Source organism: Atractosteus spatula, chromosome 1, assembly GCF_055471065.1.
Source record: "Atractosteus spatula isolate fAtrSpa1 chromosome 1, fAtrSpa1.hap1, whole genome shotgun sequence".
Lineage (NCBI taxonomy): Eukaryota > Metazoa > Chordata > Actinopteri > Semionotiformes > Lepisosteidae > Atractosteus > Atractosteus spatula.
Genome location: NC_142706.1, coordinates 13,354,856 through 13,499,034, shown reverse-complemented (window position 1 = coordinate 13,499,034; position 144,179 = coordinate 13,354,856). Strand labels below are relative to the sequence as shown.

Sequence of the window (144,179 nt, the reverse complement as noted above, 5' to 3'; positions counted from 1 at the left end):
AGCAGTCCAATTTAAGGTGGCACAATAAAATTAAGTCTTAATTAAGTCCCTTAACATTAGATCATTTAACATAATTCACAGTAAAAGGACAGTATTGTGCATTCAATGCTAACATTTTTATCTTGTAACTTGTGAAACAGAAAAAAGTGCTGTGTCCTAAGAAGCATATTGTATATTCTGTAAAGAAATCATTACCAATATAGCTGTCAAAACAATTTACATTTTTAAAGGTTTTAAACTGGGATATGAAGGACAAAAAGTAAGGAAAACTGTACCTTGACTTATGACTGAACTCATAACATCACTCATTATAACTTTTGTGTTTATGACGCTATAAAAATTCACCTCTAACTTATTTTTCTAAGTGGTTTCAATTAGTTTGCCTCCCTCTTAGTTCTGGCTTAGAAAAAAAATGTAACATCTGCTTTCAAATCTTGGGATGATTAAAGGAATAATCCAACTCAAATATGAGTTAAGGAGACATAAAACCAAAGCAGACTACAAAAACAATCTTTGGCCCATAACTTCTTTAATGTGGAGTGTAAAATTGAATTAAATGTAGCATTAATTTTTGCAATTTTGTGAGATATGAAATTTCACTTGAGTATTTTAAATTTTGAAGATAATTTAATACTGTAGGGCATCTAAATTAAAATTTCCTGTATTCATAATTTGTTTTTCACGGTCCACAATTGCAGATTCTAATTTGGCTCCTAAGTTAATTAAAATGTGTATAAGGGTGCTTATTCAAGCTACTTATTTTCAGGGAGCCATTCACTTTGGATTTCTCTTCATTAAATTGAGAAATAATATGTTTATAGCTGATCCATTAGCAGATTTTTTATTTACTTAATGCAGCAGACATACAGTATAAAGTGTCATTTTTAGAAGGCTCAGTTAAGGATTTTAACTACTGGATTTCTATTTTTACCCATATTTTACTCAGAAAAATTACATACTGTAGTTACACAGTAAGTGTATGCTGTAAAAAGTTTTAAAGTCAATTACATTACTAGATTTCCCATTATTTCCTGTTAATGGTGATTCAGGTTAGTATTAGACTCTGTCATTCACTTTGCTATCAGAAATGGGTATTCAATGGTATTCTTCAGCCATATCACTCTGCAACTCGCAACTGGCAGCCCACTGAAGCTAAGCAGGTGTGAGCCTGGTCAGTACCTGAGTAGAGGACCTCCGGGGAAAAACTAAGGTTGCTGCTGGAAGAGGTGTTAGTGGGGCCAGCAGGGGCGCTCACCCTGCGGTCCATGTGGGTCCTAATGCCCCATTATAGTGACGGGACACTATACTGTAAACAGGCGCCGTCCTTTGGATGAGACGTAAAACCGAGGTCCAGACTCTCTGCGGTCATTAAAAATCCCAGGGTGTTTCTCGAAAAGAGTAAGGGTGTAACCCCGGCGTCCTCGCCAGATTTCCCACTGGCCCATACCAATCATGGCCTCCTAATAATCCCCATCTATGAATTGGCTTCATTACTCTGCTGTCCTCCCCACTCATAGCTGATGCGTTGTGAGCATTCTGGCGCACTATGGGTGAAGAGTAAGATCAAGAGTTAAAGGCTAAGCACGTCAATCCCCAGGAATCCACCAGTGAAGAGCTAGGTGAAGTAAGGGACCTCCGTTCTGGAGGAGATCATAAAGGACAGTGGCGTGAGCAAGTTGGAGGTTCAAGGCATGAGAGTCCGTGTGCTGAAGACATGTGGTGGCATGTGCCCTGGGGCCCTGATGAGGGGGCCAAGTACAGCACCACTCTTGATGGTGAGTGCTTGTGAAGAAAAGTGTGAAAAAGTTCCCTAACAGGTTGTGAGGGGCATGTTTGGAGAGATGGACACACCTATTCATACCCACAGTGGCGACTATACCCTGCGGTGCCACAACACATGATATTACAAGAAGCAGTGCTGCCCGGTCCTGGTCCTGGAGGGCCAGTAGGTTTTCATTCCAGGCTTTTAATGTGCAATATCAGCCACGTGTTGGATCTATTGGGCCATACTAACAGTTTCATCCGGCTCTTCATGCTGTCACGTCCGTAAACCCCTCCTCTTAAGGACGCTCCAGCCCTTCCTTGTTTTCTACTCATCCACCGCACCTGCTCCCTGTTCCAACCCCCTTTTCAGTTCTCCTTAAAAGCCAGGCACTGACTCTATTCCGGGCTCTGGTTTCCGTACCAGGCGAGTCCGGGACCTGGAAGCGCCTGGTCCCGTTAAGGTTTTAGTTCCCATCCCCGTGCCGGTTCCGACCCGGTTCCCGTTTTTAATCGTCTGTCTAGGATGGACCGCCCGGCTTTGGACTTTCGCCTCCTTTTGGATTCTCCCTTGGACTTCTTCCTTCTTCCTGGACCTCCCCCGAACACCAGCGCACCAAGGACATGCCCCCTGTTTTCATCCCCGTATCCTGCATGCTTTTTTCCCCGTGTTTTCCCCACTCATTCCCGGATTGTGTCGCCTGCATAGGGTCCTGAAAGAACGCTTTCGTTACACATGCGCTGTTGCTTCAATTGTGTTTAAAACAAAAGCTTGTGTTGTAGGTGAAATCCTCATCTGAAACACTTCTGCTGCCCTACTTACTTGCACCCAGTACTTTCTTTCATGTATTTCTCCTGCAACTCCTCCTCTTGTACCCTTGCAGCAGACTCCCTAGCTCACTCCTCACAATACTGAAGGGGGGGATTTGCCAAGCTGAGGAAATGGCTGCCTATCCCAAGAATACATTCAGTACATATTTCATCTCTCCATCGCATTCATTAGGATCTGTCGAACTACTGAAAAGAGGCCTTTAAATCCATCAGCCCAGAACTGGACAACCCTGAATGACCTAAAGTACTGAGGGCAGTGGTTTCCACAACTGTTACTGGAGGAATCCTGTGTATTCTGGCTTTTGCTCCAATTTAAACATGTTTAAGAACTAGTTTGAATACTTAACCACTATTACAGTTTCAATTTTCTGTTTGGGGCATGTGTGTAAATTTGTTTTCAGGTTGCAAAAAACAGAATGATGTGGTCTTGTGATACACAATTGTTTTCAATGTTATATTATTTGTCTGATACAGCCAAATATTTTTTCACAGCTATCTTTGAGATATAGCTTGCTCAAGGCTACAACTGCAGTTAATAACCCAAGCTGTGAACCCATAAATGTCCAGCTATAAGGCTAGAGCTCTAACAACTACTCTGCTCTTTTAACCTAAACTCAACGAGACATCTGTGGGACCGAAACGAAGAGTAGAGTAGTATCCAGAACTGATTCATATATGAATCAACACTTCCCATATTGTTTTTATTGTTCAGGGACATCATACTAAATACTAATTTCACAATATTTTCATGCTGACAGTGTGGTCATGTTTGATATAAGAATCATGACTCTCTGGTCTGCATTTTCTGTTCATGTCTTCTGTGATTTTATTTAATATCAACTAGCAATATTTAATCAAATCCAGTAGACCCAAGTGTTGCATTTCTTCTGTTCATCAGTCCAATTTTTTCCCCTGACACTGTGCCACACATAAAACTAAAGCAAATGCACACAAGATCAATTTCTCTTGCTGCACGTCATCACATCACCACAAAGGTAACTCACATGTTTATTAATAAGAAACAAGCCGAGGACTGGCAAGGAAGGAACTTTTAAAGGCACTAGGAATTGATCATGCTGTGCTTTTGAATTCACTCTCTCCTCCCAGTCTACACCTGCTTTCCTAGTTCCATTTAATGAAGGGGAATGGAATCCTGAAATTGTCAGGTGTGCTGAGATTCAAAGGGTGGTTTAGAGCTGGGGTTCTTAACCTTTTTGGGAGTACAATCCTTTGTAGGGGTTAAAAATATTTTGCGACCCCCCCACACAGATTTAAAGATCGTCATGTTGTATAAATTGTAAGCCTACTCAATTAATAATAATATTTTTTTATTTATATAGCAGCTTTCATACAATTGTCTGCAACTCAAAGTGCTTGTTGCAAAAAAAAACTTTAAGCAACTTAAAATACGCCACAATAACAAATTAAAAGAACCATGCACAAACGATACAAATAGCACTGAAATTATTTAAGAAAAATCAAGTTAAAGCGATAGTAAAAAAAAAAGTTTTGAGCTGCCATTTAAAAATATCCACAGAGTTGGCCTTTCTAATATTTTTTGGAATCCTATTCCACAGTTTGGGTCCGTAGTAGCAAATGGCTGCCTCTCCAGTCATCCTATGCTTAATTTTTGAATAATCTTTAGAAATCGTGCGCTTGTTGCACTAGCCTTCATGGAATTTACAGTACGTACAGCTTCGTCCATTACTTGTTTGAGCTCAGGGGGCTTGTCTATGAATCATACAATGGTTGCACAAAGCGGACGGAGCAATGACCTGTACTTTCGTGACTAGCCCGCTGTGTTTGCCAGTCACAGCTCGTTCACCGTCTGAGCAGATTCCCACACACGTGTTCCAGTCAATTTCATGCCCACGTACAGTACATACTGTATGTGTCCAGCAAAACGAAAAGTTGATCGCCAGTGGCACGCTCAGGAAGAGGATGACATAACAAAAAATCCTCATTAATTTCTCCCTTTTTCAACAAATCTGGTGTAAACAAGCATTTGTGCATCTCCGGAGACATCAGTGGTCTCGCCAAGTTGTAAAGAACAATACACACTCAATTTTATCTTAGCGATCACCTGCTCTTCCACGTCTCTTGCCGTACGCCCAGTGCTGTTAGACACGGTATCATTTCACACTGGTATCACTGCTCGCTGCTCTGCAGCGCTTTTCCCCACACGATTGAAACCGTTTCCTTAGCGCACGGTAAGAAAAACGTCTCACCTAACGTGTGTGGCTTCCCAGTTTTGGCAATCCAGTTAGCTATGACGAAAGACGCCTGAAGTGCCTTGTGGTTCACAGTGGTGGCTTTTGGAGGGTAGATTGTTGGCCTCTTAGCTCCTGTAGCTTTTGTTCAAAAAAACTCAACAGGTTTAGACTACAAGGTCAAGTGTCTGGTCTGCAAGTGACATAGCAGTTTGGACAAAAACAATAAACAAATGACACCCAGTATTGCGTATTTGTCTTAATTAATATTTACATGTATTAATTTAATCACAAACTCTACAGCAGATTAATGTATTTTGACTTGAGGTTTTTAAACAAAAAAAATAAATCAGGGCATGATTCCAGCTTGGAGGCCAACGAAAACATCTGCATCCTGCACAAAGAAGGAAGCCCCTATTCTCATGCAAGCATGGTAAAAATCATCTACAGGCGTAAATGATTGGTCCAGGATGTGATCTAAAATGTTCAATGCTTGCAATTAAAAATACAATCTGAGGTAATCTGGCAAATAGGTTCAATTTCCTTGAAAAAGAAATAGTTGAACATGAAATAGGAATGCTTATGAGTTTATGTTTCTCATCTGTAAAACCCTTTTTGAAAATGTAGAAAGCCTGCTGGTATAATTCTGTGACTCTTATGGAGTAACCACTTGCAAAAGATGCTATGTACACCATAGTCAAGCAGATTTAATGCAAAGATGATTGATTTTTTAAGGGATGTGCTTTTCCACTGCTGCCAAAATTAATTTTCTTCTTCAAATTATAGTTAATTTTATCCAGTCCTTCAAAAGAGACTGTTCTGGGTACCAATTTCAGTGCCACTGTCTGATTGATAACTGTTAATAAAGATTTAATGCAAAGATTCCTAATTTTGGTCCTTGGGATTTGCAATCCAGGATTTCTAGGTTTCTCGAAATTATGCGCAACTCTGCACCAGAAAGAGGGGTTAAATTGATTCTATTGGGACCAATTCAGTACAGTTCTAAGGTTTTGATTAAACAGACCTTGAGAACATGTTGGATCATGAACTCCAAGGATTAAAGTTACATTTGATCCTTTGCCTTTAATCCTGGATTTGCCAACCATACTAATCTACCTAAGAAGAGGAAATAACTTACAATCATCACAGAATCTCCCCAGTGCTCTTGACTCCTGACTCCTGTTCTGCTTTTCTGCCCATTTGCTGCACTTCTCCTTTACAGTAAATGCCTCTGCCTTGCCTTTGCATAGACCTGAATATTGCCATCATCTTCAGTTTATTTACACGCAACACAATAGTACATCTTGGTATTTAAGTGAGGTTACACGGCCCAAATTGTATAATATTGTTTATCCTTTATAATGAACTGTGGTTAAAGGCTAGAAATTTAAACATTGTAGAAAAACTTTATTTTATCACTTGACCACCATAAAAAGAAACATTCCGTGTCTTCACTGTTTATATTGTCTAATTTAGAAGTGATGTACACTGGCTAAATCTGTTATGTATTTTACTTTACAGTAGTATGATCGGTATAAATAAGCTTTTGTGTCCTGTAAAATTCTATAATAAGCAAATTGTACCTTAATGGCTCCTTATAAAACAAGTTTGATTGGTCCAGAAAAATTCAGAATTGTTCTTATATTGTCATGTGATGCAAATATGATGGCAAAAATTAAATATGAAAATGACTTCCTAACAAAATAAACCAATAGCTGCACATGTTCCTGATACAAAAAGGTTTAAAAAACCTTCCCTAGTGCAAGTTAACAAAATAACAAAAAAACAAAAACCAATAACAAAATAAACCTATAGCTGCACATGTTCCTGATACAAAAAGGTTTAAAAAACCTTCCCTAGTGCAAGTTAAGATTGATCCTATTGTATTGACATTGTATTGGGAGTGTAAGTGTAATTGATAAAGCTGTCAATTATGCTTTCACCATATAAAATGGCTCACATGTGTTGGCTTTGGAGATGTGTATGTATATGCGCATGCTGATGCATTTTTTGTCTTTAAGAACAGCATTCTTTATTGCAGCACTGTAAGTTGCTATGAAGGAACTGTTTTGTTTCCTCTCCAAAATGGTTTATGAATAATAACCGTAAAGAACACATGGGGACTGCACTGAAACATCTAATATTCTACCTTCCTATGTGGACTGTTTGTTCATTGTAAAAAAAAATGTTTCAAAACACTTTTCTACAGGCACACTGCCAATGTGCCTAATAAACAACATTACAGCAATTCTTTTTAGCTTTCCAGTGCCTCTTGGTATACCTCAAAATATGCTGACACAGACTGACTCTTTCCCAGTCGGGCGTTAGCACACTATAAAATCCCAGCTGAATTACTCTTTGAAATTATTATAAATCCCGAAAACCCTAAATAAAACTTAAGGAAATTTCATGCCAGTGCAAGAAGTTCAACGGGCGAGCAGTATTCTGGCTCCAGTTTTATAACACTAAGATTCAAGCAATGATTTCTTCCTGTTGGTCCTGAAACTTAGAAAAGCTAATACAATTAAGAGCAAATGTTAAACCCACATTACTGACTGGGATTGTAAACACTGAAGGGAATATGAACCTTTTTTTCCCCAATGAGGTGGATGGTACATAAGGCCTGGTTTGATAAAGGATGTCCACAGACAAAGCGACAGTTTTTTTTTTATCCTCAGACATGGTTGTATGAAACAAGCCACTCAGCAGTTTATGCTGAGGAAGTCAATACCCTGATTTCTTTCAGGGTAAATGGGATCCTTAAATCAATTCACTACCTTCTCTTCTACGTAACCATTCTGCCTTTCTTATGTTTACCTGAAATTCTTCCTGCCTTCCTGCGTGTGCTTCATCACTCCGCTGGTACACCACTTTTACCTGTAAAATATGAAAAATAGGAATCTATCATAAAGACCTCAGGCCTCACTTGAGTAATGAAGGTGGCCTTAATGCCATCAGTATGATTGAAAGGTGGTCTGGCTGTGAAAGGAGCTGTTCAAAGAAGGAGTTCTGTTTCCACAGTTTAGAAACTGGAGAGCCCCTAGCACATTTCTAGCAGTATCTAGCATTTTTTTGGGTACCACTAAAAAAAAAACTATGTTGTTATGTTGTCCATAAGACATAAAAACGGTTACAAACAACAGTAGCCCCAAAACATGGCTGTTTCTTTACAAACGGAGATTGGGAATGAATGGATGAATGCCATTCATCCTTGAAAGGACCAGGGTCTCCATCACTAAATTAATTACTTGGTTAATTTATCTCACAGAAATATCCACACAGTCACAGGAAGAACATGCAGTACAAACTCTGTGCGAAAGAAGCTTCTGTCTGGAATCCAACCCCGGACGCAGGAGTTTTTTATCTGCCAGGCAACTTTCCTGCAGTCATGTAAGTTCACACATAAAAACCTAATGAAGACGTGATTTGAAGAATGAAGCATTTAATTGACATTTAAATGAGAAAAGTTCAAAGTACTCTGACATCACCTGTGGACTACGTACTGTAGTGCTGTCAAACTGACATCTCCTCCAAGGAAACAGTCTTAGCCTCCATCACTTAATTGGACAGAACAGATCTGGACAAAAGACAGAAAGGGTTGTTTCCCAAACATGCAATAAGCATAAACAGCACGTGACAAATACTGTACTGTACATTTACATTTACATGTAGCTTCCAAAATGGATGTTGTTCTGTCTGGCTAATCTCTGCTTGCTGTCATGTGCATTTTTGTAGCCGTTTTGCTTGCTACAGTCAGATGGCACATTAATAATGGCAGTGCATAACTCACATATACAAGTGAAGCAATTTGATCAGGTTGTGCTCCTTGTTTGTGTACGAGCTTTTACTGTATGTGGATGAACACCAGCACCCAGATTTTTGTTCTTTTTTTAAACTTGCTTTCTCATTGGCACTCATGGGTAACTAAAAGGCACTTTGTGTACAACCACAGCCATTTTAAGGTTTTCAAATTTTGCTCACTGTAGGGTCTTTGCATATTCTGTGAAAAACAGAACTGGAGAGATACTTTCTTGATACAAAGAGGATGATCAAGAAAGGAATGTACTGACATGGCTTTATTTCCAATCAGCGTTAATATAGCTGAATACCTTTTGGTATTGACATTACTATGTTTATGAACCCTTTTCTGCTTTTTGGGGTATGACCACTAGGAAAGAGGAAATTTCAAAATATTGGGGTTTTTCACTTTTGAAACATTTCTACTGTTCATGAAAGAAACTGTAGTGAATATGTACCCTAGCCAGGTCCCAGGGGGTACATGGTCCAAAATTACACGGCCTTTTGTGCTTCTTTGAGGAAATAAAGGCACTGTTTCTAGTGGTGGGAGTTCACAAAATTCATGTTGCAAATTTAATTTTGCCGGATTAATATATTTTATATACCAAACATCAAAGACACAAGATTTATTACTCTGTTTATGAGTGTATAATTTTAGAAAACTAAAGCATGCAAAATTTAGATATTAACTGAATGTGTTTTGTCTTCATTTAGTTTAATTGATTTATCTTCATTTAGATATACAAAATGTGATTTTGAATATTGGATTAGAACTACATTCCTAACTGGACACAGGTGATGAGCTGATTATATGCTATATTTAATTGTTCTCTACTCAGTTCTAAATTACTCAGATTCAAATATGATGTGCATATTATTTTGTATTAGTTATTTCATGTCTGTTATTTATAAAAGATGGTCCTGGCATTTGAGAAAGTCTGTATTCCCACAAAATCCAAAAGTTATCTCTTTTCTGGGGTCATGGAATGGAGTTTTAAAATTGCATACTTGTATAATATTTGTAGGAATATAACTGTATGAAATTACAGGCCACCAGCCACTAATTATTGTAAATAGCCACAGTGAGTGTCAGTCATTTAATTACTGGATTATTTGTGATGGGTATAGAAATGCACACAAGGTTTATTATTACACATTATTTATTTTTGTGGTTTTTGAAGACTGTCATTTTGATCTTTCACAAGTAATGAATGTCTCCGGGAATGTGTAGTTTAAAAAGGGCTTAATCTTTGAGCAAGTGCTGTAAGCCTGATAATATACTGATATATGGCATGTGTGTATGAATATTTAAAATGTGGCTTTCACCTACAGTATATTGCAGTATGCGTGCAATTTTTCATTATCCCTTTTCCATCTGCATCCCTACATTTAGACATAATAAATGCTTCTTTCATTATGATATACTGTAATGATAGGGCAAGTGTTACTGTATTTATTTCCCCATATGGCAAAAAGTAACAAACATACTTTGCCTGAGAAAATCAAATCCAGGTCTGCCCTTTTGTAAGATGTGAACAAACACCATTACACTAAGGAAGGGCTTGTTGTAGTTGCAGTTAATGATGTATTATTTTTCTTACATGTTAAGGACAGTGTCCATGCTCATTTGATAACATTATTTGACCCCTCTAAAGTAAAGCCTTCATTCATCTTGAAAAAAGGTATTGTATAAAAACCCTGATTTTGGTATAGTACACACAAAACGATAACCTAGCAATATTTCTAGCAGTGTTTATCACAATCACCTAAGAAAGAGCTGTTCTGATCCTTCCAGCTGACCCCCTAATATCTTGGTATTTCTCCTTATTTATTTCATTGCTTAAGCTGAAATAGCCCATCACAACTCATTTTAAAATACCAACCTACAGTAATTACTTTTCATTTTCTCAAACAAGTTGGATCTTCTTTTGTGTCTGTATATTGTAATGCATAAAAGCAACACTCAAGACTAACGGACTACTCAAAGATTTTAAACATACATAGCAAAGAAATCAGGGAAATCAACAAAAATTCAGGTCATAGAATATTTTCAGAATGTAACATGATGCACATACAATGCAAACATTAAAAGGTTAATCTCTTGTCCCCTGAAGATGATGCTTTTGTCTAAATCATCTATCAGTCTTTTACCGCTGAATAACACAGGGATTATTTACATGCAGATAAGCTAATGTATATTATAGTCATTATGTTGAAAAATCTCATACTGTAACCACTCCTGCCTACAAACAAGTATGCATTTGGAGGGATGTGACATTCCTGGGTTGATGATGACTTTCCAAGTCTTTGCCTGTACCTCACAGAGGACATTTCCCAGCTTTTATAGATTATTAAAACAATACTCAACAATATTTGGAGCTCTAAATTAATAAACAAATTAACAAATTTAGATGTGTGTGGAACGTATTTAGTATTATACTCTTTATTTGTGTTTTCAACTCCAAAGAAGCTGTTTGGGGTTTTTAGTTTCACTTTCATGAGATGGAACACAGACCTTAGACCCTACCTTATGGTAGAATAAATCCTGTGTTGTGGCAGGGTATTAGTATAACCTTACCCAGTTGAAAATAAAAGATTTCTAAAAAATATAAATGATTCCCAAGAATCCTAACATTTATACTATATGAAAAACTTTATATTCTGCTTTAATTGTCTTTTGTGAGTGTTGATATACTGTATTTTAAATGATGTTTCCTGTCATCATTTTATGAAAAAAATATTGAGCACACTGTAAATATCCATTTTCACATAAATGGAGTTTTACAAAGTGATGAATAATGTAAAAAAGGAAAAAAATGTTCCTTCATATTGTTACAGTACAGCTAGATGCGGGGGGGGTAAACTGAGACAAAGATCAAAGGAATGGTCTGGTTTACCTTGGTTAAGTACTGTAAGTTCATGGTAAATCATTAAAAGTTATCAACAATCAAGGAACACAGGATAAACAAAGATTCTAGTTACATATTTGAAACTTGTTTAGAGAACTTACCATTTTGTTGGTTTTATGAAACTCTGATTTCCTGTATAGACAATCCCTAGGTAAAAAACAGTCTCTCCTCGTTTGTGCATGCATTTTTAGAATAGGGAGATAGGTTTCATTTTGTAGCATCTGGGATTATATATAGAGAGCCAGGTGGCACGATTTTCATTTTTTTTCTTTTGTGCAAACGTGACCAGGTTCTTTCAAGTTGATAATGGACAACACTTTTTAATCAATCAGACTTAAGTCAGAATTTTGACCAGGCCATTCGAAGACCTTAATTTTCCTATTCTTATTTAAGACACTCCAGTGTAGCTTTGGCCTTGTGCTTTGGGTCATTATACTGCTTAAAAGTTTCATCCCACGCTTAGGCCTTTGGCAGATTGAAACAGGTTTTCCTGTAATATTTGCCTGCACTCTATTTTCCCCTCAGTCTTGACACTCTTATCGATCTCTGCTGATGAGACGCATTCCCATAACATACAATAATACTGCCACCACCGTGCCTGGCAGTAGGAATGGTGTAGACTGGGTGACCCACTGTGCAGGGTTTGTGCCATACGCAGGTCTTTGCATTTGACCAAGAAGCTCCAATTTGTCTTGCCTGACCACAAAGCCTTTTGCCACATGATTTAATACTTGGTTGCAAACTCCTTGTGGACATGAGTCAGTTGTGCCATTCTACATCACAGCCAGCTTTGTGGAATGACCACAATGTTGTTGATTCATGGACATTTTCTTCCTTCTCAGTCATTGAACGCTGTAGCTATTTTGAAGTTGCTTCTGGCCTCATGATGGCATCCCTTTCCAGTTTTCTCATTTCAATTATAGTAATTTTGGAGAGACAGTCTGATCTAGGCAGTGCTTGGGTGACATGATACACCTTCTACTTCTTAATGATCGACTTCACCATGCTCAAAGGAATACCTGACTGAGGTATCTAACAGAGACAGGTATTTGTATTCTGAAGTCCCGTAGCCATCATTTATTGTACAGTTCCAGAGGTTGTGACTAATCAACTTGCTTAGACATAGTAGTTTTGTTCACCTGAACTAATTTAGGATTCCCACAGCAAACGGGGGGTGAATGCTCAAGCAATCAACCGATGGCAAATTTGAAGATTTTCCTGACATAAACGACTGTCACAATAAAAGTATTCACTTCATGAAAACATGTATACATCATATTAATTCAACAAAATAGAATAGAATTAAATGGGGGTAATGCTTACATACAGCATTGCATTGTATGTATATATGACTGTATAGATATATATAGTATAGATGACTGTGGTAATGATTTATGGCGAACTTATTAAAAGAAGAATGTGCAGTAAAAAGAAGAATTGTGGTTGAGCAAAAAAATGTGAAATCTGAGTACTAAGGAAAAAAACTCTGCTGCTTATTTTGGACCCTTAGCTTTTATTTTATTTACAGTATTTTTTCACCTTATATATGTTATGTGTTTTTGCTGATAGTTATAAATGTGAGGCAGAGTCAGTATTACAGCTCATTTTACCCTGTGTCCTATTCACTTGTTGCTATTTGTAAATTTTTAATGTTTTGTGTAGAAAATTAATATTTTGTATAGCATTTAGGAATGGCATTCCCTTTTGGCTCAATGAAAAGAATTGATTTACTGTACAGGTAGGATCTTGATGATTTTACAACCTTTACAACCATACTGTGTACAGTTTCCATGCTGTGTAATGTGCTTATATAATTCCATACTGTAAACCAACTGGAAAACAAAATCTGCAGAACTCTCATCTCATGGCAGGATATATTTCCTGGGAGAGCAGTAAATATATCTGAATAATACAATAAAATAATATCTGAATAATAAAAATATTATATAAAAAAGTACTGTATATGTAAATCTCTTAATAATGAGTCTCATTCACCTACTCAGTTATATACCGCCTACAGTATATATTGTAGTGATCTCACTCTGCCTAATTGTAATTTAAAGTGCAGCTTGCACATTGCTTTTGTGAACTCTCTCCTGCTCTATGTGATTTTAAGGGTGAAGTAAATCATTCAACTATCCAATGTTAAAGGCAGTTGTCCCCTTCTTGTCTTCACTGCAAGGATCTTCTGAAAACTGTGTTAGATTTGGAGAGCAGAATGTGTTTTCCAGGAATAAAGGACAAACGCACGCATACAGCAACAAAAAGAAGAGGCCGAACAGCAGAGACTGAGTTGTTAACTCTGGCCTGTTATATTAATATCCGAATACCCCTCATCAAAGACTGGCTGCTTTGTGCTGTTGTTGCGTAAAAACACAGTTGAACACAAAGTCAACTTTTACAAGGCTATAAACACTTTCAAAGAAAGGGCCCAAACCAAATAAGACCAGAACAAAGCCCATTGCTTAGGCCTTCCCTTAAATATAACCATGTTTTATCTTGTGCTTTTGCATTAATGTTCCCACAGTGAACCTCTTCATGTCAGTGAAAACAGAGTACTTACTGTAGGTTGGTTATGATCTGTATGAAGGCAGGGGGCCAGGTCTTTTAATTCTGTTTTTAGTCAGCGTTGTGTCTCTTATCCAAAAGCTTTGAATGTCATTATAAGGTCTCTCACTACTGACATGTGGTAGATTTTTGTGAATGCATGAGGTAAAGAAAACAGAGCATTTGTTTCTTCAAAATCATTTTTTCAAAGGGTTTACAGGGCCTCGCAAAAGTATTGCATGGTTTTCACATTTTGGTGCTCTAAAGCTTTCAGTCATGACACTTTGCGACTTAGCATTTCACATTTGGTATATACTGTACCTTGTCCACACATTCTAAGCAAAAACCAAAAAGACAGAAGCAAATAAATCAATTATTAAAATGAAAAAAATTATGAATGCATGAGTCTCTGCTATGGCAAACATAAAATTGACTTACACTGTACAGTAGGTTCGCAAAATTAGCTCAATGTGCCACACAATTAATTGAATGACTTCTGTCTGTGTGCAGTGAAAATGTTTCAAGTTTTTCATCATAAAAACCTGTCTCTGTGATTTTCCTTTTTCAGATAGTGAATTTCAAGCAGAAACGCAAACATGAAGACAAAGCACGTCAAAGAGAAAGTCATCAAAAAGCACAGATGGGGAAAATGGTAAATGAATATACTGTATGAAATATCCCTTTGAGCACAGTATACTCAACCATCAAGAAATGGAAGGGGCATTGTACCATCGAGACACTGCCTAGAGGGATACCCCTCTAAACTGCGCAGCCAGACAAGAAGGGAATTGAGTAGCAATGACACTATGCCACCAATGACAACTTAAAAAATGTACAGAGTTCATTGACTGAATTGGAAAAAAAATGTACATTAATCGGTAATATCTCTGTCATTCCACAAAGCAACTGACGTTGTGGTCAGATGAGACCAAAATTGGAATTTTTTGGTCTAAATGTCAAGTGATACTTTTGGTGTAGACCCAACACAGCACATTTCCCAGTCATCACCAGCCCTACCTTAAAGCATGGCGTTGACAGCATCATTCAATGGAGATAATTCTCCTCAACAGAGACTTGAAAGCTTGTAAGGACTGAAGGAAAAGTGTGAAGGAAAAGAAGACAAAATACAAGCAAATACTAGAATACTGTGCTTCTATCTGCTAAAATCTTAAAACTTGGTCAAAAATCCAATTTCAGCAGGACAAAGCAAAGCCAAAGCTACACTGGAATGGCATAACAATGGCATAAGAAAGCAAATGTCCTTAAGTGTGATCCATACTGGCGTGATCCATACTGAGAGGATTTGAAAACTGCTGTCCACCAGTTGACCATTCCTAACCAATTTGAGGGAGCTTACGTCTTCAGTTTGAGCATTCAGGATTTTAAAAAAAAATAGGTATAAAAATGTGCGCACATCTTTCACAAAAGGGGACACCATAGGAAGGGCATGATTACTTTTGCAAGGGACTGTGTCTTTTAAATTTGTATTCTAAATGTTAGGTTTTCTTTCTGCAAATATAGGGTATAAACTTATAGTTTGCTCTTTTTCTTGTTCTTTTCAACATTTATTTTCCTTAACATGACTTCCTGGCCTGTTCTCAAGGCATTATAGTTCAGCTCTTAAATTACTCATACTGTACCTTTTGAAGGAACCTTTTTCTTTTTTCAAAGTTCTGTGAACAGATTGCTGGAACAAAATTCTGCCAACTCCCACAATTCCTAACTCCTGGCATACCAATTAACTAAGAACATATGTTTTTTTTTTTGGTTTATGTCTATGGTCACTGTTTGTTATATGAAAATACAACAAGTGTGTTAACGTTTGTATTTAGCTTCTAAAGAAATGACTTGAAAGAATGTTACAAATTCTTTTTATGTTTTTATGGGGAAAAAATGCATAAATCTCTAGTACCGTTCCTTTCTGCAAAAGAAAAATTTGCATCGTAACTCATACGGATTGCTGTATACAATGTTGTTAAATTATAACACAAGGATATGAGAGCATCTCATAGTAGAAAGTTGAACATAAGATCAACTTTATCTTGTTTTTATTAATATTATCCTGAATACAGATTTAAAAAAAATAGTTGAATGCTTGTTACATACCAAAGAAACATTAAAATATGCATGCTACTTTTATTGGAAAAAAATACAATTTAAAGGAAACTTTATTTATAGTTGAGCCACATAAAATTCTTTCCTATTGTTTCTCTCACCCATAAATACCTTCATGAATATGGAAAAAAAAGCTCTTAGAATTCTGCCCATTGCCTCAGGTGGATGTTAAACTGTTAGATGAGGTGAGATATTTTTAAATGTTTAGATCCTGTGCCAAATGGAGAGATAATTTCATAACTTGTTATTGGTAGTGCTCTATTTCCATCTCATTTGTGTTTCCAGCATCTTCCATGTCTTCCAATATGTAAATCATAAAACTAGCTTTGAACCTGCACAAAGCAACATGACTCATTAAAACTGCTGTGCTGAACATGAATAAGACAATATTTTACATTGTCCAACATTGATATAACATTAATCATTACATCAATCTAACACCAGATTTGGTTCAGCTACAGTCACAGTGCTTTCTTTGTTTTGGAACTGTGAATCAGGTCGCAGCTTCCAGTGTTTGGCTTCAACTTGTTACTAAATCTCGTTGAGGAGAAAAGGCTCATCCGTGTCACTATTGCTTTTTCTCTCTTAATTCTGCAATAAACTGTTTTAAACACTACGACCCAAAGAGTTTCTGTTTTAACTTTGTCAGTCAAAAGTCCATTACCTGCAAATTATACGTTATAATTTAAATGATAATTTACAAAGTTGCTGTAAATTAAAAGACAATTCTGAACCATTCCCACTTTGTTGCATTTAAAAACTACCACTTAACTCTTACAACTGTGTTTGTCATTTGTACAGGTTAATTTTATCATACAAATGGTTTTTCACCTGAATTCTAACAAAGTATGTTGATTTATTCTTTTTATCAGCTCCACAGATGTGGTTTTATTACTTTATTACATTTGTTACCATTGATAGACTTGGAATTAGTCTAAGTATTCAGGCCATGACTCCTAGAGTAATTCTTGACCCAAATCTTTCACTTGAAGGTCATGCTGGCCTTGTTAGGATAGTGTCTTTTTCTAACCTTCATAATATAGTCATATCTGTACACACCTCTCATGGTCTGATGCAGAAAAGCGTGCCTTTGTCTTTTTTGGAATTGATATACTGTGTTGTGTTCTGATGCATCAAACCTGTTCTTAAGTTGGAATGTGCTTATAACTCAAATAGTTGCTCAGTTTTTAACTAACATTAAAATGCATGAGCATATGTCACCTGTCCTAGCTACCTTGCACTGGTTCCTTGTGAATTTTAGAAAAAGACTTAAAATACTGCTGCTTACCTTTAGGGGCTAAAAGGTTTGGCTTTTGACTACATTTGTGAAATGTTAACTCCCTTATCCCTACATGCTACTTGTGCTCTGAAGTCTTGTAACTCCAAGAATACTAACCCAGGCCATATCAGATCTTGTAAGTCAGCTAGCAATTTCAAATACTGTCTTAAGCTGTGTGTACAAATCAAACAATAAAAATGTACTGTACTCTTTTAGTTCTGTTTAATTTACTGGATTCATTTGTGTATACCTGCCAAATTTGTTTGATACCTTTATTAACTGCAGTTTAATGTCCAATTTATATCTTTAAAAGACTTCTGCCAATGAAAGAAGACATTTTTCCATTTTAAAATGCACAATGACAGGCATGATATAAAATACAGATTGCTTTATAAAAGTATCAAAATTTGATGGGTATATAATAATGATTTATATGTATATAAAATTATTTGTTTATAATAAATGAGCGTAGTAACACTTCTTGGCAAACCGTAATTACAAGCCTATTTCATTATGTTGCATGAGGTCATCATACAAAGATATGACTCATGATTAAATACATTCCAACTATAGTGACAGGTGCAGGGTCCTCCAAAAGTACCGGGACAGCAAAATCAATTTAAATCTTACTTGAAAGTCTGTTGTATTTGTGAGATGAACCTTGCAACCTATTGAGCTCACCATACTCTTTGTGTAATTGATTGAGATGCTTCCTTCTCCTGATGAACTCCTTGCTTGCATGGCAATATGTCTTGCTCATTGTCATACTGCATGGTAAAGCAACAATCAGTGAGTATGGAAGCATTTTCTCCTAAGAAGACTGATAGACAACTTCTATAATTAATTTGCTGCTGCCTTCATAACTATAAAAATGATGTTGCAAACCAGTTCAAGAAGCAGTTATGCGTGAACAGGCCATGACATTACGTCTGGAATGCTTCACAGATATGGTGGTGTACTTTGAATCACCTGAAATTCCTTTCGTTGTCCACACGTTTCTGATCTGTCAAAATTCTAATCTAGTTTATCTGTTCTTGGTGCTGGTGAGAGGTTTAGATCTTGCACCATAACCTTTTTAATTCTGTTTTGTCAGTCTCCTGCAAACTGTGGATTTTGATTCACTCACTCCTGAACTCTGGAGGTTTATGATGATTTCAAGGACAGTTGTTGTTGATAAGGTTTTTTTGTTATCAACTGTGGATGTTTTAGTTGCTTGGTCCTGTCTTTACAGATTCGTAATTATATCTGTCTTGTTTTTCTTCTTCATAATATTCCAAACTTTTATTTTGACATGCCCAGATTCTGAGTTCTGATTTTTTCTTTAGTTCCACCTTCTGAATTGCCTTTTTTTATTTAACAGAGTGATCTTTCATTTTCATTTTGACCTTCATTTTTGGCTACTGACTCCAAAAACTAAAGTCAAAGTGAAACAGGTTGATAGGATTTTCACAGCTCTTTTACAAGACTGATCCAACAGCAAACACCTGACCTACAAGAAACAAAGGTCAGCTAAATGTCCCAAAATGTCTGCTCCTTAAAAAAGAGGGTCAACACCATCAATCTGTTTCTTTGAAAGTGGGTAGATTTGAACTGACTTTACCCTTTACCATCACAGATCCCTACAGACAATTTCCACCTGGAAAATGTCAGCCCTTAAATATTTTTTTAAATCTCTGCAGCAGGTAAGAATATAGCAGAAGCCTGGTTCGGGTCTTATATTGAAGCTAACTCACTTGGTTTTGAGTTTGAACAGTCAAATTTATTTTATCTCTTAAAATAAAATGTTCAGTGTTTTCTCAGACTTACTGTCTCAATACCTTTGGAAGGCAGTGTATGAGACCAAACTGAAATTTTGAAACTGAAAAGTTCCCTCGATACTGAAGAAAAAGAAGTACATACATAGTAAAACTATACATGACTCATCAAGTAATTGGCTATTGTTTTTTCACATCGTTGGAGTAAGAAAACAAAATAATTACTTGCAGATGACACAAAGGGGGTCATTAAGACAGTGTGCTTTCATCAAATAGAATCTATTAAACGATTCAGACTGTACACAAATAATAACAAGCACAAATACATCACACATCAACAATTGGATGCTGTTTCTTCAAATAATTTTCAAATCCTTTGAGCCCTTTTCACAAAACCCAGGGACTTGGAAAAACAAATTATGTATTTTAAATTAATGTTTTTTTACGAATATGAGACTTTGGGACAGGTAGCAGAGGACAATGAATTCCCATAACTGGGAAGTGGAATTCAGAGAAGCTTTTTGTTAGCACTAATGAGTAGTATTCTTAGTCAATATCCCAATAGGCTTTTATTCTTGTTTTTCAGACTTGGTTGCAAATTTATCATTGAGGTTGTATGTATGTAACGGTTTGTACTATAAATCATTGTGCTCTCCGGCTTCCTACATTCAACACCCCTTTTTTATCTGCCTCCCTTTCTGTCATTCTGTTTTTGTTTCTCTCAAAATAAATTGAACCATCATAAAACTTCTATTCAGGAACATTAGTCCTTGGTTTTTTAATTATTTGATCTTTAAGTTTAATCTTCCAAAGAAGAATAGTTCTTAAAGGGTAGCAGTTTCATTTACTGTACAAGGTAGTGAAAATTGAGACATCTCTTCTGGGGACAATGCCTTTTAATAACACAACTCACCCACCTACTATATACTGTAGATTGCTTTTCTTTTTGTCATACAATAGGACAGTTTTTCTGTTGATGCTGTAGTGTCACAAGGCATATTTCTTGTATTTTTGTGGAAGGCGAAGTGGGAGGAGTAAATCTGTTGACAAGAGAGATTTCCTGGGAGGTGGAAAAAGAATGGAAACAAAACCACCTTAGGAACGTGACTGGCTTATGAAATGGCTTATTATGGCTTGTTTTGGTTTCACCTTTTAGTATCCCTGTCTGTCATTTCCACTTGGAATGATGTCCCGTTAAACATTTTAAAATTACTTTTGCAAGTAAAAACATGATAGGCCTGGTTCAGGGCTTAAATTGAAACCAAGGTTTGTTTGTTTTTTCATTTAGACTCAAACCTTTATCCACCGATGGTTTGATTGTTTTTATTACATTTATTGTGTGGATAAAATTGTTAAAGCACAAAGTGAATCTGAATCCCCATTTTAAGTCCTTTCCGAACCTTCTTCCATTTTAAATTGTTGTTCTTCGGCTTGTAAGGTACTTGTTGTCTCATTACAAGGCATGCATAGCTAGATTTCATTGTGAAGATACCATGTGGTCTTGTGTTTTTATTGACCCCAGATACACCTGATATTCTACTGGTTTGGAACAGGTGGTTTGTGGTAGCGGTTAAACTGTTACAGCTTCTTTATTCAGAAACTCCCTTTGATGCTATAAAAGTGTGCTTAGGGTCAAGATTAAAGGGTGCTTTAATCCTTCTACTATCATATATCTTCTTGATGAATTAATTTATTTTCAATATGAATATTACTCTGTAGTGACACTGATGGAAAATGTAGCCAACATATCAAATCAAATCGACCAAGCAACAACATGTTAACACCTCAAAATGTGGATGGGATTTGGATACAGCACGTGGGGAAACTTAAACAGTAAAGTTTTATTCCATTCCCTATAACAATAGCAATCTTGCATACATTTGTTTAGAGTAATGAAGCCATGAAAATAACTTTTATCTCATTTATCTAGATGTTATATCTAGATGCAAAGTTACAGAAAGAAAAGTGTAAGATTACATGTAAAATTATGTGCGAGATCACAAAATACATTGTTCCGTTTCCTGTGGAAAAACCCAAAATTGATCAAACTTTGACAGGTTTGCCTGTTTTACAGCTGTCTTGCAGTTACTTGTTTCATACTTTTGATTCACTTTATTTCAGTTAATACTCCTGAAACATAAAGTGTCCACCTTAAATAAAATGATTTTGAGTCAATATCAAAACGGTAAAACTGTGTTTTATAATAAAGCTTCTTGGTAGCTTCGCAGACTAGATACAGATGCTGTGCAGTAGATTTTGCCATCAAAGATTTCTTGAAATGAACCAAAATAAAAATATTATATAATTTAACTTGCTACATGTTTTTCTATAGGTGCCTACATCTAGGTTGATGAGATTTTCTTTCTTTAAAAAAACAGTACTTGCTTTCTACAATACTAGCTGACAATGTGAGTGTGAGGCGAATGATTATATTTTTTGGTATGAATCCACAGATTCTAAAGCCAGTTAATTATTTTGTTACCAAGGAGCATAAATCACAAGAAAAAAACAAAACAAAAAGAAACCCATGATTTGATTTACAGCCATAAGCATGAATAGCCATGTGAATTTTCCACATCTTTTACCTTTATAAAAAGATTACATAAATAATAATGGGGATTTTATGGACATTTCTATTCTCAGCAGACCTGTAACTAAGCAAGAGTAAAATACTTGTGTCAGACTTCATTGACATGGACATATATTGTGTCTAAACCACATTCTGCCACTTGGCATGCTTACCATTACCTGCTACACAGAGTGTCTAAGAAGAACATGTGAATTGAGAGATTATAAAGCATTCTTTCTGTATTTTCAGCACTTAAAAATAATATAATGTGCTATTTCAATAATACTAGTTAAGGGATTTTAATAGTTGGATTAAGAAAGCAATGGAGTTGTGTTAACAATGGATTTCATTCCTGTATTATGCAAAAATACTCTTTGCTTGGCTGGGATTAATAGGTACAGTTACACACTTTTAAAAACATGTGGACTGTACTCAATGGCCAAAGGATAACAACTGCCTTCCACTTTTACAATTTGAATCAAGAGAATTTGTCACAGTGAACCACAGACAGTTTGCTTTGCTGTGTCTTGCTGGTGTCTCTGTGGTTTCCTTTGCTAATATCCTTGAGAACCCAAGACCATTATTATTAATGGTCTTCTCTGGTAGTATCTCTGATAATTCTACAATATCGAATGCAAATCCTAGCAGTTACAAAGCCTTTTTAATTATTTTATCATTTTAGACATTTGCTTTTGAAACGCTATCGAGAGGGAAAAAAAACGTTCAATCTAAATGATTTTTTTTACATTTCTGGAACGGAAGCAATCTTACAGTTCCTTCGTGTTTTTTCTATGAGGAAGAAAAAGCAAGTAGATACTTCATTAGTGTATGAAAAATGGCTTTCTACTGTATATTGGCCTGTGCATTCAGATATTCGCACACTGAAATACTCACATGGATGGGGCTCTGTAGTGACTTCACCAGTAAAGGCTCTTATATCAATGTAGGCTGGAACCCATATTTTCCTGTATGTTTTGCTTCATGTAATTTACTCACTGTAGCAGCACAAAAGTGATTGGGAACCTCCAAAGTAGATTCACAGCAGGCGGGTGTGTCATCAGCTTGGGTGTTCTTGTCTTGCTTCAATGACTCCACAGCCTTGTTAGGCACCTTCAACCTTGCATGGTTCTACATGTGCTGCATCAGACCTGCCATTGATGGTTAGATCTTTTAAAGAAGCTCCCCATTTAATATGCATCATACTTCCCCGATGCCTTTTAAAAAAATGTACCCCCCCCCCCCTTTAATGCTCTGTCTTTCTCTGTAGTACAGTACATATTGCATGTACCTGTCAATCAAGTTTCCTAGAGCAGTGGAAGAAAGTCCTGAGATGTGACTTTTAATCAGTGAATCATTGCGAACAGAAAGGGGTGAATATGAGATGCATGTCATGCTCATTGGCAATCTAAAGAGCAGATTGAAAGGTTAATTGAGGCCACCTGTCAAGTTCTTTCAGTGATCAGTCCCAGAAATCCAAGAGATTTTGATTACAAGAGAATGTCTAGTACATAAAGTTGCAGGAATTAAGCTTTCTGAAGCACATTTCTTTAAATCTGTTGGAAAAATATCAAATGCATTATTGTCCAAAATGACTTCATCACCAACAATTGATCAGCAGCTGTCAGTACTGTATGTTCAGATACCATATGTTTGACATTTATGTAACAGATTAAGAAATATGATCGGCTAGATCAAAGATCCACTGTACAAACACATTGCTGCTCTGGACACTGGATGTCTGTAAAGTCCAGGACTGATTTTAAAATTTTTAAATTATTTCACTCCATCTCATCATCTTAATTCATTGCGTTTTAGTTTTCCCCACTGTGTAATGCGTCCCCATGACCCAGACCACAGCAAGGCCCCATACAACAGATGTCAAGTCTTTCTGCACCTCACTGCAAAATGCCATATGAGACTGTACATACTGTAACTCACAAGCTGTGTTCTTAAAAGTCCTTCAAAAACACATTTCATGAAACTCCGAATGCTGTAACTAAGTATAATACAGTGTTCTCTACTGGTTTCCTTTTAATTATAAAATGCTTTGCAATATCTTGACCTAAAACTTGCCATATCAAATAAAATTACAATATTATTTGTACAAAATCGAGGCAGCTGGGAAACTGAGGCTCTGTCCAGATTGTTTAGTTCTGACTGTTAATCAGAGCTTCTAAGAAGGACCAATCAGTACTCTTAAAATTGTATTAGACAATTGTTTGTAACTTGTTGAATCTGGGTGTATTCATCATCGGGTATCAGGGATCAATTAGACATTTCTTGTGCCTTAGGGACCCTGTTTCTCAATCTGAATATTCACCCGAACATTATCCTGATATGTATGAAATAATGATGGTAGTATGTACAGACTGGGAACCCTATATTTGTGGGTAAGTAGTACAGTAAGTTTGCGATCAACTAAGTATGCCTCAGATATAAAAGAATTGTGTTTGTGTGCCAAAAGTCTGATATATTGTAATCACATTTACACCTGTTAACAATTTTGTTTGGGTGGCAGATAAGGTAATGCTCTTTTTAACAGAATTTTTCATGACCATCCCAGCAATGTCATTACTGGCTGTGCCTTCAGGAACTCGTGATGTTATCGTTTTAAAGTTCTTAGTTTTTGAAACTAGCTATTTATGAGCACATGGATTAAGAGAGAAGTGCACAAAATTTTAAAGGCTTTTTTAATTTTTGGAATCATCTTTTGGCTTTTTATCTTCTTTTGAGATTGCTTCAAACTCAGGCCAGCATACGTTTTTAATCAGCCCATGTTGAACTGCTTTTATTATGCCATGTTAAGTCTGTCTTTAACAATTAAGTAATTGCACCCCTCGTCTTCACAATCAGTTCTCTTTTTGTTGGGGACTGGGGACAAAAAGCCAAGATGGATAGAGGGATTTCTTCTTGTTGCTTTTTCTGCTTTATCATCTTGTGTAATTTTGCAATGGGCATTGAAAAAAACAGAAATGTTTTGGAATGCATTTATATGTAAAGTCATTAAAAATTGTCTTGAAAGTATTGGATCGTCAAAGGTCAGTTCTGCTTCTGATTTGATGATACAAAAAGTCTGATATTCCAAAACCACATTGGCTTGTTTCTTGATGGGGTATGCATGGATATTCTATGTCAAAGACTTCAGGACCACCAGAATCCAGAAACCCACAAACATCTCGGACAGAGCCATGTCCTTATTTATGACATAACAGAAAGAAAAAGAGGATTAAATGTTTTTAAGTTGGATGATTGGAAATGTTTAAATGTTTCTCATTAGGGTTACATGGTTTGCTTTAGGCGTCACTCTTATTGAGTACTGTACAGTGTATGTAAAAATCTGAAACCGTGCAATGTTTTTGCACAGTTCTGAGTTGTAGGACCCTCAAACGTCTTTTGTGATGTTTATGTCATCTTCCTGGTGGGATAATAACCATCTTAATTACTCTGAAGGCCTTCATGGTGGGCACCATCGAAACTGGAAGGTCTTGTGGAGTTGGGGCAGAGATCTTGGTCTTAATTTATGAAAGACCAGTGTATCTTATATTTTATTATGAGCAAACCTTCTTACTTCATACTTGTATAAATATAAGGAATGACATATTTAAAACTTCTTCTAGGTTTCAAAATGTTGAACATACTCTTTATCTTGAGTTATTTGAGTAGATGAATCTGATGGTATAAACTATGACAAAATATAAAACCACAAACTCTTTCACCCATTGACGAGTGAAATTCAACACCCTGCTCTAGAATCTGTCTTAAACTGCTTTTAAGAATGCTAAGACCAAGGTCATCGAGAACACGTACAAAATAAACAAAACTATACACTGTTTATTCACTCTCTTACAGCATCACGTGCTCGTGTTTTTTTATTAAAAGTGAATTATTTACAGTATCATTTTTAAAGGAAATTAAATTTAGGGAATAACTACAAAACCTTCATGTGAATTACGTATGGCATTGGTTACTGCAAAAGCAAATGCCAACTTATAAAAGCAGTGTACAGATAAATTAGTCAGAGTATCTCGTTTTCAGATTTCTGATTTAGTTCCAGGGTTTTGAAGAACCTGTGAAGCTGATATTCATTTTCACTGTTAATTCACTTAATAACGGTTTTTGCTGTTTAGTGTATTTTTTCTTTAACTTGTTGAGAAAACTAAGACTTGCCTGAGAAAACCAGAAACATGCCTTTAATGGAGCAAGCTCTTTGAAAAAAGAGTGAGTCTCAGAGGCTGGGACCTGGATAGTTTTGGATTGTAGGGCCTATAACTCGAGGCTCAGATGAGGAGCAGGTACTCCTGCTTAATGAACTAGACATTTTAATTCCTATTTTTTGTTCAAATTAAATTATTTCTTACTTCAGTTGAGGCTTCAGTCCTTTTGCTGAGTTAGCAAGAAGTGGCCCAGACCGGTGGAGGAAGCAAGCAGTGGTCCAGAGTGAACAGAGAGAGAAAAGGTGTGAAAGAGAGGATGTACAATAGGGAAACTATTTTTATTGTTTATTTTTAATTGTTGTTGGTACTGTTGTCATTTTGTCAAGCGCTTTGAGAAGCCACCTTTAAAGGCGCTATATAAAATAAAGTTTATTAGTATAATTGTTCATGCTGCACTCACTTGTTGCAGGCTGTCTCCTCTTTAGCTTGGTCCAGCAACCAATCTGCATCCTTAAGCCTCTCCCACCAAGTACACATGAAGCCTTGTGAAAACACAGTTTCTGAAATAATGCTGTCAGTGTCATCACTGTGATCTATGTCACTCAGCTAAGCTCGCGCTGTCTTGGCTAGTTTGATGACTTCTAAGCTTGTCTTTTAGGTTGTAGTATTGTAATGTTAAAGGCAGATTTTAGGTTTTATATTTTTAATTACATTCTCAAGGGGGGCTCCTGAAGTTTTGAGAACCCCTGATTCCTTCCCCTTGCCTGTGAAAGAGAAAGAAAGGGTAAATAAAAGGCATTCTGCTACATGTACCTCTATCTCTGTGTGCTGGGGGAAAACTAGAAATTAAAACAAACAAATTATGGAAATTCTATATTCCATTCTATATATCTATGGAATGGAATATTAGAGCTATTTTCAAGAGGACCTTGCCCTCAAGCAAATAAACAAGGTAGCATGTGTTGGCACAACATAACATTTTTTAACTGTTTAACTTGTCTCTTCGACTGTGATATCAGCATAATTGTGAACATGTGCGGTTGAAAAAGCCTGGAACATCATTCATATGAACCGATATCATCATTGTCAGTGATTACTTCTAAGGAATGGAGAGAAAAGCTTGAGAGGGATTAATGTAAATGTTCTATTCAGAAATGAATCAAATATGTACGGGAGAAATTAGTTTTCCATACTAACTGTGGGAGAATTGGCATTCAGGTAAAGCTATAACTATGACTATCGTAATAGTATTTTTCATAGTAAACAACGAAGGTTAAAAGAAGCATATTCTGGTAAGACGAATTGAGCCTGATCCCAAAACTTATTTGCCTTTGTCTTCCGCTTTTCTGGCAACATTATCACTTCTTTATCATTCCTAGCTTTCCTTCCTTTAACTTAAGGGATAGTATGAGCAATCATTCAGAAGTGCTGCCAATACTTTCCGTTCAGTCCACATTAGCAAAGAGATATGTCCCATTTATTCCATTCCCTAGTCTTGTTTATGTCTTTGATTCTGCTCGTTACTAATTATGGTTGAATCACTCGTTTTATTATGTTTATATTTTGTCATTAGTCAGTTTATTGTTGTCAAGGGAAGCCAAGTAAATGGAGCCTCCGTCTCACTGGGTAAATACATCTCCTGGCTAAAATAAATGCTAATAATATTGTCTTATTGATGTTTGTGTGAGTCAGAATTCTTAAACACCACAGTTATTTCATTTTCTCCTTCAGGCGTGAAAAACGTTTGTCTGCACCTGCTTGTTTGCCAGTGCAATAAAACGTTTCACTGCATGGAGCTCAGTTCAAGATTTAGTCAATTTTCCAGCAGCCTGAAATTAGATAAAAAGGATACTTTTACCTGAGGAAAAAATGTTAGCTTAATGAAGGAGGGATTCTGTTTTGATTTGCTGTACTTTAGAACAATTTGGCACTGTACTGTACATAGAAAAAATAGTACTTATTGCTCTGAATTAGAATTTAGATGGCAAATTAATTATATAAAAAAATATTTTGCCAATGGCTTTAAGGGAGAAAGCAATTAGCCTTGGTGATGACATAATCAACACAGTGAGTTGGGCTTAAATTCTTTCCCTATTTATGTATATGCCAGAATACACACTTTGAACTGCTCAACTGTCCAGGCCTTATGACTTTAAGAGCTAACATAATTACAAGTTAGTGTGGCTTTGTGCTAACATTCACACGACTGGGTGGTTTTGTCATAACATTTAGTACATGGTCTGGCCTATACAGAGAGTGACACACAATGGATGAGAGGTCATTAAAGACCCAAGATATACTATTAAGCATGTGATTATATTTAAGCAGGAATGCAGACTAGGTCTTTACAGATTCACAGTTTTGCTTTGATGGGAGTTCTTCCTGATTTACAAGCCAGAATTGAAGATTTGTGTGCACTTTTATAGGGAGAAAGTAAATTGAGGACAGCGCAGTTTTTGTTCTAAGAGGTTTTATAGCTTCTATCGTTCTTTGCCCACGAGAGTCACGGGGGGGAGTCAGCGTGATTTTGTTCTATGTGCCCAAAGCTGTAAAAATGTCTTAAGGTCCCAATACGTTTTTTTTTCTTTTCTTTTTGGGCTGAAAGTGTTTTACTTTTGAATTCCTTCTCAATGTCAGTGACTCCCTCTGGCTTTTCCATTTGTGCATCTTGCCAGGTCAGAACACAAGAAATAATTTTACTTTCAAAATAATTTATAAATCGCACTTAAATGTCTGCCTTATTTCATGAAAATGGTGATCATAGGAGGTCCCTGCGAAACCCCTCAAAGAGCGTGCTCTCTATGGGCTCCTGATTGTCTGGACCAATCAGCATGTTGCCCAGTCAGAGTCTGTTTTTGTCTGTGTCACTATGTCACTGGCCATCTGTGCACAGAATTCCCCAATCCATAGTGTGGGTAAACTGGGTAAGCACTTCCGGGGTTAATCTTGAGCTGGCAAGTCACTACTCACTGCAGTAAACCAGAAAGTGAGAGTATTTACAAATAGTGAATACAGGCTCTAGGCTTTGACAGTTCTTCATGTATCAGATATATTGCATGGTTGTGGCAAAAGAAAAAAGAAAGTATAGTGCTTCATAGCACAAAGGCACCTCTACAGTGAAAAGTGCAAATATTGTGACAGTGGAGAGAAATTTGCCATTTTTGAGGTGTACTATTTGAATTTCAGATCAAATTAAGAATATGAGGCAAAAGTACAGAATGTCATCTATTACTTCTGGATTTGTTTGTGTATATGTTGCATACAGTATACTGTATCGTAAATGACACCAATTGACACTTAATTCACTTAGAATCCAAGCAGTAGGTTGATTTGGTTGCCTTGATGGTGTATGTTAATCTGACTTTTTAAATTATTATGAAATCACTTAATTGCACGTTGGTATGTTGGTTCAAAATTTATGATTGCCAACAATAAACACAACCATTACATCACCCGGATTCCACATGTGTCTCCTGCGGTACTTTCAGTGCACCTGTAGCACTGAAGACGAGGATGGCTAAAAAGTGAGGGCAAAGAGCTCGAATGGAACAATAAGCCAGCAAGCAGAAGGTGATTAAATAAGGATAAAGGTTAAAGCAGTCTCGCCTTGTGTAGAGGCAAAGAAAAAAAGAGGAACAAAGGCCGATGGTAATGAAAAAAGGCTACAGTACTTTGCTGGTTCATGTATAGTACGTACTAAAACAGGACCGCTCCCAAGAAACTGAGAATACGTTTCAGAGATTTGCTTAAAAGCAACAAATGGAATTAGATGAAGGAAGCTAACGTTAAAAAGTGTGTATAAAATATGTAACTGAGTGATCATTGACTGAGGTCCTTTTTTAAATACTCCTATGTGTTTTTAAGGGAGGACTGGAAAAGGGAATGGGTTGGTGAGTCTTGTTTTAGGGAGCGGTATTCCCCTTCCTTTCCTGACACCTGGTCATTTGAAACCTGGTGGCCCGACCTCGATTCTGTGTGGATCAACATCCAGTTCTGAGAACTGCTGGAGGCGTGGAGGTCGGGTTTTCAAACAAGGGTCCATGGGGACCCCAGCAATAAAGGGAAACCCTCTCACCTCCTGTTCAGCTCTCTGAACAATAAGCACTCTCATACAGTGGCTGTAATCACTTACAGTCAGATTGTGGATGTGCAGCTCTGCTTTGAATATGTTATAATATACATTATGACGCTGGTGTTATTTTTAATAACTACAGACTTCAGTTTGATATTGTATTTAAATTGGAGGCCCTTCTTGGAATAGGTTCTTCCAGCCAGCAAAATCTTTAAAAAACACTGGGGTACAGAGTGGTAAAAATGCAGCAGGAGAGATGCTATTCAACTGTGACTGTCCTTTCTGTTTTCTGAACTGATGGAAATATCCCTAAATCCCTACCTGCTCTCAGTGGTGAATAAATTAGGCTACATCATAAGATTGAATCTTAGAGTTTCCATTAAAACTGCAGAAGCGTAAGATCTAGCATACATACTGTATATATTTAATCTTGCTAATGGACTTTTCATCTGTCCTACTTAAAATATTTTTTTTACTATTTTTTTTCAGCAGGGATGACGACTCCAATTAGCCATTTAACTGAAATAAGAGAAACAGTGCACTGCTTTTCCGTAGAGACATTTTGCCCTCTTTGTTAATGACACATCCTTGAGTCAAACCTATAAAACGTGGAAGACATGAGCTGCAATTTCCCCCAGCCAGAAATACAGGATGCCGTTTTTCAATTATTTCATGCTGGTGCGAACAAAAAGAACAAACTAGAGAAGTGTCAGGCTTTCCCAATCCAGCGTATGAGTTCAGCACATCCTTAAGAAGTTTAATTTTAAGTTAATTTTATATCTTCATTGCACAATAAACCTGTAAACAGTTTGGATACTACATACTGTATATTCCTATTATTTGTTATATTTGCAAGGAATGGGAATATACCGTTCATATCAAAAAAGCATTAAAACATAATTGCTATTGGTTCCAATTTAGAATTTAGCAGACACATACAGTATATTGTATCAAGACTGAAGAAGAGATTTCCCAATTCAGAACTCGCAGCTGGTGGAACAGTTCTGATCTTTGTTCGAGATACAAAATACCTTCCTCGTCATTTCTGGGGCAGCAATATGTTTTTGTGTGCTCCCAAAGTTCTGTTCACTCTCCTGTTCTCCCACATATACTGTAGGAGAAGCCCAACTCGGGTACAAGCATAACTGCTTCTCATGGTCAAATGGCAAGAACACAGCATACTGTTTAACTAATTAGTGCCAGGTCACACTGAGCCATTTATGTCTATTGATGACAATTATCCAATTTCTGTCACGATCGCTAACCCCTCCTCTTAAGGGCGCTCCAGCCCTTCCTTGTTTTCTCCCATTGTCTGCACCTCTTCCCTATTTCCGTTCCCCCTTAAAAGCCAGATGCGGACTTCACTCCTGGTTCCTCAATGAATTCCGCATCATGGTCCTGCTGCGTCTGGCTCCGTTATGGTTTTAACCTTCTGTTCCTGATTCCCTGCCCTGCCGGTCCCGACCCGGCTCATGCTTTTATTCCTTGGATGGATCTCCTGGCCTTGGACTCTACTCTTCTGTTTGGATTCCCCGTTTGGACTTTGTCTTTGTTTGTTCGCCCTGGACTCACTTCCCCAGGACACCTGCTCACCTTGGACACGCCCCCCTGTATCCAGACCCTTTCCTGCATGACTTTCTCCACAGTGTATCTTCACAATTGCGGATCGTGTCGTCTGCATAGGGCTCGGAAAGAACTGTTTCGTGACAATTTCAACATTATGAGGAAAGTTGAAAAAACAACATGAAAAGGCACTATTGCTAAAAGATTAGTTTACAAACATTATTATCTGGAGCTTTTGAGCAAAAATAGTATGTGCTGCATTGTGCTTTACCGAATATGCCAGAAAATAAATTAAATTCTGCAGCATTTCTGGTAATTGAATGCATTCATATGGAATGGAGCAAATCAAGCTTTACATTAGTCAGAGCAGTTTTAGATCTGGTTTTTCATTAGCAAATTAATTCCTGTTGTACCTGCACTGGCACAGTACAGTACCTGTACTGTTGTATCTGCAATTCTAAGGGGGAAAGTTTAACCTAAGCATCAAAGACCATCAGGAATTTAGAAAGAAGATGCAGATAATGTCAATTTAAAGCATTGTAGGCTGTGTTTTGTGGTTTCAGTCAGCACTCTTGTGTGGTCAAAATGAAAGTGGCCCAGTGGTGTGATTTGTGACTTTTGCAGACTACTCAAACTCCCACTACACATGCACAGTTGCGTTTTCTGCCTATTCTTAATTTTCTGCAGCAGATCTGGATCTGGAACCAATCGGTGTAATTTGTCTGGGTGCAGAGGGCACCCCCACACATGCAGCCCTTTGAGCTTAGCAAGTTTCCCCCTCGGTGCTACCAGGCGAAAATGTTCCCCTAAAAACATTGTAAAGCAATAAAACAATGGAAGCTAAAATATGGATGTTTTTGGTATGTTTTTATGAAAATGTTATTTTATATATGTGGAAATCTATTTTATATTTCATGGTTTTAGGCCATATTTTACCTACTGTATGTATCCAAAATGGATCATTCATTTTGCTGTTATGAGATGGATGCATCGTGTATACTCTGGAAAAGTGTAGTATGGTAGATAAGGTTATCACCATCTTGCTCTTGGTCTCAACAACAGAGCTGTAATGTTGTTTAACTTGAATGTAAGCCATAAACCAGGCTTCTACTGTATAAACTTCCAGAAATATTACAAAATGCTGAAGGGGACCTCATTCCAGGTGGAAATTGACTCTTTTTGTATTGGGAAAATAGAATTAAATGAACCATTACCCAAGATAATATTCTATGCATAAGAAATTCTAATAATAAACACATAATAAACATAACACTGTCTTATTAAAAAGTGATATATAATGATACGATTATAGACTGAAATGCAGTCTATAATTACAACTCTGGTTGTAAAAGTTGTATCTGATAGCCTAGTACAACAATCATAGTTTTACTTTTTTATTTCCAGCCTCTAATATGTAAAAATCTTATGTTTTAATATTTGTATTAACACAGGCACTATATATACATGCTGGGTTAAATAAAATAATGTATTTAAAGATTTATTTTCCTCCTTTTCTGCCCAGTTTGCCTCAATATGGGCCTTGGATGATGCAATAAAGAGGATACTTCACAAGGACATCTAATGCTTCCTATTATCCCCTCATTTGAAATTATTGTTGTTGGAGAGTCTTTTGTTACAAACGGCTTCCTTTGGTTAAAAGCTGAATTATTTCCTCTGTCAAATCTTCTAAAAGAGAGGAAAGCAAAGCATACTGGTTTAAGGGATAATTTTCAGCTTTCTGCAGCTGCTTAGCAAAAATTGTTTCCTGTCTCAGAAGTCATCAGCACATGAAAAAAGTCAAACAAAAAAAAAGGATTGACCCTTTCCTCCATATTTTCCTGACTGAACTTAAAGATTAAATTTGTTCGTCTTAACCTCAAAAATGTAATGGTAGATCCCTTGCAATTTTTCCATTGTTGATAACGATTCTGATAATAATAACAACCTTTAAGGCATTTTGTAAGATCTCACGTTTGTACCTTTTAAAGAAGAAAGCCAGATCAAGGGCTGTTCTTTTTTTAAAAAAAAATAAGCATTAAACCAATTAAAACATATTTAGGATGGCTCCTGTAGCCTGGAGGTCTGCAGTTTTAAATCAGAGCTGTGGCCTGAGCCAGATGTGGTCAGGAAACCCCAACAGGCAGCCCACTACTGACCAAACGTCGCCAGTGGCTGGGTGTGTTTACCAACTCTGAGCTGGCTGGTGTATCCAGCTTACCACACACTAGCAACTCCAGGCATCTATCAGGCGTCTGTGAGTTCACTCCATTATCTAGGAGAGCTGTGTCTAGTCCACTGACACAAAGGCCTTTCACCTTATAGTTCAGGCTCATGATGCTAATAGGCACAGTTGATGCAAAGTGCATGTTTCTGAAGCATGTGGTCAAGTGGTAAGGAATGATAGGTTTTTTGTGTATTTTACAGTATGTGAATCAGGTGTAATGCTTAGAGCTAAAATGTATCCCTGAATGACACAGGCCTACAAGGTTTTGAATATTGCTGTTATATTGGGTTGTGATTGCAAAAATATGCTCTTTGACATTAATTACACTTACTACTTTTCTCATCCCACACAGAGCTTCAGAAAAGCCATTAACAACAGAGTGTTGAATATGAAAATACTTAATTATACTTTGGGGGAAAAAAAGACAAATAGTGCCAAGACAGGCATTTTCTGTAATATGTGTTTCCCTATTGAAACCTATGGTTTTTAAGGCATGGACTCTAGGGCTTTCAGCCATTTTGAAGATATGATACAATTCCAAAAGGAAACGGTGCAGAAAATCATTCATGCATGGGACACTAGGTCAGTAATGTCTCAGATCATCATCTTTGTCAAGGTAAGAGTTATTGCCGGTCTTGTAGAAAACCATTTGTCGAAGGGGGAAAACAAGCTCTATGTGGTTATTGTGAGCCTGTCAGCAGCAGCGGTACGGCCCCTCCCTCTCCCTAGAGAAATGCTTCTGATCCTCTCCTCTTCCACACGATGCAACCATTCTTCATTTTAAAGCTTTGTCAGCACGTCTCATTGACAACTCAACAGGCATCATTCACTGAACATCCTCAGAGGGAGGAAAGCATATTTGTCTTCATATAAGCACAAAATTTGACAATAAGTGTTTTCATGGCAGGATCTAAATCCAGAACTCTTCTTTGTTGTATAACAGTGGTAATGTGACCAGTATGGCCACGTATCATGTACAGGCAGTTCAAGTGGACCTTTCAGGTAACTGTCAGCCATTTCACCTTTATTGAGGTCCAATGTGATAGATTGTTCTTTCCTTTTCACACACCAAATTCTATTCAGATATTGCTTGGTTTAAAATTAAGTTGCCCCCAAACCATTCACGTGCCACCATATTAGCTGAAGAACCAATGTGAAACTAATGTTAAAAATAAACTATTCAAAAATCCAAACTAATAAAAAAGTTCAGATATTTTCTTTAGTTTCCTATTGTTGCAGCTATGGATCAACTGTTATCATATTTGTTTTAGAAGAGATATTTTATTCATAGGAACACACCCTCTATTTTACGAAAATCTGCTTCAGGTCAAAAAATAAAAATACTGGAGATGAAATGTACTTTAATGAATGCAAAATCCTTTCCTTACTGCATACAGTATATGACATTTAGCACTAATAATATCTTTAAAGGAAATCAAAGTGCTTTCAAAGGATCTGTAAATTAGAGGGTAAAAATCAAAAACCAAGACACTGTGATAAAGCTTCCTCAACAATTAGAAAATAATTATGCTCATGTTTCTCATTTGGCAAAGCATTGATATCTAAAAATAATAGTCATAAGGGGGAATTATGTTAAAATGTAAGGACTGATCTCGTCGTAAACTTTCTATATTTCAACATACAGTACTTCATTAAGACTTGGCTGGAATTTTGTTTATATTTTTCCCTTGTGGAGTTTATATATAATATTCCTATATTCTTGCAAATACATTGTATGAGAGGTAAGAAATTGATTATTTTTGCCATAAAACTTCTTGCCACAAAGACTTCAGTTTTTCTGTTTTCATGGAACTATCAAGAAGGTACCCCTGAACCCCTTTCCTAAATTATTTAGCAAAAACACACTGATCAAGCATTGAAAAATGAAGCCCATTCCTGTGGTTTATCCAATGGGGCCCCAAGGGTTCATATTTCCTGATCCCGAGCAGTATTGTGCTACATCACGAACAAACCACAACCAAGTTCTGTTTTGTTGTCTTTGTATCACAGTGTGTAAATCTTTGAATCTTCTCCTGGTGACCTTATGAAGCCCTCCCTTCACCTTGGAATGCACTCGATAGACTCCCTAAGCTTTATAAACAGTGATTTTTTTTTTTCACAAATAAAGTGACAATGACTTTTTATGCTTCACGTGTAAATGAAAAATGTTGTCTGTAACTCTTGTTGTCAGCCTTGCCTTACTTACTGTAATATAAGAATCAAACAACATATTATCGGGCACTCCTGTATTCGCAGTTCAGGTAAGCAAGTTTTTTTTTTATTAATTAGAACCAATACAATTCATTGCTACCATGAGCGTGCAAAAAGACTTCAGATCAATATGTGCATGTAACATGTCCATTTAAAAATACTAATAAACTTTATTTTATATAGCACCTTTAAAGGTGGCTTCTCAAAGCGCTTTACAGAACAACAACGACAATAAAAAAATACACAAAATATGCACAATGAGAATACACAATGAGAGGAGACAGTAGATGGGGGTACTGAATACAGTAGGAGCAAAGGGGTTAATAACAGAACCGGTTAAGTAAAGGCCCTTCTAAAGAAGAAGGTTTTGAATCTAGATCTGTAGGAAGTTAGGGAAGGTAACTCTCTGATATCCTTAGGGATAGAGTTCCAGAGCTAAATCATCAGCACTAAATCACTACAGACAGATAGCTGACCTGACTAAAAATGTGGAATTTTTTAAAAACAAATGAAATGTGTGCGCTTTTTCCGAATTATATTAGCCAATTTAAACTAAAAAAAAACCCCAGCAGAACTCTCAGATTGTTCTTTGCGTTTTTTGTTCCTTTTTAAGATTAACTGCGGTCTTTGAGCTACCATATGCCTCCTATCCAATTTCCATTTATTTACAACAAAATGCTGCTCCCTTGACAGCGATCCTTTACTTCTCCCACCTTCCCTTGGCTGTGCACCTAGGCACAATGGAGACCACAGTGACTGAATGAATGACCTGGAAAGTTCACTGTTTCAAATGGCCACAGTGCGGAAGTTAAGTTGTTAGCCCTGCCATTATATGTAATTGGTGACTCCTGATTCATTCAGACACACACAGAAATGGAGAAGGGGGGAGAATCCTGCCCCATGGACTACACCAGGGAGCCAGCTGTGTGACATCATGTCTCTACCGCTGAGCAGACGGCATTGTTATCTGTGACGGCCTAAAACTATTTTTTTTTTCTTTTTGTCTTTGCTAACAACAAAGGGACGCCAAGATCTCATCAGCACAGGAGACATCCTTCCTCTGTCACTTAAAAAGGGCACCCTTATTTCAATGAGCAGGTCACAGACACAGGAAGCTTACACCAGATACCTTTACATTTGTGCTGTACAATTTAATTTCTTCCAACTTACTTATTTCCAGTGTTCTGTACTTTGCTCATACATGGTGCAATTGATTTATTTCTTCTTCCCTATTCCTTTTCCCCTGTTTTTGTTGTCACCCAGTTTCTTTAAAATGTTTAATGTACAGTATACGGTACCACTATTAAGAAAAACTGTGAAGGGATAAAGTGTTACTCTCTATTAATAGTAAAAAAAAGGTTATTTTTCCAGATCCTACTTTAAAAAGATTTATTTCACTGTTTCACTGATACAAAAATCATTTGGAGATTCTTGTGCGCAGGCCCAATAAAATAAATACAGCTTACAACATCTCAGCTACAGTTAAAATGCTTATAAAAGAGCTTTAATTGAGAAACTGCATGAACTGAAAAAGAGAAGTACATGAAAAAAGAAAATAAAGAGCTTTCTCAAAGTAGCCAGCACACATTTTATTCATCAAAAGGTTACCTCAGTAATGTCCAGGTACCATGAGAACAGTTGAATTATTTCTGAATAAACAGCACACAGTCAGACAAAGAAAATTAGTCTTTTGTTCTAGCAGGGTTGCTAATTGTTCTACTCTGTTTGCTGTCTGAGCTAAACCGGCACCAAATCTACTGTACTTGAAACCAAGTTTCCATAGCTTAAACATCAATGGAAAAACGCAATACCTACTGTCTGTTTCAGTAGTGCCTTTGAAGCTATTAAAAAAGAATACATCTACTATTTGTTTAATTTAACTAGATCATCTAAGGCCATGTATTTATATAACTATTTTTAAGTATGGAACTTTATGAGTATTGCTTTTCTTAGCTATAGTCTTTAAATACAATCCCTGGATCTTGGTGGTTGCTAGGTTATAGTAACCATGAAGTATGAGGCTTATGTGGTTTTAGTCACATGAAATGACATACACACAACAAGCAGGCACTGTCTGCTCAGACAAAATTAGAAACCCAATCAAAAACAAAGTAACTGAAAAATACACAAAACAGCTGAGGATCCCAATAGTCATATCTACTGTAAATGCAACTGTTTAGTGATTTAGATAAAATATCAAAATATATATTCCAAAAATACAAGATACTATAATAATGATAATGCTAGGAATACGAGTATAGGAGAACAAAATGAAGAAGAAAAGAAAGAAAACATGATAAGAGAAAGACTTGGAAAGATATTAAATATATTAAGAAAGGTATTATGACAAGGACAAATGTTACAGTTATAAGACACACATGATCACGGAGATGCTTTCAGTCAGGTTGGGAATGTGAAAGTATGTGCAAAAGAAAGTGTTTGATAAAATAAAATAAATGCTACACATTCATTAACCTGAACAATGTTGCTTCATTACTATGCACAGCCAGTCATGGCAGTAATATTTTTAGGAAATAATGATTTATAAAATTAATCAGTATCATTAAATTATTCAGTCTAATTGTTCATGTTTTGCAGTTAATCATATGTTAAAAAAGCTAATTTTATATCCTGTTATAACTTAACGTCAAACACATGGACTCCTCCACATCAGGAACACTGTACAGTTGTTCACTTTTCTTGTTCCACTAACTAGATCAAATAAACAACCGACTATCATCTGTCTGCTTTTTAATGTGTAAGAAACAATGTGGCTGAGCATTCAGGTCAGAGAGAGGTGTGCAGTTATTCCTTTATATCCTTTTAATTTTCCAAGTGAAAACATTGGTTACATTAAAGAACAAGATAGTTATTGCATGAACACAAGAAAATGAATATTGTTGATAGAGGCAGTGTAAGAATTTGTTTTTCAAGTGATTTTCACTAACTTCTTGTTTTTTTTCCAGAAGGACAATAAAGGACAGTAAAATAACTGTCGCCTAATGCTCAAAACATATTATAGCTAAAAATGCTTGCCAAAGATCTTTTTTGGCTTTGAAATGCATGCTTACATAACCTTTAAATCAATCCATGTGTATAAAAATCTCAGATACTTAATCATTCAATCATCCTAAAATAACCATTCCAGAATGTAGTTGGTAGAAAAGTTGAGAAATCACCTGCCTTTGGAAAAGGTGGTGCTTCCTGTCATTTTCTTGGGCAGATGTTAAAATTGAAAATAAACATGTAGCCAACATGCTTCTTCAAGCAGTGGAAGCATTTTGCTTGAACTTTGCTGATGTCAGTCTGATGGAAAACAGGTAACATCCCGACTTTGGCTACATCATGACTTCTTTACAGTTCAGGTTTCAGAAGGCTTTGTTTAACCCTGATCCTTCTAGACGTTCCTTAAACATTCCCATGAAGTGAAATCCTACACTAGCAACGAATGTCAAAATAATAAATGCTCATTGTGGAGCTTTAATTCCCAGACACTGCAAAACAATATGAACAAAAGCAGCCCCAGCCTCATGTGTTCTAGAAGAGCTTTGCACTGCCTCTTGTTCTTTCCTCTTGTCATTTTCCAACCATCTTCCTGACCAACAAAACTGAAGCATACATTTGAAACCTTTGTGTAAAGAAGTGCCTCCTGGTCTCAGTTAAAAATACAGAGAAGTGCATTTGCTAGGAACAGCGGTTCTTTTTTACACCAATGGTTGAAGGAGAGTGGAACAAGCTGCCTAGCTAATTTGGTGAAACTGATACCCTGGCTTCTTTCAAGAAATGACAGGATGACACCGTTGGATCCATTAGTTACTAAATACCAAACAAGATAGTATGTTTCCCTCTCTTTTTGCAAAATTGACTTGAAGTTTTATATTCTACTAGTGAACATAAGTTCACTAGTAACAAGACTATAATAAGGACCTACTGTAATTAGACTGTAATTAGACTACTGTGTATATATACGAGCTGTCCATAATTTATTAGGTGCTAGTAGGTAATTCCTAAAAAAATATTATGTCTTACAGGGTGCTCGTAAAATCAAGTGTTGCCTGCTTAACAGCATGCCGCAAATCTTGTTGTAACTGAAACTTGTGAGCTTAGGCAAGGTCTCTTGAATTTCAAAATGAGCTTCACCTGTTTGTGCTAATCTTAAAGCTGGTGAGGCTGTTCAAAAACACAGCCTGTGCTGATTCAGATTCATTGAGAAAACTTCAAATGTTTTCTCTTTGAAGTTTTGGGGACATTGTGTCAGGTGTTTTTGAACTCCAATCATTGCCCTTAGGTGTGAATTATCCTTCAAATAACGTTTCTGTATACACATTTCAGTTGAAATTCTCTCCTGTTTTCCTCCTGGCAAAGAGGTAACTGTCCCATTAGCTTCAAACTCCTTGGATATTCTAAAGCAAAAGCCAAAATGAGCATCTCCTTGTCAAATTGTTTCTAGTCATCATCCAACTTGCGGGGGTTGATAACCTTTTGCCTGAGACTTTCTCTGACATTCTCTGGCTCTGAATTCTCATGAAGATTAACAATGTGGACTTGATTGCGTCTGTCCACAGCTCCTTTTAGAAGCTATCACTTTTTGCAGAAGCTTGGACAAACTACCCAATGACAATAAAACTGTATGGTTATTGTTGACACATTTATAGGGTGTGAATAAATTTGAACATTGTGTACAATATTTAGAAAAATATGCATTTTGGACAGGTTTGTGTTCGTGATATCCAGTACTTGATTATATTAAAATGGTTTGTGTTTTCATTTATTTATGTAACAAATACTGACAGTACACATGCTTTTTTATTTACACTGGATTTAGGGCACCATATAATTCAGAGAATATTTTTTCAAGCTTGCCAGGTTAAGCTCTGGTTCCCTCCACTAGTCTGTATTGGATAAAGTAGATTAAAAAAATGGATGGATGGATATTTTATCAAAAAGGAGAGTGAATATCCATTGTTCTTCATCATCACGTGGTACAAACTGTTTATTTGCTGTATGTTCCATTATGTTGAGAGTTTGATCACAAAATCCAATATTAATTTTTGAGTCTTTGTAGTTCATATTTTAAAAAAAGGGTGTGTTTTGCTTTTTTGTTTTGCTTTTACTTGGGGTTTTAATTTCTGATGCCACAATTTCTAAAGTTTCAGACTTCACACTGTAATGTCTGCAGCTTCAGATCAGTGTTTCAGTTTTTAATTAAGTTTCAATTTTCAGAGATTTGGATTTTTGACAGCAGTCTAGTCCCACAGACCAAGTCAGACGAGAGATCAGGAACTGAGTCAGAATCATTTACTATCTAAAATACAAAACAATCTTTATATCCCCGCACTGACTCCCAGTTGTTGACACATCTAACACAGCACAAACTCAAGCTGCCTTTATGGTCAGCAATAAGTCACTAAGCTGCGGTTTTTTAAAAAAGAAAATTTATAAGATATTCTCATGACATTTTCCAATGTACTGTGCTTTTTGTTGAAATGTCGAAATCTTTGAAAATACGTGAAAACAAATGATTAAAATACAGCCACTATATGTGTATTGTGAAAATAGTGGTTTCAATAGTTTCTTTGGGAATTTAAGGTAAACTAAGGATAGTGATGCTCCTTAGCTGTACACACAGTGTGTAAGTTAATGAAAATAAATGTCCCATAAAACACCTTAAATTGATCTCCTGTTTTCCGATAGGAGCCCAGTCCCAAAATTCACATCACTGAAAGAAAACCTTTCCATAATGAACACTTCTCACATCAGCTTGTACATATTAGCACCTAATCAACCTGACAATCCTAAGCGTCCACCACACCAGGCCTGGAGACAAGACCACCAGAATATGTAGTTCTGCAAAGGAACAGCTAAAGGTTCATTCCAAAGGTAAGGAAATAAAAACAATGTTTCGGCTGCAGAGTCTTCTTCAGGTGTATAGAAGGCTGAAAAAGAAGAAGGCTCCACAGCCAAACCTTTACCTGTTCCTTTGCAGCCTACACATGCTGACACAGCTACTGTACCTACTGTACTTGAATGTTTAGTGCTGTCTTCTAATAATAATAATTGTTTACACTTATATAGCGCTTTCCTGGAAACTCCACTCAAAGTGCTTTACAGGTAATGGGGACTCCCCTCCAGCACTACCAGTACGCTCACGTATCACCCTTACACTCTTCCAGAAACGCCCTGGGATTTTTAATGACCATGCAGAGTCAGGACCTTGGTTTTACGTCTCAACGGAAGGACGGTGCTTTTTTACAGTATAGTGCCCCCGTCACTATATTAGGGCATTAGGACCCACACAGACTGCAGAGTGAGTGCCCTCCACTGGCTCCACTAACACCTCTTCCAGCAGCAACCTTAGCTTTCCCAGAAGGTCTCCCATTCAGGTACTGCTGAGCTTCAGTGGGCTGCCAGTTGTGAGTTGCTAGGTGATATACAGTATACTGTAGTAGTTGCTGGCAATTGAGCATACGAAAGCATTGACCATCTCAATAAGCATTGAGAGAGTGGATATGTGTACTTTAAATCAGAGGTAAACAATTCTAATCGTGGAAAGCAATATGTATGGAGGTTTTTTAGGTCACATTAAAGCAGCAGAACCTGAACAGCTCAGAGAAGTTGTTAAGTTGGTCCCATTAAGCTAACAATGAGCTGATTTAGGCTGATAAGAGATGAGTTGGACATTTTAAGTGTTTAGGTCTAATGTGTATAATAAGGTGGCGCATCTCCCTTAAATTATTAAGATATATAATTAATATGCTATTATATTAGTATAGTATATATTTATATACTATTAAAATATATGCCTGTAATTATTATACTTCCAAAGCAAGTATAATGGCCAGGACAGTAAGAAACCACCCAGTATGCCACATTGAAAATAAAACAGAAAGGTGTACAGGTTTTTAGCCATGATTGTAAATCATCATTTTACTGTCAAGAAGTGGAATAAAAAATCATATTTGTCTTTCACAATTTATTTGCCCAAGATTAGTTACCCTAGTCAATAGTCATGCAGTACATTTTTTTTGAGACATAACACTCTACATTCACTTTGTTGACTTACAAAATACAAGAAAGATTTCACACTGAGTTTTAGGTTTCATTTCTTGCAAACACTTATCTGCTTTGATTTATGAGAAAGGAAAATATTTGATGTCAGCAGTTTCATTCTTGAATAAACAAAACAATACTTATTGTTAAGTAGACTGTTACCTAGCAACAACACCAACTAGTCATGTTAATTTTCATAGACAGACCAGGGTCAGGCCTGAGGTTTATTGTGAATAGAATAGCCTCTTCCTTGTCATCTAGAAAGACATTTTATGTTAAAATTAAATGCATTAAGTAATTCACTGTAATCTATCCCCTGACCATGCTCTTAAGAGGAGAAAAAAAGTAGCGTTACAGTACATATAATTTCATCTTGTGAGTGTTCATCAATTGTTTACACAGGACTAGAATTTGATGAATCTATGGATTTCGGAACAACATTGGTGAAGTAAACAGCACGGTGATGATATAGTTTGTGAAAAATGTGAAATGCATTTAGGAATAAAGACCTACAGCAGTGTTTGATTTTGGACAACCTAAATTGACCTAGGGATAATCAAGGCCAGTGGATTTTCACACACTAATGCATATGTAATGACCCTGTCAGAATATATAGAGAACAAATGGAGCTCCCTTCTACAAATCTACCAATTAACTGTCCAGAAAGCAGTAACAGAACAAGACTTAATTTAAATTAAAAATGCTTTCAGGCTAACACAATAAAACAAACAAAGCTGCCACAAGAAAATAAATGACAGTGGTTAACCAAAACAAAGCTGTGGTTGTTTGAGTGGTCAGTGTTTCATGTGGCATGAGAGTTAGCCACACAATCTGAAACAAGTTGGTTGGAAAGGGAAAGGGACCATAAAATAAGAGGTGTGAAGGCTTTTAACTACGGTTTGGTATTATAAAAATAAACAGTCATATATTAAGGACACACTTGGGAAGACTGAAGTTGTACTTTAAGTGAGTAATATTTTTGACATAATTTTTTTTTGCTAAAGCATTCCCTAAAGACTCCAGACGTTTAAAGTTTTAATCACAAAGGGCAGGGATTGTGATAGTGGTCTGAAAAACACACACATTGGCTGGTTTTGGGACCATTCACAACAATCATCGGTGACACCGCAGGCCGAATATTATTTCACCACTCCATAAATGGCTGTCAAAAAGAATATGTGGGGCGAAACATCTGGAAGAAAAAGAGTTTCTCGTATCCAAGGGTTCTGTGGCAGAAGAGTGCTCAGCAATTCGCTCTGAAGTTAGACAATAAGTTAAATTTCTGGTGACGAGGCAGGTCAGCCGGTAGAACTTGCTTGGTTGTACTGTACATTCAACAGAACAGTGCCCATCTTAATGTACAAATCTCTGGCAGGTTACAAGTACTGTAGTAGGAGATGTACATTCAATATATTTTCTGACATGTACTGGATACAAAGATTAAGTGTGATGTAGCAACTTTTTTCATAGTGCTTTAATCTCTATCAACCTCAAATCACTAGCCCCTCATATTCTAGAGATGTATTGTAACAACCACTTTCTCATTATCAACAAATCCAGTCAATAAAAGAGACAATGCTGAAATAGCATCGTTGGTTTTGTTTTTTTATGTCGTAGTATTGTGGACTTATGCATTGGCCTTTCAATTTCAAGATTAAATCTTTAAGCGAAATCAGCTGGGTCTTATCGTGGTTGTTCCATTTGAGCCCATACTCAAAATTTAAACAAATTATTGTTTTTACGTTCTTACAAGAAATTCCATCTACAGTATGTTTCAACAAATTGTTGTCTTGTATGAGATATATGGTAACTGAGTTTTACCTTAACCGATGTATGAAGGGGGTTTTCTCTGTGTGCCCCAGTTTCCTCTCACTTTTCAAAGACTAGAAAGTTACTGTAAATTGATTGCTTAAATATTGCTTGTATGAGTGTATTCAGTTATGCCCTATGATTTACTACCATCCCTTCCAGGGTATACAGTAGTTCTGCCGTGCATCCAACAAACCTGTTATGATCTAGATCTAAATCCAGATAGAAGTATTACAAGCCAATATCTTTCCTGCCAATTCAACTCATTTAACACAAAACCACAACTGTCAAACAAATGTGTATGATAGCTGCACTAAACAGACTAAGTGATTAGCTATCCGAATATCAATATTTTACTACTGTATTTGAGTCAGGACCATATACTGTGGTTTTTCTCACAAAATGAGAAAAGTCTAAAGGGTAAAGAGCTATTATTATAAAACATTTACCACCATCCTAATACTACTGTATGTATCTGAATGCTAATACTTTTTGCTGTTGAAATGTCATTATCAGCATAACGTCAATCATCAAAACAGGTTGTATAACTATGTACTTTTCTTTTTACAGGGAAATATGTAAATGTGTACTTTAAATGTAAATGTAAATGTTTTTTGTAAAAAAAAAGCAGTGCTAAATTTGTATTTGGACAAAACTTGTAATATTTCAGTAATTGTAACATGAGGAATATTTGGAGAGCCAGTAGCAATATGAGAATATAGGATATGAAGAATTCAGCTAACTTCAATGTTTTTTTCCAGAGTCTTAATGAGATGGCAATGCTTAATAGGCGTGTAAAGGTAACAATGAGTTTTTTCATTTTAAAGCAATTCTGCCTTATTATGTCAAAGTAGCCCGTTTTTTGTTTTATCTGTTTGACCTGATTTCTCGGTTGTGTGGATCTCAAGAATTCAGAAAAGCTGAAAAAAGACAACCGAGAGTTGAGACCCTCATATTAAAGATAGTGATAATGTTACCCCATTAATGCATTAGCCTCGACTCTCTGCCTTTTTCTGAAGGCAGCAGCTTTGTAGGGGAGGAACACCACAATTCAGAGCTTCGCATTTCCCTAGAGGAAAAAAATAAAATCGCTAAAAAGGCAAGAAGCGATCCATTCAGAAGCTTGGGTTTCTTCATAGTTCTCACTGTCTTTTCTCAGTGATCAGATCCTTCCCCTAGTCTCCTTCCCATCACGCCCATCCCTTCCAGCAATATGTTCGGTGTGCAAACCCTTAATCAGATGGTGACAATATCACCATCCCCTTCTTTCAAGGGCACAAAGGGTGGAATTAACCCTTCACCTTTTTTTCGTGCTGTTTTTAGTTTCTCTGCATTGTGGGACTTGGCCTTTTTGGCTGTCGGTCGTCCGGCTGGCCACAGGTTTGTTAAAAGGCAAAACTCCTGGTTTGTGCTGGAGGGCAGAGCACTGTCCTGTGAGTAAGACAGTGCTCAAACCCAACAATTATAATATCATGTGTCCTCACCTTTGTTTGTGGGCTTAGAGGACATCGTTTTGTGTTTATCTAAGTCGTCAGTGCTGAGTGGGAATATCCATGATGGAAACCTGAGATACCTTTTTTTCTTTTGCTTCTTTTTGTTCGAAACCTAATAGGTTACTCAACTTTGTAACTTGTAATTTAAAAAAAAATCATTTTATTAATCTATATTAAAGATACTGCAGATTGTTTCAACTGAACTCTTTGCCTTATTAAACTGTTAGTAAGCTGCAGCACAATAACCTACATATGCCTGAACTGTTTAAAATTAATTACAGCAGCATTTATGCATTAATCAATATATCTTGGCAAGTAATTCCATAGCATACCAAGTGCCTCTAAAATAACTTTTCAATCTGTTATTATTTTATTTGATTTTCTTGCTGGGATTTGTTTAAAAAGAAGTATTTAAAAAGTCTCACAACAGAGGTTTTACATGTCATTAAACAGCTTGTCAGAAACAACTTTTTCCCACAACACCCCAATTAATATAAAGCTCGGGAGACCACTCTTGTCAGACAATATGTAAAAAAAAAATGTGCTGGCTCATTTGCAAGTTATATAGCCTGCATGACTTTTCCAGTCATAAAATAAAGCTGAACATTTTCTGGAGACATAAAAGAGATGGGGATTATGGAAACTTTGAAGACATAAATAAACTCTAATGCTAACACAAAAGAAATGTAAAAGTCATTACTAATAGTTCTGATGAAATTCAAATTAAAGTGTGAACAAAGATACATATTAAACAATTAAGAAAAGAATTCAGTTTGAAACACTGCCAAAATGAAAACTTTATAAAGTTTTAAAGTCAAACATTATAAATCATGACCTCCCTAAACATTAGCAGAGTCCTGAAAAGCATTGTCTGGATTAGCATCTGGAAAAACTGCTGTGGGATATCTAGTCACTTGTGAGTGTCTCTTGTTGATGGTATTGATAAGTTGGTTACTCAAATGTCCTATTGGACTCAAATCAGGAGAAAAAGCTATCCACAGGAAAACCAGGGCACTGTCCTGCTGTGTGTTCAACACTTTCAGACTGGCTTACAGGAATGGCAAAACACTTGGCCCAATTGTCAGTTAGTGTGTCAATTAGCCCCAATTAGTGTGTCATCATCCTCTTTCCATTTAAGGAGAGTTCCTGCACATCACCACACATTCATTGCCCCTCCACAGGTTTGAACAATACAACAGTCATAAAAATGCTTATAATAATGGTCACCACAACATTTCCCTACAAATCTTCCGTGGGCTCTGTCTATGGCAGTAACACATTCATCGGCAAATCCAGCCCTCTCTTTGCTGCCACCTCAGAAGTTCTACTCGAGCCTCAGCAAGGAAGCATGGAGCCAGAGACAGAAGAGGAATTTAAGAAGAAATGCATTAAGAATTGAAAATACGCTACAATTATTTACAGAGGGGGTGGTGCCTTAAAAAATAACTTCCCAGACATATTGTTAAAGTTGATTTCTTGTTGTTCATCTGAACAACGCTGGATATGATCCAGAAATCAAAAAGCTACTTACATGCTCCTACTCGTATTTGCAACCTTTTTTATGCTTTTCATAAATCCTATCCAAATCAATTAGGTCTGACCCACTACCAGTGATTTAAGTTTACAAGGAATGTCTGAAGAATGAAGAAACCCATGCCTTAGGAGTTATCTTCCACAGCAGGCTGGTATTGACGAACAATTCTATCACCACCTGAAACATGTAAACACCACCTTTGATTACTTAAGGAAGAGGGAGATTGACGATCACAACATCAAAAATGAAACCAAACCTATGGTCTTTATTCTTGCTTCATGGTATGAGCCGAAAACATGGACAACATACAGTACAAGAGACATTTAAAAGGACTGCAGACATACAGTAGCACCACTGCTGTTGATGATCAATGTTACATCTCCACTGGGGGAACAGATGCACCAAGAACAATGTTTTCTCCCAAACAGATACCACAGACATTGAAGCTGTGATCATCTGACCTCAGACTCCAGATTCCCAAAGAAGGACTTATTCCATCTTAGCCAAGACAAGTGCACCAGGTTAGGCGAGAAGAAGCATTCAAGGGTAGGGTAAAAGCAAACTAAAAAACTCAGCCCCTGAGAGATTATGGCCCTTGACCAAACAATGTGGAGGAAAAATATTTTGGAAGAAGCTCAGCAGATTGAGTGCCACATTTAGTGATAGTTAAAACATTAAAACCGCAAAAAATATCAATTAAAAAATAGTCTCTCTTAGGTTCTTATCTATATTGCACTACTGTTTGTATTATGTGGACACAATGACAAATGGTGTTGATTGCTCAAAGCAGAATCATTCAACTTATGTATCTTTCCACTGTTTCTATTAATTGACATCTACAAGTCACAACTGTAACTTTTAATCTGAATGATTTATAAAAAGGATTTAAGTCCCTGGTGGTATACTTATTTATTAGGATGCAGGTTTACAGATCATGGATTACAGGCAAGAATTTATATTTGGAATTAATTTGGAAACGTATTGTCAAAAACTCTGTGAAATGTGTAACTGTTCTGGTAACTTTGAAATCACAGAATACCAAAGTAGTTCTGCAGAATGTGAATATAATGCTGTTGATCCATGAGATGTAAAAAGATGGATCTTTGTTTTATGCTTTAGTACAAACTCTGAGTTGTTTCCCTTTCAACAACTGTCGTTTCTTCATTTGTCCTTTAAAAGTCATAGATAGCATACAGGAAAAAACAATTTTGATGTCAGACTAAACTACTGGAGTATTGAACTTAGAAATAACATTGATTTCAGATGTTGTATTTAACTCTCACTAGCAATATACTGTATTTAACATTTCTAAATAATTTAATGTTTCTGTAGAATTGAGAACAGGTTTATTTATAATTAACTTGTTTTAATATAAATAGTTAAAAATACTTAGATATTTGAAAAGACATCTTTTGACTTTGACAGCTTTGAGCAATGTGAAATGATGGTTTCCCTGTCTCACTTACTGTACCTGAATATGACCTATCGCCGACACTTCACATGCACATAACTGCCACCATCAGAAGAAGAGCTTGTCTGTAAGACTCAACATTTCAGCACTTTGGACAGCTCATGACTTAACTACAAGCACCTTCTAAGTTTATTTACTGTCATAACTTCTTTAAAATTTGTAATCACTACTGGAATTTGATTTAGCAGAATTATGCCCAGCAAAGTTATCTGTATCATAAGTTACCTCCACATTTCTAAAAAAGATAAACCCATGGAAAAATGTCCTACTTAACAGTGAACCACGGTTGCTTTCAATATTAAGACATGTGAAAGAACCTCATGCCAAGAACATGGGTGATCTGACCTAAGGATGAAACACATTTACCTCCCATAAAACTGAACACTGTGCTTTTCAATGAAAGTAAAGAGAGGTTATGTTGAGATAAAACAATTTTTGCAAATAAACATAACTAAGGAAATTACACATTTTATTACTGTATGTTTACTTGGTTTATTATACTATCACAATTTAAAACAAATGTTTTGTCTTCAACAGCACCTTTATCTGTGCATGTTCTTAATCTTATTTTCCCTCCAGTATAATTTTGTAGCATAATCTGCCTATGCCTTTTAAGGATGATAAAACATCTGGTATCTAAAAGTTATTCTACAAGTTGTGTTTTTTCCTAATTTTTAAATGACCTCAGTGACTTACATGACGCTAAGTTTAATTTTTTTAAATTTTAAATTAAATTAAAATTTTTAATATCCCAGAGCCAAAATGTTTTGCTGGTCTGTTAAACGCAATGGGAAAGGTAAAACAAAGAGCACAGAAATAAATGCAGACAGATTGGATGGGACAGAGTCTCACAATCATGCACAATTCAAATCACGATGATGAACAATTGTCTGAAGTTGCCATAGAATAGGATTACTGAGGGGGTAGAATCACAGATTGTCCTGTTTTCAAGGGAATTTTTAAGGAACTGCTTTCAGGAAAAAGAAACTGAGAAGGAACTTTCAAGTTGTTTGAAGTTGTGAGTGATAAGAATAAAAGTAGATTAAAAACAGTCCTACATATTGAAAATAAATTAACTATTAAATTAGTATGCCGGCAAAGATAAACGGGTGAAGAAACCATACTTGAACTGAATATACTGTATGAGAAAGATTAAATAACATAAGACTTTTACACTTTTTGCATTTCTTTTCCAATATTTCACTCTGATTATCAGAAAACTGAAGTATTTTCATTGTACATGGAACAAAGTATTAAAAAGGCCTTTTTCAAATACTTCAACTGAAGCAGACAAAATTAAATGAAAATTATCTGCACACATACTGCATATACTGTATCAATCAGTTATACAGTTACCGCAATGATGATAGGAAACAAATACAATATATTACTTTGCTCTTCTCTTGAGTTTCTAATAATATTTGTCTTTGTTGCTAAAGTCAGTGCCAGGTCCCAGGTTCCTTCCTTCTTTTTTATCAAAAAGTGAAAATGCTTATTTAATTATCTCATTTGGAATCTGTCTCTAGGCACCCTAGAGTGCCTCCTCTTTGTGCTCAAAGTCAAACACATGTCTGCATGACTCTTACATATACTAAACATGCTGATCTGTCAGCCTCTTTCTCGTTTCCTCTGTGTTTGGACTCTATGTTCTCAGTGTGTGTCTGGGGCCATGGCTGTCTTCATTCTTTTATCTGTTGTTCTCATGGATGGCTGCAGGCCAGATCTCAGCAGAGGTTGCTAAAGATTAACTGATACCAGCTGATGCTGGGAAGAGCTGGAGACATCACTGACTTTGATAAGGTGAAGTGAACTCTTAATGTTGGCTTAAAGAACTGAATTGTTTTTGCATCACTAAAATGGAGGCCTGATGCCTAACCCTTACTCTGGGGCAAAAACAGAAACCACCGGGAATCCAAACTTTCATTGCACTGACTCAAAGTGTGTATTTTCTCCTTTATGGCTTGATGCTTTGTGATTATCTTGTCATATTTCAGGGTGAAATTCTTTATTCACGGGGCCAATGCTATAAACATGTGTTTGGCTGCATAGTTGGCAGGACTTGAAATGCACTGCCTGGTTTTGAATGCACTTTACAGTTGTTTAGGCTACAAACCACTGCTTGTCTTGTATACATTGAGGAAACAGAAAACCCAGATGGCTTTGAAAGGCTTAGCAGCTGAGATTATTCACAGGTCGCACAGGTTTGGAAGGAAATAGTCAATGACTCCGATTTAAACATCCACCTATTGGCTTCCCAGAAATTCAGAAGATTAAAAAACAAAAACATAAATTAAAATAAGAGCCAATGCAAGAGTGGGACTCTAATAATGAGGAGTTTGGCACCACTCTTTGCAAGTACAAAGTACATTCGTAACTGTCACTTTTTAGTTTACTGGTACGTACAGTACAGGGCTCCAGATGAAGAAGATAATAAATTATGGGTCAAGCAAGTCACAGGTGCAAGACCACCTACACGTGTATAAAGTAAAACCTGTTGAATTGTATTGCACACATTTCACTAGAACATTGTACTTGCTTCCTTGTGCACTGGACATCTACTACATTTTCCTTGTGTCAAAGCTACATTCCTGTGAGCCTGAGACTCATGGAGTTGGTGCCTATGGATGGTCGCCCGTTATGCCTTCCAGCATGTTCTGTAGGAGCAGCAGCATCCTGTTGCTTTTACCATATTACTTTTTTTACAGGACAGGGTTGTTAGCCTTGCACCCAACCTCCAACAGGGAGGACCTGGAACCCAACATGGGACACAAACCCACTACCCTGAGGTTATGAGTCTCATGCTCTACAAACAGAGCTAGCTGGGGCCTTTTGGTGCCTACAAGCACATCTAATGTGTATAAAACACAATTCGATTTTTAGTGAGGCACCATTTTGATAACAGTAATACAAATCTGTGACTTCACCTGACTAAACCTTTGATGTGCAGCTCAATGCTTCTTATTTTTCTTGTTCTTGAAGATTTTTCAGTATAGATTTTTACACCATTGTTACAACATACATTGCAATTATCACTATGGTAACAAACTGGCACTTGAGTTGTTAATACACAATTTAATTCATCTTAATCAATTAAAGGCATTAATGACTTAAAAGGTGACTAACATCATGACCCTGTAAATGATTGTTAATTTTAAATCTTAAAAAATGAACTTTGACAAAGCAGCAAACCCAATCCCCATTGATGCGTCTCTGAACATGTTCTCTACAGTAAAACTCAGGCCCCTCAAGCGTTCAGCAAGACTGCTGTGCTTTTACAATGAAGAATAAGAAAACTGAACAGTATGTGTTTCTACTCATTTATATTACAAGAGGAAGGGGGCACAGAAAAGTAAATTGTTTAAGCTTTTCTGCAGATCATTGTACAGGTTTTTTGGTGTTCTTTGACTCCCTGAACTTAAAGATATTATTTTAGGGCACACAACTCCTACTAATGTCTTTGTTCTTTCACTTAGTTGTGGGCTTTGTTTTTGTGAACTTTGAAATTCAACTATTAAAATAATAGGAGTAATGCAATACCTAGTTAATAACTGTCTCTTTTACTTTAAACATCTACTTTTGTATATGAAATTAATGAAGATTTTGTGTGGAGTCTCCGAGTCAGACCTTCACTGTTGGGCCCAGCTGGTAAAGCACATGTTTCCTATTTTAAATGCATAGGGATAAATATCTCTAATTTCTGAAAGAGACTGCATGGGTAATCCAAATACCAGTAAAACACAATGTGGTTAATTGTTACAGTTTCTAGGTGGCTGCTTAGCATATGTCTGGTGGTAATGAAGAACTGCTTATCCAGTACATAAAGCTAAGAGTACATGGAGATCATTTTCTCTCTTTTAGCTATTGACTGAAACATGCCAGGAAGTACTGTTGTTCAAGAACATTAAGAATGCCTGGAAGGCAATGTTCTCAAAATGTGAAAAATGTAGCTCTACAGAATAATACTGTCAGGAGGTTACAATAGGTAGCATACTAAGTAAAGTACATCATTTATTGAAAGCAGTCCACATAATATATCCACAATGTTTTAAATAAAATTAATCTCAAAAGATTTATAGGCCAAATACAGAAGGCAGAAAACTCTAGAAACCAAACTAAAGTTGTTTTACTGTCATTGATACAAACATGCAACTTTCAAACTGTAATACCATAAAAGGGTTGAGGTTCATCGAACGTTTTAAAACAGTCTCTCAAGAGAAACGATTTGTTTCTCCCTGTGCCAGTTTGGCTAGTTCAGTTTCAATTCCTCAATACTGGCATTTTAAAAGGGGATTAGGACAGAGGGATTCTGTATGAAAACAAATTCACTCTCAGGGACTGAAATCCGCCATGATCAATGTATTAAATATTTAAAAGGCAATTTCAGTACATCTTACAGAGGACCACCATTATATGAGAAAGGGTATTTATTCAACCAGAATGTTTTAAGAGTTACAATTTTTAAAGGAGATAACATTTACCACACTCAATCCAAGAATTATTTAGAGCAGGTGTATAGTTTTCCAAATAATCCCTGAGAGGTAAATATAAGCATATGCACAAGTAGAGGTTAATGTCACAGGGAAAAAGCAGAAAGAGTAAAATGCAGAACATTTCAGGAAATAAATTAACCTCTACTTGTCTCTTCTCAGTGCACACAGAGACGAAGCTCTACCTGTATGAACATGGGCAGGCAGGAAAAAGGCCCCAACCAAAACTACTCTACAAAATCCAAGGACAACCAAAAAGGAGTCACCCCTGCAAACCTGTGGAGCTTTAAGATATATTTTTCTGCAAAAGATGTTTATATTGGCAAGGTTTTTGCTGTTGTTTGTCCCAAGCCATGTGTATTTTTGTATTTTTTTATGTCTTAAATTTCACCAAGAGAGTACAGGACACTGGTCCACTTGTTTCACAGGAATTGAGTGACTGACCTCAAACTTTCCCTTTGGGACTTTCCCTCGGGTAAAAGTGCCCTACATCAGCAGGTTCGTGGAATATAATCTCACTGGCAGTGTGCAAGGTGGTGCCGTTAGGTTCAAGGCAATCACTGCTGTATAAAAAGCTCTTTGTGCCTCCACTGCCCAGACTTGTGTGCTCTGCAAATAAGTTCTTGCAAACCAAGGACTCTTTGCCTGTGGAAAGACAGAGCAAATCTAAATTGCAAAATACACAGCCACTGTACCGCAGAAATCTGGACGTCACTGACGTCTGTACCCTTCAAGATATTTTCGGTCTCTACTGACATTAACAAGCCCTTCTTTCTTTTTGTTACAGGTCTTGTCTGTGGAGCATTCATTGTATTATTTCATATTTCATTAAAAAGTTATTGTGATACCATATCATGATGAAAACAGAACAAACAGACAAAAATACTTGAAAGCAACATCATGCCAAAAGGTTTGAAAACCATGGTATGGTTCCATTAAAAAGTAAAACAAACTATATCAAGCCGATGAAACAATTTAAGCATGAATGCAAAGCTAAGTATGACCATCTAAAGATAAACAGTAGTTATAACTTGCCTGGACCTTTATACAGTATATATCACTGTAAAGACTGGGATTCCCCTCCGCAAACAACGGTAGTGGTAACACCACAGTAATGTGCAATGAAGGACAGCTGAAGATACCTTATTTCAGGTTGTAGGACTATCTGGTCATGCTACCTAAATCTAGATCCTCTAAACCTAAATATCAATCACTTTACAAGCAGAAACAGAAGAATTAGACCAGGTCTAGATGACAGAGAACTGTAGGTTCAGCACCTGTTGTTGGAATTTTGGTATGTTATTTTTTTAATGTCGCCTGGTTATGCTTTCTCAACTCTGTGTGCCACTCATTAGTGCTGTCTGGAACAAGAGACTCAAGCCACGTGGTTGAAAACCGTAATTGATGTTAGAATATGGGAATCTGAAGCCAAGTAGTGCAAATGAATGGAGTAGGTTTGGCGAAACAATGGCACATCGAAACATTTTGCACAAATTAACTACCTTAACTTTTCATAAGGGGTTCTCTGCTTCCTTTTTCTGCTGTTGATTTTAAACAGACTACTACTAAAAACAAATACAATGTCCGTGCAAAAATGCTTTTGAAAAGACACTGATTAGTATTGTACTAGGCTAAAAAGGCAGCAACAAAATGTAATAAAACAATAAAACAAAAGATGTGAGGTGAGTAAGAATCTTGGAGTTATTCCAGTTTAAGATCTTCAATCCCCACTCTTAGCTTTTTTGTAACATTGGTTCAAGTTTTTTTTTTACTTCTGGTGAAACACGATATTGTAGACAGAAAAAGAATAACCCAGATTCACATGGATCATAGATCACCACATAACCTTCAATCAAGGTTAATAGGTATGAATTAAATGATCCATTCTACAGCCCTGGAAGAATTGATCTGTGATCAGATGAATGGATGTTGTGTTAAATCAAGCAATCTAGACTAGATAACTTGGCACACATACAGTATGAAGACCCTTCAGCCTTCAAAGACCAGAGCTGTCATAGCAGGGCTACTAATAGGATTACTTGCCTAATCAGTTGATAACATGTTCCTACTCCTTAAAACCCAGTAACCTATAAGATGGACTGGCAGGAACTTTCCAGGGACAGGGCTGATCTCAGTGATTATCTGGATTATGGCCAAGGCTGAAGTGAACCTCAGTGCCATGTACAACAGGCACATTACCGAAAAGGTGCAAACCTCCATAGGAGTGAAGTGCATGCAGTGCATTTCCTGTCCTTTCGCATCACCTCAGTGCACTTCCACGTATCCCCAGCAGAGGTCACTGTAATTTAAATTCTCCGCCTCTCGTGTCCCCACTCGCGACACCCTATAAAAGCATGTGCAATTCGTCAGAAATGAAACATTAATAACGCATACACAATATGAAAAACTGATGAGACAGGCATTAGTGAAGTATACGTTCGTGACACAGAACTTCAATTTTTATCTCCTCTTCTGAACTGATGTACTGTACTAAATAATCAATACGTTATAATTAACATTCTAACTGCATTATATAAACATACAATGAGCTCAGCAAATAAAAATACCTGCACACTCTTGGTTGCGTTGAACAGACTGACGTGTCAGAGTACGTTAACTCCCTGAGCTGCCAAGAAACGGTTTATTATTTTAATAAACATTGGATTGATCGTTCATCTCATCTGCCGTTATCAAGTGAGTAGTCCACGACTGGACATGAAATATTACAAATGAACAATCAAACTGCGGTTTCTCTGGCAGGGGTTAAGTCACCTTTACACACTCACTTGCTCCTTTCATAAGAGTAATTAAGAAAATAAACCGCAATCAGCCTCAAAAAGCTTACAATGTACATGCAAACAATCTACATTCTTGGGCTACATTTCTTGACTCGCGTACAAGAAAAGATCTGGCATTTAGCCAGTTTAACCACATCCTTCGTTCCACAGCAACTTGCTATTGTAGTTTTAGCTGTTTTCAAATATTTTGCAAAAGAAAAGACTCCTGAACACTGTGGTATGTAAAGCATTTAGTGTGAAGGAGACGTTTCTGCATCAAAGACCGAACACTGAGTATCCAATTATTATATCTTCTATGCTAACATGTTACTATTTGGCTTTCAAAAGTGTGTGGATTCTTATTAAAAACTATTTAATTTAATCAATCAACACAAATAAAGAAGATTAATCTAATCATCTAATTCAAAATAATACTATATATCAACGTCCTTCCACAATATATTGTATAAAAGAACTAAATTACAATTTCTAGAACCTAGTTTCAAATGTGAAGTTTATAGAAAAAATATTCTCGTTTTGCAAATGTTTTCATACAAACAGAAATTATACATAAAAGGGAATACTCAAACAATTAGTTTAAATCAACAGAGTAATACAACCAAACATACAGTACGCGTTTTCTGAAATAAACAGGGTATAATCAATTACCAATGAGACGTTCACAGGACATTGAAAATACAGCATCATATACAGTAATTATATTAATAAATCATTTTATGAAGACATACAACTTAGCTGTACAGATACCGATTTTTGACCATGTAAATCCAGTTCCTCAAACACTAAATCTTTGAAGGCTATACATTTGAAAAGCTCCTCTTTTTAAGCAGCACAAAAACTACCTCTGCAGGATTTTTTTGTAAATTCTCGGTGTCTTAATGTAATGACATTTATAATCAAAATGTACAGCAATAACGCAATGCCTATCATACAGAACTCTTATGTTTGTTTTGTTTTATAAAATGTTGGCAGGTGTTTAAATAATTCTCTTGAATAGGCTGTGCGTATGGATCTTTCTGCTTTTAGTCTTAGACACAAAAAGTGTCTGGTGTTTTTTTCCCTTTTCCTCTTAAACGAACTATTGGTTTTGTCGTAATAATCCAATGACACTGTTTACGTTTTACGTTTTTCTAAAACACAGCAACACGCTTGTGTGTATTAATTTTCAGAAATAATGTGGAAAAAACTGGGGCCTCCTGAAAATCTGCTTGATGTGAGTTTTCTTTAATTACGGAAGACTCCCAGACACAAAAAAAAATGTTTGTTCATCATTCAGAATTCTTTTCAAGTATAATTGAAAATGAACAGAAAATCACTGCTAGTAAGGCTTGGTAGAGATGTCTTAAATCGTTTTCTGTACAATTATTTGGATATGTGGCACCTGGTGAAACAATAGTTTGTCCTCTTTCCTTCTAATTTCCAGTATAGAATCTCCAGTTTTTCTTTAAATTAGAACTGCATAGTTCACCTAGAAATTAGGGATGTTTTGAGGACTCGTTTTATGACAACAAACTGCCAGTTGACTGTGCACCTCTGTGTCACCTTTGTATACACCTATTCATAAAGTGCTAAATTTTAACAACACATTAATAAACTGTAATATAACAAAGTAATTGTTTCAAAAATATTGTCTAAGTACTGTAGGTGAATTAAATGTAATAAATCTACTTCTCTTCATCAACTTTTTGTCTAATATGAATTGTTGTAATTATCTCAGCGGCGAGCCTATACAGTAGGTGAAAAATTGTTGATTTTTCTTATCATGTGTAACAATACTTACAGCAAGATTTAAATAGTAATGAAGATTTGGCAGTAATATGGCTACAATTAATTATTAAAGTATTGTGTAAGTGGTGTTGCATTTGCCCAAATGTTGAAATATGTTTGTAAGCATCTCAGATTACCTTCAGTATCATTTGGTTTTTACAGTTCTTTTTATGGTTATATAAGGAAGCATTCAGACTAGCGGGAGGTTTTTATCCTATCTAGCTTGTTTGGTGGCTAACCAAGGAGCGTCTTGTCCTGCATGGATGTCAGGGCATCAGTTTCAATAACATGGCTGGATACCTTATTCCATCCAGTCAAATCCATACTCCCATATTCCTTTGCATAAAGACGCCCCTACTGTTCTCAGTTTTCATTTCCAAATTTGTCCCTGGGTCTCACGACTCGTACCTTCTCCCGTAAGCGCCCTGGCATTCCCACGCGTGCTAAATTCCACACACACTCATCCAGGAACTAATTATCCAACCACGTCTCTCTCTTCAGTATTTAAACCCTCTTCACCGGCTTACCTACTCTCACTATTATTACTATTACTACTATTACTACTATTCTCAATCTGACTCCTTTGACTACCCGACCTGGTTCTCCTACTTTTGACTGCGCTCTTCCCTGACTTGGATTTGGAATATTGGATTTACTTTTGCTTGAACTCCCTTCCTCACGGCTTCACACAGGGGTCCAACAACTCACCCCTTTCCTGACGTGGAGTCGGACGAAGTAATTGAGGTTGACTTTATTAATGACTTTGAGGACTCTGAATACTTGAAACAGGCCCCCTCATACTTTCCTCAGTTCAAGACTAAAAAGATTCTTTTGGCATTTGGCAAGGGTAGGGCATTCTTCTTCTGTAAGCCCTGGGACATTTGCATTGCTCAGCTTCTCAGCAGCACCATCTTTCCTGTAATGTGGTGAGCAAACTTGTACACATCACTCTAAACAACAACAACAACTTACTAGCACCATGTTCATATTAACATACAGTAGCATTCACTGATCTAAATTCTGTCCCTTCATTATTTATCCTAACATTCTGTTTGACTTTACATTGCTTCCCCACATTGCATGGAAGATATATTGTGAGGTTAAATGATGCATCAACATAAACACATTTCTATAAGTAGCTTGTTCTAACTCACTGTTTCCTGTGTTGTTATTTTGCTACACTCCTTGAGTGAAAACTGCAGTAAAATAACAGTGAACATTTAATGTCATTGTTCGTCCTGTGCTTTATGTTTGAGTTATATGACAGTTTTACTTTTTAATGACTGTGCATGCCCATAAACTAGAACAAACTGAATACAGTATGTGTTGGCATCTGGACAGAGAGCAATGCGTTTACATTTTGATATTTCCTAGGCAAAAGAATACCTTTCTGACCTTACATTCTCCAGTGGCCAGTCACAAAAAACTAAGTTAAGTTTCCTTTTCTTTCCTAGGTATTATACTTACTGTATGAGTGATCCATACTTATTATGCAAGGTTTTCTGAACAAGCATCATCTGCTCTCCTGTTGCCACAGAAACCTCTGAGTTTAAGTTTTTTGGACCTTAAAAAATGAGTCACGGGAGCTGTTTTTGAAGGATATGTACTCTAGTTAAAAGTAACATTTGTAACAGTTAGGCATGGCAAATTACACTTCACAGATACAGAACACATAATTAACTAAGTCATCAAATAATTAAATAAGTAATTAAATGTTTATACACATAAAAATGAAATATCTGAGCTTTGTTATTAAACATTATTAATCTTTGGTAGGGATCAGTTACTATTAAGTTATTAGCACTATATTAATGTATACTCTGCTTCCATTATGGATTTTACAGAATTTATCAATAGAATTTGCAACAACTGAAGTGTTACAAGAAAAATCCTGCTCAGACTAATTTAAGCCCCTATCTCACTTTAGAGGTTTTAGTAGTGTTGTCAGGAGAATACAGGTTTTGTATCCTGTCTTGCCTATTACATGAAATAGTTTAATCAGTAATGCTAGGGTGCACTACAGATTGTGTCAAGATGGCATTGTGAATGAATACTAATTGTCTGGGTCTAGCACACCACCCATTTGAAAGTCTTTGTGTTGTTAGGATCTTTGCTAAAAAAATGAAACACATTTGCACTCACACCTGAACTATTAGTGTGTGTGTGTGTGTGAGAGAGACAATGATGAGAGTCTCCATATTACAACATTCTGTGCTGTTTCTGATCTTAAAAAAATCACAATTTTAAGTAAACAACACAGGTAACCAACACAGGTAACCAATCGCCAGACTAAATAAACAAAACTCACTCTAGGACATGGGAAATTACAGGTCCTTTAAACAGTCCTTCACATGATGTGAAGCAAAACTGAAATAGTTTTAAATTCTCATTTACTAATGCCATTAAGACCTAATAGTCATGTATTAGTTTTGTGTCTAACCGTGTAAAGAGAGAACTGGGTTCCTAATATACTGAATATAAAAATCTCCATAAATATTTCTGAGCTGTAACACAAACTCAGGCTTAGAGCAATATTCTGGTCTCAGAAGCTAGAGGAATCATTACTACCACCTGCAAGTATTCTTGTGTTTTGCTTTTTAACTCTGAACCTTAGCTTAACTCATTTTGATAAACCTATTAATGATTAATTTATTACCTGAGGCTTTGATTTGACATACATTTGCACCCATTTATATAACAAGATATTTTAATAAAGCGATTAGGGTGAAGCACCTTGCTCAAGGGTACACAGCAGTGTCTCACCTGGAATTTATAACCACTACCTTCCAGTTACAAGTCCAGAACCCTGACCACTGCTCCACACTGCTGCTCCCGTGATAATTATTAATTACGATTATTCAAAGACGTGAAGTGACACCTTAGAAGTGAGCTGACATAAAAAATGAACAACTGTCAATTTTTTTTTCCAGCTTCTGGTACTGCAGCCATGTTTGGTAAACTTTGCATGAAATGAAAAGAGCATGTCCTTTGTTTATGGGCCCAAGAGATTTTGTTTGCTTTAGTCAGGTAATTGATTACCGCAATATATTTGCACCAAGGCTCAGGCTTTGCTTTAGAATCAGCTGAGGCTTCTAGCAATTGTGCAGCCTCTACTTTTGAGCACATACACATTCTAGAATTTAGAAAACAAGGGTTTCACTTGCTTAATTGAACAAATCACGTTTGATTGTTCCTGATCACAATAAGTGTCTTGTGATGACCTGTAAAACCTACTGGATAGATGGCAGGCCCAGGGCTAGAGACTCTTGCCTTAATATATTAAATTGTTATATGAGTTATATCATATGATATAACATTTCCCGAGGTCTGCTTTCCTGATTATATGATGTGGTTAGAATCTGAAAAATTCAAACGTCCTGCTGGGTTATTTGTATTATCTGGATTTGTGCTGCGTAAGACTATTGAAATGAGAAGCTGCAGTGTCTGGTACAGATCCAGATCAGAGGTCAGTGGGTTTTTATGGCAGCAGGGGTACAGGGAACAGACACTCACTCTTGGATCAGCACTATGACTCTGTCAGATAGTTTGCCAGGATACATTTGGCATTGTAAATAATGGTAATAAAGTTCATTTAACTCCAAAACCTTGATGCTGGGTTTCTTTCCAGTCTATATGAGCTTTTATAAGCACCAGAGTGACAACATTACAAAAATTATGTTATTTATTCAAACTTTTTGTGTTCCATCATAAATGTGCCCCAAACTGAGGGACAACATGAAAAACTAATACACTGGTGATATTTAAGAACAACTTCAGCATATTCACAAACCACCCCAGTGTACATCCTGTACATGGTAAAAATAATGATTTTATTAAAAGTGCTGTTGCGTCTTGAAAATACTCAAGACCCATTGCAGATACATATTTAATTATTTATGTTCATTGTTCATTTGACAACCTATACTGTACAGTTTGTAGGCTAGTCTATAACCTGAATCATTATTGACTCCTTCTTTGTGATGAGACATAGGCTCATGTTTCTCTGCATCTTACATTCCTAATTTACATCTCTGTACTGTACATAGTGTACATTTAAATATTTGCAATTACATTCTGAATTTAGTATTTGTGTTTTGCACGTGTCTCAGTGCATTTGTAACTAAATACAATTACAGATGTGTTACATTTGGGAATGCTTTTCGATTTATTTTAATTATTGAGAAAGAGATAAGGGAGCCATACTGTATACTAAGTAACTGGCAGACATTTCAGATTGTGGTGAAAAGAATAATTTGTCCTGGTAAAGCAAATGTTTCTGAATGCTAAAACAAAAGGTATAATATAATTAGTTTACACAACATGGCCTTCTTGAACTGGGAAAGCCCACACAGGTGACTCAACAATGAAATACTGGAGAAGTTTCTACCTTTGGACTTTCTCCATGAAGGGTAAGAACCATAAACAAGCGGAGCTGCTGTACTGACACTTACAGACCACTGTCACTCCACAGATAATTTAGTCAAACTGTAACTAAAACAAACAGTGGGGAACTGTCTCTCTCAGGCACTGAATAAACAATGTTTGAAAGTCAGATAAATACTTCCCTATTTTCATTCACAGAAGGTAAGCACTGGTTCATTATTCTCATATGTCAAGCCTCTTGGACTGTAAATGTTCTTTATAACCTTTCTATTTTGATATAACTTGTATACTTGGATAATGCTCAGAGAGCAAAGCTTGAAAAAGGAAATACTGTATATATAATATATACATAAATAAGGGAAAGACTGGATTTTTTGAATGAGGCTAAATTCAATAATGATGTACAGTACTTAAAACAGAGGGGTTTTTACTTGTGTATTAATTAAATGAAGTAAGAATGATACTCACGTCGATGTATATTTATGTACTTTGGATCAATAGGCATACAGTCCTGCATATGTAACAGTGCAAGATTAATGGTCACTTCTCAGATGTCTGGATGAAGATGGCGGATTTAGATGCGCTGACTCTCACAGTTCTCCTGCTGGGGAGACCTCAATGTGGGAAGAGTGCGACAGGAAACACACTCCTGGGGAGCCACGAGTTTGAGAGCCGGCTCTCCCTGGGCCCCGTGACCCAGGGGTGCCAGCTGTGTTGCAGGACCTTCCACAGCTTCATGCGGCGCCGGGGCAGAGAGACGGCCTTGCGCCTCAGGGTGCTGGATACCCCAGCCTACCCCAACAGTCTCCTGAGCCGGCAAGAAGTGAAACAAGCTGTCCGGGACGCTCTCCGGCTGAAAATGCGTGACGGAGTACATGTGTTGCTGCTTGTGGTCAGGGCCGACGTCCCACTGTGCGAGGAGGACTGTCAGTTTCTCCAGCTGGCTGAGGTAAGGAGAGCCTCCCCCCAACAACATGACACGCCATGAATTGAATTACTGCACATTGCTACTACCACTTACAGAGCAAGGGTTAAAGATCCAGCGTGGATTGAAACTTTTTCACAATTCAGTAGAAACCACAGGAGAAGGGTTTGCAGAAATCTCTTGTTCGTATACCTAGGTCCATATCTATGCAAAAATTGATTGGGATTGCTGGGCAAGATTCTCAAACGGATTATGCTCAAGAATAATTCATAAGTAAATTAATTAAATATCTTCCTTTATTGATTAGCTCTGTCCGGTTCCTTCAATACAGTTGTTGTATAAAAGCTGGCAAGTTTATTCTGAAGGACAGTCAAAAATGCCATCTGGCAAAAAGCTCCTGGTTATGCAATTTGCAAACAACCCACTTTAATATTGTCTTAATACTACTTGATTACTTCCAGGTTTAAAAAAAATGTAACCATTTTTCTATGTATGCTACAAAAAGTACTGCAAATGAGTCCACCGTTTAAGGAATCTAAGATTTATTCTGCCAACAGTCAGCAGTTTGTGTTTACCTGAGGTTTAATGCACAGGATAGTGGCTTTTCCATTAAGACAGCAATATTACATTACCATCCCAGTCCTATAGGCTGGTTGTAATTGCCTAAGCTGTAAGCTTCTAGGCTGCATTGGTATTAATTACATATATAATCATTACATTATCTATATTTTCTTTTGTTAGAGCTCTGAATAACATAACTTAAGACATCACGATGTTGTCTCAGCAGTTTAAGTAATGTGCCTGTTTTTTTATTTGCATTCACTTCATCATGACAGGTTTTTAAATGTCTAACATTAAGACTGAATGTTAATGTTAGACCTTAAAAATATGTCTAGGGTTTGACCAAAAGCCGCAACATAAAAAGAACACCTGAGAGATCGGATTCTCCAGGGAAAACAAACTAATTGTATTGTAGCACTCTCGGGTTCACGTGGGTATACGCCCTCGCTGCTGCCACCTCAGATCGGCCCCCCACCGCTGGGGACTCGAACCCGGGCCTCCGGCGTCACTCAACAGGGACCTTTGAGCTAAAGGGAAATCTCCTGTCCGCCCGACGGCTGCGGTCCCTGCTATTCACAGGGAAGGGCGGTGACGTCACCACGCTGGTAAGCCAGCTCGCACAACCTGCAATGTCGGTCATATATGTTACACTCTCCCCCGCTTAATTCGCCGTCCTCGGCGAAGGGCTATCCCATCCCGCTCCTGACACCAAAGTAGCGCTGCCGGGTTCACGTGGGTATGCGCCCTCGCCGCTGCCACCTCAGGTCGGCCCCCCACCGCTGGGGACTCTAACCCGGGCCTCCGGCATCACTCAACAGGCACCCAGCCAGTTGAGCTAAAGGGAAATCTCCCATCCGCCCGACTGCTGCGGTCCCTGCTATTCACAGGGAAGGGCGGTGACGTCACCACGCTGGTAAGCCAGCTCGCACAACCTGCAATGTCGGTCGTATATGTTACACTCTCCCCCGCTTAATTCGCCGTCCTCGGCGAAGGGCTATCCCATCCCGCACCTGACACCAAAGTAGCCCTGCCGGGTTCACGTGGGTATGCGCCCTCGCCGCTGCCACCTCAGGTCGGCCCCCCACCGCTGGGGACTCTAACCCGGGCCTCCGGCATCACTCAACAGGCACCCAGCCAGTTGAGCTAAAGGGAAATCTCCCGTCCGCCCGACTGCTGCGGTCCCTGCTATTCACAGGGAAGGGCGGTGACGTCACCGCGCTGGTAAGCCGGCTCGAACAACCTGCAAAGGCGGCCGTATGCATTACAGTATTATCATCGCAAATCCAGGGAACCAGAAGTCAACGTTCATATTCAACTCAGGAGGGGTAAGAAAAAAAAAAGCAAAACTGACTGTAAAAGAAAAATAAACAAACTAGGTAGACTAAAACCGGGAAAAAAAGGTGGTTGTGTCTAAACAATAAGGCTGTGTCTAAAAAAAAGTCTTCCACATTCTACACCTATCTACACTAACTAACCAAACCAAAATGAAAACAAAAAGAAACACACAGCACGTCTTTCCCCATCCCAAAAACCACACACCGCTCAACCATCTCTGTTCCTCATATCCGATCTCTCAGACCCCCCTGTTTGTAGTCTCAGCTTCCCCTTTTAAATGCTCCCACCTCATCTACTTAATTAATTGGCAACACCTGGGAAAAGAGGAGAAGGCATTTAGAAAAAATCATAACACTCCAACAAAGGACCGTAACACTATGTAGACATTTTCCAGATAAAAGGCTTTTAATACTGGCTTTTTGTCCTTAGAAGAGCTGTCTGTCTGGCTGGAGAAACACCTTTTGCCAAAGCTTGATGAAATGGACATAATGGACTTGACAGTTATTGGACTGAAAGATCTGAAAACTATAAAGAAATTTTAGAGACAGCAGGTTTTTTTAAAAATAGAAAACACTATTTTAGAGCCCCGGCCCCTTAATTTTATATATATACTTACTTAAGGATTTATGTTGCTGAGTATACTGTTAGCTCCCCTATATTTTTACCACAGTAAATCTGCAAAGTAATTTTGTACCTTTTCCACATTTGTACCATGCTTTGTCTTGGATCCCATCAGTTGGCATCATGCGTTGGCACATCTCTGTGTTTTACCACACTTTTACCATTATTTTGAATGAAGAAGGAGGTACTATTTGAACTGTGTGGACTGAACATGCTACCATATGACCTTGTAGTGTATCAGAGGCTTGGGAAGGAAGAGAAGACAGTTCATCTCAGCAGAAAATATGGTGGCTACTTTACTAATGTGCATGTTTATCAGACTGGGATGGTGTACTTCTTTCTGAACATACTACTGTATATCAGTGTGTGAGGTCTGTGAGAATATATTGCAAGGACGTTTGAAGAAAAAGTGACCTGCTCTCTGCTTGTAAGTAAAATTCTTCAGAAGAAAAAACTGTTCGCCAGAAATGACATGTTTATGACAAAGTATTAAACCTATCATTTTAGAAACCCATAACTTCAAAATAACAGCTAATTGCAACCATCTTTCAAGGCTGGAGGTCAGATGAGATAAACATAATTCATACTGCCTTTGGTCTGGTCACTTGCATAGTCTAGCTAGTATTCTAATAAGTGTTTATATATATTAAATAAAATATTGAATACAAGTTGAACATCGTATTTAAAGAAATAATAATTTTCTGTGATTAATTTAAAAATTGATTGAAAATAGCCTTGGAAATGCACAACCAATTGCAGTGCCTCAGAAACTTCCTATCAACATATGTTGCCACTTTTGACTTAAACTAATTTAATAACTCTACAGAAAAACATTTTCAAAAGATTTCAGAAAGAAAGCCCTAAACTGAGCAGATTTTATGATGCCTATCATTAAATATGTTTTAAACTTTCACAAAACCACCTTTTTTTTCATTTTCTGTCTCTTAACGTCGAATGACATTGACAGGTTCAGGTATGCAGAAATTGTTCAAATTCTTAGATTGTTAATGAAAACCTTGTACATCTCACATTCGGAGTAACAATAAAACAGAAAGGTGTTTACTGTCTGGGAGAAGATAATAAGAAACAGATTCCACAGTCCTTTGTCAGAATTCAGTGGCATAGTTATCCATATTTTGGCTAGTCTTCACTTACTTCACTCTTTCCAAAAAACCTCACCTGGAAAATATATTTTAAGCACTTTTCACTTTTCTCCAGAACTCGGAGAGCTCTGATGTGTAAGCTTTATAGGATATGTTGGTATTTCCACATGTATCTGATTGCGTTTTGTAACATTGCAATTTGGCTTAGGTCCAGGGTAGCTGGTATTTAACAGATATTCAAGCAATTTGAAAGATCTGAAATCTCCCTGTAATTACTGGAGAATTTAACCCCAAAGAGGGACAGCTGTTTCAACTGTCACAGTGTACTGCACATCCATGATGCCAAACTTTCCTGGTCTTATTTATGACATTTCGGACATATGTTGTTAAATAGAACAAAATAGCAGTCTAACGAGGCCTACCTTTGGGCACACTGACAAACCTAGATTTAAATGCCTCCAATGTCATTTTTCCCAAGATGCACTGAAGATACTAACTTGGATCACCTGTCTCTGGAGATTTAAGATATTACATTCTTGAGTGCTTTTTCAGATTTGGGATTTTTGTATCTGATGATTTATGAACTTGAATCTATAACTGAATCTGGAGATGCAGATGTAATATTTTCATTTTACATGTTTTTAAATCACCCAAAACTTTACTTGTGATTTTCATATAGCACACAAGTGGCGTTGATCCTTGAATTGCAAGGGATATCATTTCTTTAGTACTTTGATATGTGAAGTTTCTTGGAAATGTGTCTGACTTTTAAGGCCAGATGTACTATACAACGTCTAAATGAGATCTAGAGACCTGGGTCAGTGGGAACCAGGTAATAGGAGGGCAGGTTCCTGCTTGGAGGTGGCTGTTAGAATCGGGGGAAAAAACAAAACGAATCAAATTTGTGTTGCTGCTAAGCCTCTGTTGTTATTGTAGGATCTTTTTGGATCAGACTGGAAGAATCATGCCTTATTACTCATCACCCACCGGGACGCGCTGCAGAAAGCTGGAGTCCAAGAGGGGGAGCACTTAAAACAGGCCTCTGGTACCCTAAGGACTCTGCTGGACGCCGTGGAGAGCAGGCATCACTTTGTGGACAACTCTATGGGCTGGCTCCAGGAAGAAAGAAGACCGATTTTGGAGAAACTGGCCAAACTCTCAAGGCAAAACAAACACAGAGAACTCCCTTTCAAGTTTTTAGTTTCCATAAACCCTGACACAGCGATTACTTGCGGTCAGAATCAAGAATTTGCGGTGCCAGAAAAAGGTACATAAACAACCAGTCCTTACTGAAAGTGAGAAATGCATAATGAGGTGTGGGATTTGAGTCTTGATGTATCCAAGTATAAGAAAACTAGTTAACACGCCATTCAAAGGGAAAGGCAACTTGCAATAAATCAGTCAGGTATGCCCATCTTAAATTGGTAAACATCAGTCCAACCTCTCTATCAAAGCCAACCTTAAATTAAAATGACGCCCTAAAAGGACTTTTTCCTATCACTACTCATCACTATCAATGGAACACTGTGAGCACCACTTTCAAGCAATGAAACCTTGCGGTCTAAAGAATCCACATTTAAGATATCTCCTTCTGTATATTGCTAAATGCGTGATCTGATTGTGTTTTTTAAGTCAATTTAGTTTCAAGCTATCCATGAAGCTATCCTGACATCATAGAAAATTTCTACATATATCTGATATTCACTTTCCTTCTGAGTATGCGGGTTGGGGGAGTAATCCAGCCCAAGTATCCAGGCATGTTTCTCATTAGAATGAAATTTACTTCCAACCGTTCCCCGTCAATAAATGTGGTATGCTGGTTTGGCTTGGAAAAGTAAGTAAACTCAACATACGAATGTTAACTCGATTCTTGATACAAACCTAGGTGTTGTCCTTGGCTTACAAATAAACTTGGCTGAATATTCATATTTTAAAATGCTGTGGTGATTTTTCTTTTTGTATTGATCAATTTCATTTTGACATGAAAAATGCATAGGTAAAATTCTAATTTTCCCGCATTATCAGTATTAAGATTTTAGAAAGTTACTTAAAATGCAAAACTTCCCATTTATTTGTCAAATTAGAACAAACAGGAGTGTATGGGTTAGATTATACTAAGTATATATCAATACAAGGTGCACTGCATTGCACACAGGATTTCTAAAAGTATAAATACCGAAGGAAGAACACAGCAGGGTTTGGCAGCATTTTAAATCCATTCTGTAAGAGCTCCTAACCATGTTGCAGAGTTTCTGCAGTTACGTCATTACTACTGATACAATTAAACATTTAAAGATGAACACATTAATTCCTAGGGTGAAATTAAACCAAAGGGCCAAAGCGAATTATAAAGTAGCTGGGAAAGTAATTTTAAACTCAATTTCAAGAGGTTGCTTAGGAGCAAAACAAACTTAAGCAAGTGAAAAATAATGTAGCCAAAAATTAATAAGGTGCAAGCAGAAGAAAATCAGGATATAGCCTCCTCCTGGCCCAGAGTCTTTTGCTCTAGACAATCTTTTTTGATAAAATGGTTCACAGAGCAACAGAGCAAGAGGATTACAATTTCTCTTATACGGTTGAACCTTTTCACTGGTAACTTTATGAGCACAGCATTACAGTCAAGAGACGCTCAAAAAATTATATGAACAAAGGGGAAAATTCTGGATCTGACTTTCATTTACAAAAACGCCTCCTCAAACCAGGTTTCAAAGAAGGAAATACATTTCAAATCTCTCTATTACAGCTACCATACAGGATTTTCCCAAAGACATACCAGATTTGTTTAGAAAACAACTGGAATTCATCGAGAACCTTGAACAGCTGTCAAACATAACCATAGGAAATCCCATCTCATGGGGTCATTCGCAGATGTGCAAGTATTGTATTTACATTTCTTTCTGCTCATCAAAGCAGCACAACAAAATGTCAAGAATAATTTTTAATAATTACGTATTTTTTTGGCTGCTGCTTTCATCCCTTGCGACTTACATTTGTCTTCCATTTACACAGCCGGGCACTTTACTAGAGCTTTGTGAGTGAACGACCTTGCTTAAGGGCACATCAGCCTTGCCCCCATCCAGGACTTGAACCCGCACCCTTCTAGTACAGAGCCCTAACCACAACCCCACACTGCCACCTGTTGCAGGTTTAGATTAAAATGGATCGATTAAGAAATGAAAACCATTACTGATGATCCGTTTCAAAACCTTTATTGTGCTACATTCGTCCATCACTGACCAGACTGCACTCCTTCTACATGACAGTCAGTAATTTCTCTTTTCAAGTCGGGACCCGAGCTCCAGGCTTTATTTGATCCCACTGTTGCTCATGGTCTGAGCTTTGCAGACTCCTTTGCCTTTGACTTCAAAAGGAGCTCCCTTGTACACTGCCACACACTGACCATCGGTGCGCAAGTCCGGCTGAACCTGCTCCCACACTTTCTTCTTGGGGTTCAGCTCCTTGTCGGGCTCGCCTTTAAAAAGAGATGCAGAACAATCACTTCTCTGAAAGATGAGGATAATTAACACATGCATATATTTAGGCAACACCACGTTTCAGTGTTGAACGCCATTCTCATCAGGACCAGAACAGGCATTTCAGTGTCTTCACAAGAGGTAAAGAAGGAGCCCTTAGATTCATATTTCGTCGGTCATCATCCTAACCCATCTCACTGAGTTTGGCAATCTTTAGTTGATCCATGCCAGTTGTTCCAGCAATCTTATTTTTGGGACATCCTGAAACATACTGTGCCATGACTGGGCTATAGTCCAGCTTGGAAGACCAGGTTTGGTAACGTGACATGTGTTGGTACCTTCATGTAAGGCAGAGTTTGGTACCACAGAAAAAAAAAATGTCATGCTCTCATATCTCTCTCATGTTTTTTTTACTTCAAAGTATTTGTATTTGGCATCAACTTCCTCGCACCAGATCTGTAGAATTAGAAAAAGTCAACTGAATACAAAAAGTCCCGAGTCTCTCCTGAGCCTTGCTGTAAACATCCTGTTGAGAGAATACACAGTCATAACCGAGTTTTATGATCAGGCAGTTCAAAGAACAGCTGGAAATGAGACAGTTTTTCCATGCTTCCGTGGCCAACCTGAAAACGGCTTCAATGGAGCAGAAGTTGTAAAATTGTTTTGGCTAGAGATCCCTTTGAAAACAAACATCTTCTGGTAGGGCTCGCAAAATTAGATCAAGAAGGAAAAACGTACTGTAGTCGCTTTTTAAAAAACAAGAAGGGACTTCTGACGTCATCAGAAACCCCACGTTTTGGGAAAGCTAGGAACAATGAAGAAAACTTTATATTTTCACACTGACACTGTCCTTAAAACTCCACTCCTAAACAATCATATTACAAAGTTAGCCACAGGGTTTGTCAAATTGCTTGGGTTCCTGGGAGGATCAACAAGTGCACGTTTCTTGGCCACACCTCGAGCCACACAGTCTAGATGTTGCAGCTTTAACAGCCCACTGGGATTTCCTAAGCAGCACTGCACAAATGTCCAAATGCAGCAACGGGTGGGCAGGCTTTTCTTAGTCAGAGAACACAGGGCTTCACATCACAGAAATAACACAAAAGCACATAAAATATCTACACTGTAAAATGCATCACCCTCTTCTCAGAGCTGGAAACTGAAAGTCAACCATATACAAAAAATAAGCGCAGGCCCAAGGTCTATTCTAGCCCACGTTATGGTTTCAATTAACTCATGACAACTCAACTGTGATTGTTTAAATCAGGAAAATATGTGTAGGAAACCTTACATGAAAAACTGCATGGATATATATGTGTTTTTAAGATCAAAGTATAATATTCCAAGACCTTGCTACCTTGCCCTCATTTGTGCTTTGACACCTTGGTTTCTATTCCAGCCCTCTGTCAAGGAATTTTCCACAATCTGAAAGCCGACATATATTATGTAACTACATTTGTAAGACTTCAGAGTGTGATCTGGGCCTCAGAGACTAATCAATTTCAGCTTCGAGTACTCTGAGATTTTTCTGAAGGAATGGCCGTCAGCCTGTTTGTGCAAAGGAACATGCGTATGAAGAGGGCGCTACTTCAGCGACAGATTGTAAACACAAAGCAGAATTTGTGTATGAACACTACATGTGCTAAATTATGTTCTTGGTTAGTCTACGCTTGACAAAATCTCTACTTAAAATGTCCCAGCAAATCATGCTTTCAGGGGGTCCATCACACAAGATACATGCTAGTAAAGGGCAGGGATCTCTGAAATTATCCACAGTGCAGAGTGCGATTACCTTGCATGGGGCAAATATTTGCAATATACCAATTCCGTTTATAGCCAATGTTACGCACAGGACAGAACTAACACGTTTTCCTGGTAGAATCAGGAGTTTATTCACATCCAATGGCATGACATCCAAAAAAAGTGCAGAGGAAAGCAAAATACTCGTAATCCTTATTTTTGAGCAAGGTGAATTTTTGGAAGAACTGAGAAGAAAAGGTGGGGCAAATACGGACATTGTGCTTGAATACGATTAAGGATCACACGATACAAAGTGTCAAATGAAAAGGGTACAAACCAGGGAAGCCATCAAAGGTGATTCTGTCCCCAGGAGCAGCTCCACTGGGTGGGTCAAGGATTTCCACTTTGTCTGGTGAGCTAGCACACATCACCATGGCTTGGGACAATACCCCTCTCATCTTCGCCGGCTTCAGATTGCACAGGAGGACAGCCATTCGGTTTTGCATCTATCAGAAAGGTAAAAAAAAAAAGTTGTTTATATTTAGCCCTCTCCAACAAAAGTATTGCTGAAAGTATACGGAGGAAACAATCAACATTCCATAAGGCAATATAAACAGAAATTAAGACGTCCATTAATTTAAAAAAACACATAAGATCAAAGACATAAAAGGTAAGTTCAATAATACTAGCTCAAACATCAAGGAATGGATAGACATCGCTCTTCTTTAACGCCCTTCAAAACTCTCCTATTACCATGGGAAACTTGCCCAGCACAACAGCTGGACAGCCACATCCATAAGAATGTCTGTAGGAGTAGTGGGAGAGCTTAGGCAGAACACATGCTTACTAGCAATGAGCGCTTGCAGACCGCGTGATTGTAAAACTATTAAACTGTTGATAAACTCTTGGGTGGCATCTCGAAAAAGGGAAAATGCTGAACATTTGTAACTGCTGTCGTCTGGTGAAATCATAAGTACATTTCTAGTTTTCACAACAACTATTATTGTCCAAACATGCTAATCAAAGACAGATGACCCAGAAAAGTTATTTCCAACCATGTGCTACAAAGCAGTGCTTCTCTGGCCAATTTTATTTTTTGTACTGCTGGTATGAAAAGATGTTTTCACAGCCATCACTTCTCCCCCCCCACCCCCCTAAAGAAAATGTCTGATTCTGTAAATATGATTTGTAAAGGCTTTAACTTTCTGATGTATGCTGGGTTTTATTTATAGGAAAGGTTACAAATGAGAAGGCCATTTGGCCCATCTAGCAGTCTTTATTGATAGTAACTGGCTAGTACTGGGGAGCTTGTTCTACATTCGAACAACCTTTTGCAGAAGAAAAACCTTTGTCTCCTGATCTCAGTTCTAAATACACAGCCCTGCAAGCTTTCACTTCTGCTCTCTGGTTTGTACTAGAGTGCTGGCTCTGAAGAAATCTAACAGGCTGACGTTGTCGAACATGTGTCACCACAGACACCTCAGTCTTTTTCACTAATTATTTCTTTTAGCTCCTATTTCCACCATCTAAAGCTCATTTTTTCCTGCACTGAACTCTTGTCTACAGTAAATGTTATCTGCTTGGTGTCAGCCCAGTCTCGAATTTTGTCTGACTTTCCTTTTTAGCTTTCACCTTATTGCCTCATATTTAGTAAATATGTTAGTAAATTTACTAACATTAGTAAAACTTGATTTACTAACATTTACTAACAAGTCCCAACCAGATTCCCTACTCCACCAGTTTCACTAAACAATCTGAATGATATTAGACATTTAAACTATACAGTGCAAATTAAAACTGAAATGCCAGTTTTCAACTTAAAAGGGTAAGGCAAGTCATTGGCTTGTGTTTTATGTGCCAAGGGGAAAAAAATGTCTGTTTCATAATCTCTTAAATTGAAATCTAATTTTAGTAATAAGAATGCACTCAAACAATGGACTAGACACGGACTACTTAGAACTCTCAAAAGTTAAAAATCAAAATCGGGACAAAACTCTCCATTAGTTGTTTAGACATTTTTGTTTAACCCCTCATAAAACTGCATCAGCTCAAGAAACGGCAAAAGGTTTCTTAATTTCAGGCACCAGATATATGCTCCAAAACATGAAACCCAGATTTGAGAACTGTATTGGGTCTTTCCATCAGTAAAGAATAAAACGGGCATAAAATTGTGTAACCATGTCTCAAATGGCTAATTATAGAGTGTGAAATACATGAAAAGACAATAAAAGCACCTATGATACTATGGATACTATAAATATCTACAAAGAAGTAAGATTATGTGGTATTACGCGGGGGCGTGTCCAGTGTGGAGGCGGAGCCCTGGTAGAAGGGCGGAGCCTCGCCTTTGTAGTCCCAGCTCTCCTGGCTTCTAGACGAAGGGCCACAGCTGGGCAGGTCCTATAAAGGCACACTGGACACCCCCTGACGGGACGAGCAGGGCCACCCCCGGAAGGGGGGAGCTTACAGCCGTGTAAGGTTTTCTTTTCTTCTTTTTGCCTGTCCTATCACACACTTTCACCGGGGCAGGCGCGCGCACACTTTTTTTTTTTTACACACTAAGTTCTTGTTTTGTTCTCGCCTTAAGCGCCCTGCTCAACCAGACTGGACCACACTAAATAGGGTGAGACAAGTCTGGTTGCCACTGTGCTAGCGGTTCTTTTTTTCCCAGGCTGGACCCTGTTAAATAGGGTAAGCCCAGCCTGGAGCTCATGAGGCACAGCGGTACACTTTCTTTTTGCCTTTTTGTTTATTTTTCCCCACTCTTTTTGTATTATTTTTGGTCCCTGCTAATCTCACACAGGTGCTTCTGTTCCCTCACCCGGGGCGTTGACTTTTAACCGGTGCTCGCCGCGGCCCCTCCCACTCCGCACTGTCACAATTATCCCACTATAAAGAGGAGTATAAATGTTTCTTGCATCATTACCATAATACTGCTCCAGCATTAACACCATAGGACAGCTGTATGGTACAGCTTTGCTTGCTCTGTAATCCCTTCAGCAATAACATAAACCAGATAAAACAGCTTATTCTGAGGTGCTGTTTGACTGGCGTTTAGACAAGTGTATGAAAAGGCATGAAATGCTCCTGCTGGAGGGGAGGATTCATGGGTGGTCTGTGGGATGTTAAAAGTAGGAAGAACTTTTGACATGATCTGGGCAAAGTCCAAGCTGTGTTACATTCTTATAAATTCATTTTCCACACGCACCATTTAACATTTGGATTTCAAAATCCTTCGGGACCAGTGACTACATGCAATGGTATCTCTACTGATCAGCTGACGTTGTGTTGGTAACACAATATTTCCAACCTTCATAAACAACTCCAGTGGTTTACCAGAGAAGATTTTCTGGTTCTGCTGTGGAACCCGATACTGGTGAAAACGCTGGGTTCATTTCAGGCCGACGGGGTTCTTTGGCAAGTAAGAACTGTCAATTTTGGCCTTGCAAAGCCTCTGGTGCAAAGTTCTGCTATGCTTTTGTAAAACCTCTCAGGCAGATCTGGATGTCCCCACACTAGTAATAGTATATTCTAAATCCAAAATGCTTGACTGTATAATATTCTGTAAATGCTTAGGAGTAGCTCTACTGTCCTTAAATTATAGTACATTAATAAGGGTTTGATAGATCTGCTATTAACGACCAATCTACCATCAACAGGTTTTGTGGAATGATAAATTATCCACATTTCATCACTAATGTGCAACTATTAGTTCTGACAATAACCTAACAGGCACTATTAGCGCTATGAATCTACTGATGGTTTGCTAAAATTCTTCAGAAAATCAACATAGAGCAAACTGTCCATTTTTCAGAATATTTCTTAAACATTTATTAACACAAATCTAACATTGCTCTTTAGCTCACTGTGGCTAAGGATCTGCGCCTGTGGCTGGAAGGTTGCCGGTTCAAATCCCGCAGCCAGCAGGGGAATCCTACTCTGATGGGCCCCTGAGCCCCTTAACCCCAACTGCTCCAGGGGAGCTGTACAATGGCTGACCCTGCGCTCTGACCCCAAGCTTCTCTCTCCCCGGCTGTGTGTCTCATGGAGAGCAAGCTGGGGTGTGCAGAAAGACGAATTCCTAATGCAAGAAATTGTATATGGCCAATGAAGTGATCTTATCTTATCTTTACTTTATATACAAGACAAGGATACATGAGATAGATGGAAGTAAAAATTCATCGATCATTCTATCACAAAAATCATATTCCCATTGCCTGGAAATAAGATATGGAGCTTTCTATTTCTGCAAGGTTGCAAAAAAAACAGTTTTAAGTATTAAAAACAAGTTTACCAAGTAAATAAAATCTGGGCATCAATTCCTTTGCTTTAATGGGAGAAGCCTGTGGATTGCAGATAGTTTGTAAATTAATTAGAAAAAAATACTGCTTTTGTAACAGCTACACATTTGCAGAGGCCAATGATGTTGTGCATTATTAGTATGTCTCTACATAAATTAAAAAATGTTTTAATTTACCCTTATGAGGTTTACAGAAAAAGGCTGAAAATGCCAACAGTGAGACTGCCACCATATGTGTCAAGCATAATTTGTCAAAAAAAATAACCAGGCATTCTAATCCATAAACAAAAGAGATAAACTGTTCTTATAGTAGTATAAACCCTTTATTTGGCATAAAATGTACTATATTTTAATATTTTTACTGGTAATTACTGGTAAACAGTCATTTCTGGGCTAAATTACACCTACAAAATCCTGGAAGTTTTAGCTTTAGCTTATATTTTGTTAGAAGACTCGGCAATGCAGTGCATCTGCTGTCTTTTTCTTAATGCAACAGGTCACATCTGCTGACTTAAGGACTAAGTGGGGGTCTAGCTAAGCATGAATGCTGTAATTATGCCAAATCATCTACGGTTTTTAAATCCAACACACTTAACATTAAACCTCACGCATGGGAAATGAGGCCTGAAAACACTTATTTTCGGCACAAAGGGAACCTTAGCTTGTCAAGACAGAGCTATATTTTATGAACAGGCAAGCACTGTTCGTAGCTTCATACATCTCAGGCGCAATAAAACGGCTTCGGGGGACAAGGTGGGCTCCAAGCGCCCCGTGCTGCACGCTCCCCTGCCATTTCCCTTCGCTCACTGGAAAGGGAGTGCTGGCTCTCTGGCAGGCCGCCATGCCACGTTGACTCTCCGAGATACTGCATGGCCTCCAATAAAGGAAAAAGAAAATAAATAGAGAAATCAAAGCAGCGGTGGCTGCCCTGGTTCCTGTGCCCTCGGGCCGCAGTCTCGCCGCAGGACCGTTATGAAAGGGAAAGGCCAGACAGCCCTCCGTGCGGCAGACCGAATATTGTCATTACGGCGAGCGGAACCCATGATTCTCCTGTTCGTCCTTCCATCCGAGAGGCAAAAAAAAACCCCCGCGCGGTTTCCTTTCCGTGCTGCGGGGGGTCACCGCAGGCCCCAATTTCGCATACCGCCGCTGGCCAGCAGCGCTATAAATAAGCCGGCGGCCACGGAGCGATTCGGTGCAAACGTTCCAGGCTGCCGCCGCGGCGACGTGAAAATTAAACAGTTGAAATTATTTTTTGTTCCCTGGCCTTTTCTTTTTCCGTTTTTTTTTTGTTCCTTTTGTGGGATTTTGAAAATGAACCCGAATTGTATTTTCAGCTTAAAAAAAAATCCCCACATTTCTTTTTCAAAGAATCCCAAATGTTTTCTTCAGATTTTAGTTCCATATTTTTAAAACTACAGAAAATGTGCCAGGATACAACAGCCACTCTCTTTTCTGTCAATCACCATTTTCAAAGTTAACTGCATATACAGTGGTTATAAAGTTCATTCTGAATCCCTATCTTATTTTTCATCCAAACAGGTGTACTTCAAAAAGAACAAGTACATTTTAATTTGGTAAAGTTTAGTGTTCCTTTTCCTAGGAAATGTTTTGAGCAGTCAAATCTGAAACCTATAAAAAAACTAGAAAAACCAAAGAGCTTCTTGAAGGATTAATTCAAAGAATAAAAGAAGAGCACACGAGTAATGATGATATACTTTTTTGGGGAGAAATGAACAGCAGCAGAATTTGTTTAGTCGTAAAATTATTTCCTTTCATATTTATCCTTTCTTTGAGTCTATACCATGGCGTATCAAACACAGGAACAAAAACATGATTGTGTACAACATGGTGCTACATTATTTGACTGGAAATATGAGTCACTTTTAATTATGTCGGGGGAACAAATATACTATGTTTTGGATGTCTCACTTCTTTTGTTTCTGAGTTACATGATCACTGTGGCCTGGGAATTTTGTACCAACTATCAACACAGCTTCAGCTTTGTCTATAATAACACGTCTCACTTCAACATTAGTGCTATTCTGTCATATCTTCACCCCTATTCTCTGTATGCACAATTTTCATAAAGGATCAACATCCTACAACTCCAATTCAAAGCCTTCTTTCATAAAGAACTACACAATAGTTTCTATAATAAACCATCATTATATAAATTGTTTTTCTAAGTGAAACTCAGCACCTACTGAACATATTTTTTTGCTGTCGAACAAGGTAAATATTTGGTTTCGGTCACAAGTGCCTAACCACGCTGGTGTTTTATCAGTCATTCATTGTGTAGATGCGGATCTAAATGTGGGTCCTTTACATAGTGTCATATCCTTTGAGTGCATGGTTTCAAATTTAACGGGGTCTCAAACCAAGTCAGTTAGAGGGTCTGATTGACCTCCTTTCATTTGTAACCAGTTTTATGTCGAGTTCAACCTCTGCTGGTAAATTTGGCATTCATGCTGTAAGAACAAAGTCTCGAGAAGGCCATTAGACACATCTAGCTGTTGCGGTTGCTGCTGCAGCCTATAGATCTGAAGACATTTGTTAACATTTGTTAAAAGACTCTATCCACAATCCCCCGAAAACTGCCAAGTTTCCAAGTTTGAACTATCAACACGCCTCAGTCTAACCACTATAAATATTTTACTTTCTTCCAATTTCTATATCCGTTTATTCTCCTGATTGGTAGGCTACTGCTGATTTCTTAGCTAAATTGAGCCGCTTGGTTGTACTCACCATGTCAGCTATAGATAACTAGGTCTATGAATGGCATTGGTTATGGTTATTTCTTGTGCCGTGGACCATTCTAGCCTACAATCATTGGAAATGGCCATCTTAAGACCAGACCCACTGAAAATTTACCTTAAACGAACCAAAATTTGTTATCTAACCTTATCAATGAGACCTTGAAGTGAAATTTTCTACTTCATTGATCTACTATCAGACCCATTCTCAAAACCTCCTCAAGACATTAAAGCCAGTGGCTTTTGATATTGACAACTGTGACATTTTACTACATTTGTTTTACGTTAGCCTATTTGGCTAATAGCAAACCATTTGAAAATTGAGTCTATTTCTGTCCTAGGCCACACTTGTTTGTGTGGGGTACTGGGATATATGTACAATTCCCATTTCAGAGATGGAATTATACAGATCAGTCCAAGTCACACTGGCAATCCTAATCAAGTTTCCTGCTTGCCCTTCTGCTCAGTTTTGGAGAGCGGCCTGATCAAGATAACGGAGGGCTGGTGTACAGGTACTTACTTCATCATACTTCAAGGAATACATTACCTTCTCCTGATCTGTACCTCTTTACCACTTCATCCCTCACTCGTTTTAAAATCTCCTTGGTTTTCATGGTTGATTTGTCACATCACTACGCGAGTTGTAGCTTATAATTTAACATCTGAGGAAACATGCAGAGACGGGTTCTACTTGGAAGTTAAAACAACTCTGATCATACACAGAGACCATTACTCCAATTTTGTGACTCTTCAATTTATTGGACTGCTCCTGAATTTAAGGTTGATGCATCATCAACTTTTCTTTAAAAACTGATCTGCATTTTTTACACTGAATTTTTTTGCTTTTTTAACAAAACGTCAACTTTGCAGGGCACTCTATGTTCCCTCTTAGCTTATTTACTACCATAGTCTTGGTTTTCATAATCATGGTGACGACATTCACATTTCATTTACTTGCAAATGAAACGAACATTTAACAGTAGACTCTTAAGCTACAGTAAATTGTGTAACCGAGAGTGGGGTTATACTCACTTTCTTTTTCATCGTGATTAAATCATTCTAACAACTTACTGGATTATTGACTAAGTTAATAAATATGTTTTATTGTGTCCAGAATTCTGTGGCTCATGTGCTAACTAAAACTACCACAGCATAAATCTCCTGTCCAGCGTAAATTACTTTGGCTCCCTTTGAAATTTAGAATGGATTTTAAGGTTCTGCTGAAGTATAAAGAATGGTATGCTCTAGCTCCAGGACCATTTAACAAGTTATTGCTTGAGTGCAGTCCAACACTTGATGTAAGATCTGCTGATTCAGTTCTTATTCAAACCTGTGACCAGGCTCCACACAATGGGCAATAGAGCCATCTACTGTGTACTTCCATAACTGTGGAGCTTTGTGGATCACTTATTGTGGGCTTGTCTTTTTCCTGTAACTTTTCATTTATATTTTTTCTCTGCTCTAGTTTTACGACATTAGATTTTTTTTGTAATTTCCGCAGTTTTTATGACGAGCTCTTATACATAGAATGTATTATTAAAATAATAGCTGGTTTTAGACGATCCAAGTCAAAGAGCAGTCAACTGAGTTTGCATGTTAATTTATGAAAACAATCTAAAATTATTTTACTTTATTTTTACGGAAAGCATGAAAAAAATACATAGAGATGCCAAACACAGATTGTGGTGCCAGTAGTGCCAAGCACGGGGTGTGCTTCTTAACAGTCTTCAGCAAACTGCTGTATTCAAAAGGCCTCCCCTGCATGGGTAGAAACACTTTTCTACTCTTTTTTTTTTGCAAAGCTGCAGTGGTGTGGACAGACTCCTGCTTATTTCTTTGTTTGTGCCCCAGAAACCATCTTCTAACCACCATTACAAAACTGTGTGCACTGCGTGGTCCAAGTCGACAGGCACAGATTTTGAACACTCGTGGTTTGTGGGATAGCAGCTCCCGGGAGAATATCAATGCATCTGAAAAAAGACCGCAGTCTTCTCGCAGTGTGGTCTTCCCTGATCTGCTACAAAATGTAGAAGGGGTGGCCTGTAGGATCGTGGGGGATCTGCCAGACCCCCATAACTTGTGGCTCCCAGGGAGGCTTAGTTAGTAAGTAAACAGCCTTGACATCAGGCTGTTACATTTCAGGAGAGGGGAATGGGGGGGTTGTATTGATTTCAAAGACGAAGCACCATGAGTCTATCCACTTGGGAATTCAGTAGCTGCACATCGTACTCAAGTGATCCCATTTAAGTCCTGGAAATTGTTGGGATGGTGGCTTTGCCCTCCCAGGGATTGGAAAGTGATAAGCAGAAGAGACCACTTTGCCACCATATTCCTAAACTGATCAGTTTCACTTGAAGCTAAACACTTCACCCACTAGGAATAAACCCCTTGAAGTGATGCAATTGCTTTAACATGAACTTTTTATTTTATTACAATATGTTAGACAGAGTTCACGTGATAAGAAATATAGTCTGGACGCCTGTCTGGATTCACACATGGAACAAATATTTTAGAACTTGTGTTTAAGGCAGGAAAAAAAAAACTTCATCAGGCAACTGCTAGGGGAAATACTTAAAAGATGTTTTCTAAGCTGAGACTTTTGTCCAGAAAGTACAGATTTCAATGAGTACATCATCTTTTTGCAATGAAAAAGTTTTGAGAGCAATTAAAGCTATGCTCAACAATAGGCTGAGTTTCACTCACTCTAATTTATGTTAGAGACCAAATATGATTTTCATAGAGAATCGGCGAATAAATTATTTTCTTCTGAGTGTTCTTTTGCCATTGATAGCAACATATCTGGTGGTTTTAAACATTTGGCAAGAAATATCTCCAAATACCAAATGTTTCTTATTATTTTCATTAATTTTCCGACAGTACTAAACACAACCCATAAAACATTAAACGTTGGGTATGAACACAAAACCTAAAAGCAAACGTTAACTATAGGAGAAAATGCTGGCTTTGTGGGCAATATATTATTCCAATATAAACCATTATTTCCATTTGAGCAAGTGGACAGGCAATTAGAAGAAATATTAATTATTTTGGTAAATTTAATTAATCCAGAGTTCAAATACAAATAGCTTTAGTGTTAGATGATGCCACTAAAACCTGCAGCAGATACTGTAGATTCCGTTACTTGAATAGAAAACTACAACTACAAACGTTTTGTACAAACGTAAAAAACATCATCCCATGTATGGTAGCCTTTCACTTTTTCTTATACTGCTTAGTGGTAAATATACCTGGCATCTAAAACAGAAAGAACTGCAGACATACATTTTAGATTCCTTAAGCTTTTGCTGACCTAACAATAATTTAAAAAAAAAACAAATAGGCATTCTGATTAATGCATATAGCCTCTCCTTCAAAAGCATATTTTTAAAACAATGTAATGTTAAGGACAGTTCACAATAACATACATTTTCCTACACATCCCTGTGAAAAAATATTTAGTACGAATTATATACAGTATTTATTCTAGTGGTGATCTTAATTTGTATGAGAATTCTAAAAAATAACTAAAGACATTCTATAAGAGCACAGAGCTTTGCAGGGCACTACTATTCTCCAGTTGCGATTTCATGTTAAAACAATCTTAGAGTGATTTTATGAGCTTGGGTATAATCAAAGCTGTGATTAACATCTGATTTTTTTATAGCCTTGACACTGCAATGATAATTACTAGTATCACTGCCCAGTATAGTATTAAAAGACAATCACCTTTGATATTTTAGTGGATCAGTATACCAAATCCACAGTGTAAGTATATCACTTCTCTTTAGAACCGAGCTTCTCTGAAGAACGTTCATTACATTCAGAGCTGTCATGTCATCCATAATACGGCTAACTCCAACTAAGAAACTATACAGGAAGAAAAGTGGCACAAGCATTCATAAGGACTGAATATTAAAAACAATCAATAATGTGTTTAACAGCACTTGAAAATAGTAGATGTCAATGATTCATCTCTGCCACTGATTATTCCTTGCATAATACTGCAAGTTTTTCAGATAAAAAACATTTGATTGCTACCAGCAATCACATCAGTAAGTGTGAAACATGCAAGATATGCAGTAAATATTAAGCTAGAAAATGATGACTGTGACTAGCTGTTCATTTAATAAACCACTGTCATAAACAATAATTGTATAAAAGCTCACTTTACCTACCCCCAATGGGTTGATCATTATAGCTAATATTAATAAGAACTGGATTGTATCTGCATTTTTTAACACAAAAAAGTCCCATTAACTTATGTCAAGATGTCTTCCATCATGTAATGAAAGTCTGGATGTGTCCCAGAATTCCCTGGTTGGCGTCTTGGCGGTGTTTTACCTGCTCTAAGGGCACGTGCTTCACCAGGCCGCTGACCACAGTCCTGGGGGCAGCTTCTCCCACGTCTACCTCCTCCACGTACAGCGAGTCAGCATCGGGGTGCTTCTTAGCCGTCACAATCCTGCCAACTCGCAAGTCCAGGCGAGAGACGTCCACTGGCCTGGACTCCTCAGCTGCTGCTGTTGGAGTCTTCTCTTTCTTCTCTCCTGCAGGAAGGCAAAAAGAACATTGCTCGACATAACAAACAACTCTGGCCAACGATGGTCTATCACATACGACTGTTGAAACAGCCACACGCGCCAAGCATTTGAGGAGAATGGCCCCATGGCAACATATACAGTCTCTCAAGCTTTTTCAATGTTTTTTTTTTCTGCTCAAAAAAAAAAATTTAACCCAAATGTCAGATTCCTTACATCTGGAGCTCCATTTCACTCCAACCATGGCTGTGACCGCGAAATCAGATGGCTTTTCACATTCCATTTCAAAAGAGCTACCTGTCACTTCATTTTGATTCCCAATTTGTTACCTGAATTTTGGAAAAATCGTTTCCCTGTGGTTTTTAAAATGCACAATATGCACCTAAATAATGATTGCTGAATGTGAAGGAGTGAGAAACTGGATTATTGGGGCAGTTTAGATGAGCCACACTGTCCAAACCCCGAGTTTTATTTAACTGGGATTAACAAAGCTAACAAACAAACCCCACCCAGGGAACCTGAACTAGCAGTGTCATAGGATCTGTAATGACCAAGTACTCACATAACTTAAACTTTAGTTTAATGGTTTATAAAAAGGGTAACAATTTCTACAGTACACCATCCACAGTCGCCACACTGAGGCACTGGATTGGACACTCCAGAGAGAAGGGTCCACCAACATCCTACACCACAGCAACCTGGTTTTCCTTGGAGGTCACTCACCACAGTACTGTCCAAGCACCGTACTGATCGAGCTCAGCACTGACAGGATTAGGCTACAAACTGGTAATGATGCAGTCAAATTAAAAATGTGGAACTCTTTGTGAGCGGTCTAACCCAAATCGAGGCATTCTGCACATAACTGTATTTTCAAATTGTAAGTTCAAAACACAATCCAAACTTTAACACGGAAACACCGGTAATCACCCAGGAACACGATGACCATCTACATTATCAATTAATGGTAATGATCATTATTATTATATTGTTGTTTTCTCCTTGTTCATTGGCACGGTCATTACCCCTCTTTTCTGGCTTCTCCTTCTTGGTTTTCTCTCCGTTGCCCTTCTGAGGGGTCTGTTTACTGCCTGCTGGGGCAGGGGCAGCGGAGGTGTCGGGCTTGGCAGCTGCCACTACAGGAGGCTGGGAAGACGACTGGACGCAGGCATCTGCAGCGGGCATTGGCACCTGTTTGACTGGAGATTCAAAACGGTTAAAACGTTACAGTGCACACAAAAAGCAAGAGGAGCAAAAGGCCTGGCACCCTGTGCTAAAACCATTGAAAAAATGTCCATTTCCATGAAAATCTGTTTCATAAATCCCGAAATACTGAAAAGAAAACAACTTTGGCAAAATCAGGCAAATGAAAAAAGACCGTATAAATGAGAAATGAAAGAAAATAAAAAGCTACAGATCCCCTCATTTGGCGGCTCTTCCTGTCTGGGGGGAAATTACACCCATGGGAAAGCAAGAAAAGCAGGAATGTCGATTAACCTGATTAATTGGTTTCTGTTCACAAAAAAGACCTTTGCCTCTTGAACTTGAACTCGTTTCCCCCCTAACAAAAAAGTTGTTTACCATCCTATTATTAAAATGAACTTTTATTGGCCACATATTCAGAAATCAATTCTCTGAAAATTCCCCTAGTGCTAACTTTTACATAAAAAGAACAGTCCACATTTAGATCTATAAAATCCCAGATAATTACAGGCACCAAAGGATTCCCATACCAGGTTTCAATGTCTGCTCTATTGTCGCATACCTTTCAATTGTTTTAACGGTATAATTCAAACAGAAGAGGCAGCACACTGCTCCTGATGGATGCAATGGGAAGAATAGCCCCATAATGCACATGAATGAAAGAGAACACAAAAAGCAGGTCAATATACCTCTAGAATAATACCACAGCCCCCAGATTTAAACGGTTAAAGAATAAAACAAACAAAAAGGTGGAAAACTTATTAAAATAAGCCTCCTCAAAATCTCCTTTCCCATTTAAATTGTCTAGCTCTAATTGAAAAAAAACGTTCTATCACCACTTTGTCTTGTTAATGTTTACCATAACATTAGTGAACAGGATTTTGCTTTCAGACATTTTCTTAATTTAATGAGCAAGATGCTGCTGTAATGTTACAAAAGACTCTGACTTTCAATAGCCTCATAGCAATTTTGTCCAACCAAACTGAATTCTATCATCTGTACCACCTACTTTAAATCTTAGTGGTGGCTATTACCTTTATATTTTAGCTATGAAAGTTTTCTCCCAATTACAACACTGTGCCTGGCTTGCTCACTGAACAAATGTATCTTAACTGCAGGCAACTGAAGAACAATGTGTACCTGATGTTACAGACAATAATATTTTCTGGGTTACTTTATATTAATCCAAAAAACAGAAAAATGTACAAAAACTTACAACACATTCTTACATACATATGCTCTATGTTTTCTACTTTATAAACTTTCTAGGAAACACTAGTTTTGGAAATTAAAGAGTTTTCTTGTGATACCCACATAAGATTTTGAATAAATTATGCAGAGCTTGCATACATGTTCAAGGATTTTTCATTTTATCCAAATTTTCCCATCTGTACCTTCTCAAAACCTCAAAGTGCAATGAAGAAATGCAAATGTTAAAAGATGAGTGGACTAATTCTCAGTTTAAAATCAACAATGACATTAAGAAACGGGGCCAAATGTTCTCATAGTGGCCGCGGTGTCAAAAACTACTTAATGAGCAAAACAAACCCCCTAAGGGAAAAACTGCACATTTGTGGCTGGCGGTGAAGTGCTAACTTCCATCCACAACTTGGCATAATGCTAAGTGTAATTACTTTAATAACAGTTAATAGGAGTTTAACAGTACAGCTTTCTGGATGTTTCCCAAGTGCCCCAATTGGTGTTGACCTAAATAGCTTTATCTTTCTGTTCATGAAACCGAGAAGGACATTAATTTTAACATGCTGCCACAGTGTGAAAATACAACTGCATATGAACAGTGAAACTATCTTATTAGAAGTTCTTTACAAAACTGCATTACATTCCTGTCTTTTCAAAGGACAACAAGATTAAACCATAAATTTTAAAGCCAGGTGTCTTGTCTTTATGCTAATATTACAAACTCAACCAACAGTTCTGAATTTTTGTTTTTCTGGCAAACAAGGAAACAGGTCAAGAAACTTGTCGAATCTACACGTGGCACTGGGTGTCCTGACTTAAAGTCAAAATGCCACTTCATGTTTTCACTAAAATGGAATGATGACAAGAGGAGTCTTTATTTCCCTCTTTAGGAACTCTGTACATGTTTCCTGTTTAAAAAGAAACCTGTAACCAGCATTCCCAAAGTGGCAGTGTACAATTGTCCGTGACACAGGAGTCGAGAGGGCGTTGGACGCCCAAGGTCTTTAAACACAATAGTGACTCACACAGAGGGGCATAAATTCTCCTTTAAGGTATTGCAGAACTTGCAGTCTATCAAAATACGAAAGGCCCTTGAAGGAAACATTAAGGAAGAGGACTTCTGCAATTCTCCCAGTGCACTTTAGAGTAGCCATAAAGCAGAATCATTATATCAATTGAAAATGCCAGATTAACTAAAAAAAAAATATAGAGAAATTCCAAATTTAAACAAAGACCACAGTTAGGTGTAAAGCAATACTTGCTGCCCACCGTGTAACAATTTGAACCATCACTGCTCAATAATAATAATAATAATAATAATAATATACTATTATTGCTTAAAAAAATAATCATGCTCACTACTCAAAAAAATAGTAGTAATAATAATAAACTCCATTTGAGTTCACTGAAGAAATTTAAAGTGTTACTTTGTGTCTTTAGTTTAAAATATTATATGTGCTTTTTTTAAAAAAATAATCCTAATTTGACAGCAAGACTAGAACCTTCACTTCTATATATGTATCTTAAATTTTGATTCTGCAGATATTCAGAATCCTAAATGTAACATTCTCCACGATTGCCCAGATCAACAGTTTTGTATTTGATCATCTGAGGTTGCTGATAGTAATTTGTTTCCGGAGGTGCATTGCTCTACCTGCATGAAAAAGTGAACCATAAAAGAAGGAACTAGGCTTATATGCTTTTCTGTAATACAGTACTGAAAAGTAACCTAATTATCAGACGATTCTTTAGCTGATTTTACTGAGGCTAGATAAGAATTACATACCTTATCTTATCAGAGTGTGTTATCAGGTCATTTGTACATTCATTTTTTAGGTGCTGTACTGAATTTCATACCTCAGTCATGAGACAGACTGCTGGCATATGGTCTCTCCATGAAATTAAGTTTAATTATCTCAGCAAAAAATGAAAAAGTGTCGAGCAGGGACCCCAACTTTTCATAAAAACACCACGCTCTGTCAGGAGCAGGAAAACATTATATTTTTTTATTAGAAGGCAGATGATCAATTTTGCTTTGTAGTGATTAAATGTTTAATAAAAAGTTGCTTTTTACGGCACATCTGTTACGGCATATGTGGAACGTTTGTTTCAGTATTCCAGTTACAATATTGTACATTCAGGACTGGGCATTTATGGTTTAGTTTTGCTTACTTCGGGCTTCCCTGATACTCACACATCGCACTTCTCTTATTTAAACATTCTGTAGGCTAGTGTATAATTTGTGGAAATATTAAGTATTTTAATCTGTCTCCTGTACTTTTAGAGTAAAATATATTTTTGTTTAAACTCGATGCTTGGTTGTAATTTCTATGCCATTGTTGTAAAATTTCCTTAGGTTAACACGCGTACAAAAAGCACTTGATACCTTGATCAAAATGAAAAGACACTCTATGAAACAAAAACTAGATTAAGGGATACAGGGCATTTATTACCTCCTTTCCTTTTTTCTTTTTCTAGCAGTTGTTTTTTCAGATCCTCAATATCTTTCTTTAACTTCGCATTTTCCACTCGAAGTTTCTTCTCCTCCCGGATTGAGGCCTGCAAGACTGGATTTAAAAATAGATCAATAAGGCATGATGATCTCTTACATTCCTCTATATGTTCCCCCATTAAAATGTGCTCCCGTTGTTGCAGTATAGCAGGATGTCCTATGAAAGGAGTGTCATTACCGGAAAGCTGCCACTAGAGGTCGCTAAGGCACGACTTTAAAGATTTGCGATACAGTTTCCAAAAGCATGTCTCACCTGTATTCACTAATTGTGCAACTGGATAATTGTTGGGCTCATTGTTGTGTATAAAAAGAATAAATCAGGGAGAAATTATGGAGTAGCAGGTAGTAGCATAGCATAATTAAAGAGTGGCGGCATCCACATTCTCTAAAGCAATTTTAATATTTTGTAGATGTCTCTTGGTAAATGTTTGTTGATTCAAACATCTAAAAGCAAAAAAAGGAAAGAAGCACTTTCTGGACTTTATAAAACAGGTGTCTTTGTAGTGCTTTTATGCAAAGGCCTCCTGAGCTATACCACAAAAGCAGGATTTTTCCACAGCTCATGACATGCAACCTGAGTTATAACCGTTTTCAAATATGAAACCGTTAAGATAACACTGTTCATGTTGACGACAGAGTAAAATGACCTCACATTTCTACATATTAATACAAGTTAAAATATCACATATATGGAAAACACATTTAGTTCTTGTCTCAAACCAGCGTTTAAAAACAGTGAACCAAACATATGTTATTTTCACTGGTGTGACATTAGAGAAGACAGCCCCCATTAAAAAAAAACAACAACTGTTGACATCAAAGTTCTACTCTAAATCTTGTACTACAGTGGCATCCTGAAGTTAAGGTGCAATCTCCCTTCACAAAGCTGCTTTGCTCCTCGGCTAGCAGCTGGCAGTCAGCTCTTACTGGCTTTCTCCTTGAGCAGCTGGACCTGCTGTTTCAGGTATTCGATGAGCTGGTCGGCCTCGGCCGCCCTCTGCTCCAGCCTGTTCAGGGAAGGAGTGCTGCCCGACATCCTGATGAGAGAGCGAGCCAGGAACCTGCAAAACAAAATCACGGGGAGTCGGGTGAAACGGAGGGGGCGTGTCTGCATGGTGGCCTTGCAACACCGATCATACAAGGATTCGGAGAACGCTCGTGGCAAATGCTCATTGTGGTATTGTGACGTTTCGATAGGAGAATAAAAGCAGTCGCTTGTTTCGCTATCTCGTCTCCACTTATCCTTTGTCCTGTGAGAACTTGAAAACGCTACAGTTTTTAGTTCATGGCTTGTATAGAAACAATAATACATATGTTTAAAAACGCATTTTAAACTGGTAATCAGGCGTGTAGTGGACAGTATTGTTTGGTACACTCATCTAGTTAATACTGTTGGTCAAGGACGCTTGGACATATTCTCACTCCATTCACAAGAGTTGTGGGCTGTAGCACTAATGTGTACAAAGTTTACATGGGGACATGGTATTAAATAATTTAATTCAGTTACTCTTCATCAATTTCCCTTTGGGATCAATAAAGTCTTATCTATCTAAAATGTAGAGAATTCCAACCCGTTAACTTCAACGCTTTGCCTCTACATCACTGATGCATCTTTCTCGCTCATTTGCAGCCCATATTTGTCTGTGATTCACATAAATACGGTAAGATAATGCCTCATGTGAAAAGATTCTCATGTTTATTAACAGACCCGGCGGATCTACAATCTTTTTGAGAAAATGTCAGATCCCTTAGGTCTCAGTGATAACACCGTTGCTGAAAATAAGTCAGCGCACCCAACTTTCTTTTGTAATAATTGCGCTTAAAGCAAAATTAGCTAATGCTCATTTTATAACATTCTTTGAAAACGTAAAGCAATCAAGAGAATTACTAATCGGAAAGCTCAATACCCCATTACCTAAAGAATCAAATTAAATAAAGCATTTTAAAACATTGTATAAGCCTACTTCATGCATTACTGATGATGCGATATCATTTGATGCCACATTTTTACAAATGATTTATTCGAACACAATGACATCCCTAGGTTGAAAGCTGAAACTGCATGTAGAATAAAATCAACTCTAAAATGACTACATTCCTAAGAATTTGGTTTTAGTGTTGCAATTACATAACTACTATTCTACATTGTTTACAACTTCGATATATAGTGCTTTATTATTATTATTATTATTATTATTATTATTATTATTATTATCAGATGTTTACGTACTTGTTTGCAACCATGCAAATACTGAAACGGCAAAGGACTTTGTCAAATCATATTACAAAATCATACATTCAAGGTAAGGATAGGTCATCCTATTTTAACATCCGATCTGAATATTTCAAAACTTGTTTTTTTTTTTTACATTCGATGAAATCTAGATATAGAACATAAAGAAGAGCACAAACAGATCTTGCTGGCATTGCACCTGCAGATGAATCCCTGAAGTGACTTAACAATATGACCCTTTTAAATACCATTTCAAAATAAAACAAACATATGCTGGCAATGCATGCTTCACAGCTGATATGGTACTCAGTGGACCATCCGTTTATCATGGTATAATCTGACCATAAAACTTTCTTCCAAATCTCTTTGCTCCCTGAGCAAATCCCGAAGCATGGTAGAGGTAATGTTATGGACTAGATAGACATGACCATCTTTGAAAGTGATTCACTCATTATCAGTATCCTCATCAGTATAGATGAGAACAGCAGGAGAATTCACTCTGAAGTATACAAAAACAGTCTTTCTACTTACAGTGGTGTGAAAAAGTGTTTCCCCCCTTCCTGTTTTCTTATGTCTTTGCATGTTTGTCACACTGAAATGTTTCAGATCATCAAACAAATTGAAATATTAGACAAAGATAACACAAGTAAACACAAAATGCAGTTTTTAAATGAAGGTTTTTATTATTAAGGGAAAAAAAAAATCCAAACCTAATCGAAACATCGTGGGATGCTGCTGCAGAGCTTTGAGAAACAGCAACCTGTCGGAGACACAACTCTTTTTTCGATTTTTTTTATCTATTCAACCTCTCCATATGTTTTATCATTTCTGAAAGCCCGCACTTGGGAGTGTACGCCGAAACTCATACTCTAGTTTAAAGCCCACTGGCCTGTGTTATTAGCTCCAAGTGTCCAGGATCTCCTAACAGACAGCACACAAGTGTCGGCAGTGTTTAGCCAAGAGGCTACCCTCTGCACAACCTCTGAGGCCAGCTGTGACTCCCCGTTTTTGTCAAAAAAAACAAAATGCACAGAACATTTGCTATAAAAATCGTTCATAACATTTTAAAATAGTCACCTGTATGCCATATGCCAATAAATTCAATTCACTTCAGCTTCACATCTGTGACAGTTACGAGGTCCAAGTCTATGCGATGCGTGAAATAGTATTAAACTGGATTATGAAACTCCTATGGAGGTACATTAATTTCCTTGCTGATGAAGTCAGTTATCAAATCCATTAGAGACTTTTGACTGCTGAGGACATTTTTAAAACTCACTTTAAAAGTCTTTTTGCTATATCTTTGAAACAATTTTAATTCCCTCTTGGCTTAATTTGTTGACTTTATGATGTGATTTTTAAAAAAAAACTGTGTACAGAATAAAACATATCATTACTATTATTGAGGAAACTATCACTTACATGATAGAAAATCTCTTTACAGAAGCTGACTAGATAATTATACCTTTTGTCACAAATAATACACACCCTGCATGATTCACTTAAAAGGTATGAATTAGGCATTTACTAGAACAGAAACTGCATTTCTCTATTATTAATACATGGTTAACGCACAACTCCTACTCTAAAGTTGTACACACATTTTCTGTAAGCCCCTTATATTTCCAAATGGAAACCAGTTAGAAAACTTTTCTTGTATCCAGAACTTGTATAAAGACAGATAAGACCCTTTTAACTTTCAGCAGTCTGTAAAAAATCTCAATGATATGTATATTCTCAAATGGCAATGCGTGACAAGTGTGCGAGAAAGATTTCAGCTTCACAGACCTCACACTGAAGTCCCTTTGCCTAGATTCAGGTCAAGATGGACAAATCTAAATTCTCGCAACTAAAAAAAAAACAGAACAAGCTGAATACACTCATTTCTGGAATTTTTACTAGCATGGGCAAAACATCACATAAGTCTTGCTGTGAAATTGTAGGCCTACACTTTATTTTTAAATAATCAGTTAAAAGAGGGATAACGGAAAATAATACTTTATGAGGCTCTTTAGCCCTTTTGGGATCACACAAAGGTCCTATAGCACTGCCTGTAGAAACAGCTGGTTACCAGTCTTCCCTAGTGTTTTACTTGGGACATATAGTGCTTTGGCAAAAGTCCTTTACTGACAAAGGCAGAAAAAGATTTTACAAGAGAGAAAACTAAACCAACATACATAGTATGGGGTGGTACTGGAAAAGAACTGGCACTAGATAAAAATAAAACCTCGGATGAGGAAATTAAAAACATCAAAAAGGCTGGAGCTGATAATGTAACACATAAAATCCTCCTGGATTTGAAGCTGAAATATAAAACTAAATGGGCCTGAAGAGAAACACTTTTACAAGCAGATGACACCAGCATGTTAATTTGTATCATACTCAGAATAAGCACAGCCTGTGGAGGATAGCCTACTGTTTCCCCACACGCCTGTCTGGGAAACATGAGGTGTCCTCAAACAGACAGTGCTGTCTGGAAGAAACTCACAGACATTTTCCCCTAAAATAATCTGTAGAAAGTGTGAAATCTGTATTTGTGACCTCAGAACTCCTATTGAAGACCAATCTGGAATATAGCTCTACTAATAATTCATCATAATTTAAAAGTGTTCAGGATGTACTTCAGTTTCCTTGCTGATATCGGCAGACAAAAGACAGGAATCAGTATACTAAAGTGACTACACCATTAACAGAGACAGGAACTCTGGATGGAGTAGCACCCAATGGACAGATAACAGCTGCATCTAATCCTTCCCTACACAGACAGCAGCATGTGTAAGACTATAAATAAACAGAACTGAGATCTTAACAGTGGCAATAAGTAACATATTACAAATAGCAGCCTATTGCAAAAAAGGCACTCTAAACTGCCTATTTTCTGAAAGAGATTAATACCATCTTGAAAGGAAATTAAATACTTGCTTACAATTATTTTGTAAATCCCTTAACACAGGCTAAAAGAAAACTTTGAAACAGAGTTGAAAAAACACCTACTGTTCTTAAGGGATATCTCAGTTCCAGGCTTCACCTAAAACTACACCTCTGAAGACCGACAGTAATTTTTAAGATGCGCAAGTGCGTGTAAAACACAAGAAATAATCACCTCTGCCGAGAAGACTCCCACTCACTGAGAAGCTCTCCAGAAGCCACAAGACAAACTCTCACAACCAGCTGACACCCATCACGCATGGACCCCACTGTCTGATCACATGCTTAGAGTGGCACACGTGCGCACATTCAGGCAAGACAGCAGCGCAGCATTCCTAACCTCTTAAAGGCATGTTGGGCTGAAGAGCCAGGCATAAAGATAGATGCATACATGTTGAGTGTATGTATATAAATGTATACATGTTATGCAAGAGTACGAATAATGTTTATAGAGCTTGTATCAAATATGAGAGCACAACAGTTATTACAATGGTTTCTGTGCAGTGAATCTCTCAATGTACACTTCATGTAAGGCACAGGAAAACAGGATACATTTTAATTAAATCTGTATTATTGTATTATTACACCACTTCACCTGTGCACTGCAGTTCTGAATTAGAATGTTAGTTAATCTTCCACAGGTTTTTACACATTCATGTACTTTTAAAATGTCAATTAATTTTAAATAATTCAAATGGCCAGTGAACATTAATAAAAAGAGCTTACATGGCCTTATTATGAACAGAGACCAAGTAAAAGGAGTAATATTCCTTCAGTTAAATGTAGGGTCAATGTGGGGCAGGCAGCCCTGTTAACGTTCAGGAGACAAAGACACTTTAAAGAGCTAATGACAAGGTCAGCAAAGGCAGTGCAGCAGCTGAAATTCAGGTACAGTATCCTGAGAGCAGAGTTCAAAGACAGCAGGACCATTTTAAGAAGACTGATTGGAAAAAGTTTACTTTTGCCTTAAAGTCCCTCCACAGCTTACAAATATAAACACTATAAATACGTGCACTGCAAATTTGCAGTAATACATTTAGCCCCAAAGCATGACTGCTAAGGTTATAGTTCAATGCTGTAAAAGGATGTGATTTGTTTCACAAGAACAAAAAATACCACAAGTTTATTTTGAAAAATATTTTTAGAATGTTTTTGGTGGGACTGTTGGCCAAGTTTTCCATGTTTTGCTTGTCTTTGCTGTCTCCCAGGAACGCAATGTACTTCCTCTTCCTTATTGATTCCTTCAGCGGCATAATGTATTGCATAAAGTCAGAAATGTGCTCTAACTGCGTATAACCTCACAGAGAAAAATCTGACTGACTTGTGGAGTTATACACAAAGCTTGCCTTGATTACATCCATAACAACAATTCCTGTATAAAGTATAAAGTAAATTAAAGATTTGAATGAAAAAAATCACTACGCAGCATTGGTCAGTCATAATTTAGCTTTAGAGTGATATTTTTTCAGGTAAAGACTTCCCTTTACCTACTCCTCTACAGACAGCTGAAAATCACAAGGTCTCTGCAATCTTACGGCACACTAAGAACATGTTCTGTTTTAGTTTATCCACAGGCATATGAACAACAGTTAAGGTTAAAACATAAAAAATAGGTCTCGTAGAAAAATGAACACTGAAAGACTTCTCAAGAGAGCTGTTTACAGGGAAAAAAGGAGGACTAATATGTTATTGAAGTAGTTCAGGTTGGTAGCTGCGTCAGCATGCGTAGGCTGCAAAGGAACAAGTAAAGGTTTATTCCATGCTGAAAAGAAGAAAGAAAACAACGTTTCGGCCGTGGAGCCTTCTTCAGGGCTGAAGTAGGCTCCACGGCCGAAACGTTGCGTTTTCTTTCTTCTCTTTTCAGCATGGAATAAACCTATTACTTGTTCCAAATACATTATTGCCTATGTGCTCTGTGGTTGGGAAACTCGGGCTTTCATTCACTAAGAACAAGCCAGCTTTAATCTAGAATTCCAAAAATGTAAGCCCTTCAGCAATGCAATGATCTATTACCGTAAACAGGTTACAGACGTTCCAGATAAGGCAATGCACTTCAGAGCTGAAAAGGGCCAGTACTGGGTTGCAATTCTGAGGTCTGACTTGTGTTTTTGTATCCATGCCCAGAACTACAATGGAGCAGCATGATCAGTGAAAGCAACCACATGCATCTGCTCTGGTCAGCAGCGAGAGCGACTCCTCTGCAGGATTTCCCACTGGAATTCAGATATCCGCGGACCAAAAGCGGAATTGTCACCAGACTGGTAGAGAAAGCTGGTCCAGCCGTGATCCAGGCGGTTCTGTTGTAATCCTAACTGGAACGTACATGAATAAGAAGCAAGGGAGGGGTGTGACAAGGCCAGAAAAGCTCAGGACAAAAAAAAAAAAAAGTAATTTGAACTGCCTGGGCTTTCTTATCCAATCTGTCTCTCTTCAGGGGGATAAAAAATTAAACGCATACAGAGTGCAGCCAATGTGAGATTTCAGATGCTTCTAAGCATATTCTGTATTGGGAGAACCTGAATCACTTTAACGCATCACCTGCCGGCTAGCACAGCCATTACGTCTACTTGAGGCATGTGGATTTCAATACCGCACACCAGGAAACAGCCAGTGCACCCTCAAAAAACAGGGTAGCTGTCCACAGCAAGACATGCTTCTGCCCTTCAAATGATTGACTTACATTGCTTTTTAATAGCTAAGCCGTTGAACCGTGTTGTCACCTTGCTTCAGATCAGATCCAGCTACATGAAGAAATGCGATCTACAATGCCTTGCTTGATCAGATTATTTTCACGGGATGTAAGTAACATTTAGAGGGCGCATATTTTTGGTTTTTCAAGGCCCGGTTACAGCACTGTCCTAGGCAAACAATGTATTTCTAGTAAGAGATTAACCTTTTAAACAAAGGAAAACAAATGTGCAAAAAATCAATACAGAACATGTATTTTCACTTGAACTATCTTTAGCAGTGTGGAGAGCTCCAGTCACTATTTCATCCTCACCCTTAGGGAATAAGGCCTGCCTTCAAGTCTTACTCAATCACATCACTATTTCTGCAAAATCCAGTTAGCACTTGTCAGCTTGTTCTGGAAAATCAAAAGCACATGGTGATGAATCTCAATCTCCAGTAAAAGATTAGTAATATAAAAAACACTTGCAGCATTACATCAGATACCTAGAAAATGACAGGTGAATTCCAGGTAATCACAATGAATGACTGCACATGTGCTCTAGATCTTAAGAAATGTAGTCAAAGAAGAGTAGTAACAACTCAGGATTTTTTCCATAAGTACAGTTTTCACAACAATGGAAGGTTTGCTAAATCCAAACCGAAAGCGCAACCGAAAATTCTGTGGCCTTGGCACATGAAACATGTTTATCCAGACTAACCAGCCTCACTGAGCGGGTTCGGTAGTAGTAGACTGGGCAAACGTTCAGAGATCGAATTCTTCCGCGACGGGGGTACCTTTAAAGCGGAGACGACGGCACCGAAAATTTTTGGCGCGCCCTCTCTTTAAAGCCCTGGCCAAATACGAAGACAGTACGTACAGTTATAATTCAAACTGAATTAAAAACTACACATCCCAGTTACCATGGTGGTTCTTGTGATCATTGTGTTTAACCAATGAAACAGGGCGAAAAATCATTCACATGACTTTGGGGTTGAGTTTCGAAAGCTTAACCTATCAGCAACAAAGCGAAATTTACAGGATAGGCTACCTCAAACTGTCAGTTACACGACTGTGTATGTCGCTTAAGCCACTCCTATTTGGCATTTTAGTTATGTAGGCGGGAAGACGCCCCCCCCCCCTCCCTCTGGGTGCCTGACTTGACGCCATCTTTAACCGTTCTGGTGCTGAGCCGCAGCGAATCAGAGAGACCCTACGAAAGAAAAAAAAAATGAATCCAGAGAAAACTCGTGTGTGCCCTGGTGGTAAGGGGAAGCAATACATCAGTAGCTACTTCGAGGAATTAGGGATAGATGTAGAATTAAAATCTGAACGAATAAAAAAACTAGATGTTAAAATCTTGACGAACAGAGCGATGATGGAGATCTACAAATTTTCCGGAGCCAAAAAATCAAATAGGAAACAGACACTTTTTGATATCTTAAATCACAATTTCGACCTAGGTCTAAGAAATGAACAGGAAAAAGAATATTTTCAGCGAGTGATTAGTTTGTATGTACAGAGGATCATCAATAAGAAATCTCGCTTAAGAAAAAGTGAAAGGGAAGATTTTGACCGCCAGATCTTTGCTCTGCCCCTAGTAAGAAAGGAGAGCAGTGAAATTTCAGCTGCAGAAGATGCACAGCAAACAGCTAGCACTAGCTCTGCTTGTGATATAAGATCAGGAACGAGCGAATTAAGTGATGTAAAGTGCACTAATGAGGTAGTTAGTGAATTAGGAACACAGTTTAAAAATGTGCATAGAATAATGGAAGAATGCAGGAAACTAGATGATGAAAGAGCTAGGTTAGACAAGAAAAAAAAAGAGAGAGGACTTATGCTTTATAAGGCTGAAAGTGAAATTAAAGCTCTCTCAAATAAATTAAGCAAGGCAAATGAAAAGTTAGGACAGGGAAGTGTTAGGAATGTGAATAAAAGGCTTAGACGCAGGGATAGTAAAATTCGGACACTTGAGCAAAAAGTTGTGGAGTGTGAGCAGACAGTCATTTTGAATGAACTGGAGAAAAGTGAGTTAGAGAAGGAAAAGGCACAGCTAGAGAAGAGTATTGATGAATTGCAAGAACAGTTGGAAAAGCTTAGATATACAAAAAAAAAGGAATCGCAGAAGGTTGCGTATTATAAAAGGAAATGTGACTCTGAAGCAGATTTGGCACATAGGGTGAGGGACCTGAATGAGGAGGTACAGTTCTGGCAGGGAGAATACGAAGGCTTGAAAACAGAGATAGACAGGATAGTGAGTCACAATATTAGCATGTATGAAAAAGGCAAGTATAGTGATGCTGTAAGAGAGGCTTATATGGATTTAGTAGCAAACATGGGCGTTAGTGCACGAAAGGCTTCTCAGATAGTCAGACTAGTTTTGGATAAATTAGTAGGTATTCAGGTAGATAGATTACCAGGGGAAAGTTTTTGTAAATATCTTGTGTTAGAAGCGAGGCAAGTTTCTTTGCAACATCTGAAAGAAAAACTGTTGCAAGAAAGTAATTTAACCCTTGCCACAGATGGGACCACTAAATATGGTCATAAATATGGAACTGCAGGGATTTCTTTCCAGGATGGTAGCAGAATGCATTTAGGACTCAGAGAGCAGGCATCGGGTTCAGCTCAGTGTATATTTGACACAGTTAGGGAGATGGTGAAAGATGTTGTTAACAGTGGAAGCAGGGATTCGGATACAACACGTTCTGAGAAGGAAATTTTCTGCAAAATTACAAATCTAATTGGCGACAGGGCAAGTACAGAAAAAAAATTTAATGAAATTCTGGCTCAGTACAGAACTGATATCTTGCCTGAAATTGTAGATGGATTTGATGACCTCAGTGAGACAGACAAGGCTAGGATTGGAGTTATCAATGAGTTGTTCTGTGGATTACATTTAATTGATGGCTTGGCACATCAGGCAAATGTTACACTTTCTGTCTGGGAAAGAATGATTTTTGGTGGTGAAAAGGTGGGCAGTGTTAGTTTAGATTGGATGCATAGAACAGTAGGAGAGAGTGGTACAGTTAGATTGATTAGATCAGTGTGCAAAGCCATCCATGAAAGAGGGTGTGAGAAAAGTGGCAAATCTGTGCAGTTTAGATCTTTTTTGTTGAGTCAGGGCAAATCTGATCATGTCCCTCTGGTTCCCTTTAAAGGAAACCGAATTAATGCAATGTTCCACAATGCAGCTGGAGTTTATTTTTTGCATGCTGAATTGCTGGAATTCATGCATGATATACGTAATGAAAATAAACTAATAGAAGCAGTGTTTGAGGATTTGAGTGTAGGTCAGTTTATTGCAGGATGCAGAGCACTGGGAATTATTTGTAAATTAGTGACAGAGCCTTTGTGGAAAGCTCTGGGAAAAAAAGAGCATGTTTTAAAAATGAATGCAAGATACAGGGAGTTAGTGTGCAAACTGAAAGAATGGCAGGCTGATAGCAGTAAATTAGTCAGAGGTGAGGTACGCTTGTTTATCGACATAGAGGTACATTCTGGACCTGTTCTGCAGAAGCTAACAGAACAGAGGAGCCCTGAATTTGAGGACATGACTAGACAGGCTGTGGAACTGATCCTTGCTAGTTTTGTAAAGGTGTGTTGTAGGATGGTAGCAGATCATTTAGAATATGGCAGGTATGATGAGGTTTCAGAGGAGATGTTTGAAAAGCTTGATTCAGCACCCAAGACGAACGTTAGCTGTGAGAGGGATTTTGGAATCTTTGATAATTTACTTAAAGTTAAGGCCAGAGCAACAGCATTAGCTGTTGAGGGTATGATTATGTTCAAGGAGAACAGGTCTTGGCAGTGGCTTGAAAAACTAGATTCTGAAAAGAAGGCAGAAGTTTTATCTCAAGCTAGAGAATCAGTTAAAGAGCAGAGGGCTGTGTTTTGTGAGAGGATGGCTAGGATAAGAGATGCCAGGTTGCAGACACTTAGAGAGAAGAAGGAAAAAAAAATAGAAAAGGAAACAAGAGATATAAGGACAAAGGAAGTACTAGCGGTAGAGATAGGAAAGTATGGGGGACTTTGGAACAGTGAGGAAGAAATAGACGAGCAACTGAGGAATTTAGATGAGGACAAGAAGCTTCTTGCAGTTACAACACAGTTGAAGTTTAGGAGATTTGTGATAGGAATGAAAAATGAAAAAGGAGTTTTCAATTTTTCAAAGGACGGGAAAAAGCTTAGTCTAGAACAGCTGATTGCTAACTTAAAAAGTGTTGTCTGCAGGCCAGAGGAAATCCCAGGTACATCTAGAGAAGAAAAAGATTATTGTTTAGCACCATCAGAACGTATTGTTGAAGAAAAGGCAGAGTTTTTAAAGGAGGCTGTTAAGCAGCATTTTAAGGCTAGAGATCTAGGTAGAAAAAAGGTTGGTATGGAAAGATTAAGAATTCCTATGTTAATTAAACCAGAACACTTGTTAGGAAAGAGAGTTAGACATGCTTTTGATGAGAAAGGTAGGAAGGTGTGGTACAAGGGCACAGTTGCTGAAATGAGACTAGATGGCCAGGAGTATATTTTTAAAATAAAATATGATGGATTTAGAAAAATGTGGTGGTTTGATTTGTGGAAAGATTATATGGATAGTTATTTAGAATTGCTTCCTGTTAGTGCAGAGGACTTTGTAGGCAAGAAAGTAGAGCACATGTTTGTGAGTAGTGAAGATGGGAGTGAATGTTGGTGGCCAGGCAGGGTAGTAAATGTAAATAGAACAGGAGACTTGTTTGTTGTGGATTATGTAGAGGAGGGTGATGATGAAGTTAGTGGCATAATTGAGTATCCATTGTTAGATGATTACATGAATAATGAGGTGAGGATTGTTGCTTAGGTTTCTTAAGTTCCAGGCTATTGCTAATGTTACACTGTGTGTCAGATGCAGATAATTTTGAGGAATATGAATAGGAAACATCTTGTAGCCGATGCTGATGCGCCAGGGAGGCTGGTGAAAAGCTGATCCCTGGAGCCAGCATCTTAAGATATCTGTATTTGTAGATACCTAGGGAGTACATTAATTTGAAAACATGCATATTGTGGATGCTGATGCGCCAGGGAGGTCAAAAGGCTGATCCCTGGAGCCAGCAACGTGAAATTAATCCTCTATACTGTACATAACTGCTGATGTAACTTCCCCGTGCCTTCTGAGAGCTGGTTCCCAGCACTGTATATAGTTACTCGTTAGTTATAATTTTTAACATTTACATTGTTATTCATTGTTCATTGTTATTTATTGAATATGTTTGCTGTTCAGTTATAGTTTATATACTTTTAAGATTTATTTTATGATGTAGCTGTGATAATGCCTTTTTCCCCATCAGGTCCAAAGAAAGTGTATGTCCTCGGTGACTCTATGTTGCGGGGCCTGGAAAAACTGATGCCAGCAGAGCAGGTGTGGCTGCACCCTGGCACAACACTGCAGCGCAGTGCCCACCAGCACCTATACCACCTCCAGGCCCTGACAGAGGATATATTACTGATCGTTCACATAGGGACAAATAACATAGCTCAGGGTGACTCCCCCTATGACATCCTTAGAGCTATGAAAGAACTGATTGTGGCAGTAAGGAGAGCATCTCCTTGTAAGGTACATTTCGCCATTTGCTCAATTTTGCCACGGCTCTGTGATGACTCATTTACGGCTGGAGCGGTGAAAGAAGCTAACCGGGTTCTTTCACAGCTCCCTTCTCAGATGGACCATGTGCAGTTCCTCAGGAGCAACAGAGTGCTTCTGAAGAATAAGCAGCCCGTTGCTCAGGCCTTTGCTGCTGATGGGCTTCATCTCAGTGCCGATGGGAAAAGGAGCATTTTTCAGTATATTTTAAATTTTATTTCTCATTATTTTAGAACTTTAGTTTGATTTATTTTACTAGTGCCACATTTTATTTCATAATTTACTTTTTTGTTTACTTTCATTTGTTTGTATTTTTATTTTGTCAGATCAAATGCACATTTGACCAAAGTCTTGAAAATGATTACGTTTACAAGACATGGAAAAAAGTGCAACAATTCCAACACAGTTTTATTATTACTATATTTGTCAGTTATACCTTATATTATGATGATTATTATATTTATAATTTATACTAACACTGTTTTGTATAGATGAAACCTTTCCAAAATGTATAAATCATTAAAGATTATTAAAAACGTATTATTTTCCACGTGTAATATAATTAGGAAGTAAATAAGATGCTAACGGTTATAAAGTGATACGTCTAATTTGTTGATAAGCTGTTTGTTTAATGATAAGTAAAGGACTTAAAAGTAAAAAGAGATGCTTCATATTGCTTGATTGATTTTAAAAACTAAGTTATAAATGCAGACGCGATTGCTGCCATAAGCGCTCCAGGCAGTAGAACGTTCGTTCTGTACTGCTGAGCTCCGCGCCTCCTCCCTCTCTCGGTGCCGCGCCCCTCTCTGACGGAGCGCAGTGGGCGGTACGCTGTTTTCAGAGCCTCTGATTGGGAAAAAAAGACCTGCTGATCAGTTTCACACACCAGGAAGAGAAAAGAATGGGATTTTTTCTCTTCGAAACGTGTGTTGTCTTTATGAAATTCGTGTATTTTAAACGTTTAATTAAGAAGTAAAAACCTTACAGCGTACACAAAGATTCTGAGCTGATCACGAGGAAGAAAAATCACCCATTTTTCGCGCATAAAAAGTGGTTTTTAACTCTCGAAACCTGTTTTTATAGGTTTTAAAGTCGTGCAATGTCTAAGTTAAACAGGAACACATCATTATATCTCATTTTTTATTTCTTTTTAAAAAATTTTAAAAATCGTTTGCCCAGCTTAGTAGTAGTCTTCAGTCTCGATCCACACTTTATTACATTATGAAACGTATTAGATGTATGTAATTATTTGGGCTTTTTTTAATTATTTTGGGACATTAAAAGTAAATCATAATTAAAATTCAAAATCACTGTTTATTAAATACAACACATATTTAAGGCCTGATTAAAATTCTATCACTTAGATTCTATAAAACCGAAAAGATCAATTTCTGGATTTAGTGATGAACAGCATAATTAAAACAAAGAATGTGAGGCACAGAGCTGATACCGTAGCTTCATTCGAGAAACGCCTGGATGAGATCCTTGGACCAACTTGCTACTAGCAGACAAACCCAGTTATATAAGCCAAATGCACTCCTCTGTGTTCTTTAATGTTTACAGCGTTAAAGACGAACTGCAGTCCCAATTTCTCAGACCGGTTATTATACCTCAGTAACAAAATAAACTGACCGTATCGCAAATTTGTACAAATTCCAAATTAAGCACAAAATGAAAGGACTGTACATTTGATATGTTGTCACAAACCCCTGGTCTCACCAGCGGCGAGAGCAAAACTTTGCACGATCTGCAAAATGACGCGGTCCTTCCTGCTCACTAGTCACTGTAATGACTTACATCGCATTACGTATGACTGGCCGAATAAGTACAGGTTGTGCAGCAGACATTTCACTGCAGAAATGTTCCAACATGTTGTACATGCAGAGTAGAAATTGAGGAGTGGGTCTATGTTGCACTCTTAGCTACAAACCACATGTGACTGAGGACTGAGGAAGAGAAGAGGAAGAGAGGAAGCTAAAAAATTATAATTCCAGAAAAAGTCTGCTTTACTGTAAGTATATTTTTTGCCCAGAAGTATATTAATCAGAGTACAGTCCAGTCTGTACTCAGCCTCTTGAATAATCTGTTGCTCCCACATGTGTCAAATAACACTACCAAATGTCCTGCCTTAAAGGGAAATTCACAGGCACAGTTGGAGATCACAATGTATCAACCTCTGCAATGTTAAGTATTCACCAGCTGCTGGTGGATTAATATTCCTGAATAGCCAATGGAAAACTGCAATCAGGCACTAGTTTGTGGAATTTCCCATGGGCAGTTGCAGCAAAAATATGACTGAATCTTTTTCCACTCCTGAAGGTTTTAAAATAATACATTTTTTAAAAAGGGCTTAATAAAGCAAACCTCCATTATAGATTGCGACCACAGCACCGGTGTTACTTGAAAATGTTCAGATTTAATTTTACGGGTGGGGCACGTGCGATACATAAAGTTTAACACAGGCATTTGATCCAGTCTTCATCATCTTCATGATTGGAATTGGATGATACATCTGGAAATACAGAACGATCAGGATGCATAGCACCACGCTTGGATACATTTGGAAAATTAGTGATTTGGTGCACTGCTATATACTATAGCAGATATAATAATGAAATAATTAAAAATAAGCCAACAATCATGTTTTTAAAAAATCATTTTAAAAATCCCCTTGCAATTTTATTAAAACTAACAACAGCAGTGGATCAACCGAAAAGGGCAAAGCATAGGTCCTAGGAGTAATAGTCTCAGAGACATACACACTACCGTACAATGCAACTATAACTCTGAACCCACTGGATTAAATACTGCTGACTATTTTTAAAAGTCTTTTTTAAAAGGGGGGACTGTGGCACTCCTATTGATAATATTACTGGCAGTCTGGGCACAACTGGCACTTCTTGCCAGCACCACTTCCCAATAAAAGCCACTACATGGGATGGCTGTTTATTTAACTTAGATTTATAGGTCCATAAAAAAAACTTTGGGTAATAAAAGGACAACCTATTTCTGTTTGTTCTCCTTTTTTGACTGTGATCCTGGGTTGTTGGTTTTTTTTAATCGATGGAGCTCAATTAGTCCCGTGGTTTGACCGACTCGTTTATGGAATTGATCCCATCCGACTATGCGATATTTCCTTGAATAAGCAATTAATATGGTCGTTTTTTTCTCCGATTTTTTCCAGGTCTGCAGTATCCTTCTGTACAACACACTACCTAGTACTGAATACAACATCCGATAACAGGTCTTAGAGGTACACTTGATGTTTTTAACTCTGTCCTTTTCAGATCTTTCTTACGCTGTCTCTATAACAGTAACAAGACAATAAGCAAGAAAATTGCTAAAATGTAATATTACACCCTTGACCAACACCTTTAACGGGTTATTAAGTCTTATATACGGTTCTACACTGTAAGAATACAAGAGCGCAACTACAAAATAACTCATATAGGCGGTTAAACCAAAGGACACATTGACACAGGGCAAAATATACCTTTAGCTACAGCTTCTGCTTATCACAACCTTTCTTCAGGAGCTTTGAAGATACACGAAATAACCAAACTCTTTCTTTTAGCCAGGTACATCGTGCTGTCAAATGCAGCATGCACAGAGGCTTTAACATGAAGAGAATCATTTAATGTAAACGGCCGAACACCAAACAATAACGCAACACAGGGGAAATTACTGCACCACACGAAATAAAAATAAAAACAGCAACCCGGAATTACAACAGAAACAGAAATATAAGAACCAATATTAGCTACACGTTCTTACTTACATTCAAAATCACCAGGCGCAAGCCACGACTCTCGCACAACTTCCTCATGGGGGCTTTCAAAAAGGAAATAGAATAGTGTGTTGTTTATCCACCGCCTGAGTGATTTCAGATTTTTACACAAAAATATATTCCATCACAGCAACCGTGTATCATTCTTAACTATACTCAATTATGAAAAGTATCTGCTTAACGGTTTAGCATAACTTCCGTACCAAAAAATGCGTTTTTTCAATTGCGTATATTTCAGGCAAAGTTTCGGTACCCTCTCCACCAAGTCCATGTTGCCGAAGAACACAATGACCTGCCTTTGCTTCTTCAGTCCGTCATTGCTGCGGCAGAGTGCCACCCAGCGTCAGAAATTGAGACCAAAAGTCTCCAATAAAAGCACTCAGACCGCTGGAGTTTAATTCCTCCGCTTTTACTGGGCCGCTATGAGAACGACATGCCTATTTTAAACTAAAATAATTACTAAAGCACAGAACCATAACATTATACTCATTCAAAATCAATGCTTATTTTAACATCAACAGCTGTACACTTATATCTTCACTTTGAAAATAAGTGTTATTATATATAAGCAGGTTTTAAAAGGTGAAGTGACTATACATTATCATCTTAATTTCCCATTTCCTTTCACAGTTCTACGACTATCTACAGTATTAGTAGTTCAAGTAGGTAGCTGTGTCAGCATGCATAGGCTGCAAAGGAACAAGTAAAGGTTTATTCCATGCTGAAAAGAGATATCAAGTTGTGAGTGTGGAGCCTTTCACCCCCGAAGAAGGATCCACAGCCGAAACGTTGTTTCTTTTCTTCTCTTTTCAGCATGGAATAAACCTTTACTTGTTCCTTTGCCATCCCTTAGTAGTTTACAATACCAAGGTTTCTCAATTCCATATCCTATAGGGATCAGTCACTGATTTTTTAAACGCATTGGCAGTTGTAAAAACCACAACCTATACACACTATATACTAAAAGAAAAAAAGTCAAATGCACAGAAAACATACAAACGGAATTTTAACAATAGCTATAGATTATAATTGTTTTTGATTATACAGTGTAACAAAGATGAAAAAAATGTGGAAGAGTGTGCACAGTGGCATCTTTCCAGTTCAGGTGGGACTAGACACACTGTCCACAGACAATATCAAGAAGAATGTTGGCCCATTTTTAAAATGGGATTTTAAGTATTAAAAATAGAGCTTCTAGGATTGATTTTATATGCCTCACAAGCCAGGGAACATTCACATTAGTCAGTCACAACTGATACCCTAGAAAGCTATGTGTTTGATGAAGGACTTGTGCTTAGTTTAAAAAGACACTGGTTTCACCTGACAACATTATGTCGTATTGATGAAAACTAGAAAGGACAAAAGTGCAATCTATAGCTGCTAATTTTTACTTAAAGTTTGGTGTGATCTGATAATTGATATGGCCAGCAGCCATGTCACCCTGCAACTCACAACTGGCAACCCACTGAAGCTAAGCAGGTGTGAGCTTGGTCAGTACCTGGATGGGAGACCTCCTGGGAAAAACTAAGGTTGCTGCTGGAAGAAGTGTTAGTGGGGCCAGAAGGGGGTGCTCACCCTGTGGTCCATATGGGTCCTAATGCCCCAGTATAGTGATGGGGACACTATACTGTAAACAGGCACCGTCCTTTGGATGAGATGTAAAACCGAGGTCCTGACTCTCTGTGGTCATTAAAAATCCCAGGGTGTCTCTTGAAAAGAGTAGAGGTGTAACCCTGGTGTCCTGGACAATTTTCCCATTGGCCCTTACCAATCATGGCCTCCTAATAATCCCCCTCTATGAATTGGCTTCATTACTCTGCTCTCTTCCCCACTAATAGCTGGTGTGTGGTGAGTGTTCTGGTGCACTATGGCTGCTGTCATCCAATGACCAATGGCAGGTAGATGCTGCACATTGGTGGTGGAGGGGAGTCCCCATTACCTGTAAAGTGCTTTGAGTGGAGTGTCCAAAAAAGCGCTATATAAGTGCAAGCAATTATTATTATTATAACTTGGCAAGTTATCCAACTAGTTGAAGAAGCTATGCAGAACTTGAAGTCTGGTTTATTACATTATGTGTAAAAAAAAAATCAACCAACTATTCACATAACCATTTGTCCAAACGTTATGAAACAAATGTTTCCTTGCAAACAAGAAGAACAAGAATTGACCTTCAAACTTGGGACTTCAGTACTTCTTGGAATGAAAATTCAATTCTGATCTCATCACATCATGCACATGAATGCTTAAAGCAACACGTTTACTACAATGAGGATACATTTCTAAAAACAATGTCTAAAACATCCTGCAGCAAAGGCATTTTAATCATTTTAACCTTAAGACAACATTTTATTTCTCAGTTATCTGTATACCGATATATTTGTGCATACAGTATAGATATTGTATGCTGTGTATGTAATGGAGACCTTTTCTTTATTAGATTACAAAAACTGTTAAACTCTTTATTTTAACTCACTCAGATTCCACTTATACTTTATTTCTGTGACCAAAAAAGAAATCTTCACAGTGCCACTCCTTGTAATCTGTTTCCATTATTTTTTGTTGATTTCTGGCAGGCAGTCCTAAAAAATATTAAAAATGTAATTAAGTAATTTATATTCATAAATAGGAAACCAAACAATTCAGAATTTAAGATCGTTGTAGACTTCTGGGTCAACGTCCAGGATATTTTCATAGGAAAATGATTATTAAGGTTATTCTTGAACTTAAATGTACACTAAATTGGCACAGAATATTTTGGGTAATAAAGCAACAATCATTTTGTCATTTTGCTTTTTGAGTTCTATTATCATATTCATTAGTGTTGCTTTCAATATATGGAGTACTTAAAAATCATGTATGTCTTATATACAAGTTTCCTGAATTTATGTACGGATAGAAAGCCGTTAATTTTCCATTCACATATACACTACATTATTCTATACAATACAGCTGTCTCCCAGAAACAAAGACCTCAGGATTTTCTGATTCTACAAAATCTCTTCATACAAATATCCTGATCTTAAAATAGTGTCAGTAGAATTAAGGTAATATTTTGTCAACCACGGCTTCTTTAACTTTTGTTTTAGTGAGTTATGTTAATTTGTTCCTTTATTTAATCATTTCAAATTAAAGGCAATATGTATGTTTTTTATATTAACTGCACACTGATGTAAACTTACATAAAGCCTCATATAGTGTTAATCATCAAAATACCAGATCCCTTCTAAAGGAATATAAAATGCATTCTTTACATAATAAGATGACTTGTTAGGAATGAATAAAGCATAACTTCCTACTAATGCATCTTATTTTAATCTTACCTTGTTCTTTGTCTTTCTTGTTTCTGGGTACTTTGTTATTTGAGTAAGGTATCCTCTGCTAACCTAAAACAATATATATTTATTGATATATTAAAAAAGGATGGGGAATTATTTGAAGAGTCTCTCTAGTATAATTTCAGGTACTCTTCAAACATTCTGCATACTTTATGCATGGGCATTCAGTCATAACTGGCCAAAACAAACTTTGGTCAAAATATTTTTCATAAATGTGCTAAAACATAAATTTGTTTACATTTAAAGACAGTTTATACATGGACACAGGGAACGCGTTGCTGTAATTGACAGATGTCTTAAAATTCCTCATGTACAGCAAATTTAGAAAATTAATACCCAATGTGTGTTATCAAGAGACCTGCGAGGTACAGGAACTGAGAACAGGTAATTCTACAGTATGTATCTGACTATGACTGATGTAAAGCCTTAGAGGCAGAGCAGAAATAACTGCTTTATATGCAGAAAGGTCAGGTTATGATAGCCGGCCTCACTGTCCGAGATACTGGACCACTGAAATGTACTGGTGCTTCTCAAAGTCCCACTCTATATTTGTGAAGCCTCTGGGATGAAAAGCTTCATATGAATGCAATATTAATTATAAATTCATTTGCAGACCCCAGGAAATTATTTTTACCGTGTAGTCAGCCAGCCACTTTTGATGGTTATAGATGGACTTGGTAGCATTTATTCTGTTGAGGATAGCCTGATTGTCCAATGTTATCTTCACAAGCTCTTGGTTTCTTTTACCAATGTTAAGGCTGAAGGACACGATGGAAAAAGAAACATGGGTGTTAGTGACTACATTATATAGACAGGCTTTAAAAAAAGACAAGAAATCCAAACACAGAAAACAATGTGTAAACTAGAAGTGTTTTGAAGGTTTTCCAGCAAGCTCTTCCCCATGTGCTTCAACAGTGTGAATGACCTGTGAGTAAACTAAAGGGAAAACAGAATGATATCTATGATGTTTGAAATATAGCGGTCAAATTTAAATGGTCCTTTAATGGTGTTTGAAGAAGAGCAGTTAATGACTTGTTAGTGTAAAAAAATGTCATTGTTCCTTTTTTTGTGCAAAGTCATTCGCTGTTCATAAATTCCGACCAGTTTTAACTCAATCCCTGCAGTGAAAGAAGAATATTTTGCAAAGGTCTTTTTTGATAGGCACAGGACCCCAATTTTAAGAGTCAGTATTCTTGCTTTGTATGCAGTTTCTTGGCTGTGAGGAATGACGTGAGAAGTTTCCTAAACGGGAAGGTAAACAAGCCTTACAATCATGATCCGCTTCCACTACTTGGAAACCTGACAAGAAAATCACTTCCATTACTTTGCAGTGAAAATATTAGTGGAAAGAATTATTGCTATTCTAGTTATTTCTATTTCTATTATTAAAGCCTAATAATATATCGGTTCAATAATGAAGCAACTATGCAACTCTAAAATGCAGACATTCTAAAAAGCTCAAGTCTTTGTGATGCTTAAACCTTTTAGTTTTTTTTACAGAGACTACGAAACCTGATTCAAGTATTCAAAACTCTCAAAGGCAAGGACAACTTCAGAATCAACAGTGAAGCTCAATCCAGAACACACAGGTGGAAACGACAACAAAGTTTACACTTGTGAAACTGAGAATAAGAGGCACTCCTTTACACAAAGGGTAGCTGAGGTCTGGAACCAGCTACCCAGCTACTGTATGATGTTAAAACTGATTGCCTGGCTTTGTCACAATATGGCTGGATGAGATTCTCAGATCAATTAGCTACTAGAAGTCAAACCAGCTAAAGCAAATTGCCTCTTCTTGTGAGGTAATCTTCATTTGTGCTCATATTTACAACGCCAGCTCTTTAACCTGCATCAGCTTTGTGTGAGAGTTTTACTTTGCCCGTTCTTTTTAATGAACGCTAAGAAAATACATAGTTCAGGTGGGTAGCTGCGTCAGCATGCGTAGGCTGCAAAGGAACAAGTAATAGGTTTATTCCATGCTGAAAAAAAGAAGAAAGAGAACACAGCGTTTTGGCCGTGGAGCCTTCTTCAGGTGTCAAGAAAATACGTCACCTTTTGGGCTGGTAGTTATTCCAGTTGTCCACACAGCCAGTGGTGCTCTTAATGCAAGCCATTTTCTCAAGCAGGATTCTGTTGTTCCTCTCCACTGTCGCCAATCTCTCCTGCTCCATCTTTGGGGAACAAAATATTTCACTATTTGTGCAATTCCCCAAAATTAATTATCTTAAAATTGTTACCTTTTACTTACTTTTACCTACTGCAAAAAAAATGCAAGTCAACTGGAATCTATTACCAAGCTGTCATTTCAAAAATGGTTAAAAAAGACGCTTTGACTAACAGGTCAAAGTAATTTCCTCACTGAAAAATAAAATGAAGAAAATGAGAAACTTTCAAGTGCGGAACCTCCTTTGGGTGTGTGGACGAATGCAGAATAGGGCATTAATCTCAGAGTTCCAATAACAGCAAACATACTGACACAGCTGTCCATTCTTACCCTCATACACCCGTAGAAGTCACCACAGATGCAAAGCTGTGTTTTACCTCTTTTTCAATGAGGAATTAACTTAAAAGTGTTGCTCTGCACCACTCACGCTGATGTAATGTAGTTTAGCTCTGCAGTTCTTCAAAACGCATTTTTATCTGTCTTTGGGAGCATAGTCATTATATTTTCAAGCCACAGAAATCATTTTTATGCCACACTGTACGGTACACAACAAAGTATTGACAACGGTTTTACGTTTTTGTTAAATAGCCTAACTCTTAATCGGTTCCTGGCAGACTCATTAAAAAGCAGATCTTTTAAAAAAGTATATTAGTGAATGCAGTTTCTATCTTAATCGGTCATGGAGTCTTACTTAAGAAAGTTAAAATGTTACCAACTAAGAACAAAACAACCTAGATTAACGACTCCTGTTTATGTATTCATTATTTTACCTGAATTTTCTTCATCTTCAGATGGAAATGTAAATATGTCCTTGGCGCTTTATTGTCCACTACGGGTTTCACTGGGGGCGAAAGTTTGTTACAATGTCAGAATGTTTTACAAAATACTGTTATAATGGTAAAATAACCTTCAACTTTCTATAGACAACTGAACATTTCCCACTTACCGTTCTCCACCCGCTGCCTGTGAGCCTCATAATAGCGATGGTCCAGTTTTCTTCTCATATTTGTAAAGTGCCCCGGCGTGTCAACGACAGCTGGGTAAGCAATGTAATGCGCTTTATCCATAGACACGATGTGATACCCGCAGCCGCGTCCTGAATTGACTTTATAGTCTTTTGCCTGGAGACTCTTAGACTGGACAGTAGCCGGGGTTACGCCTGCAGGGTGACATCAACGTAAAGGATATACAGTACGTCACAGTGGCTTAAAGGCTGCGTCATTTTAGGTAAATACAAATCATGATTTCATGGTTTTTAAAGAGGACGGTCTAAAGTGTGTTGAAAGGCTATTCTTCACTTGAAAGTTTTATAAAAACATTTTATACAAAGAGTTCAGTGTGGATTTATCATAGATTAGTTTTCCATAACCATCGAAATGCATCCTTTAAACATTTTTTCAACTGTGCACATCACTGTATATCGTCGTCATCTTTGTCATCATGCTTTACCTTTAGGAAAACAGACCAGAATCATTCGTTTATGTTTATTAGTATTAAAATATAATATTAGTAAGTGTAATATTAGCAGAAAGAAGTTGTTAGTCTTCACAGAAACACTAAACTGTATCTAACTATATTATCTATGTTGTATATACAATTGTAAATCACTAAAAAACAAAAATCACAATTCTAGGTCAATTTCATTTAACCCTGCTTAGGTGTTTTGTTCATTGATGCTGTAAAGATGTTTCTGTCTTTTCTGCTTGCTTCTTATTTTTCCAGCAAATTTAGAACCCAAAATAATGTTTATTCGACCCCGGGGAGGAGGGGGGTAGGGGGGTTCTGGCAATTTAAGTGAGAAGGGGGAATTAAACGAGAAGCATCCTAGTGTTTACCGCAAAGTCTGGGCAGTCAGTGGAACAACTTCCCTTATGTTTCAAGGCCGGAAGAACACGTACTAGCAGAAGAATATATAATAGTGAAAAATGTACAAATTGACCAGGTGTCACTGATGTCCCAGCTGTTTTCTGTCTCTCTGCCCCCTTGCGGGGAGTTGCGCAGACGCGTAGGCCTTAGGAGACAGTCGGTCCCCATGGCAACCGGACGCTACTCCGCGGCGGTCTCCACGGCGGGTCTGACTGCCGAAAGGGTTGGGCTCGCTGGGCACTGCGGACTGGAGCGAAACTAAGTTTTGCCAGCGCATGAAAAGTTCCCGAAAATGCCTCAAAAAGCAGTGAAGGTCATGGTTGAATTGGATCTCCATGCGGTAAGAACCACATCTCGTTTGTTTTACTATGCACGTGTTTACGTTTGTCGTATAGCATAGGAGATACCGTTTATTGCTGTTATTATACATTAATTCCTTAATAAAACGGTATGTATAAATACAGTAATTTTCTGCATGAAATGGACTGCTTTAAGCATTCGCATTTCTAATTGCAAAATACTGGATTAGGATTGGGATTTCCACTGTGAGTGTCGCTTGAAACACATCTCGCCAAACTCAAACTGTGTTGTTACTGTACATGGACAGAAGGGACAGACGGAAGAATAAAATAAACAGGCGAATGTTGTACAACTGTTGTAACGGACTTTTTGTTTTGTTTAATTACAATATGAGATATGGAAAACCTGAACAGATACATTTAAAATTTAAAGGAACCGTGCGGACTTTTTATTATTTCAGTATCGGAATAACATCCAATTGTTTTGTGCATTTTGCTACATTTCCGCAAATGCATAAGGGATAAATTAGTTTACAGATCTTTTTTTTTATTATTGTTGTACAGTATGTAAGAACTGTTTTATTATTTAAGTTCCCCTTACATTTATACAGTTTCTGTTTTAGATCTATTTTGCATTAAAAAAGCTTAATATGAGCGTCTCTGTAACTATTATTCTTTAAATTAAAACGATTTATAACCTGAAGTATAAAAAAGAGCTTAGAGACAGGATGTGGAAGTGTTGATTGACTTGTAAGATCCAGTATGGGCTGGGAGATCTTTTCACAGTCTTGGAGCAACCGAATAGGAACCAGGAAGCAATGAGTCGCTTTGTTTGGAGCTACAGTACCTATTGGAAAGTGAAAGAAGGTCGAAGTCAGATTTTACATTCTGCTCATTACAGGTCAAAAGCTCATAACACAGCCCACCCCAGTGGATCCAGTTCAGCAGCACCTGTTATAGGATGCCCATAATTAAGTTTTGGGTTATTTGTGTTCAAAATGGGACCTGAATGCTACAGTGTCTCAATGGAGTTTGTATGTTTTCCCTGTATTTGGGTGCTCCAGTGTCCTCTCACAGTCCAACAACATACAGTACAGTACAGTAAGTTAATTGGCTTCTGGGAAAATTGGCCCTAGGTGTGAATGTGTACAGCTGTCTGTCTGCCCTGCGATGGACTGGTGTCCCATCCAGGTTGTACCCCACCTTGTGTCCATTGCTGGCCGGGATAGGCTCCAGCTCCCCTGTGATCTTGAATTGGAAGAAGTGGCTAGAAAATTGATGGATGGATTACTTTGATCAGATATTTGTTCATATAGGCATGTGGTGGATAGATCTCTTCCTAGAGTTCTGCAGAGTATTTATAGGTTTGTGCCCAAAACTCTATTAATATATGTAGCAAAAATGTATCTGCTTAACTGATTAAATTGACTTATCTTTAGAAATAGATTATTTAACAATGTCCTATGAAAACCTGCTAGACTGTGACAGTTCAGAACCAGGTATTGCTGGCCTTCGTGTCAGAAATACAGTATGCAGAGAGGCATTATAAGGGTAACAAATGCTATGATAATATGCTAAAATAAAGAGGTTTTACTGCTTCTTGGTATTCATGTGCAGACACACAGGGCCATGGCAAATGCATTGATAAAGTTAGCAAATTAACTTATTCAGTGTGACTTCATGCTAAAACAGTAATATTAGCATATCCATTTAACTGTACAAAATAACAATAATGTGAAATTGTGGCTCTTTCCTTTGGGTATTTATAGTGGAAAACTATAAATATATACCAACAAGCTATCAAATTGTTATTTTTTGTATTTCACAAAAGGTAGTTTATACTTTATAAACTTACCTTTATAAGTTCAGTTGCAATTCTCAATAACATTGTAATACACAATGCAGAGCTGCACACAGCAGATTGCTGGTATCGTGAATAGTAAAGAAACCACGCTAAAATCTGTTCACTAGGTGTGACAGCTTGGGAGATATACTGTAGTATAAGGAATGGAACACCCAAAGTAAAAAGTCACTCGTTATTATTAATCTTTTCCCAGGTGACATGTCCTGGTGTGTTTTTGGCTGACAAAGATGATGTCTACCTCAGTGTGTGCCTCATGAATCAGTACAAGAAAACCGAGTGTGTTGCGCCAGTCTTCCCCTTTCTGTTTAAGGAAAAAATGAGATTTGAGAAGGTAAATACATTTTTGGCCATAGTCTATCTTTAATTTCAACAGTGCAGGTAATGATCTTTTTTCAGTGAGAGACAGGAGGTTGTGCTATCAGAATCTTATTTTCAAGTTACTACAGTATGTGGGAAGGAGGGAAAAGTGAAAGGAAAGGGAAAAACAAAATCTGAGGTAAAACTGTATGACTTGATGTGAGTATTTATTGAGCACAGGCATAGTCATACCAGTTTAATTAATACACTTTATGAAGACCTTGGAGCTTAAAGCACACCAGTAGGAGCATCTGGGTAATTCATTATGTTGTTATTAATACTTAAAATCATTGGTAAAGAGTTTTTAATTATTTATGATTTTTAATATTTAACACTTTATATGGATTATCTAGCAGGACGATTATTGTAAATGTCAACCACTGAAAACTGAAGATCTTCAGTGTTCTACGTTACTACAGTGTCCATCTTCAAGTGCTCAAAATACAACCGAGAGCCTCTGGAGAGACTGCTGTGAGATGTTTCATAACTCTTCCTGTACACTTATAGCCAGTTGTCCTGTTGCAGAAATCTCTTGTTAAAGGCAATGGAAAGCTGACGCTAGAGTACTCAGGTTGGGAGAGAAAGCTAGTCACGGCAAGACCGGAAGTCATGTATTTCATGTCATGTATTTCCTGAAGTCAAGTAATTCTCACTCCAAGTGGATATTGGAGCAAAGAAAGGGTGTCACTGAACTGTCAAATTAACATCATTCTGCACCATGGGTGCAGACAGGAGTAGGTTCTTTCATTAAATGCTTTCGTCCTTTTGTCCAGTAAAATCATGTCTTATGAAAGGATAAGAAATAAAAATAATAAATACAAATCCTTAATAATCTAATTTTGTCGATTTTAACTCAACGTAAGAACTAAACACTGAGCTCGGGACATGTTAATGAAATCAAATACAGTATTTACATTACTCAAACACAAATCTGGTCTCAGCTAAAATATTATTTATGTGAGCTACTGAAACTAAATTAAGACTTATGTTTTTGTCACACATATGTAGACATGTTTTTGTTGCACATAGTGTATGTATGTGTATATGAATGAATCTCCCTCTATTACATGTTTCTGTTTGCCTTTCTAGGTATTTAAGCATGCAGTTGACCCAGCTGCTGTCGCTGAGCTGTTGGAATGTATGTCTGAAACATTTAGAACAGAAGTCCAAAAGTGAAAGCTATTCATTATGTTTATGTTGTGCTCAACCTTTGACTGTCATGCAGTTTGATCAGGTGCAGATAAAACAACAACATGTGGAGTATGACTCATTTAGTTTTATCAATTTTATCCAAATGTGACTTATAACAACATCTAGTTAAGTTGCAAAGGATGCACAAGACAGCAATAAAACCCCAGAAACAGGACGGGTAACATGGATTTAAGTGCTAGGGATGTTGGTATGTGACAGACAGGAATATGGACAGGTAACATACAGTCAGTACAGTATGGGAGGGATACGCATGGGACTCTGGGGTTAGATACAGTATTTCTAAAGAGCTGAGTTTTCAGTTTCTTCTGGAAGCTGGTGAGTGAGTCTGTGGTTGGTCCACCATTGGGAGGGACAGTGCAGAAAAAACAGTTGAGGCTAAGGACTCAGCTTTGACATTGCCAGTCAGCCTGAGGAACCGGATCTCAGTACACTAGTGGGAACATAGGGCCTGACACGGTGGTCCGAAGATATGCCAGTGCGGTCCCTCAGGAAGCCCTGTAGATTGTTTCGAGAGGCTGAGAGACTAGTCGGGCTGCAGTGTTTTGTATTATCTGGATTGGTCTGTAGACACATGCAGGGGGTTCTATTAGGAGGGAGCTGGACACAAGACCTATACAGCCATTTCTGGCTATAGGTTATTTTGTGCACCATGTAAATCGTAATATTATTTGAAGACCGTCTGTTCTGTGTCGTGTGTAATAAACTTGTTAGTGGATTTGAAGAGGATGGTTTTCAAACTTATGTATCCTTTCGTTGTTGTAATATGAAATCGTTTCCAATAGGAAAACTTTATTCTAGGTCAGAATAACAAAAATAACACATTGGGCCTTCACTGTTGCGCTGTTGCATTAGAAATTTTTGTCACTCTAATAGAATTAATGTGTCAGGCCTGACCAACCTCCTCATCGTACATGACATATCTTTTCTTTATGAATTAGGGGAAACTGCAAAAATTGAGCTGATACAGTTAATTCCGCCAGGTAAGGTACTTGTATTTTTGCACCATTTTAATAATCCCATCTGTCAGTCCCATTCATTACCTCCGCTATGACAATAAGGCTGAATGAGTCAATCTCTATGTAAAATATCCCAAAAAAGATTGAACCCAGTTCTAAACCCTAAGATCATCAGATCATCAGCAAAATGATCACTCCAACTGACCCCCCCCCCCCAGGTATAATACTAGTGATAGTGATTTGATTTTCACAGCAATGAGTTCTCATTGTCTTTGTTTTGACCTGATTACAGTGGGTGAAACATTGGCGTTTTATGAAGAAGATGCCCGGACCTTTTTGTTCCCAGAGCCTAAGCTGGCCCCTTCATACCCTGGAGTGGACAGAGAAATACTAATGACGCGAGCACATATGTTCCCTGTAAGATTTCCTTTCTTCACAGAATAGGTCTTTGTTACTGCAGAAACAATTTAAATATAATTTCAAATTGTGCGTCGTTTGATTTGTTTATTGCTATTCTGCAGCTGATATAACACTTATTTAAATCTTATGGAAATAAAACATGATAATGCTGTATATGTAATGTATTTTATTGGTGCTAATAAAACCTGAACATTGATCACATCACATATGTGTTAATATTTTAATGATCAGTTTGGTTTAACCATGCAGATAGAAGCAAATAAGCGTTTTTTAAAAGAAAGAAAATACTTATAATTCACAAATAGTGAATATGCTAGCATACATTTCCCATAATATATACATAATTATACTATATAAAAATATTGTACTTTATATTACATATGCAATATGCACTTATACATATCTTACATACTGTATATTATACTTAGTTAATACTAGTGCAGTACAACATTGTGCATTGCCTGTTATCATGGCAGATCTGGACCATGTTCACATTGTTCAATATTCACTAGTTTAGAAGAACATTTGTGATCATGATTCTGTGCTGGAGAAGTCTGTCGAGATACAGTGGGATTAATCTCAAAGACACCTGCCAGCACTACAATTTTGATACTGTCAAATGTTCTCATTTTCTTGCTACAGATGCAAAGTGGGATTTTATCAGTCTGTGGTAGCATACATTTTACATACTTAGAAAAGCATTTTGGCTACTAAAACTGTAAAGCTGTAAAATTGTTATTTTCTCAAACCTCGACTTTACTTGAATTGTTTAAATTACAGGCCACAGCTGAGAGAAAGCATAACTTTCCTAAAATAAATGCTACTTCTTACACTTAAGAGTCTTTCTCAGACTTTGAAAGACTGAGTTACGGGATAGCCAAAAGCTCTTCATCACTTGTTTCCTTCATATTCCAGGGAATTGCACCAAGGCTAGAATTTTCCACTAGAACCACCATTAAAGAATGCTGCTCAAAAATAGAGAATGGGATTTGTACAAATACTCCTTTGGTAAGATGCTTTCTTACACATGTGTTTGTTTAAATGCTGGATTTCCTTAGTATAATTTTTAAATCTGTATTACTATTTTAATAGCATATGCAGGTCATATAATATGCATAATGGTTTAAAACAGATGATTTACAATTTACAGATGATTTACAGGCAAGAAAGAGTTTGCACATGGATTTTCACTCATATAACAAGGAAGCACTAAAATTTGAGCCGAATAATTAATGATAAATCACATGAAAGATTTTCTTTTCTAATGAGACACTTCTGCAGACTTTCATGGAAACGGAGGTCTTTATTTAAATGAATACTTAACCAAACCAACAAGTTGCTTGGTTAGAATTTTTGCAAGTTTTATTCTACTCAGAAGTTGGAGATTTAAAGTAACTAATGAAACACAACAGTTAAAAGGAAATATCCTACATGTTTAGGAACTGAAAACTGCTATGGTGCTCCAAGTAAGCCTATTATTAGGTCTGTTAAGGGTTAAATGTTTAAATTTGGTGCTCAGGTGCAATAAATACCAGCAGGTATGTGAGATCCCAGGATCAGGACTGGGAACCAGTTCACTAGAGACCTCTGAAGCTGATCTAATTAAATCGTATTTGAGAGAAATGTTTTAAATGCTCATTTTCCTTGGTCATGAACCCCTTTCACCCACTGCAATTTTTGTATGGGATAATAAGTAATATGGGCCCAGTGATGTGATTTTGTTCACTATGAAGCTATAACCTGAGCTATAAGACTCCTTTAAAGCAGAAATTCTGAGCCCTTCCTTCTGAAGTCATTTCTATTATTTTCATAAAGAGTGTTTTCTCTAGAAATTAATACAAATAATATGGATTTTTTTCTGATATCTAGAAGGAAGCTTCAAGAAAAATAATCCGGAAGAAGGCCCAGAAGTTAGGATACAAATTATCCAAGAAAGCAAATCCTTCACCAGGGAAGAAAAGAGCCCCTCACAGTAAAGAGCAGCGTTATGACAAATCAACAGGGATGTCAAAGTCGAGGTCTGTGTCACCTGCCACTCGGAGGCACATAGCGGAGCTGTCGGAGAATAACACTCAGAGACTTGCACATCTCAACCTGGGGCCAAACCAGCAAGAGTCCAGCCCATACTCCAGACCTGACTCTGCAGTACGACATGTGAGCACAACTCTAACTCCTTTTTGGTCTTTTCTATTTTTTTCTATTTTTTTGCTTAACTTTATTTCCAGCAGCCATGTCACCCTGCAACTCACAACTGGCAACCCACTGAAGCTAAGCAGGTGTGAGCCTGGTTGCTGCTGGAAGAGGTGTTAGTGGGGCCAGCAGGGGGTGCTCACCCTCCGGTCTATGTGGGTCCTAATGCCCCAGTATAGCGACAGGGACACTACTGTATACTGTAAATAGGCGCCGTCCTTCGGATGAGACGTAAAACTGAGGTCCTGACTCTCTGTGGTCATTAAAAATCCCAGGGGGTTTCTCGAAAAGAGTAGGGGTCAAAATTTCCCTGGCCCTGGCCAAATTTTCCATTGGCCCTTACCAGTCATGGCCTCCTAATAATCCCCCTCTATGAATTGGCTTCATTACTCTGCTGTCCTCCCCACTGATAGCTGATGTGTGGTGAGCGTTCTGGCGCACTATGGCTGCTGTTGCATCATCCAGGTGGATGCTGCACATTGGTGGTGGTGGAGGGGAGTTCCCATTACCTGTAAAGCGCTCTGAGTGGAGTGTCCAGAAAAGCGCTATATAAGTGTAAGCAATTATTATTATTATTATTTATTTATCGAATGCTTTTAGAATAAGAAAGGAAATGGTAGAAACACAAGAATTGGACACAATAGGGGTTATCTATCTTGGTACTGGAATGCCACTGTTTTTGGTCTTCTAGGCTGAGAAGGGCCCTGCATTTATGGACAATACTTGTGTTTGGGGCATAACATTTAAATCCAGAGAGCATCTGTTTTTGCATGAAGTATCTGTGCTCACAATGTGCCAATACTGAAACAGAAGCCAGCACAGTACTTCACTTTAGCCACCAGATGGAGTATTTCTTTTATTATTACTTCTTTCATGACACAAGTCGTCATAGGATACAATCTGCTTACCAGAAATGTTTCCAGGATACTTCTTGGCCCTTAGTGAGTCAATATAGAAACAAATACAGAAATCTTTTTAAAGTACAATCTGTTTATTCTGTTTTCAGGTCCGTAACTCTTGGCCACCTGTGACATCAACACAACCTATTTCACAAGCTTCTCTTAGGAAATCCACATCAAGAGATATTTCTCCAAAGGCTCGTCTCTATGTTGGTACAGTGTTTCCTTCTTGGGCTAATTTTGTTTTTCTGTGCCGATTCATCCATTTTAAATTTAAGGTTTATTTCTGAAATTATTGAAATCGCTCTCAGACCTCTGCCACTAGTTAGCCTTTTATTTACTATTCTATTCTAAATGTTTTCATGACAATTGTAAACAGCCAGTCTGAGTTAGTTATGTCAATTTTATCTCTTATCCCTTGGCACATCATACTTTTTTTTCATTAATTGTTTAATGTTTTATTTGGTTATCCATTAAATATTATGGAATATTATTTTGTGCTTTACCGGGGGTTGACCATTTTGATTTATGTTGTGTTTCTAGAAGACTCTCATGGCACAACTAGGTCAAATCCATCTGCAGAGGGGGTATGTAAAATTTCACAATTCTGTCTGTTCGGAAACGCTTATGAGGTTATTAAGTGCTCCCCTAGAATTTAGTAGTTACTGTATATGCAGACATTGGACCATAAATAGATGAGCTGTGAGTTTACATTTGGAAAGGTACCAAGTACATCTGTCATCTTTTTTTATTTTATGCATTTTTTTCAAATGGAGTTCATAACAGAAGTTATAAACTATAGGTTATATAGGTTAGATCCTAATCTCACACACCTCCTATTGCCTAAGTATATATGTCTCACACCCTAGTTTAATCTTCACAATAGTAATGGGGGGATTTTTGGGCAGCCTGTCCTCATGACTAGACTGCCATTCCTCAGTTAGGTGAGGCTCTCCAAATACTCCAAATAATGATAGGCCTTCTATCATATTCATTAGGATTTAATCAAACCACTGAACTATATACTATTACGATCAGCACTTGTGTAACAGGCAGAGTACAAAAATTCTCAGTGAAAATGTGGTTCCTTAGAAAATTTGGAGAGCTAGCATATGCAGTAAAATTACATGTAGCCTACAGTAATATTCTTTGCTTAATTAAATGCTTTTATTTATAGATCCCTAGGACTCTGGAGGATGCGTTTTCATCTACAGACACAGATGATCTTGTTAATTACACCTTAAATTCTAGTTCATGCCTGAACTTGAAAGAGCTGAAGAGATCTCCCCCTAACTCAACAATGCAGCCTTCACAAAGCCAGTTTAGGAACTGCTCACCTCTGAAGCAAAGGTACGAAAGGAAACTCAGTGATCAGTATACAGTATTTCCTGTATGAACCATCTGCGCCACTTTTTTAAAGGCAAAGAACATTATAGACTGTAAGCACAACAAAACCTTGACATATGCAGTATGAGAATTACGCTGTTTGTTCTTTGCTAAGCAAAAAAACGAAACCCTGAATTTTCATTTTATATACCTAAAAAAAAATGCCCCATAATCAGATCAGTGTTCAAGCCTTACTTAGATGGTCTTTTTTAATTAGACTTGACTGCTATAAAACGTATTGCAGTTTTTTAACATGCAGACAGTTGTAAACGTTGGACAAGAGGATGATGTATTGTCTGGTGTTAGTGTCATATAATTTGGAAAACCTAAGCTTTTGGTGCAAAACACTTAATCTCTTTTGAGTCATAAAACATGTAATCCAGACGATAAATTCAGACCATTTTGTGATTTTAGTTATAAATGATAGAAAATGTATATTCATTTAATAATATGGGTGATTATTTTCTTAGATTTTGTAATATAAAAGTTATTTGTAATTAAGTAGCTAAAGTAAAAAATTGTTTAACAACATAACAGAGCTGTATTCTTACTGTATATACAATAAATTGTCTGCATTTATCCTAAATAATCAACTTCATCCTTTTAATATATTGCTTAGAAACTAGCAAAAAACAAACAAACAGAATGTTAATTAAAGTAATGTAACCGGTAGTGTAATTTCTAATCTTTATGATATATATGATATTTGTGAATGTCTGGAAGCACTCTATGGCATCTGTTATGCTTGTCACCTTAGATTAAGGGATGTCTTTGCAAATCTTATAAAGTCCTTGGCTCATCGCATCTCCTTTTGGCATAGAACAGGTTTTGATCAGCTGAAGTAAGAAGTTTGACCACAAACTTATTCTTGCTACTGGAATTGCACATATTCTGCCCACTTCAGAGCTGTCTGTCTTCTTCAGCCAGGAGATCTTCCAGCCACCAGGGATTGGCCTCTACATAACGTTCATTTTTCAGCAGTTCATCTACCATTATTCCTCAAATGAAATAAAGCTACTGTTAATATATTCAAGTACAGTACAAATATTGAATGGACATACTGTATAAGGTTGTAGAGCCAGCAGCCATATCACCCTGCAGCTCTCAACTAGCTACCCACTGAAGCTAAGCTGGGTTGAGCCTGGTCAGATCCTGGATGGAAGACCTCCTGGGAAGCTATGGTTGCTTCTGGAAGTGGCGTTAGTGGGACCAGCACGGGGCGCCCACCCTGATGTCTGTGTGGGTCCTAAAATGACCGTGACACTATACTGTAGTGGGCACCATCTTTCGAATGGGACGCTAAACCGAGGTCCTGACTCTCAGTGGTCATTAAAGATGCCCGGGCATTTCTCGATTAGAGTAGGGAGTTATCCTGGTGTCCAGGTCAAATTTCCCCCCTTGGCCTTTACCGTGGCACTTGCCCTGCGGTGGACTGGCGCCCCATCCACGGTGTGCCCTGCCTTGCGCTCGTTGCTTGCCAGGTAGGCTCCGGCTTTGACACCGTATGGTATTAAGCGGTTTGGCAAATAACATGACATATTCTTTAGGGTTTTGATCCAGCTTCAATATAAATACTGTAGCTGTCTCTTGGTCACAAGCAGTAATTAATGACTTACTGACATACTGACATACTGAATTTTATGTTTGCATGCTAAAAGGCTTCTTAAAAGCACTATGACATAATTTCTCTAGGGGAGATAGGGACTTCCATGTCTGGCTCATGGACTACTGTTTCTAGCCTGATTATTCATATCCATTCCAATCTGTTCCTGTGATTTAGATTTCCTTCCAGTTCTCACAGCACCTGGGAATCAATCCATGAACGAGTGCGGAGTCTGCTAACATCTGTCAGCGCCAGGGAACGACTTTCCTTAGTGAGTAGCACCAGATGCACATAAAGTGTTTAATTGTTTAACATTTAAACCCAATTTTTATAACGGTGGCTTATTTGGTGCTCATACTTGTAAGTTCAAGAAGGGATTATGATGTCTGTGTGCTTCTTTAGGACTTGTATGCCTCTAGAAATATTAACTTTGTCACTGATGAACTTTTTGAAAAGTTCATTTTAAAAGTGTCATTTTAGACATTTAAGTGCATTTTTAGAATCTGCCATTATTAGCCTTAGTCATAACTAGCACTTTACATCAGTGAATCACATTTATGAGCTGCGGTGTACCCTTTGAATAAGTCACATGGAAATCAGAATAACAAACATACTTTATTGTACAAACCATCCTTTTTATACTATAGTATGTGTGACAAATGTAGTCAGTACAGTGGAAATAAACATGGTTTATTAATGTAAGCTACACAAGGCAAACACTTCCATCTTTTCTCTTACAACTTTTAGATTTTGTGATATTGTTTTAAGTATGTACTGTACTTCTAGCACTGTACACCATTTTCCAGATACGTTTTCAGTTTTAAATTGTGGATACATCATACTGTAGGTTATTATCAGTCCTAATGCAGTGAAGGCATTTAATTCCTCAACCTGCTTTCTTTTTGCAATGTTTTCATATTTCAAGATCTGTCAGAGATACAGTATAGTGTCCCCGTCACTATACTGGGGCATTAGGACCCACGTGGACCACAGGGTGAGCGCCCCCTGCTGGCCCCACTAACACGTCTTCCAGCAGCAACCTTAGTTTTTCCCAGGAGGTCTCCCATCCAGGTACTGACCAGGCTCACACCTGCTTAGCTTCAGTGGGTTGCCCATTGTGAGTTGCAGGGTGATATGGCTGCTGGCTCAATGTAGTCTTACAGTCCATTCCTATTTTATTAAATCCATTCGTCTATATATTTATAGGTAGATATATTTTTCACTGGATGTCTCTGCCAAAGACAGTTCTGTTTGATACAGTTCTTACTCATTCAGCTTAAGCAAGCATTTATTTTATGCTCCAAATGATCTGATTACACTTTGCAGCAGTGGCTGCTGACTTCTGAGTCAGAGGAGGCAGAAACCCAGAAAACAAGCTGAGTAAGGGGGGTAGAGTTAGAAGACAAAAGACTAAATTGAACTGTGATTTCTTAGCCATTAGCTAAGAAGAGAGGTATTTGTAACAAGCCAGAAAACACTTTAGCCAGACGTAAGAAGCATAGACGTATGCAACAAAAAGCTTATCTTTTATATAATGGTGCAAAAGGGCAGTTCACTGGATAAAGTTGTTACAATTCCGCAAAAACTGTTAGACTTGGCAACATGTCTTTTATGTGATGGTTTCTCTTTGTCATTTTCTATGTACTGCCCAGTAATCTCTCTTTCATTATTACTTAAATATAAAACGATCGTATTGTTACCCACTCTCCATCTATTTTAGATGTCTTCAGGGAGCCATTATAGATTAGAAGTCTGCTGTATTAGGCTATGAAAAATTAACTACACCCTCAACCACCTTAAATTAAAAATTTGATTTATGAAATATAGGTAAATTACTTTGGTATCTTTCAAGACATTAAATGCTATAGTATACTGTAAATTATGTATAAACGTAAGGAATTAGAATTTACCATTGTCTTCTGTTTTCATATAATATGTCACAATAAGTCATTTAATATTAACCTGTGTTCCACTTTTAAATCAGTCAAACATGGCAATATTTTCCTACCATTATCATTTTGTTTTCTTTCTCAAGAACCTTTTTAAATCACTTTTAAACTCACAAAATAGGTTGATATCAAATCTTACTTAATACATTTGTATGGCTAAACTGTTATTAAGTAGGTATACTGTCCAAATTGTAGAGATTGATAAAAAAAGTTGTAATGGAAACACAAAAATAAAATAAACTATTCAAGAAACACAATAATGGTTTTATGTACTGTCTGTTACAGTGTTAAAGTTTCTACATACAATTACAGTGCGATTAGCACTCATTTGAAAACTGGATGAAGACTTTTTATCAGAATCCATGTACAGTATAGTAGGGTGGGTGTTTCCAAAAACGTGTTAAAAATATAGGTTTAACTACTGTAAATCTACAAAACTTCAATGAGCTGTTTGGCTATCAATCATTTCATTGTGCCATTTTTCCTAACTGTTGTCAATAAAGAAAACTTCAGTCAAACATCTAATACGAAGCAGATTTCCTGTTTACTAAGCATCTTTAAATTGGAAGGTGGCTGATGCAAAGCAAAGACTGATGTCTGTGAGGTGATTCAAATTATCCATCACAGAATTAGACCGTTGCATCTTTTTATGAGTAGAATAGCCCTTTGCGCTATAGACTATTCTTGAAAAAACGTGCTTTTATGCAGCATCTTAAGTCTTGGAATATAATTATGTACTATAAACCTTGTCAAGACATGACAAGACAAGTCATCTCACCACCCTCTAGATGATCTCAGAAGCAAACCAAGGCTGGGCCTAATTATTTTGTGAACAGGAGAGACAAGCAGGTTGAACAACAGGTTCAAACACAGCCTGTTTCATAGACAACCAGGCACTGTTAGTGGTATTGGAGGACCCGTGCCTGGTACTCTTCTTGCTGGACCCCAGCATGGAGACATGTAGGGGGTATCATCCTTCACATGAGACATTACCCTGGATTATAACCATAGCACTGTTCATAAGAGTACGGTTTGTTGAACCTAAAGCTCCCTTAAAGTTCCCTCTAAATTCAGTTAATGATGTGGCTGCCACAGGTAGCCTAAATGGATGCTCCAGTTCCAGGTCCTAAATGGATTCAAATGTTCCTCCCTTGGGGGAGGAAATTTCAAAGTATCAAAAGTAGTTCTGCTCAGTTCTGAAATAGCATCTATCTAGAGGACATTGGGCATCTCCATATATAGACGTTGGATGTTGCAAGTATCATGTGGGAACAAATATATACAGTATATATGTTATTTAATTGGAATAGACCTTTTATTGAATAATATGTACTATGTATGTGTACAGTAAGTGTATTTTGTTGGGTTTTTTTTCTGGGCTGCACTGGGGCAAATTCCAATTAATGTAGTTTTCATGGCTGTAAACGACTTGAACTGAATGTGGAATGAACTTTGATTTCTGAAATGCTTAGTACATTCAATAACATTAATTATTTTAATCTGTAATTTTGCATTTTGTATTAATAATAATTCAAAAAGAATGAATTTCTAGTAAATAGAGGGTATCATTACAGGTACAATCTGAATTGGGAAAGGACAGGCAGTTCAGAATAGGGATTATCAAGGGCTATTTTGCCTTTGCCCTTCACCATACAGTAGCTACCCCAAATGCTGAGAAATACACAAATCTATAGGGGTAATTATGTAATTAGGAAAAAAAATAAGTGTCCCAAATATTGATGCGCCACAGTTTTGATGTAGCACAATGTATAATTCCTGCCACAGTTTCAAGAGGATCATGATTATATACCTGTACTGTATATATATACATATATATACTGTACTGTACAGTTTAACCACGTATAAAACTAAGGTGCATTTCAGGTTCAGTAAATCTCAATTCTGAGGTATTCTTGCAGGGAGCTACTGAATCTGAGATTGATGACGTCCTCCAGCGACGATCTGTCTCGCCAAAATCTTCCCCTCACTGCAGGTCCCCCTCAGGACAATATTAAGGTAACTCTTACAAACACAAATCTTGGCTAAGACTGTAAGAATAATGTATGTAATACAGTGTGTATTTCCTATGTGTAGCTTTAATTTACACATTTGGAAATATCTGATTTTTAATCAACTTGGCTGTACTAATGTGACAGTCGAACTACCATTAAAGGGAAGAGGACCATGTATATTTTCCTCCGAATCATACATTTTCAGAGTTATATAGTATTCTTCACTCCAGTAGTCCCAAAATGCCCAACCTAGAGTTGGCATCAACTGGAGGCATGATGCAAGTCTTACTGATGTCACTACAATGCTGCAAAGACTTGCCAAATCATATGGATAGCCTGGCAGGGTTCAGCCTACTCTAACTTGGCATGCTGTCAGCTCGTCATTGTCATAGTTAAATGTGTCTTTCGCAGGGCCCTACCTAAACTGTATCAAATATCAGAAAATGCTGTGACTGTAATTAGAACTGTTTAATTATTGGTAATTTACCAAACACAACTTTAAAATGATTTGAAAAAATCAATGAGAATGCAAAACATAATGTTCTTAAATGATAATAACAAAAAAAATCTTGGCATTTTCCATTTTCCTCCGTGGTATTTCCACACTTGAGATTACCTCAACAAATTCAAAATATGCCATGTTTCACAGGTACAAATTGCAGACATAAAACTTTCTGTTCTAGTTTTTCAAGGTAGGTCAGGATAAACATGACATGTAGAAGAAACATCCAGGTCTTATAAATAAACATGCTATTTAGTCTATAATTTAGAAATTCACATAAATTGTACAAATCTTAAATAAAATAACTATGTACTTAAATGGTATAAAAGCTCTTCTGCACAGCATGCCAATACACAAGTGTATTTTAGAATTAGCACTGTTTTTACAAATACCATGTTATTTGTGTTATATTCTAGGAGGCAAAAGTTCTTCAAGAGCAGTCTGTGAAGTTACCATGTACTGTACATTTTCCAAGCATTTCTTATCTCCAATGTCCTGTTTCAATTTTATAATTCTACATTAATTTTAAAACAATATAGAATGATATAAGCACCTGTTTGTTTGCTCTCCAATAGTAAATGCTGGAATAAAAGAAGAAAGTACTGTATCTGCTATATTATTGATTGAAATTATTGCTTTTAATATCAATTCGCTGCTTAAATGTAATTTGAGAAATGATCGAGTCTAGATAGGCTACAGCCCAAAGAAAACAGAACTTAAAAAATTAAGTTAATTTTAAAATGGCATTTCTTATTTAATATGGTTACCCTTCTGCAGACTGGGACAGGTTTGAAACTCAGCAAGCAATTGAGTATGTTTTTTAAATCAAAATTACTATGAGAAGTATGAATTGAAAAAAATGATTAATTTGATCAATAAACATGATTTTCTGTACCTAAACAAAATGGGGGATAGTAGGACTTCCAAAGGAAAATGTGCCCACTGTACAGTATATAGTTTATTGTGCTCCATTATAATTGCTTAATCAGTTTTATATTACTTGGGTAAAAAATGGTCCAATATAATGTGAAGCATAAGTATTTCAGCTAAATGTACTGTATAATGTTCCCACATGTGGATAGTTTATGGGAAATTACATGGGAGCAGGGTCTTCTAAACCTGAAGAATGTACCATATTACCTAACTTTGTACTTTGTACTGTAGTTTTTTTCTGTGCAGGACCCAAACTGATCACACAGACAATGCTAAAGCATGAAACTGAATGGAACACCTCAAAACATTTAAAGTATGATTCATGAAGTGATTAAAACACTGAGTGCATTTTATACTAATTGCCAAAAAGGCATTTTTAGGTCTGGTGCCCTCAAGCTCGTGTGCTTGAGTAAGAGACAATTAAAGATCTGGGTCCTCAAAGCTATAATCCTATATCCAGCAACAGTGCATTGTCCCATGAATAAATAAAGAGATAGCTTGAAACAACAAAAGCTTTTAAGTAATTTCATCTTGCATACCAATTTGCTCATTTATACAGCATGACAATTTCAGAATGAATAGCATTTTTTGGATTTAGTCAAAAGTCCAAGATGCCACAAAACTTTGCTGAGTGCTGAACCAGTGAACTTTACCTGAAGACTACATATATTGTATAAATTTAATATTTAAAAAATATATATTAAAGGGAATTTTGGTACCATGTTGGAGGGCAGAGGTTAATGCAAATTTCCTTGGTGGATACTCTTTATGATTTTTAAAAAGTGTTTTAAAAAAATGTCCCTTCTATGTAACATTTTTTCATATCATATATTTTAAAAAATGTATTAAATTATCCATTGTCTTCCAACATTTTTTTCTGAAATATTTTTTCTATATACAATAAAAATTTTTGTTTATCTTGTGAAATTATGTTTTGTTGTTTGTTATCTATAATGTCTTCTTACACTTTAATATCTTCCTTGGTGTATCTCTTTACAAAGGTTTTTGCACCTTTGTCAATAATATCACTAGTAATGCATAAAACTGTTTTCACTTTTACTTTAATTCAGACTATACAATTGTAAACTGTAACATATAAACAAGGGTGAATGTCAGTTAAACCTGCAAGGAAGATATACGTACAATATAATCTATAAATGCTAGACCCAGGGTTAAGGTTTAGGTTTGAACAACACCTACACATTTTGCGACACATTTGCTGTGTTTAAGATGCATCTAAAATGCAGGAAACGTGTTGTTCTGTTGTTTCCCTGAAGTCAAAATTTTGCAGTTTTTCCAGAGCCTCATGCCTGTCAATCAAAATTGGTAAAAATTAAGAGGTGTGAAAAGACCATTTCTACATGCACAATACTAATATATATTGGCAGATAAAATCAAGAAAAATGGTAGGTTTGGCCAAATTTTAGTGGTAATTCTGATCCTGATCTGTACACAGCTCAAAACGTTTCATTTGCAGGATACGCCATTTCTGCAGCAGGATGCAAAAAAAGAAATACTGCAAAATTAAAGGTGATTCACAGCAGATACATTTAAAATATTGGGAAACTGCAAACCTAAGCGTTTCTGATTAATTTGGAGTCATCTGGGTAGCTTTTTTGACACAGTTCTTTAAGGCAACGGTTTTGATAAATGTTTCAGAAGTTCCCGAGCTAGGGTTAGGGTTAGGGTTTGAACAACACCTAGACACTTTTTAATGCATTTTCTGTTTCAGGGAGCATTTGAAATGCAGGAAAAGTGTTTCTTTTGTTGTTTTCTCGACAAATAAATTTGGTTCAATTTTGCAGTTTTACCTCAGCCATGTGCCTGCCAATCAAGAGTAGTCTAAACTCAAAGGTGTGAAAACAGTATTTTTACAGGCTCAATACTATTGTTTATATGCATATAAGAGAAGTAAAATGGTAGGTTTGGCCAAATTTTAGTGGTAATTCTGATGCTGATCTGTACACAGCCCAAAACGTTTCCTTTGCAGGATACACCATTTCCGCAGCAGGATTAAAAAAGAAAATACTGCAAAATTAAAAGGGATTCACAGGAGATACATTGAAAATAATGTAAAACTACAAACCTAAACGTTTCGGATTAATCTGCAGTCATCTGGGTAGCTTTTTTGACACAGTTCTTTAAGGCAACGGTTTTGATAAATGTTTCAGAAGTTCCCGAGCTAGGGTTAGGGTTAGGGTTTGAACAACACCTAGACATTTTTTGATGCATTTTCTGTTTCAGGGAGCATTTGAAATGCAGGAAAAGTGTTTCTTTTGTTGTTTCCTCGACAAATAAATATGGCCCCATTTTGCAGTTTACCTCAGCCATGTGCCTGCCAATCAAAAGTGGTCTAAACTCAAAGGTGTGAAAACAGTATTTCTACAGACTCAATACTATTGTTTATGTGCATTTAACAGAAGTAAAATGGTAGGTTTGGCCAAAATTTAGTGGTAATTCTGATCCTGATCTGTACAGAGCTCAAAACGTTTCAGTTGCAGGATATGCCATTTCTGCAGCGGGAAGCAAAAAAAGAAATACTGCAAAATTAAAGGTGATTCACAGCAGATACATTTAAAATATTAGCAAACTGCAGACCTAAATGTTTCTGATTAATTTGGAGTCATCTGGGTAACTTTTTTGACGCAGTTCTTTAAGGCAATGGTTTTGATAAATGTTTCAGAAGTTCCCGAGCTACGGTTAGGGTTAGGGTTTGAACAACACCTGGACATTTTGTGATGCATTTTCTGTTTCAGGGAGCATTTGAAATGCAGGAAAAGTGTTTCTTTTATTGTTTCCTCGACATATAAATTTGGTTCCATTTTGCAGTTTTACCTCAGCCATTTGTCTGCCAATCAAAAGTGGTCTAAACTCAAAGGTTTGAAAACAGTATTTCTGCATGCTAAATACTATTGTTTATATGCATTTAATAGAAGTAAAATGGTAGGATTGGCCAAATTTTAGTGGTAATTCTGATCCTGATCTGTACACAGCCCACAACGTTTCCTTTGCAGGATACACCATTTCCGCTGCAGGATTAAAACAGAAAATTCTGCAAAATTAAAAGGGATTCACAGGAGATACATTGAAAATAATGTAAAACTACAAACCAAAACGTTTCGGATTAATCTGCAGTCATCTGGGTAGCTTTTTGGACTCAGTTCTTTAAGGCAACGGTTTTGATAAATGTTTCAGAATTTCCCGAGCTGGGGTTAGGGTTAGGGTTTGAACAACACCTAGACATTTTGTGATGCATTTTCTGTTTCAGGGAGCATTTGAAATGCAGGAAAAGTGTTTCTTTTATGGTTTCCTCGACAAATAAATTTGGTTCCATTTTGCAGTTTTACCTCAGCCATGTGCCTGCCAATCAAAAGTGGTCTAAACTCAAAGGTGTGAAAACAGTATTTCTACAGGATCAATACTATTGTTTATGTGCATATAACAGAAGTAAAATGGTAGGTTTGGCCTAATTTTAGTGGTAATTCTGATCCTGATCTGCACACAGCTCAAAACGTTTCAATTGCAGGATACGCCATTTCTGGAGCGGGATGCAAAAAAAGAAATACTTGAAAATTAAAGGCGATTCACAGCAGATATATTTAAAATATTAGCAAACTGCAAACCTAAACGTTTCTGATTAATTTGGAGTCATCTGGGTAGCTTTTTTGACGCAGTTCTTTAAGGAAACGGTTTTGATAAATGTTTCAGAAGTTCCCGAGCTAGGGTTAGGGTTAGGGTTTGAACAACACCTAGACATTTTGTGATGCATTTTCTGTTTCAGGGTGCATTTGAAATGCAGGAAAAGTGTTTCTTTTATTGTTTCCTCGACAAATAAATTTGGCCCCATTTTGCAGTTTTACCTCAGATATGTGCCTGTCAATCAAAAGTGGTCTAAACTCAAAGGTGTGAAAACAGTATTTCTACATGCTAAATACTATTGTTTATGTGCATTTAACAGAAGTAAAATGGTAGGTTTGGCCAAAATTTAGTGGTAATTCTGATCCTGATCTGTACACAGCTCAAAACGTTTCAGTTGCAGGATATGCCATTTCTGCAGCGGGATGCAAAAAAAGAAATACTTGAAAATTAAAGGTGATTTACAGCAAATATATTTGAAATATTGGGAAACTGTAAACCTAAGTGTTTCTGATTAATTCTGAGTCATCTGGGTAGCTTTTTTGATACAGTTCTTTAAGGCAACGGTTTTGTTAAATGTTTCAGAAGTTCCCGAGCTAGGGTTAGGGTTAGGGTTGGAACAACACCTAGACATTTTGTGATGCATTTTCTGTTTCAGGGAGCATTTGAAATGCAGGAAAAGTGTTTCTTTTATTGTTTCCTTGACATATAAATTTGGTTCCATTTTGCAGTTTTACCTCAGCCATTTGTCTGCCAATCAAAAGTGGTCTAAGTTCAAAGGTTTGAAAACAGTATTTCTGCATGCTAAATACTATTGTTTATATGCATTTAATAGAAGTAAAATAGTAGGTTTGGCCAAATTTTAGTGGTAATTCTGATCCTGATCTGTACAAGGCCCACAACGTTTCCTTTGCAGGATACACCATTTCCGTTGCAGGATTAAAACAGAAAATACTGCAAAATTAAAAGGGATTCACAGGAGATACATTTAAAATAATGTAAAACTACAAACCTAAACGTTTCGGATTAATCTGCAATCATCTGTGTAGCTTTTTGGACTCAGTTCTTTAAGGCAACGGTTTTGATACATGTTTCAGAAGTTCCCGAGCTAATGTTAGGGTTAGGGTTTGAACAACACCTAGACATTTTGTGATGCATTTTCTGTTTCAGGGTGCATTTGAAATGCAGGAAAAGTGTTTCTTTTATTGTTTTCTCGACAAATAAATTTGAACCCATTTTGCAGTTTTACCTCAGCCATGTGTCTGCCAATCAAAAGTGGTCTAAACTCAAAGGTGTGAAAACAGTATTTCTACATGCTAAATACTATTATTTATATGCATTTAACAGAAGTAAAATGGTAGGTTTGGCCAAATTTTAGAGGTACTGTAATTCTGATCCTGATCTGTAAACAGCCCACAACATTTCATTTGCAGGATCCACAATTTCCGCTGCAGGATTAAAAAAGAAAATACTGCAAAATTAAAAGGGATTCACGTTAGATACATTTAAAATAATGTTAAACTACAAACCAAAACGTTTCGGATTAATCTGGAGTCATCTGGGTAGCTTTTTGGACTCAGTTCTTTAAGGCATCGGTTTTGATAAATGTTTCAAAAGTTCCCGAGCTAGGCTTAGGGTTAGGGTTTGAACAACACCTAGAAATTTTGTGATGCATTTTCTGTTTCAGGGAGCATTTGAAATGCAGGAAAAGTGTTTCTTTTATTGTTTCCTCGACATATAAATTTGGTTCCATTTTGCAGTTTTACCTCAGCCATGTGCCTGCCAATCAAGAGTAGTCTAAACTCAAAGGTGTGAAAACAGTATTTTTACGGGCTCAATACTATTGTTTATATGCATATAAGACAAGTAAAATGGTAGGTTTGGCCTAATTTTAGTGGTAATTCTGATCCTGATCTGTACACAGCCCAAAACGTTTCATTTGCAGGATACACCATTTCCGCAGCAGGATTAAAAAAGAAAATACTGCAAAATTAAAAGGGATTCACAGGAGATACATTGAAAATAATGTAAAACTACAAACCTAAACGTTTCGGATTAATCTGCAGTCATCTGGGTAGCTTTTTTGACACAGTTCTTTAAGGCAACGGTTTTGATAAATGTTTCAGAAGTTCCCGAGCTAGGGTTAGGGTTAGGGTTTGAACAAAACCTAGACAGTTTGTGATGCATTTTCTGTTTCAGGGAGCATTTGAAATGCAGGAAAAGTGATTCTTTTTTTGTTTCCTCGACAAATAAATTTGGCCCCATTTTGCAGTTTTACCTCAGCCATGTGCCTGTCAATCAAAAGTGGTCTAAACTCAAAGGTTTGAAAACAGTATTTCTACATGCTAAATACTATTTTTTATATGCATTTAACAGAAGTTAAATGGTAGGTTTGGCCAAAATTTTAGTGGTAATACTGATCCTGATCTGTAAAGAGCTCAAAACGTTTCATTTGCAGGATACGCCATTTCTAGAGGGATACAAAAAATGAAATACTTGAAAATTAAAGGTGATTCACAGCAGATATATTTAAAATATTAGCAAACTGCAAACCTAAACGTTTCTGATTAATTTGGAGTCATCTGGGTAGCTTTTTTGACGCAGTTCTTTAAGGCAACGGTTTTGATAAATGTTTCAGAAGTTCCCGGGGTAGGGTTAGGGTTAGGGTTTGAACAACACCAAGACATTTTGTGATGCATTTTCTGTTTCAGGGTGCATTTGAAATGCAGGAAAAGTGTTTCTTTTATTGTTTTCTCGACAAATAAATTTGGTTCAATTTTGCAGTTTTACCTCAGCCATGTGCCTGCCAATCAAGAGTAGTCTAAACTCAAAGGTGTGAAAACAGTATTTTTACAGGCTCAATACTATTGTTTATATGCATATAAGAGAAGTAAAATGGTAGGTTTGGCCTAATTTTAGTGGTAATTCTGATCCTGATCTGTACACAGCCCAAAACGTTTCATTTGCAGGATACACCATTTCCGCAGCAGGATTAAAAAAGAAAATACTGCAAAATTAAAAGGGATTCACAGGAGATACATTGAAAATAATGTAAAACTACAAACCTAAACGTTTCGGATTAATCTGCAGTCATCTGGGTAGCTTTTTTGACACAGTTCTTTAAGGCAACGGTTTTGATAAATGTTTCAGAAGTTCCCGAGCTAGGGTTAGGGTTAGGGTTTGAACAACACCTAGACATTTTTTGATGCATTTTCTGTTTCAGGGTGCATTTGAAATGCAGGAAAAGTGTTTCTTTTGTTGTTTCCTCGACAAATAAATATGGCCCCATTTTGCAGTTTACCTCAGCCATGTGCCTGCCAATCAAAAGTGGTCTAAACTCAAAGGTGTGAAAACAGTATTTCTACAGACTCAATACTATTGTTTATGTGCATTTAACAGAAGTAAAATGGTAGGTTTGGCCAAAATTTAGTGGTAATTCTGATCCTGATCTGTACACAGCTCAAAATGTTTCAGTTGCAGGATATGCCATTTCTGCAGCGGGATGCAAAAAAAGAAATACTTGAAAATTAAAGGCGATTCACAGCAGATATATTTAAAATATTAGCAAACTGCAAACCTAAACGTTTCTGATTAATTTGGAGTCATCTGGGTAGCTTTTTTGGCGCAGTTCTTTAAGGAAACGGTTTTGATAAATGTTTCAGAAGTTCCCGAGCTAGGGTTAGGGTTAGGGTTTGAACAACACCTAGACATTTTGTGATGCATTTTCTGTTTCAGGGAGCATTTGAAATGCAGGAAAAGTGTTTCTTTTATTGTTTCCTTGACAAATTAATTTGGCCCCATTTTGCAGTTTTACCTCAGCCATGTGCCTGTCAATCAAAAGTGGTCTAAACTCAAAGGTGTGAAAACAGTATTTCTACATGCTAAATACTATTGTTTATGTGCATTTAACGGAAGTAAAATGGTACGTTTGGCCAAAATTTAGTGGTAATTCTGATCCTGATCTGTACACAGCTCAAAACGTTTCAGTTGCAGGATATGCCATTTCTGCAGCGGGATGCAAAAAAAGAAATACTTGAAAATTAAAGGTGATTTACAGCAAATATATTTGAAATATTGGGAAACTGTAAACCTAAGTGTTTCTGATTAATTCTGAGTCATCTGGGTAGCTTTTTTGATACAGTTCTTTAAGGCAACGGTTTTGTTAAATGTTTCAGAAGTTCCCGAGCTAGGGTTAGGGTTAGGGTTGGAACAACACCTAGACATTTTGTGATGCATTTTCTGTTTCAGGGAGCATTTGAAATGCAGGAAAAGTGTTTCTTTTATTGTTTCCTCGACATATAAATTTGGTTCCATTTTGCAGTTTTACCTCAGCCATTTGTCTGCCAATCAAAAGTGGTCTAAGTTCAAAGGTTTGAAAACAGTATTTCTGCATGCTAAATACTATTGTTTATATGCATTTAATAGAAGTAAAATAGTAGGTTTGGCCAAATTTTAGTGGTAATTCTGATCCTGATCTGTACAAGGCCCACAACGTTTCCTTTGCAGGATACACCATTTCCGCTGCAGGATTAAAACAGAAAATACTGCAAAATTAAAAGGGATTCACAGGAGATACATTTAAAATAATGTAAAACTACAAACCTAAACGTTTCGGATTAATCTGCAATCATCTGTGTAGCTTTTTGGACTCAGTTCTTTAAGGCAACGGATTTGATAAATGTTTCAGAAGTTCCCGAGCTAGGGTTAGGGTTAGGGTTTGAACAACACCTGGACATTTTGTGATGCATTTTCTGTTTCAGGGTGCATTTGAAATGCAGGAAAAGTGTTTCTTTTATTGTTTTCTAGATAAATAAATTTGACCCCATTTTGCAGTTTTACCTCAGCCATGTGTCTGCCAATCAAAAGTGGTCTAAACTCAAAGGTGTGAAAACAGTATTTCTACATGCTAAATACTATTATTTATATGCATTTAACAGAAGTAAAATGGTAGGTTTGGCCAAATTTTAGTGGTACTGTAATTCTGATCCTGATCTGTAAACAGCCCACAACATTTCATTTGCAGGATCCACAATTTCCGCTGCAGGATTAAAAAAGAAAATACTGCAAAATTAAAAGGGATTCACGTTAGATACATTTAAAATAATGTTAAACTACAAACCAAAACGTTTCGGATTAATCTGGAGTCATCTGGGTAGCTTTTTGGACTCAGTTCTTTAAGGCATCGGTTTTGATAAATGTTTCAAAAGTTCCCGAGTTAGGCTTAGGGTTAGGGTTTGAACAACACCTAGAAATTTTGTGATGCATTTTCTGTTTCAGGGAGCATTTGAAATGCAGGAAAAGTGTTTCTTTTATTGTTTCCTCGACATATAAATTTGGTTCCATTTTGCAGTTTTACCTCAGCCATGTGCCTGCCAATCAAGAGTAGTCTAAACTCAAAGGTGTGAAAACAGTATTTTTACGGGCTCAATACTATTGTTTATATGCATATAAGACAAGTAAAATGGTAGGTTTGGCCTAATTTTAGTGGTAATTCTGATCCTGATCTGTACACAGCCCAAAACGTTTCATTTGCAGGATACACCATTTCCGCAGCAGGATTAAAAAAGAAAATACTGCAAAATTAAAAGGGATTCACAGGAGATACATTGAAAATAATGTAAAACTACAAACCTAAACGTTTCGGATTAATCTGCAGTCATCTGGGTAGCTTTTTTGACACAGTTCTTTAAGGCAACGGTTTTGATAAATGTTTCAGAAGTTCCCGAGCTAGGGTTAGGGTTAGGGTTTGAACAAAACCTAGACAGTTTGTGATGCATTTTCTGTTTCAGGGAGCATTTGAAATGCAGGAAAAGTGATTCTTTTTTTGTTTCCTCGACAAATAAATTTGGCCCCATTTTGCAGTTTTACCTCAGCCATGTGCCTGTCAATCAAAAGTGGTCTAAACTCAAAGGTTTGAAAACAGTATTTCTACATGCTAAATACTATTTTTTATATGCAGTTAACAGAAGTTAAATGGTAGGTTTGGCCAAAATTTTAGTGGTAATACTGATCCTGATCTGTAAAGAGCTCAAAACGTTTCATTTGCAGGATACGCCATTTCTAGAGGGATACAAAAAATGAAATACTTGAAAATTAAAGGTGATTCACAGCAGATATATTTAAAATATTAGCAAACTGCAAACCTAAACGTTTCTGATTAATTTGGAGTCATCTGGGTAGCTTTTTTGACGCAGTTCTTTAAGGCAACGGTTTTGATAAATGTTTCAGAAGTTCCCGGGGTAGGGTTAGGGTTAGGGTTTGAACAACACCAAGACATTTTGTGATGCATTTTCTGTTTCAGGGTGCATTTGAAATGCAGGAAAAGTGTTTCTTTTATTGTTTTCTCGACAAATAAATTTGGTTCAATTTTGCAGTTTTACCTCAGCCATGTGCCTGCCAATCAAGAGTAGTCTAAACTCAAAGGTGTGAAAACAGTATTTTTACAGGCTCAATACTATTGTTTATATGCATATAAGAGAAGTAAAATGGTAGGTTTGGCCTAATTTTAGTGGTAATTCTGATCCTGATCTGTACACAGCCCAAAACGTTTCATTTGCAGGATACACCATTTCCGCAGCAGGATTAAAAAAGAAAATACTGCAAAATTAAAAGGGATTCACAGGAGATACATTGAAAATAATGTAAAACTACAAACCTAAACGTTTCGGATTAATCTGCAGTCATCTGGGTAGCTTTTTTGACACAGTTCTTTAAGGCAACGGTTTTGATAAATGTTTCAGAAGTTCCCGAGCTAGGGTTAGGGTTAGGGTTTGAACAACACCTAGACATTTTTTGATGCATTTTCTGTTTCAGGGTGCATTTGAAATGCAGGAAAAGTGTTTCTTTTGTTGTTTCCTCGACAAATAAATATGGCCCCATTTTGCAGTTTACCTCAGCCATGTGCCTGCCAATCAAAAGTGGTCTAAACTCAAAGGTGTGAAAACAGTATTTCTACAGACTCAATACTATTGTTTATGTGCATTTAACAGAAGTAAAATGGTAGGTTTGGCCAAAATTTAGTGGTAATTCTGATCCTGATCTGTACACAGCTCAAAATGTTTCAGTTGCAGGATATGCCATTTCTGCAGCGGGATGCAAAAAAAGAAATACTTGAAAATTAAAGGCGATTCACAGCAGATATATTTAAAATATTAGCAAACTGCAAACCTAAACGTTTCTGATTAATTTGGAGTCATCTGGGTAGCTTTTTTGGCGCAGTTCTTTAAGGAAACGGTTTTGATAAATGTTTCAGAAGTTCCCGAGCTAGGGTTAGGGTTAGGGTTTGAACAACACCTAGACATTTTGTGATGCATTTTCTGTTTCAGGGAGCATTTGAAATGCAGGAAAAGTGTTTCTTTTATTGTTTCCTTGACAAATTAATTTGGCCCCATTTTGCAGTTTTACCTCAGCCATGTGCCTGTCAATCAAAAGTGGTCTAAACTCAAAGGTGTGAAAACAGTATTTCTACATGCTAAATACTATTGTTTATGTGCATTTAACGGAAGTAAAATGGTACGTTTGGCCAAAATTTAGTGGTAATTCTGATCCTGATCTGTACACAGCTCAAAACGTTTCAGTTGCAGGATATGCCATTTCTGCAGCGGGATGCAAAAAAAGAAATACTTGAAAATTAAAGGTGATTTACAGCAAATATATTTGAAATATTGGGAAACTGTAAACCTAAGTGTTTCTGATTAATTCTGAGTCATCTGGGTAGCTTTTTTGATACAGTTCTTTAAGGCAACGGTTTTGTTAAATGTTTCAGAAGTTCCCGAGCTAGGGTTAGGGTTAGGGTTGGAACAACACCTAGACATTTTGTGATGCATTTTCTGTTTCAGGGAGCATTTGAAATGCAGGAAAAGTGTTTCTTTTATTGTTTCCTCGACATATAAATTTGGTTCCATTTTGCAGTTTTACCTCAGCCATTTGTCTGCCAATCAAAAGTGGTCTAAGTTCAAAGGTTTGAAAACAGTATTTCTGCATGCTAAATACTATTGTTTATATGCATTTAATAGAAGTAAAATAGTAGGTTTGGCCAAATTTTAGTGGTAATTCTGATCCTGATCTGTACAAGGCCCACAACGTTTCCTTTGCAGGATACACCATTTCCGCTGCAGGATTAAAACAGAAAATACTGCAAAATTAAAAGGGATTCACAGGAGATACATTTAAAATAATGTAAAACTACAAACCTAAACGTTTCGGATTAATCTGCAATCATCTGTGTAGCTTTTTGGACTCAGTTCTTTAAGGCAACGGATTTGATAAATGTTTCAGAAGTTCCCGAGCTAGGGTTAGGGTTAGGGTTTGAACAACACCTGGACATTTTGTGATGCATTTTCTGTTTCAGGGTGCATTTGAAATGCAGGAAAAGTGTTTCTTTTATTGTTTTCTAGATAAATAAATTTGACCCCATTTTGCAGTTTTACCTCAGCCATGTGTCTGCCAATCAAAAGTGGTCTAAACTCAAAGGTGTGAAAACAGTATTTCTACATGCTAAATACTATTATTTATATGCATTTAACAGAAGTAAAATGGTAGGTTTGGCCAAATTTTAGTGGTACTGTAATTCTGATCCTGATCTGTAAACAGCCCACAACATTTCATTTGCAGGATCCACAATTTCCGCTGCAGGATTAAAAAAGAAAATACTGCAAAATTAAAAGGGATTCACGTTAGATACATTTAAAATAATGTTAAACTACAAACCAAAACGTTTCGGATTAATCTGGAGTCATCTGGGTAGCTTTTTGGACTCAGTTCTTTAAGGCATCGGTTTTGATAAATGTTTCAAAAGTTCCCGAGCTAGGCTTAGGGTTAGGGTTTGAACAACACCTAGAAATTTTGTGATGCATTTTCTGTTTCAGGGAGCATTTGAAATGCAGGAAAAGTGTTTCTTTTATTGTTTCCTCGACATATAAATTTGGTTCCATTTTGCAGTTTTACCTCAGCCATGTGCCTGCCAATCAAGAGTAGTCTAAACTCAAAGGTGTGAAAACAGTATTTTTACGGGCTCAATACTATTGTTTATATGCATATAAGACAAGTAAAATGGTAGGTTTGGCCTAATTTTAGTGGTAATTCTGATCCTGATCTGTACACAGCCCAAAACGTTTCATTTGCAGGATACACCATTTCCGCAGCAGGATTAAAAAAGAAAATACTGCAAAATTAAAAGGGATTCACAGGAGATACATTGAAAATAATGTAAAACTACAAACCTAAACGTTTCGGATTAATCTGCAGTCATCTGGGTAGCTTTTTTGACACAGTTCTTTAAGGCAACGGTTTTGATAAATGTTTCAGAAGTTCCCGAGCTAGGGTTAGGGTTAGGGTTTGAACAAAACCTAGACAGTTTGTGATGCATTTTCTGTTTCAGGGAGCATTTGAAATGCAGGAAAAGTGATTCTTTTTTTGTTTCCTCGACAAATAAATTTGGCCCCATTTTGCAGTTTTACCTCAGCCATGTGCCTGTCAATCAAAAGTGGTCTAAACTCAAAGGTTTGAAAACAGTATTTCTACATGCTAAATACTATTTTTTATATGCAGTTAACAGAAGTTAAATGGTAGGTTTGGCCAAAATTTTAGTGGTAATACTGATCCTGATCTGTAAAGAGCTCAAAACGTTTCATTTGCAGGATACGCCATTTCTAGAGGGATACAAAAAATGAAATACTTGAAAATTAAAGGTGATTCACAGCAGATATATTTAAAATATTAGCAAACTGCAAACCTAAACGTTTCTGATTAATTTGGAGTCATCTGGGTAGCTTTTTTGACGCAGTTCTTTAAGGCAACGGTTTTGATAAATGTTTCAGAAGTTCCCGGGGTAGGGTTAGGGTTAGGGTTTGAACAACACCAAGACATTTTGTGATGCATTTTCTGTTTCAGGGTGCATTTGAAATGCAGGAAAAGTGTTTCTTTTATTGTTTTCTCGACAAATAAATTTGGTTCAATTTTGCAGTTTTACCTCAGCCATGTGCCTGCCAATCAAGAGTAGTCTAAACTCAAAGGTGTGAAAACAGTATTTTTACAGGCTCAATACTATTGTTTATATGCATATAAGAGAAGTAAAATGGTAGGTTTGGCCTAATTTTAGTGGTAATTCTGATCCTGATCTGTACACAGCCCAAAACGTTTCATTTGCAGGATACACCATTTCCGCAGCAGGATTAAAAAAGAAAATACTGCAAAATTAAAAGGGATTCACAGGAGATACATTGAAAATAATGTAAAACTACAAACCTAAACGTTTCGGATTAATCTGCAGTCATCTGGGTAGCTTTTTTGACACAGTTCTTTAAGGCAACGGTTTT

At 37.3% G+C, this 144,179-nt stretch overlaps 4 protein-coding genes across 6 annotated transcripts; 2 read left to right on the top strand and 2 right to left on the bottom strand.

Moving 5' to 3' along the window:
• The first annotated feature begins 62,891 nt into the window (after positions 1–62,891).
• Positions 62,892–69,264, top strand: LOC148840651 (GTPase IMAP family member GIMD1-like). The gene is made up of 3 exons (XM_088918438.1): positions 62,892–62,990; positions 63,291–63,738; positions 68,271–69,264. Exons 2-3 carry the CDS (start codon positions 63,349–63,351, stop codon positions 68,607–68,609), a joined length of 729 nt encoding a protein of 242 aa, XP_088774564.1. The 5' UTR covers positions 62,892–62,990; positions 63,291–63,348; the 3' UTR covers positions 68,610–69,264.
• A 1,263-nt stretch (positions 69,265–70,527) lies between these two features.
• aimp1a (aminoacyl tRNA synthetase complex interacting multifunctional protein 1a) lies at positions 70,528–106,332 on the bottom strand. Of its 3 annotated transcripts, none has more exons than XM_088918039.1 (7): positions 106,272–106,332; positions 89,981–90,114; positions 88,995–89,108; positions 85,164–85,337; positions 83,945–84,150; positions 72,885–73,053; positions 70,528–70,806 (listed from the first exon to the last, which is right to left on the bottom strand). In XM_088918039.1, coding segments are annotated over exons 1-7 (966 nt in total). In that variant the 5' UTR covers positions 106,274–106,332; the 3' UTR covers positions 70,528–70,639. The 3 variants fall into 3 exon arrangements, with proteins under 3 accessions (XP_088774165.1, XP_088774164.1, XP_088774166.1); XM_088918038.1 differs by lacking the exon at positions 106,272–106,332 and adding an exon at positions 94,390–94,515; XM_088918040.1 differs by lacking the exon at positions 106,272–106,332 and adding an exon at positions 94,281–94,385.
• A 2,497-nt stretch (positions 106,333–108,829) lies between these two features.
• On the bottom strand, positions 108,830–112,846 carry LOC148840649 (sperm axonemal maintenance protein CFAP97D1-like). The gene is made up of 6 exons (XM_088917775.1): positions 112,726–112,846; positions 112,550–112,620; positions 111,668–111,786; positions 110,250–110,373; positions 109,601–109,663; positions 108,830–108,859 (listed from the first exon to the last, which is right to left on the bottom strand). Exons 1-6 carry the CDS (start codon positions 112,844–112,846, stop codon positions 108,830–108,832), a joined length of 528 nt encoding a protein of 175 aa, XP_088773901.1.
• A 991-nt stretch (positions 112,847–113,837) lies between these two features.
• On the top strand, positions 113,838–118,777 carry spata6l (spermatogenesis associated 6-like). The gene is made up of 4 exons (XM_088930609.1): positions 113,838–113,985; positions 116,002–116,139; positions 117,255–117,303; positions 118,626–118,777. The coding sequence occupies exons 1-4, from the start codon at positions 113,938–113,940 to the stop codon at positions 118,775–118,777; spliced, it is 387 nt and encodes a 128-aa protein (XP_088786735.1). The 5' UTR covers positions 113,838–113,937.
• The last annotated feature ends 25,402 nt before the right edge of the window (positions 118,778–144,179 follow it).

Coding starts and splice junctions, on each gene's coding strand:
- LOC148840651 (XM_088918438.1), top strand. CDS start 63,349: ATGAAGATGGCGGATTTAGATGCGCTGACTCTCACAGTTCTCCTGCTG. Junction 63,739..68,270: donor AGTTTCTCCAGCTGGCTGAG/GTAAGGAGAGCC, acceptor TTGTTATTGTAG/GATCTTTTTGGATCAGACTG.
- aimp1a (XM_088918038.1), bottom strand. CDS start 94,475: ATGCGTGATGGGTGTCAGCTGGTTGTGAGAGTTTGTCTTGTGGCTTCT. Junction 85,338..88,994: donor AAAAGAAAAAAGGAAAGGAG/GTAATAAATGCC, acceptor TTGAATCTCCAG/TCAAACAGGTGCCAATGCCC. Junction 73,054..83,944: donor AGCACGTGCCCTTAGAGCAG/GTAAAACACCGC, acceptor CCTTTCTGATAG/ATGCAAAACCGAATGGCTGT.
- LOC148840649 (XM_088917775.1), bottom strand. CDS start 112,846: ATGGATAAAGCGCATTACATTGCTTACCCAGCTGTCGTTGACACGCCG. Junction 109,664..110,249: donor AGTGGCTGGCTGACTACACG/GTAAAAATAATT, acceptor ATATTGTTTTAG/GTTAGCAGAGGATACCTTAC. Junction 108,860..109,600: donor CAAGAAAGACAAAGAACAAG/GTAAGATTAAAA, acceptor AATATTTTTTAG/GACTGCCTGCCAGAAATCAA.
- spata6l (XM_088930609.1), top strand. CDS start 113,938: ATGCCTCAAAAAGCAGTGAAGGTCATGGTTGAATTGGATCTCCATGCG. Junction 113,986..116,001: donor TTGAATTGGATCTCCATGCG/GTAAGAACCACA, acceptor ATCTTTTCCCAG/GTGACATGTCCTGGTGTGTT. Junction 117,304..118,625: donor TGTCGCTGAGCTGTTGGAAT/GTATGTCTGAAA, acceptor ACCTGATTACAG/TGGGTGAAACATTGGCGTTT.